Source organism: Hydractinia symbiolongicarpus, chromosome 3 (genome assembly GCF_029227915.1).
Source record: "Hydractinia symbiolongicarpus strain clone_291-10 chromosome 3, HSymV2.1, whole genome shotgun sequence".
NCBI classification, from domain to species: Eukaryota; Metazoa; Cnidaria; class Hydrozoa; order Anthoathecata; family Hydractiniidae; genus Hydractinia; species Hydractinia symbiolongicarpus.
The window spans coordinates 26,782,477-26,925,089 of NC_079877.1; the positions used below are offsets into that span (position 1 = coordinate 26,782,477).

General features: G+C 33.2%; 14 protein-coding genes, 1 long non-coding RNA gene and 2 other non-coding genes across 21 annotated transcripts in view; 11 read left to right on the forward strand and 6 right to left on the reverse strand.

Moving 5' to 3' along the window:
- Positions 1-12,765: 12,765 nt before the first annotated feature.
- LOC130636540 (uncharacterized) lies at positions 12,766-22,096 on the reverse strand. The gene is made up of 8 exons (XM_057446289.1): positions 21,823-22,096; positions 16,297-16,931; positions 16,075-16,174; positions 15,727-15,947; positions 15,399-15,612; positions 15,001-15,135; positions 14,805-14,913; positions 12,766-14,157 (listed from the first exon to the last, which is right to left on the reverse strand). Exons 1-8 carry the CDS (start codon positions 21,896-21,898, stop codon positions 12,918-12,920), a joined length of 2,730 nt encoding a protein of 909 aa, XP_057302272.1. The 5' UTR covers positions 21,899-22,096; the 3' UTR covers positions 12,766-12,917.
- Positions 22,097-23,721: 1,625 nt separating this feature from the next.
- Positions 23,722-26,298, forward strand: LOC130636541 (uncharacterized). Its single transcript, XM_057446290.1, has 2 exons — positions 23,722-24,479; positions 24,726-26,298. The coding sequence occupies exons 1-2, from the start codon at positions 24,471-24,473 to the stop codon at positions 26,214-26,216; spliced, it is 1,500 nt and encodes a 499-aa protein (XP_057302273.1). The 5' UTR covers positions 23,722-24,470; the 3' UTR covers positions 26,217-26,298.
- Positions 26,299-27,482: 1,184 nt separating this feature from the next.
- LOC130636543 (uncharacterized) lies at positions 27,483-28,855 on the forward strand. Its single transcript, XM_057446291.1, has 3 exons — positions 27,483-27,649; positions 28,278-28,385; positions 28,604-28,855. Exons 1-3 carry the CDS (start codon positions 27,493-27,495, stop codon positions 28,741-28,743), a joined length of 405 nt encoding a protein of 134 aa, XP_057302274.1. The 5' UTR covers positions 27,483-27,492; the 3' UTR covers positions 28,744-28,855.
- Positions 28,856-29,270: 415 nt separating this feature from the next.
- LOC130637004 (olfactory receptor 141-like) lies at positions 29,271-30,260 on the reverse strand. Its single transcript, XM_057446859.1, has one exon. The coding sequence runs from the start codon at positions 30,258-30,260 to the stop codon at positions 29,271-29,273; it is 990 nt and encodes a 329-aa protein (XP_057302842.1).
- Positions 30,261-39,225: 8,965 nt separating this feature from the next.
- Positions 39,226-44,355, forward strand: LOC130636544 (uncharacterized). Of its 5 annotated transcripts, none has more exons than XM_057446294.1 (6): positions 39,226-39,291; positions 41,653-41,744; positions 42,162-42,437; positions 42,920-43,204; positions 43,639-43,758; positions 44,063-44,355. In XM_057446294.1, the coding sequence occupies exons 2-6, from the start codon at positions 41,684-41,686 to the stop codon at positions 44,164-44,166; spliced, it is 846 nt and encodes a 281-aa protein (XP_057302277.1). In that variant the 5' UTR covers positions 39,226-39,291; positions 41,653-41,683; the 3' UTR covers positions 44,167-44,355. The 5 variants fall into 5 exon arrangements, with proteins under 5 accessions (XP_057302277.1, XP_057302279.1, XP_057302276.1 ...); XM_057446296.1 differs by lacking the exon at positions 39,226-39,291 and adding an exon at positions 39,414-39,437; XM_057446293.1 differs by lacking the exon at positions 39,226-39,291 and adding an exon at positions 39,874-39,967.
- A 3,905-nt stretch (positions 44,356-48,260) lies between these two features.
- Positions 48,261-52,677, forward strand: LOC130636545 (uncharacterized). The gene is made up of 4 exons (XM_057446298.1): positions 48,261-48,478; positions 50,864-51,136; positions 51,823-51,936; positions 52,234-52,677. The coding sequence occupies exons 1-4, from the start codon at positions 48,442-48,444 to the stop codon at positions 52,377-52,379; spliced, it is 570 nt and encodes a 189-aa protein (XP_057302281.1). The 5' UTR covers positions 48,261-48,441; the 3' UTR covers positions 52,380-52,677.
- Positions 52,678-54,999: 2,322 nt separating this feature from the next.
- LOC130636546 (uncharacterized) lies at positions 55,000-59,218 on the forward strand. The gene is made up of 2 exons (XR_008982273.1): positions 55,000-57,718; positions 57,854-59,218. It is a non-coding gene; the product is annotated as an uncharacterized LOC130636546 (long non-coding RNA).
- A 1,835-nt stretch (positions 59,219-61,053) lies between these two features.
- Positions 61,054-61,164, forward strand: Trnal-caa (transfer RNA leucine (anticodon CAA)). Its single transcript has 2 exons — positions 61,054-61,091; positions 61,119-61,164. It is a non-coding gene; the product is annotated as a tRNA-Leu (tRNA).
- A 512-nt stretch (positions 61,165-61,676) lies between these two features.
- Trnad-guc (transfer RNA aspartic acid (anticodon GUC)) lies at positions 61,677-61,748 on the reverse strand. Its single transcript has one exon. It is a non-coding gene; the product is annotated as a tRNA-Asp (tRNA).
- A 600-nt stretch (positions 61,749-62,348) lies between these two features.
- Positions 62,349-64,511, reverse strand: LOC130636554 (uncharacterized). Its single transcript, XM_057446305.1, has 2 exons — positions 64,160-64,511; positions 62,349-63,567 (listed from the first exon to the last, which is right to left on the reverse strand). Exons 1-2 carry the CDS (start codon positions 64,359-64,361, stop codon positions 63,209-63,211), a joined length of 561 nt encoding a protein of 186 aa, XP_057302288.1. The 5' UTR covers positions 64,362-64,511; the 3' UTR covers positions 62,349-63,208.
- A 445-nt stretch (positions 64,512-64,956) lies between these two features.
- On the reverse strand, positions 64,957-89,519 carry LOC130636547 (WASH complex subunit 2A-like). The gene is made up of 27 exons (XM_057446299.1): positions 89,275-89,519; positions 86,079-86,171; positions 85,917-85,988; positions 85,780-85,839; positions 85,581-85,704; positions 83,255-83,319; positions 82,304-82,474; positions 81,919-82,134; positions 81,509-81,794; positions 81,049-81,182; positions 80,884-80,974; positions 80,219-80,296; positions 80,112-80,146; positions 79,533-79,680; positions 79,281-79,390; positions 79,014-79,067; positions 75,778-75,868; positions 75,168-75,327; positions 75,062-75,086; positions 74,634-74,954; positions 74,046-74,403; positions 73,794-73,912; positions 73,510-73,692; positions 73,305-73,430; positions 72,458-73,207; positions 71,738-71,954; positions 64,957-65,287 (listed from the first exon to the last, which is right to left on the reverse strand). Exons 1-27 carry the CDS (start codon positions 89,491-89,493, stop codon positions 65,154-65,156), a joined length of 4,440 nt encoding a protein of 1,479 aa, XP_057302282.1. The 5' UTR covers positions 89,494-89,519; the 3' UTR covers positions 64,957-65,153.
- A 990-nt stretch (positions 89,520-90,509) lies between these two features.
- On the reverse strand, positions 90,510-96,186 carry LOC130636549 (ubiquitin carboxyl-terminal hydrolase MINDY-2-like). Its single transcript, XM_057446301.1, has 5 exons — positions 95,251-96,186; positions 93,893-94,492; positions 93,233-93,370; positions 92,209-92,373; positions 90,510-91,494 (listed from the first exon to the last, which is right to left on the reverse strand). Exons 1-5 carry the CDS (start codon positions 95,342-95,344, stop codon positions 90,800-90,802), a joined length of 1,692 nt encoding a protein of 563 aa, XP_057302284.1. The 5' UTR covers positions 95,345-96,186; the 3' UTR covers positions 90,510-90,799.
- A 4,607-nt stretch (positions 96,187-100,793) lies between these two features.
- Positions 100,794-108,613, forward strand: LOC130636548 (TBC1 domain family member 23-like). Its single transcript, XM_057446300.1, has 18 exons — positions 100,794-100,839; positions 103,081-103,189; positions 103,277-103,382; positions 103,618-103,822; positions 103,936-104,059; positions 104,129-104,253; positions 104,487-104,533; positions 104,617-104,720; positions 105,016-105,129; positions 105,291-105,386; positions 105,481-105,651; positions 105,953-105,995; positions 106,190-106,296; positions 106,924-106,974; positions 107,306-107,409; positions 107,624-107,703; positions 107,788-107,911; positions 108,059-108,613. The coding sequence occupies exons 1-18, from the start codon at positions 100,811-100,813 to the stop codon at positions 108,327-108,329; spliced, it is 2,010 nt and encodes a 669-aa protein (XP_057302283.1). The 5' UTR covers positions 100,794-100,810; the 3' UTR covers positions 108,330-108,613.
- A 2,277-nt stretch (positions 108,614-110,890) lies between these two features.
- LOC130636550 (growth hormone-regulated TBC protein 1-A-like) lies at positions 110,891-119,477 on the forward strand. The gene is made up of 11 exons (XM_057446302.1): positions 110,891-111,011; positions 111,095-111,249; positions 112,457-112,503; positions 112,669-112,783; positions 113,351-113,472; positions 113,668-113,764; positions 114,223-114,286; positions 115,316-115,424; positions 115,753-115,890; positions 117,811-117,858; positions 117,936-119,477. The coding sequence occupies exons 1-11, from the start codon at positions 110,995-110,997 to the stop codon at positions 118,020-118,022; spliced, it is 999 nt and encodes a 332-aa protein (XP_057302285.1). The 5' UTR covers positions 110,891-110,994; the 3' UTR covers positions 118,023-119,477.
- LOC130636555 (soma ferritin-like) lies at positions 119,420-120,457 on the forward strand. Its single transcript, XM_057446307.1, has 3 exons — positions 119,420-119,556; positions 119,667-119,759; positions 120,046-120,457. The coding sequence occupies exons 1-3, from the start codon at positions 119,458-119,460 to the stop codon at positions 120,367-120,369; spliced, it is 516 nt and encodes a 171-aa protein (XP_057302290.1). The 5' UTR covers positions 119,420-119,457; the 3' UTR covers positions 120,370-120,457.
- Positions 120,458-129,004: 8,547 nt separating this feature from the next.
- LOC130636552 (uncharacterized) lies at positions 129,005-141,975 on the forward strand. The gene is made up of 8 exons (XM_057446303.1): positions 129,005-132,435; positions 137,868-137,899; positions 138,523-138,549; positions 138,643-138,750; positions 139,060-139,177; positions 139,701-139,804; positions 139,897-140,061; positions 140,900-141,975. Exons 1-8 carry the CDS (start codon positions 132,213-132,215, stop codon positions 140,936-140,938), a joined length of 816 nt encoding a protein of 271 aa, XP_057302286.1. The 5' UTR covers positions 129,005-132,212; the 3' UTR covers positions 140,939-141,975.
- A 144-nt stretch (positions 141,976-142,119) lies between these two features.
- The window catches only part of LOC130636553 (uncharacterized), a 4,087-nt gene continuing 3,593 nt past the window's right edge, over positions 142,120-142,613 (forward strand). The window contains exon 1 of the mRNA XM_057446304.1: positions 142,120-142,613. This exon is cut by the window's right edge and continues 471 nt beyond it. The gene's annotated coding sequence lies outside the window, so the exon portion shown is untranslated.

A 142,613-nucleotide genomic window follows, 5' to 3' on the forward strand; every position in this document is an offset into this window, starting at 1 on the left:
TCGATAAAACAATTAAATTTCTTCTCACTAGCCGTTTATTCCGATTTATTATTCATTTTTACAAGAATCTGTTTGCTGAATTTTAAATATCAGATCACAATAGCTTTAAAAATAGTGTCCGCAAATTCATCATAGTACATTGTTTATTCTTTACAATGCCTAGACTCTAATTCCCCAAGCCTTTGTAATTTATTCTTGAGACATTGAACTTCATTATTTACCTACCAGTCGTAGTAAGTTGTTGGCGCTGTCTGAATCAAACCTTTCCATGCTCGCGATTGTTCCACTTAGCACCAAACCTACCTCCATCTCGATAACAGATGTTCCCTAGAGTTTAGGTTTTGCGTTTCCTGAAACTAAATCCCACTAAATGTCTGATCCTATTAACATGTCAACCTCTCCAATATACCCCGAGTCAACCAACTTTAGTCTCTTTAAGCTAACATAATTTTCCGGCGCAAAATTCACAAAATTTTTCTTGATGGGTAAACATATATACGGCACAGAAAGACAATTTACAAAAATTTCCTTGCGTGAAGGAAAATTAATGAGATTTTTTGTCATAGCAGTGGTGTGGCCAAAGGTAGAAATATTTACATTACATTACATAAGACCTTTGACTTGGTGGTGAGGGCTACTTGGGTTTTTCTAGCAAACATCACCGGTTTGCAATAGAAACAGGTTTTTGTTTTAGACCATTCTCTAACCTTGCGATTATATTTCAAGCACAAAAAGCAAACATAGGCTTTCCTTAGTTGATCTCTGCTCATCAAACTGCAAAACAAAACTTTTATCACCTTTATATTGGTGTTTGCGGTTTTGAGTAACAGGATTGATCTGTATTTTTTTGAGCCCTAACTTCATCGCGAATTTAGTTAAGGAGCCTGGAGAAATCCCAAACCACTTCCTCTAAGTTCCTACTAACGTCTAATTTAAAGTCAATGGAAAGTCTTTCCGTAATAATCGGTGATAATAGTAAAACCATAACTTTTTCCATCGATACCCAAACTTTTCAAACTTTCAACGTGCGATTCCATGTCATCATATAGTTTGCGAATTTCTTAAACATTACAATCGTTGTAAATCTTCTTTGGTTTAAGCAGCTCCTTATGTGCGCGATTATAATCATCTGTATGTTTCCATCACATTCTTTAAGAAGCTTGATCGATAAATGGAGAAATAAAGTAAAGGGCATCCTTTTCGAGATGAGAAAGTAAATAATTAAAATTTTCCCTGTTACTAATTTGTGCAGATGACTGTACTGCTGCATAAAAGCCGTCCATAAAAGTTTGCCATTTGTTAAAATCTTCCGTGAAATTGACAATTTCGAGTTTTTGCAAACGTACATGGTTGATGTTGATATCAGTTACTTTAATGTTCTTTTTTTTGTTGTACTTTCGTTTGCGTTTTTGTTTAAAAAGCGTTAATTAAATCTTATTCATTTTCTTCAACGTTCTGTAACTTTTCTTTATTTCATAGGCACGATAGATTTTATACTGTTTAAGGTGATGGTATAATTTTTGAGCATGGTTTCTTAATCGCGATTTTTTCTGCGATAGTTAATCAAAGTTTATTTATTCATACATGACTAAAAAGCATTTTTAACCACCTACGAAATGGTATAAAAATAATTTGAAACTTCTTAACTCGTGAAAAGTACAGAGACATTTTTAAAACACACCCTACCTTCAAAAAGGAGACTTCATTTACAAACTACTTCGTTTCCAAATCTCATTCGATGTTCCATAGAATCGTGATAGATGTATGTACGGTAGCCCACAAATGGGAAGGCAAAAAAAATCATAAAAAGAAAAAGGCACGCCAAATGTTACGGTAAAAGCCACGGCAAAAGAATAAGTCACAGTAATGTCACGGCAAAAGAAAAAGACACGGCAAAAGAAAAAGTCAGTGTAAAACATTAATGTTCGCTGCTTTTATACACGTGTTTGACGAACATGACTGAAAACACAGATGACGATGACTTGTTTCATTTGGAGAAGCATTTTGATGAAGAGACGCTCATTAAATACTACTATAACAAAGGTTTTAGCTACGTTGAGTTACTGTGCTTTCTGAACTTTTTTTTACTTTTGCCGTGGCTTTTTCTTTTGCCGTGACATTTGCCGTAACATTTGCCGTGGCTTTTTCTTTTTATGTTGTTTTTTCTTTTGCCGTGGCGCATGTAGTAAAAACGATTTTTTAATTATTTTCCTCAAATTTCCCGTTTTTGATTTTTTTTTTTTTTTTTTTTGATTTGAAATGTAATAGATGGTATACAAAAAAAGCCATTTTTTAACTTAAGCTTTCGTCAATAGGATGTAATATCTAGAGAATCGTTGATTTTTTTTAAAATAAACACGTTGGCTACAGCACAGTAGCGTTCTCCCTTGTATATCTTCGTAGTTTCGTAAAAGAGATTTGAAATGTAATAGATGGTATACGAAAAAAACAGCACTACAAAAAAAAAGTGTTTTGAAGATTTTTTAAAATATCACACCTTTCAAGCATACTTATAAAGATGGTGATCCTTTCACACTTCCGAGGCGATGAATATTCAAAAGGTTGTCCTTTTAAATTTTATTATTCGCAAAGACGTGACTGAGAAGACCATAGAAATAGAACTTTCTAAGTCGTTTTAACATTTTAGTGACTTGCACAAACAGAACAGGATGGCATACATTTTTAGAAATAAAAGTATGTTCTTTTTCAGACGGTCATTTTTTTGGATAAAGTCAATATTCCCCTTCGAACAATAAATAAATAGTTTCACCATTGGCAAGATCGTCGTTTCGTTATTATAAATGGCGAATAAAAAAATCGATTTTTTGATACAATAAAGGTATACCGTCACCTTAACAAAACAATACGTTTCCTCGCTTACTTTTAACATCAACCATCGCGGCGGGGAAGTTCAGGACATTTCCATCACACTGGATCCAAATCATTGTGAATTTTTAATCCAGTGAAATGAGCAACATTTCACTGGATTAAAAATTCTCTACTTTTTCCTCGCTTAAACGGAAAGCCGATGTTGTTGTGCTTTGCGGATATGAAGTTATATAAAAATATAAAGTTAAGGAAAAAATCTTTATTTTTAGATGGAAAAAGTAGCTGTTATTGCTGTGCTATTTTTAGGTTAAAAAAGTATATTACAAAGAAATATTTTAACCAGACTTATTCTGGATGAAAACATGAGCAAGGCTGGAGAAGATAAAAATTCTAGATATATCTATATGTTTGAGTCTGTAAAGTACATACATGCCGGAAAAATAGCCATTTTTGTTCTTCGCCTCTCCAGCTCGATTTTCGTGCAAGTCACTAAAGTCGAAAACCAACAGCCGTAACCGAATAATGTTTTAACCACATAAAGTCAATTTTTTTAAAAAATTATCAGTTCATGTTTTGATTTGATTCTTTCACATGCATTGTCACTAAAGCACAACTCATATTCGGTTTTTCTTTCTGTATATTCTTTCGAAATATAATCTCACGCGCAAAGGATGACAGCTTGCATACAAAAGTATGTATGTTTGAAAACAAGTACCTGTCCTGAGTGATAACAATGGTTAAAAACATTTAAAGCACTTAGAAGTTTGACGACTTCAGAAACAGGGCTTTCTAAAAAATCTTATTCAGAATATATGCAGAGTTTGGTTTTATTCTTCACAAGTTTCCTTGCTCCTTTGACACATCATGTTTTAATTACTTTCATTGGTTTGATTAAAATTATTTAATTTTATTTATCCGCCCCTAATACAGAATTTACGTGCACATGCAATCGATGCAACTGGATACAGCTAATTATTTTTTCCATTGATATCCAGATCGGTATCCTAGCTTCACATTCTTCTATTCTTGACCGGAAAGTGTGATTTCAAACTGATCGCGGTTTCTTGTTTCTTTTGGAATAAATATCCACCTATCTGGCTCGGTGTGAACTACAAAGATCACTTACATTGCTAGAAAACTGTATTAGACTTGTCACAAAAATCAAATTATGCCGTACGAATCAGGTGACTCTTTAAGTCTGCGATAAAATATAAAATTCAGATCAGACCGTATTCTCTCTATTTGACGCCCTAAGCGTTTAATTAATTTTCGAGATTTTAGGACGGGCGTCAATTGGAGAGGAGCGTTAATTAGAGAGTGGGCGTTTATTAAAAGCAATTAAAACTTTCAAGTAATAATTTTCTTTTCTTAAGAAAGGAGTTACAAAGAACTGGTGGGGCATGTGCCGATTGAAATATCACGCCTGATTTTTCATTTCCTGAATAATAAACGCTTACACACTTCGTCCAAATATTTCCTTTATTTGATGTAAGTGTAAAATTGTAATAAACGCCCCCTTTACATAAAATATGGAATAGGCTTTAATTAGAGAGGGGCGTTAATTAGAATGGGGGCGTTTAATACGATTTTTGATGTTTTAGGTTGGGTGTTTATTGGAGAGGGGCGTTAAATAGAGAGTGGGCGTTAAATACAGAGAATACGGTATTCGAACTGTAAATAGTAATTTTATCTATATCTACTGGTCAATAACTTTGCCAAATTGCAAATGACGCTTCTTGGGGAAAACTATGAAACACGTAGGCACCAAATTGTACAATCTCTGACCCAATTCTTCCCCACCCTACAATGTACGCTCACATACGCATATATCTCTTTAATAATAGCCATCGTCTGTCTGTCTGTGTGTTCGCGAAAGCCGTGTCCCGTACCGGAAACACGAAATTTTTAAAATGCACATCAATACCAAATGCGATATATTTCTGCCCACTTTGTTGCAACGGGCTAATTTGAAGGACGGGCGATCCCGTGGATTTTTCCACGGGCTAACGACTAGTCTCTATAATAATAGCCGTATTCCGTCTGTCTGTCTCTGCGCAGACCCCCGCTGCGTTTACACAAAAAAACAGCGTTACTATTGAACGCCCTCTCGATAAAACTTGATAAAGAATCAGGTGTTACGAAAAACAACGTAGCTAATAGTCTCGCTAAATACAAAGAGGAAAAAAGTATCCTTTTTTGTTGTTTTCTTTATCACAACACATGCAATATAAGAAAAAAAGTATATATATAACACCTTCAAAATGAAAGTCGCGCACGAAAATTCTTAAGCATTAAATTGTTACCAGAGAGAAAAATATAACATTTTAAATTTTTCTTGGATCAGTTTGAGCAGAAGGTGAGATATAGCTACAAGTGAAAATGTATTGTAACACGACGCTCAATAATTTGCCAACGACAGAATGGAAATATGGATTTGGCGCGATATTTATTTGCATTTCAATCATAGGAACATTAGAAAATATTTTTCTGTTAGTAACAATCTACAAGGAGAAACTTTATCATGAAACATCCAACATTTTCCTACTGTCTTTGTCATTTTCTGATTTTCTAGCATGCTTCATATTATCACCGATTTTCGCGCTTCAATTGTTTCATCAGAAATTGATTACCAATTGTCAGGTTGATGCAGTTCGTCGATTTCTTTCGGCCGTTCTCATCGGGGCTTCTGCATTCACGCTTGGTATGATCAGCTATGATCGATATCTTCATTTAACAAAATTACAACATTACAATCTAACAATACAAAAAGCGTGCGTTCTATTGGTTTGCTGCTGGTTTGCTGCAGTCTCCATCCCGTGTTTAAGATTATTAGACCAATCAGAAATTATGTATTCCGTGAGTGTGGTACTTTCAGCTTTAGTTATGTTCCTGGTAGTCATATTCTGTTATGTTATGATTCTTGTAGGTCTATATAAACGAAAATGTGATCTTAAAAATTCTAAAGAACTTGCCAAAAACGCCAGTCAAGCAAGTATACGAGCTGGCAGAACAGTGATAATTTTATTAGTTTGCACTGCACTTATGGTATTTCCCATAATGATACCATTTGTGGTTACGCTTGTTGGAAAATTAACATCAGATAGTGCCTACACCACCAGTTACATTATTATAATGGCTCTCTGCCTGATGAACAGTAATGTGAATCCGATTGTATATTTCTTGAGAACACCGAAATTAAAGAATTCGTTAAAAGCATTTTTAAGGCGACATTGTCATAAGATTGATCCAGTCGTTAAGTACTAGTCTGTTGTATCAGGAGACAAAAACGTGACGATGATTGGTTACAAAAACATGTCGTTTCACAATTAAATACTTAGCCAATACCTGTAAATTTTGTTAACCGATAATCACTTTGATTTTAAACTGTTACAGTAAATCACATTGAGAAATAAAATTAAATAAAAAATTTGTGTGATATTTTTTTATTAATGTTTATGCCCCAAAAGACTATCCCAGAGAGTCGTTGTTTAAAAATAATCCCAATCTCAAATCGTAGAATTCTTAGAGTTCTTTGACCTTAGATTTATTACCGTCTGATGTCGTTTCTTAACATGTGATCCACTACTTTTGATCTCCTCACAATTTGACTCCCTTTTTATAGCAGATTCTGAAAATTCCCATGATGTAAAGAATACTAGGTTATAGCTTGGAATAAACTATACTTGAACGTAGATTAATTTTAGGCACTTGTACCAAAACTGAATAAAAACCTTAACAGAATAAATAAGGGTAGCTAGCTACCTGGCTGGATATAGGATGCTCTGTCGAAATCTTTGTTTATAGCCAAAATCCTAAAATAGGTTTGTTTGAGAATTATACATAGAGAACGTGACAATATATTTATCTTAAAATACAAAACCAAATAAAAACACAAATACAAAGCTTTTAGAAAAAAGGGGCAAAAAATGACTTAAAAACAACGTTTGAAATGATCGCGGCTACATTAGATCGCCCATTGGGCATGGTGCCTTCCCTAGAACTTCAGGGTGAATCAAAGAAACGGATCACAAAGCATACGGGATTCATATTGCTAATTTGCGTGGATTGGCAGAGAGAAGAAAAGAGACGTGCTTGCTTAACATAACGTAAATCTTAACTAAATATAATATGTCAGAGTCAAGACAATAAAGTTCTTGGTGTATTATGCCGAATAGAGCATATGCGACATAACACATATTTAAAATGGCGTGATAGAATTTTGCGGCTTTTAATTTTTGTGTTTTTTTATTTTAATACCTATGGTTAATAGGTATTAAAATAAAAAAACATTTGTATGGGGGAGAACAAAAAGTACCTGCGGCACTTTATGTTTCCCACCAGTTATTTTTATCTCTGGAGAATATAGTAGCTACGACCTTTCGTTTGCGAATTAATTAATTTGAATGAGAAAGAAACTCAGGACCTATCCACTAAAACTTGTTATGTGGCAAATTTAGGCGGGTGTTCCCATTCTGTTAGTTAAATCAGCTGGATTTGGACCACCGATTTAAATGCGCATTTTTTTCTAATCTCTCTCACACGGTTTTCGATAAAACAATTAAATTTCTTCTCACTAGCCGTTTATTCCGATTTATCATTCATTTTTACAAGAAGCTGTTTGCTGAATTTTAAATATCAGATCACAATAGCTTTAAAAATAGTGTCCGCAAATTCATCATAGTACATTGTTTATTCTTTACAATGCCTAGACTCTAATTCCCCAAGCCTTTGTAATATAATCTTGAGACATTGAACTTCATTGTTTACCTACCAGTCGTAGTAAGTTGTTGGCGCTGTCTGAATCAAACCTTTCCATGCTCGCGATTGGTCCACTTAGCACCAAACCTACCTCCATCTCGATAACAGATGTTCCCTAGAGTTTAGGTTTTGCGTTTCCTGAAACTAAATCCCACTAAATGTCTGATCCTATTAACATGTCAACCTCTCCAATATACCCCGAGTCAACCAACTTTAGTCCCTTTAAGCTAACATAATTTTCCGGCGCAAAATTCGCAAAATTTTTCTTGATGGGTAAACATATATACGGCACAGAAAGACAATTTACAACAATTTCCTTGCGGGAAGGAAAATTAATGAGATTTTTTGTCATAGCAGTGGTGTGGCCAAAGGTAGAAATATTTACATTACATTACATAAGACCTTTGACTTGGTGGTGAGGGCTACTTGGGTTTTTCTAGCAAACGTCACCGGTTTGCAATAGAAACAGGTTTTTGTTTTAGACCACTCTCTAACCTTGCGATTATATTTCAAGCACAAAAAGCAAACGTACGCTTTCCTTAGTTGATCTCTGCTCATCAAACTGCAAAACAAAACTTTTATCACCTTTATATTGGTGTTTGCGGTTTTGAGTAACAGGATTGATCTGTATTTTTTTTAACCCTAATTTCATCTCGAATTTAGTTAAGGAGCCTGGAGAAATCCCAAACCACTTCCTCTAAGTTCCTACTAACGTCTAATTTAAAGTTAATGGAAAGTCTTTCCGTAATAATCGGTGATAATAGTAAAACCATAACTTTTTCCATCGATACCCAAACTTTTCAAACTTTCAACGTGCGATTCCATGTCATCATATAGTTTGCGAATTTCTTAAACATTACAATCGTTGTAAATCTTCTTTGGTTTAAGCAGCTCCTTATGTGCGCGATTATAATCATCTGTATGTTTCCATCACATTCTTTAAGAAGCTTGATCGATAAATGGAGAAATAAAGTAAAGGTCATCCTTTTCGAGATGAGAAAGTAAATAATTAAAATTTTCCCTGTTACTAATTTGTGCAGATGACTGTACTGCTGCATAAAAGCCGTCCATAAAAGTTTGCCATTTGTTAAAATCTTCCGTGAAATTGACAATTTCGAGTTTTTGCAAACGTACATGGTTGATGTTGATATCAGTTACTTTAATGTTCTTTTTTTTGTTGTACCTTCGTTTGCGTTTTTGTTTAAAAAGCGTTAATTAAATCTTATTCATTTTCTTCAATGTTCTGTAACTTTTCTTTATTTCATAGGCACGATAGATTTTATACTGTTTAAGGTGATGGTATACCTTTTCATGGTTTTCTAAATCGCGATTTTTTCTGGATAGTTAATCAAAGTTTATTTATTCATACATGACTAAAAAGCATTTTTAACCACCTACGAAATGGTATAAAAATAATTTGAAACTTCTTAACTCGTGAAAAGTACAGAGACATTTTTAAAACACACCCTACCTTCAAAAAGGAGACTTCATTTACAAACTACTTCGTTTCCAAATCTCATTCGATGTTCTATAGAATCGTGATAGATGTATGTACGGTAGCCCACAACTGGCAAGGCAAAAAGAAAAAACAACATAAAAAGAAAAAGCCACGGCAAATGTTACGGTAATTACCACGGTAAAAGAAAAAGCGACAACAAAAAGAAAAAGCCAGGGTAAAACATTAATGTTCGCTGCTTTTATACACGTGTTTGACGAACATGACTGAAAACTCAGATGACGATGACTTGTTTCATTTGGAGAAGCATACTGATAAAGAGACGCTCATTAAATACTACTATAACAAAGGTTTTAGCTACGTTGAGTTACTGTGCTTTCTGAACTTTTTTTTACTTTTGCCGTGGCTTTTTCTTTTGCCGTGACATTTACCGTAACATTTGCCGTGGCTTTTTCTTTTTATGTTGTTTTTTCTTTTGCCGTGGCGCATGTAGTAAAAACGATTTTTTAATTATTTTCCTCAAATTTCCCGTTTTTGATTTTTTTTTTTTTTTTTGATTTGAAATGTAATAGATGGTATACAAAAAAAGCCATTTTTTAACTTAAGCTTTCGTCAATAGGATGTAATATCTAGAGAATCGTTGATTTTTTTTAAAAATAAACACGTTGGCTACAGCACAGTAGCATTCTCCCTTGTAGATCTTCGTAGTTTGGTAAAAGAGATTTGAAATGTAATAGATGGTATACGAAAAAAACAATACTACAAAAAAAAAGTGTTTTGAAGATTTTTTAAAATATCACACCTTTCAAGCATACTCATAATGATGGTGATACTTTCACACTTCTGGGGCGATCATTGTTCAAAAGGTTGTCCTTTTAAATTTTATTATTCGCAAAGACGTGACTGAGAAGACCATAGAAATAGAACTTTCTAAGTCGTTTTAACATTTTAGTGACTTGCACAAACAGAACAGGATGGCATACATTTTTAGAAATAAAAGTGTGTTCTTTTTCAGACGGTCATTTATTTGGATATTCCCCTTCGAAAAATAAATAAATAGTTTCACCATTGGGAAGATCGTCGTTTCTTTAGTATAAATGGCGAATAAAAAAATCGATTTTTTGATACAATAAAGGTATACCGTCACCTTAACAAAACAATACGTTTCCTCGCTAGCTTTTAACATCAACCATCGCGGCGGCGAAGTTCAGGACATTTCCATCACACTGGATCCAAATCATTGTTATTGCTCATTTCACTGGATTAAAAATTCTCTACTATTTCCTCGCTTAAACGGAAAGCCGATGTTGTTGTGCTTTGCGGATATGAAGTTATATAAAAATATAAAGTTAAGGAAAAAATCTTTATTTTTAGGTGGAAAAAGTAGCTGTTATTGCTGTGCTATTTTTAAGTTTAAAAAAGTATATTACAAAGAAATATTTTAACCAGACTCATTCTGGATGAAAACATGAGCAAGGCTGGAGAAGATAAAAATTCTAGATATATCTATATGTTTGAGTCTCTAAAGTACATACATGCCGGAAAAATAGCCATTTTTGTTCTTCGCCCCTCCAGCTCGATTTTCGTGCAAGTCACTAAAGTCGAAAAACCAATAGCCGTAACCGAATAATGTTTTAACCACATAAAGTCAATTTTTTTAAAAAATTATCAGTTCATGTTTTGATTTGATTCTTTCACATTCATTGTCACAAAAGCACAACTCATATTCGGTTTTTCTTTCTGTATATTCTTTCGAAATATAATCTCACGCGCAAAGGATGACAGCTTGCATACAAAAGTATGTATGTTTGAAAACAAGTACCTGTCCGGAGTGATAACAATGGTTAAAAACATTTAAAGCACTTAGAAAGTTTGACGACTTCAGAAACAGGGCTTTCTAAAAAATCTTATTCAGAATATATGCAGAGTTTGGCTTTATTCTTCACAAGTTTCCTTGCTCCTTTGACACATCATGTTTTAATTACTTTCATTGGTTTGATTTAAATTATTTAATTTTATTTATCCGCCCCTAATACAGAATTTACTGCACATGCAATCGATGCAACTGGATACAGCTAATTATTTTTTCCATTGATATCCAGATCGGTATCCTAGCTTCACATTCTTCTATTCTTGACCGGAAAGTGTGATTTCAAACTGATCGCGGTTTCTTGTTTCTTTTAGAATAAATACTGTAGAATTTCCACCTATCTGGCTCGGTGTGAACTACAAAGATCACTTACATTGCTAGAAAACTGTATTAGACTGGTCACAAAAATCAAATTACGCCGTACGAATCAGGTGACTCTATAAGTCTGCGATAAAATATAAAATTCAGATCAGACCGTATTCTCTCTATTTGACGCCCTAAGCGTTTAATTAATTTTCGAGATTTTAGGACGGGCGTCAATTGGAGAGGAGCGTTAATTAGAGAGTGGGCGTTTATTAAAAGCAATTAAAACTTTCAAGTAATAGATTTTCTTTTCTTAAGAAAGGAGTTACAAAGAATTGGTGGGGCATGTGCCGATTGTAATATCACGCCTGATTTTTCATTTCCTGAATAATAAACGCTTACACACTTCGTCCAAATATTTCCTTTATTTGATGTAAGTGTAAAATTGTAATAAACGCCCCCTTTACATAAAATATGGAATAGGCTTTAATTAGAGAGAGGCGTTAATTAGAATGGGGGCGTTTAATACGATTTTTGATGTTTTAGGGTGGGTGTTTATTGGAGAGGGGCGTTAAATAGAGAGTGGGCGTTAAATACAGAGAATACTGTATTCGAACTGTAAATAGTAATTTTATCTATATCTACTGGTCAATAGCTTTGCCAAATTCCAATAGACGCTTTTTAGGGGAAAACTATGAAACACATAGACACCAAATTGTACAATCTCTGACCCAATTCTTCCCCACCCTACAATGCACGCTCACATACGCATATATCTCTTTAATAATAGCCGTCGTCTGTCTGTCTGTGTGTTCGCGAAAGCCGTGTCCCGTAACGGAAACACGAAATTTTTAAAATTCACATCAATACCAAATGCGATATATTTCTGCCCACTTTGTTGCAACGGGCTAATTTGAAGGACGGCGATCCCGTGGATTTTTCCACGGGCTAACGACTAGTCTCTATAATAATAGCCGTATTCCGTCTGTCTGTCTCTGCGCAGACCCCCGCTGAGTTAGAAAATGATGTTACGGATACAATTTTATCCACTTTGTTGCGACGGGTAAATATAAAGGACGGGCGAACCCGTGGATTTTTCCACGGGCAACGACTACTTAATTATAATGCCCGTATACGTCTGCCTGTCTGTCACGCAAAATGGTAGCTTAGCTGCGCAATAGCGAGAACCACGCATCGTTCACAAAATTCTCACAGGAAGTTAAAAAATCAATTTTTGTTCAAGACTTGTTTTAACAGAATTAATGAAACTTTAAAACATCAAAATGTAAAAAATGGAATTATAGATAGTCAAAGTGCGTTCGTAGACACTTGTTAAACCCCCTCCCTTTTTGATTTTAAATTATACAATCCCTGTTATATATGTCGGCTCGGTATATGTTTACTGATTACTTCGGGGTTTTTTTTAATTTTGCTTTTATAAAAAGGCGTCTGAGCTACAGTCATGATAAAAAAGCGCGTAGCTACCTTTCTGGCAAACCCATATCCGCGAAATTACTTTGAAAAGCATGAACACAGAGAATACAGCATCTTCTAACACCATATGGATTATTCACATATAATCATTCGTAAATTACTCATTACAAATTTTCCTGGGAACAATCAAGGTTATTATACATAAGCGGGAAGCAGATTAATTTTATCTTTAATTAGTACATATTAAATAACAATCCTATTACCAATTTATACCGAATTTAATACTGAAGCGTTCTCCTCCAATATACCAGGAGTTAACACGTTCGGCTGCTCCTCCTCGGGTGATAAATCATGTGCAGCAGCTTGTTCAGCTTTCACGTGATCCGCTAAGTCTTCGTGTTTAACGAATTGTTGCGCATCATCTTCTTGTTTAAACACCATGGATGAACCGAGTGTTGAAGCATACTCATCATTAGACGTGGAATTATATATCGTACTCTCATTGTTTTCATTCGTATAGTCAACATTTATATCACCGGTCGGGTCTATAGTATCGGAGTCAACGGACACAGGATTCATGTTTAGTGACTCTGTGGAGGGGATGTATTGCTCTGTGTTTGTGCTTGCACTCTCACTCGATATTATATTATCGTCATGAATAATATTTTGCTCCATATCCATGGATACTTCACTTGTTTCCAGGTTTCCGGGTTGCGTGATGGCTATCATAGTGGAATTACCATCCGAATCCAACACCGTGGCATGAGCTCCGGAATTTATACCCAAAGCTTCAGCAACTTCTGGAAAATTTAAGATTTCAGTGGCGCTAATCGCTTGTCCATTAGCTGCAAGTACTTGTCCATCACTTGAGGTAATGATACCAGCTTGTGCTAGAGCTTGAGCAGTAACAGATGAAGAAGATGATCGTGTGTTGCTAATTGACAAAGTCATCAGTCCAGAACGCCTGTCATGTTCCTCCCCGGACAGCTCATCTTCGTCATCATCGTCGCCAGCTATTATACCGTCGTCGTCAATAGGAATAGTTCCGTCACCTTCGCTACAGTGCATTCTTTTGACGTGTTTGTTTAAGGAAGATCGTTCCTTGAAAGTCTTCCCGCACTGCGGGCATCCATACGGCTTCTCGTCGGAATGTGACAACTGATGTCGTTTAAAATCATAAACACGTGGAAACTCTTTACCACACGTCTCACAAACGTAGTTAGTTGGAGACATCAGCTCTTTTTCCATTCTATCCGGTTTCTTTTCACAGACGGAAAAATGAAGTTTTAACTCTGATTTCTTGGGGAAAGATAACTCGCAGTACTTGCACTGCACCACTGAACCACGCAAGCTGCTACGACCGCATACATTTCGTTGATGTTTCCGTAAATGTGACATACGACCAAACTTTTTCGCACAGCCGTCACAGGTAAATGGTTTCAGATGATCGTGACGTGTTCGAATATGCATTGTCAATGTAGAGTCGTGACGAAACTGAGCGCTACATCTAAAGTAAGCAAAATAAAGTGCGTAACACCTTATTGACCTATTTTATAACCACTTTACCAGAACAAACAAAATACTTCGGGAAGACATTTTGGCGTAAATTCTTTTCGCGGGATGAGTGGTCTCAAAGTGCTTCATTTTGTGGAATATATTTTTGCAGAAATTACATTTTCCTGAAATTTGCGGAATTAAGTTTTTGAGATGTTCAAGATTCAGTAATTTCAGAAAAAGCATAATTTGCCTAACATAACATCAGAAATAAAGGTATTTTAAAATACACTACAAAGAAATAGTTTACCAGAATCAAAGTACCAAGAATTAAAAATAGAAATTGTTGCAGATACAAGAATTAAAAACTTTAAGAAAACGCGGATGGTCGATTTTGAAAATCTTTGCGCAATTTATTCTCGCGACCTTACATAAGCTCCGCAGAAATTTTTGCATTAAATTGTGAGATAATAGCTGTATACGTTTGTCCTGCAAAATGGTACCACAAGGAGCACAACGGACTCAATGTGGCATAAAAAAAGGACGGGTGAACCCGTAAATTTTTGCACGGGCTAGCGACTTGTATGCTATATGTATAATCAATCTGAGATTTTCAGTCTTAATAAACCATAACAAAATTTTAAAGAATAAAAATTTTACCGGTTGCACACATACGGCTTTTCCCCTGTGTGTATCCTTCGATGAACATTCAACTGGTGCAAACGACGGAACATGCGCGGACACTCATCACATGCGAATTTCTTTATATCTAAACATAAACAATCGAGACGAGTATAAAAAACAAGACATAATGGAAAATAGACCAAGTCGCCTTAACGCATCGAGTAACACAAACCTGTATGTATTTGTAAATGCTTCTTTAAATCAGAGGGGTATTTGAAACATCGTCCACATTGATCACAACTGCGGGGATCTGTACTAAGTCGCCGTCGAGGTGTCGTCAAACCAACATTACGATTAGAAGGAACCACTGAAAAAAAGATATGTTAATGCTAAGTGCCACATAAGGGTGGTAGTGAAATTCTAAAGAGATTGTTTGTTCTTGGATGAGAAGCCCTAACAAATTTGTCAAATTTGGCATTGCAAATGTTAACTACAAACATCCAAAAATTTTAAAGAACTATATTTCCTAGTCTGGATTTATTTCTGATTTTGCAAACTGCCAAATGATTCAAGACAGTTAACTCAACACTAACATAACAAAGTACGTTTGAATATATAGCAAATCATTACCACTTCTTTTAGTGGTTCCTGACAAACCAGGAACATTATGCAGCGTAAGATTGCCCTGAAGGTCACTAGACGCCATGATGACTTGCCCTTGTTCCATATTTGATACAGGTACACCAATTCCACCCAGAGGTTGTAGGTAGGTGACCATGTTTTGTTGTCCATTGTTAGACGAGGAAGGGATGAGACCTTGTTGTCCTGGTAAGCTTAAAACTACCTAAAACATGCACGAGGCAAGTTATATGGTTAAAAAGTGCTGAAGTAGGCAATTTACCTTTAAAAACAAATGAGTAACAAATATGCCACAAACACAATCAACAACTGTACGAACCTGCTGTCCACTTTCAGTTGATATTTGCTTGCCATCAGAATTGATTTCACTGTTTCCCATAACTGCTTGTTGAAGATTTACACCATCCTGTACCAACGTATTATTGCTTAACTCTGATCCATCCACATTAACTGGTTGCAATGTAATGTAAGGTTGTTGTTGTGGGTCTTGTCCTGTCATACCTGGTGTCTGCATTGCGAGAAACACTTGTGGCTGTGTGCCTAGTAAAATAATTAATGCACTGTAAGATATTGTGGAATTTTTTGGCGAAATCTGTACCACGTTATAGTACAATATTTAAGCGTCTGTTCATAGATTAACTCTAACTCTGTGGTGAATTAAACTTACCAGATTCCCCATCATTGGGAGCTTGTAACAATACATAAGTTGGCTGCTGGCCATTTGATGATTGTTGTCCATCCAACTGGACAAGATTGCCACTTGAATTCTAAAAACCAAAAAATACAGGAGTAATTACATTTAGACAAAATATTAGTAGTCGAGTAAGCGAAAAACCAACTTGTAGTAAGCACTGGTCCTTGTTGCTACAACAAATAAATTAACACTCACTTGATAACTGTTACTTTGCGAGTATGAGCTTTGAGAATATTGGGTGTGACTGTGGATGCCAGAACTTGGCTGAGAATACGGCATACCAACACTGGACTGACTATACTGTTGAGTACTTGAACTAGTCTGACTGTTTTGACTGCCAGAAGAACTTGTTGGCATGTCCACCGGAACAGAACTTCCCATTCCTATACCAGTGTTATACCCTGGGTTGGCTTGGTTTGACAATGCTGCACTTTTTTCATTATGGTGAGAACTGCCAACCATGTTATGATCGCTTGCAGTGGTCATTAGATTAGCACTGTTTAAAGATGCATTAAATATCTGCGGAGGAGGGGCATGTACTGTTGTGTTGGATCTAAAAGCTCCAGATACATTTGAGTTGTCATGATTAGAATTGAAGTTAAGAGAAGTATTACTTTGTGCACTTTCGTCAATGCGTAACCCACTAGAGGATAGACTTTCAGTAGGCTGTCTTATTGTATTGGAAAATAATGAAGGTGGATGAAATGTTTGTTGTTGTTGTTGTTGTTGGGACTGTCGTTGATTTTGGCCAGATAACACATTATACACTCCAGAACTGTGATGACTTTTGTTGGATAGCAAATGGATGTTAGGCTTGAAATGTACATGATCTAAAAATAAATAAGCTGTGCAAATAAAACAAGCTTGATTGTACAAAATTAACTTTATATTATCAACTATATTTTAGCTAAAACTTTTGCTATAACATTTATTGGTAGCAGAAACCATTATAGCTGCAAAACAAGAGGAAAGTGTGGAAAATGATTTGTGTCAACCCCATATACAGGGACCTGTGGAGCAAAAATCTTAAGAATAATATCCAAAAAAAAAGAATGAACATATTGATTTGCAACCCTCTATAGGGAAAAAGCCATGTTAAACAAGTGATGATGTAGTATAGCAAGTAATATATATAGCTAACCATTTTTTAAATTTAACGAAAATAAATTTTAAGCTGTTTACTTTTTAATGTTTGCAGCTTTTACAATTTCAATCATTACAGGGGCGGATACACGAATTTAAACAAGTTAGTCCATTTTTTACACAGTCACTAAGAAATGGGTGTTAAGAGAACACAAGGCGTTTAAGGGCGTGTTTTACTTAGCGCATAACATCCCAGTTTAAAAATACATTAAAGCCAATATGAGGAAAACCATCTATAGCCAGTTTTATACTGAGATTTGAGCCAATTTTTATAAAGTGACCGGTTTGCATTTTGAAAAAAATCTTGAGTATTTTAACTCTCTATCCAGGAGGCTTTTTTAAAGAACTACAAATTTTTGTATACCGCATGGCTTAATAGATTTTTGGTGACCAGCCAAATAAGAGTTGTATGAGAAAAAAAAGCAGAATAAAATTTTTAAAAGACAACATAAAATTATTTTTATAAAATATAAATTACATTTTCCGTTTTTATATAATTAACAAAAATTTTATAGCTTAGTGATTTTTTATCTTACTATAGTTCAAAATTAGTACGAAGGTTTTTCTGCACAATTTATCTGCATTCTAACTAGCTAAAAACACATTAGACACATTACAAAATCTACTTCTACTGAAACACCATCCATCGATAAACAAAGTTCACCAGTAAGTAGTATTTTTCGAGGTCTTGTAAAGTATAACCATTCTTTTAAGCTGAAATCGTCGATTTACAAAGAGCAGCTTATTCCACTTCACATCTGCTTTAAATTCGAAAATTTGTAGTGCCAGGCACAACAACTTTCTTTATCCAACTTAACTAAGAGCAAAACTTTAATAAAAAAACATCATGTGTTTTCTTTCTTCAGCTGACAAAAAAAACTTTTTACGAACACCACACATGCTAGCTACAGCTTCAAAGTTTCATATTCAATTTGGCATGGAAATCTCTTCACAAGTTAGTCGCAATAAATTTATCAGGGGGTAGTTGTACAATTTTTGTCAAGTTCTTCTTACTTTGCTGTTTTATGAGCTTGATAAAAAATCTTCAAAAGTAAATATGTTGTTTATTATTTTATTTTCGTTGCAAAAAACTATTGTGCGACGAAGTAAAGCATCATTTGTTTTTGTTTTTAATTGTTTTTAACGGTATTTCACAAGCCACTACCCCTTAATGAATATTCTTGCCTTATTTGACTTACTTATGTTAAAATCACGGGGGTTAGTTAATGCTTTTCAGGCCTTGCCATGAGTCGCAAGTAACTGCTCGCGCCTGCATAAATGCTCGTTACCTGAGCATTTTAATGCTCGCGAATTGATTGGTCTTTTAAGTGAAACTGAAAAGATATTTGATGTGATTATTTTTTACCCATCGTGCAACAGTTCATTCGCCATTTTATAAAACGTGTGCGATACGGCATTAAGGTTAATCTTTGTTGCGCATACATTTTGCAGTAGAAAAGTGGGGAACGTTTTTAATCGTGAACCCCAAACACAACGATTGAGCGTGTACTGGTATAGCGACTCTCTCAATCTTAACTTTCTTTTTTACATGTCCGAAATAGTATGCATGACTATACTGTCATTTTCATAAATTTAATGTTTATTTTTCAGGTCATCACAAACAAATAGGAAAAAATATGCTTCGTTTTTAAAATAAAAAAATCTTTATCAGCGTGGTTTAAATAAAACTAACAAATAAAATCTTTTTTTAAAAGGTACATGTCAGGTACATAAATTTTATACAAAAAAAAAATATACCGCATGTAGGCTTCGTTTTTAAAATTGAATAACAGTTGCGGTATAAAGGAAATAATCCATCAAATTTGGACCTGCTATGGTTTCCAATTGTTTCGTCAAATGAAGAAATTATCTACAATTAAATCCATGATAAATTGTCGGTTCCACCTTTAAGTGCATTTTTGGAGACTTGCGTCATTCGTGCTCCATCAGCATTCACCTCTGCATTAGTTAAGAACCACATGACTGGATTTCTTGTGTAAGAGCTGGTTACCAACAACGCAGGGGCCGGGCAAAAGAGATTTATGTCTACGTAGCTTCTTAACAAGTCGGGAGTTGGAGAATTAGCTAGGATAGTCAGGTTGGCTATGAATAGGCTTGCTCGTGGATTTAAAGGACCAAGACTATTCAATAATTCTGAGATCTAAAAGACAAAAATCTATCAGACGTTTTAACCACACGCCTAAAACGATTTAGGTCTGTGTCAAGTCGCACGCCTCTGCTGAAAAAGATGCCCTTGGATACTAAATGTAAAGTTTTTTTAGTGAAAAATATGGCGAGCAAAATTGCTTGCGAGGACACTCTGACGCGAGCGATTAATTGCTCTGGAGGTTGGCATGGTAAGGCCTGCTTTTTACGGTTACATGTTACCAATATTTATATTTTTCACCCCCTAATACAACAAGTAAGTCGAAGTACGGCAACATTAAAATAGGGGGTATACGCTACAATTTTTACAGTGAATTAAAGCAAATAACTGAATTTTGTGCCCCCTAATAAAACAACATGCGAAGTAAGTCGCAGGTTAATTACGCAGTTTCTTACATATTACACCATATTATTGATGAATATGTGCTCAACTATATAATATATGCATGTGTGTGTATTATGTGTAGAAATTCTATAGAAATTCAACCCAGAGCATATTATGAAAGCTGCCCTGGAAGATTTTTGTGCTTCAGCGAAATACTTTTTTGAAATTGCAACAAGGCTTTTGACGAAAATTAAGTACGTCCACCGACTAGCTTGACATACCCTAAATCCACCACTGCATTAATTATTCCCAAGTTGCATATCTTATTCATTTCTTTTGAATGACACTCCTTCATCTTTTTTGTATAAATAACTCATAAAAGACAAATAAAACCTCAGTTAGAAAGTGGTTATCTTTACTTGATAAACATTTCAACACAATTCTTTATTTGAGAATTATAATAATAATAATAAAACGTCAGTGTGTATGTGAGGGGAAAGTGTGCATTTTCCTTTGATGTCAGCAACGTTATGACACAAGGTTAATAACAATGTAATGTCAATATCTTAATTTAAGTTAATGAAGCTATTACAATGCATATAAAACTTTGAGGCCAAATAACTTGGAAACAGGGTGATGACGTCAATCATTTTTACAACGCATGGGTAACTAGGAGCAACCTGGGTCCAAATCTGGGCTTCAAATCCATTTTGGAATGAATCCGTTGAAGACGTTATCAAAAAATCTTTAAACCATTAATATCCCTGCAATCATTTGTCAAAATTACATGTCTACCAAAATCTTATGAAATGGCCTGGACTTGCCAGCCGTTGTATCTTACATAGGTTTATGCTTGTAAATAAAGATAATTTATAAAGTTGGAACACTGTAACATTGGTAATTATGTCAAATGATTATTTTTTTTAAAAGAAAAGAATTTAAATTTTGACAAAAATTTGATCTTAGTTTCTGAATAATTTTTGCGAAATTGACAAAAACTCACAAAATTCATGAAAATTAATTTCCAAGAAAATTACATTTCACAATTGATTTTTGTGAATAATGAGTTTCTGAATATTTTTTGGAACACTAATTTTCGCGTAATTGACAAAAGCTCACAAAATTCAAGAAAATTAATTCTAACGAAAATTAAATCCCTAAAGGTTGATCCATGTACTATTGTCAGAACTTGCAGCTACAGATGCTCTCCAAATTAATTACATGGCCATAGCTAATAATGTTGGTTTTCTTACGTGATATATATATTATTTATTTCATGTCTACACTATGTAGGATTATTGTAGAATAAATATATACCTTATCTTTTTTATCTTTACAATTTTACAAAAAATTAAGGAACTCAAAAAATATGCGCCTTTATATGACTATGACAAGTCTTGGATACAACTCACGTACCTGGGCACTGCCACTATAAATATACATCATTATTATTATTACTAGTGATAGTAATCGCTGTTGCAGTTTAAAGTTGTTTTAGCAAAAATGTGCCGCAATATACATCCAATCCCTCAACCAGCCCTGACAGTGTACAATTAGCCTACAGAGAAGCGGTTTTATTTTAATAACTTGATGACAGTTTATCAAAATTTGATACAAATTTTTCTGACCGTACGCAACTGTTTTCATGAACTAACAGAAAAAAAAATTACTCCCTTCCCTTGCTATTATCCAGACTGTCATAATAATATAAGGTGAAAATTATCAGTATATCTTTAGCTATAGTTAGCTAGCTATCCACACACATTTTTAGGGAAAATTACCAATTTTTCTCAATTTATTCTAGGTTTTTTTAAGCTATAAAAAACTTAAACCAGTTTGCAATGATAACTTATTTCTTTTAATATCAAGGACAAATCAGTATTAGCTAACTTTGATGAAAATTGGGGGTTAATGAAAAGACACTGGGGCTGGGTAGACTGGAACAGAGAATTTAGTTTGGGAACCTGGACACTGGAACACAAACTCTTCCCTCACTCCCACTCTTCCATACAAGCAATCAGCATATTAAAACAGCTACAGCAAACTGATCTAAGATGAGTAATAAAGGGAAAATAATATCTGCATACCGTCCATTTTTACTGATATGTTGTTTGTCATATTTTCTTGGTGGAGCTTCTGGTTTTGGTTTGGCACAGCGGCCATTACTGATAAAATTTATTATGTTGCCTAAAATCGACTTTTAAAACTTTTTTTAAACAAATTCCCTTGCAAAAGTTGTTTATTTGCGTTATAGTACGACGTTTTAACCACTCCTAAAAGCTGTCTTTGACCATTTTTTTTAAATGAAACTTTTGAACGATCCCGTTGAAAGTGTTCAGCGAAGGCGAAACAAAGACATGTTTTTTTGATCACGTGATGGCGGCATAAGGATTCTTTTGTGAAATAAATCAATAAAATACATGATCAATTCGAGTTATAATCGTGAGTAGTTTAACTCGCTAGGCCTCGGTACACATCGCCCGATGAGGTTGGAGTGTGTTAAGACTGTCTTCTTTAAATCTATCTGATTTAACTTTTAAAGTATGATAAAAGGTATATATATCCGGGTAAAAAGGTCGCAGCTGTAGCTAAAAAATGACGGATTTAACATTCTCGTCCCCCAGGCAACCACGTTCCCCAGAGGGGCTTTTTGTATCAACAACAGGTCCTGGGATCAAGGTTTGTCCCAAGGGTTTGTTGCCTGATGTCAAAGCCGCTAGCGCTTAAAAAGGTAAGAACTCCTGGGGACAAGGTTGCGAATTCAACACGCATGTATGCACATGGGCTAAAACGATTCGGGTGTGGAGTAAATTCAACCTCGTCCCCAGGACTATTTGCTTCTCAACGGCGCTGCGCTTTCTGATAGTTCTAGCTTTTCGACGCCACGGTAAAAGGTGCTGGGGTCGAGCTTGGAGTAAATTATTAACGCTACTCTAGCTTATCATCTTTGCTAGCTTTAAAGCAAAATAATTTGGAGCTCTGATTGATAAAATAATATAGCCACACAAATTCCATTTTTGTTCAAATGTTGCACAACATTTATCGAAATTGAAAGCATCATATAGTCACCCAGATATAAATATATATCAATCTAAAGTCCTATCATAAAAAAGCTAGCTGTAGCGTCTTTAAAATTAAGTTAAAAAATAGATATAACAAAGCTAAACGCCTCTCTACAAAGAATCAGGACGAAATGTTTTTCTTATCAACAATTAATTATTATGTTGTTCCCTTTTGTTCTGACACGACTTAGTCAGCCTAGTTTTTGTTATGCAGAAAGAAAATAATGAAAAGGCCTTATTTCATTTTAATTTTTTTCTTCCGCAGGGAGCTAATTTTTCTATTTCGTGTTTACAAATAATATGAGCATGCAGGTTGGCACGGTCGATCCCTCGAAATAAGTGAGACTAAACCACATAAAATATAAATCAATAGCATTGTGGTTACATTTAACATTTAAACTGATACTCCTGATATACCTCGTTCGTAGGGTATTTTGCCTTTTTAATGTATTTCATCCACTCCGTAATAACGTCTTTTGATCACCAGATCCTGGGGACAAGGTTGAAAAGAGGCGTAAATTCTTAGAGCCAAACACGAAGCCAGTCTGATGATGATAACCCAACTCAAACTGATTATAGTCCAACCTCGTTCCCAGGGCTCTTTTTTAGTGAAAAAGAGCCCTTCTAGTCTACAAACGATGGTTATTTAGATCGGAGGGTCAGATGAAGATGTCGCTACTACTTCAGAAGTCCATATCTTCTCACAAATTTCTTAAATTATTATTCGAGATGAGCAAAAAACGATAGCGAGACAATGAGAAAGACCCTAGAATGAGGAAGATGCAAGAACAATCTTGAAATTTAGGGAATGGAAGTACCTAAAACTCTAGAAGTTTTTCAGTTGTGTAGTTTATGCTAAAATAATGGAGAGATGCAAAAGAGTTGCAGAGTAGATAAGCTCCACCTCAAACAACGACTGAATTTTTTAAAACTGTAACAATATTTAGAAACTAGTCGGTGGCACGTGGAAAATCCACGGGTTCGCTTGTTCTTTTTATACCACATTACGTGCGTCTCGCTACTTTCGGTACCATTTTGCGTGGCAGGCGGACAGGCGTATACAGGTATTATAATAAAAATTAATTTATTCAAACTTTTATTTTTCCTACCTCCCAGTAAGGCTAATTTTAAAGCACCCCAAAAAGGGTTACTTACAAATTATTTTAATATTTCCGCAAAAATTCTATTTGTTGTTTTCGATTTTCAGTATAATCAACTTTTTTTTATTTCCCTATCGAAAACACAGTTGCATTTTTTACGCTCCATACACGATTGAAAAAACTATTTCTGTTTTATCATGCTGCGAATACACAACAGTTGATCCATGTAAGAGATTAATCAACAAAAATGGCGCACATACAGTACATGTTTTAAACGCTGATAATTCAACAACTTTTATTTTTAAATTCTTAAACCGAAATAAAAATTTAAATTGAATTAAAAATTGAAATAACAAACCAAAAAGATTAATTGTTAAAACCACACCCGGCAAAAATAAAACACAAGTGCAAAAATAAGTGTGGAAAATAAATATATCTAAAGAATCCAGAAAATAATTCTCAATTGATTTTTTAGCAAGTTGATCGCAAATGTGTAAATACTCTTCTCGTCTGATTGGTGTGTATTTTATATACTGTGAGAAACAAAAGAAATTGAGCCGGTAGACACACTACATGAATATGGTAAAATTTTGTTGTCTATTTCAATGAAGCACCGTTGGGTTTCCTGCTTGGATGTTAATTTCTTTCTTTACTTCCCCGATTTTATATATATATATATATATATATATATATATATATATATATATATATATATATATATATATATATATATATATATATATATATATATATATATATATATATATATATATATATATATATATATATATATATATATATATATATATATATATATATATTTTTTAGATGGAAGACATTGTTTTGCTTCACATTTTTTTACTATTTATATTAATGAATGCAACTGACGCAGATATATTTCAAGATTTTGCTCAATCGTTAACTGATAGCAAGCCAAAAGTCGATCAAGGCTCAATAGACGAGGATATCAATGGAGCAGGTATATGTGGACTCATGGCCGGCTGCAAAATTTTAGGAGGCAAGACTGCATGTTACGGTCCAAGTGGCACAAATGTGTGCGCAAAATGTCAACAAATCGCTCCTGTCTCAAAACGAAATATAATGAGAGCTGATTTCTACAATTTCGATCTTGACGGACTCAAAAACTGTGGCAAAGAATGTCCGGACATTTTATTTCTGGATGAAATGGTCAAGTATATGTATTTAACAGGAGAGGCTGTGGCGAGGTTGCCACAAGGTGCGGTATATCAATCACAGTACAATAAATCATACGAAGTTCCCGACATGCTTTATCGCGAATACTATGTATGCCAGTTCTGCGATGAAAAGTGTTACATGCTACTACGAACAGCGTGTCTGCGCGTGACCCTGTTACCACACGTGCGTCAATGGTGTCTTCTTTCGCTTGGGTGGATAAAAGACGACATCAAAAATTTGAAAGGGCCGGCGTCGTACATTTTGTTCCTTGCAGCTAAAGTTAACGATTACGAAGGCCATTTGAAGCCAGTAGATAAAAGAATACAATGCGTGAAAAGAGACGCTGATGATAGAAATAACTATGTTCATGTGGACTGTCAGTGGCCTGAATATAATTCTTTGGCTGAGAATGAAGAACGAGCGAGTCTTGTCGCTGCAGCAGCTTCTTCTGTTCTTCTGGCAGGAAACTGGTTCAATCATGGTGGTTGGCGGATTGCAGAGCCTTTTGAAGAGTTTGGGTTTGCCATACAGCATTCCCTTTGGCTAGCCATTTTCGCCGGTAGGTTACGTATCACTTTAAACCCGTTAAGAAGAGAATTTCAAGAAGGCAAATACGTAATTGCAGGCACTCAGACGCTGTGTAGTGAAAAAGATGTAAAAATAGCTGATAACTACGAAGGGTCAACTGGGACTGTGTATGCGACCCTATGCACGTTATTTAAACAAAAGAATATCAACAAGAACTATCGTTTCCATCACCCAAAGATGCGATACCGGCCTGAAATACATGCTCCACATGCACTAGGGTGTGTTGAGAGAACAGCCGGTATGATTTTTATCCGACCTGGAGATTGGATTGCTTCCGATTACCAGCAGTCAATTTTAGGAACGTCAACTTTTCCTCTTGGTGCTCTATTCTACGATAAAAAGAATTTGACAACAATTGAGTTGGGTAGGTCTCGAACCGTGTTGTACCCACCCTCCATAGCCGTGAGCCTCAAGAATCAGGATACAACCATGTGCGAAAAAGCCGAAGGTAATGGACCAAATTTGAATGGAAAGTTTGCTGATGCTGGCTTGGCTAGCATTGGTGGGATATGTAACTGGGTTCCTGTTTGGTAAAGCCAAATATTTTAACGTAATGTTTTTATTTTGCATATGATGTAAAATACGTTTTAAAAGCACGATGAAATAATTATATACATATTTTTTTATTGCATGCATTCACGGTGGGCCTGATATGAAGGGATTTTACTAAAGTACTTTATATTCAAATAAATAAGGTGTTTGCAGAGCTGGTGGATTAATTTCTATAATGTTAGAGGATAATTTTGCAAATGAGATCGTCGATTATCTTTGTTCTTGTCGATCAAAAGTTTGCTTATAACAAAAGAAAAATGGGAGACATAGCCCCCTTGACCCCTCCTTTCGCCAGCCCTGTGTCGAAGATATTGTTTGATTAGAAAAAGTTCTTGCATAATTTTGAAGCATTGTTAACGAAGAAGTTAAATTTAAAAAAAAAAAACATCTCGAATAAAATGCTGATAACTGTTCATAAAAAAAATATTGGGCACTTGTTTGTACATTATTAATTTCGTAATAGGTGTTTATAGGCAGAAAACATCTGTAAAACATTGTTTTAAATTCGTAGATTTACTTTGGAAGGGATTTTTCTTTAGTGCAAAAGATGGTCATGTATTCAGGTTAAATGAAAGTCTACAACATCTGCCGTCCCGGGCTCAGAAAAGATACAAGATGCCCTGGGGACGAGGTTGTACAACTTCTGCTAAAAGATTTTGTGAGCATAGAGTTGTTTCTTATTTCCCACCTTTAAAAAGATCTAAATCAAATAACAGGTGGAAAAACAGTTCCGTTAAATTGGAAACCTCGTAGAGAGACACTAGTTTGTGTGAAGAGTCTACCTATCTTGCGTGCTTGACGTCACAGAGGGACGGAGGGTGAAACAGCGGGAAAATTAAGAATGTAGAAGGCAGACTCAGTTTTCAATAGAATGTGCGATTTGTTTCATTCGTATTGTGTTATGCATCGATGTCTCTTTATTTTCTCGATCAAAAAAGTACGCAAAATACATGAGTTGAAATCTCTGTTGTTTTTTCTTTGTAATAAATAAATGATATTACACATTGGGCGATTCTCGGCGTGGTCAAAACAGCTGAGCACATCGTGTACAATATTCACACTTGGTTTCTCAATACAAATGGAATTATGGGTCAATATTGTATTTGCAAGAGATGTATTGGAGTAAGGCTGTGTACATAAAAAACACAAGAAATAACTACCAATTAAACGCAACCACTCATTGAAATGAAATTTACCTCCGGCGAAAACAGCTAAACAAATGCAAATTCACATTGATTAAAGCAAATTAACGGGGGATATGAACAATGTACTTTCACGAGGAGTGGAAGGGCATAAATATTTAGTGTCGATTAAAAAAGTTAAATTAAATAATTTTTTTTACAAAGAAGTCAACAAGATGAAATCTGGTATCGCTTTTCTGTTACTTTTAGTGGCAGGATGTTTAACAGAAGAAGGTGTGAAGAGTTTTGTATCTTTTACAATACAGATAAATTTATTAGGGTACAATTTAATTACTGGGCGGAACATCAAGCTATCCATAATGGCGACCAATCATTTAACAAAGTTCAGGTGTTCAGCTTAAACACACTCGCATTAAGTCAGGGTCGCATAAAAACCTTATAAGGTATTTCCCTAAATGGTACAGTAATTATTTGAAATAGTTGACATTTTTTAAAGGCGACACTACTGTTTTTAGACTTTGCTAAGACAAAAAAGACGTTTGCGCAGATCGCTGAGATTCGCATAGAGTGTGGTTACGCGACGTTGAATTTTGATTCCATGTGAATTTCAGGATGTGTTAAACTGGTAGCTATCAAGCAAAATAAAATATGCAAGTCATTTTTTATTGTGTAAAAATAAGTTTTATTTCGCTTTGATACTTTAAACTCCATACGCACGAAACTAAGTATGGTTTTCTTTGCAATCAGGATTTCATGTGTTAAGACTTTATTAATAGCGAGTTTCTTTGGAAAAGGTTTTAAAATTAATGGTCAAAATTAATGGTCAAAAAAGGGTATGCTTTATAGACAAGGATATCCCATCGTTTGTTTTGTTCTAATGCTATCCATATTTGTTTTATAGAGTCAACTTGTCGAGATAGCGTATCGTTCTGTTCTCACATGAAACTGACTTGCAAATATTTCAGCAAAACAAAAGAATTATGTCAACGAACTTGTGGAACTTGTTCAGGTAGTGAAGTATAACACAAAACAAGATTTTGTGAAACGATTGCTGCTGCTAAATCTTATTAGGTGTAGTATCATATTTGTAGCATCAAAAAGTGGTCAAATTTCATGGGTATACTGTTACTCTTCGAGTATACCAAAAAATTCAAAAAGCTCGTTAATCAAGCCTGCGTAAATAAAGAAAAAAAAATCAAATCGTTTAACAAAACTTATTTTTTTTAGTTGACTGCTCAAGAACAGAGTCGAACACGCGTCAACAGTGTGGTACCTCAGCCACTACGAAGGATCAATGCCTTAACTTAGGTTGTTGTTGGAAACCTCTTGATGATAATACAAATACGCCATGGTGTTTTAAAGCATGAAACATTATTGTAAACATTTCCTCTTGTTTTTTCTTAATATTAAACTTGCCAGCCTTAATTTCAGAACTAAATAAACTATTTTTAAACATTGAAATACACAACATAAGAAATATATTTTGTCGTTTCTCATTTATTTTCGTGAAGACCAGGTTTCGCTTGTATCAGGTGGATTTTAAGATGAATTTTCGCGAATAGTAAAAAACAATGTGCTTGAGAATTCAGAAATCAACAAATAGTTGCGTATATAGTGTACGACCTAGTGGAAATATACAGATCAAATAAAATAATTATTTTCGCGAATTTTACAGTATTCGCTAATAATAGTGTAAATTTTTGCATCAAAATGGTCCATATTGTGATTTGCCGTAAAATTGGCGAAAAATACCCTCGTTAATGTGTTCAGAATACGTAAGAAACGTGTGCCTCCACTGATGGACTATCTCCACGATTTTTAACGTTTTTAACCGTTTATTGTTAATACAATTTATAATATTCCCTGCGCAACAAAATCTTTTCAACTTTCTCAATCAAACAGTAGTCTCAACGTCACTCTTAGGTTTTACGGCACCACGTTGCATTTTTTCATTTCCAGTAACAGATGGCTCGTTGGAGTCAGAGGTCTCCTCCGTGTATGATGACCAAAACTTTAGCTTCTTAACTTTATGGTTCAGCTTTTTATTACCGTTGATAAATATAAACGCGTTGATGAAGGAGTTCAACATAATTAAAATGTAGGAAAATATCAAGGCAAAATCCACCCACTGTTGTGAGGAATGGTTACTACTCTGGTAAATAGAACGTACGATGGAGATAATAAAATACGGGATATATGTAATAGCGATGGAGAGCATAATTCGGGATCCTACTATAATAATCCGTCTATTAACGCTTCTCATGAGATATCTAAAAGTTGAAGCCTGCCGATATTCACGAATTACTTTTATACTCCGTAAGTAAAATCCAAATGTCACAACTACCACGCAGGAATCAATTACCACGCCTAATCTGCTTGCTGTTGAGAAGAAATTAAGCAAGGTACCACATAGATATATAACGCCCTGGATCAATGACGTCATACAAATAACCATCACTAGAATATAGAACTTCTTTGTTGTCATGACAGCAGAGTAGTTGTTCAAATAGCGTGTTCGAACGTAGCGATCGAAACCAATCGTAGCGATTGTATAGCCCGAGGCGTGAGTGAAGAAGACGGCTAAAAATTGTACCGATATTTCAACACTACATTGACTTAACGTAGATTTGTAAACTAACATCACGGAAAATATCGGCTGTGCAAAAACCGCCAAACAAAGGTCAAAAATACTCAAGCACAAAATAAGCTTCAGTGACGGATTAAAAAATTGCGAAGTGGAAACCAGGCCGTATATAATTCCGACGTTGCTGATTATATTTGCTACCATGACAACTAAATTTAACACTAACAACGAAACAGCTTGATACTCTCCTAAGTTATAAACCGCTGAGTAGGCAGTAATACACGTTTCATTTCGTCGCATGCTCCCTTCGAATCTTCTTTGAAGATAGAGTATCTCGTATCTACTTATACCGTGATGAAAACATTTCTTACATGGGCGTGGCTTGTACATGTCAATTGTCAATTAATCATCTTATTAATTATATATTCTCACACAGGGAATTAGTAATACATGCTTTTTTATGTAAGAATATCAAAATATTAACCAGGCTAGTCATTATTTTTTTTCTCTATTTCTCTGAACAGTTGACCTACATTTATATATATATAAATAATTTTATTTTGAAAAATAGGCTTCGTGAGATTTAAAAAATTAATTTTTAAGTTAAATAAAATCACATCCCTAAGCCTGCCTTTACAAAGATAATTGTGAGTAAAAAGTAAACCTTAAGTATATCAAGGGATAATCGAGACTGTTGTCTCGTTGAATCAATAAAATTTAGACTTTCACTAAAAGTATATATATTACAATAAAAGATTTAGCTGCACTTAATACAAGATAGATTTTTTGAAAATTTTGTTATAACCAACTGTATTTGGCTTTTATTTTACTTTAAGTCCGAGGTGGCTAACAACTAGACAGTCACATCCCCAGTGGTAGCTAAACAAAAAGCAGGTTGGTGAAGTTCACACAAAATAAATAATATTGGCTAGAATAAAAAGTTCTTATATAAATAATGATATACTAAACTGAATACAACTGAAAAAGTGAATAAAAACCTAGTTAGCTATCTAGCTAGTTTAAGCAGGATGCTGCCTCGAAATCTACGACTGGTAGCCTTGTGGTAGAGCGTTTGCTTTCAGTGCGGCAGGTGTTGGGTTCAAACCTCGGCTAAGTCATGCCAGAGACTATAAAAGTGACAATCTCTTTTTTCTGCTTAGCGCTCAGCATGAAAATAGGATTGATATCTTAGGCGGTTGTCTATTATTATAGGGACCAGTTGTGAGCCTGTCATATTGCTATTGTGGACAAAAATATTGAATGCCTACTTACCACGAAATCGGCTCGTGTTACAGACAGCCGACGGGCATATAGAGTAATATAGTGACCTCCTCCACCTATGTTGCCGCGGAATAATTTGTTAGCAAATTAATTGCTTCGAATTAATATCATATGCGTAGAAGAGCCCTTGTTCAATACATGAGTGCAAGCAAGAAGCAAAAATGTTCCATCAACATTCTCTGCAATCCTTAGAATAGATCTTTAATCAACCTCGTTCCCAGGGCATTTTTCTTTGTTGATGAATATGATGAGGACGAGGTTGATCTTTAGTCTCAATATTATGTATAGACTAATGTTTAAATTATTTACCACCTCATACTGAGACGATAACTTGGAAATAATCTCGGTAAACAATAAAAATATTTTTTTTTAACTCGCATCGCATTTGATTTCCCACTTCATTTATCTTCACAATTCATTCTTGGATAGAAAATGTCATTAAATTGTGTATTGATCAGTGTTTGTTTTAGCAAGAGGTTTTTTCAAGTCTAGAGCCATATAATAGTTGCGAAAACCAATGCATAATATCCTGTGGATTTTTCCCCTGGTGAACTCCTGTGAATTTTTCCCCTGGTAAATTCCCGTGGATTTTTATCAGGCTAGCGACTAGCTTTATTATTATTTCGGATATTCGGATATTCACACACAGTCAACCCGATTTCTCGGGTTGGCTGTTACAATACCAACAAAAGAACTGTTAAATCTATATCTTAATTGAATGTCTTGTTTGTAATATATATGTCAGAAACGGTACTACTGCTTAAAAAAAAACTTCCCTCACATGACATGGACTCACCCGTAGCTGTGGTAAAGGCACTTGTTAAAACTGCCCCTCTGTACCACTAGGCCACGCAAGAAATATATTTTCGCATAATTACAAAGTCCTACAGTTTCGTGAACATCTACCATTAAATCGTAGATTTACTAGTAGCTAGCTACCAAAATATAAAAAAGGCTATGTTGCTGTGCTTATAACGGACTGTAATTTTCATCGTGCTCTTTGCCGACAGTGGTCACATCGATTTTTAGTCAAATCATGAGCCGATGAGTAAACACATCCTTTCTACTCGAACTTATCACATTCTTCGACACACTTGCTACGTTACAGAAAAAAATGTTTGCAATTTTAAAATTAGCTAGCTAGCCAGCTTGGCTGTTGAATTGTTTTAAATATACATAGTTATTATAAAGGGCCTACAAAACGATTTTAAAAGCTCAATCCTTGCACATTCCGAAGAATGGCATGTAATAAAAGAACCCCTCAAAAGATGAAGGTGCAAGAAATTATACACACTTTAGGACCATATAGACGTCTAGACAACCTATTTATAAATAATTACTTTTTTATGATGAATTCGCTACTTCTTTATATATAATTTTCCTTCAGTATTCTTTTGGGGGATAAAATAATCTACAGTCTGTAAAAATATTAAATATTAGTAAATCGAAAGTTTGTTTTGAAAAGGGAACAGAGACAACATGAGAAGCTGTATTTGTTAAAAATGCTATGTTACTAGCTTTAAGAAGGTAACTAATACTTTGTAATTGTTGTTGCTTCAACTGGCTTTATGTGCAATAAACTTATGTTTCTGCATAAAAATTTGAACAATATAGCTAGCTACCTAGTTTAAAAATATTGAAGTTTATTTTGTTAGGAAACTTGAGTTTAAAGCAATTATGGATATCTAATATAAATAGACCAAAATGATATCTATATAAGTTGATTCAAGATGTTTTTTTGTCCTCATTAAGCATAAACTTTCTCACCACCTTTAGCTCGACTTTCGTGTAAGTCAAAAAAGTTGGAAAGCAACAACCGTTTTGTAGCCCCTTCAAAGTCTTTTTCTGCATCGAAATATTGTAACACAGTAAGTTGCTTGCATTTTTTATTACACAATGTAAACTCGTATGGGATATTTTTTTTCCTATATATTACTTTCGTCATTTACTTTCGTAAGTTGTAAAACAAAAGTACGACAAATGATGCCACTTTTTGTAGTTCAACACAACCATCAATCGCAAAAATTATCATTTGTAACAGTTACTTCTCACGAAATCATTCAAAGGTGTCATTTGCAAATGTTATTTCCCTTATAAAACATGTGATGATATTCTAAAGTTACTCCGTGTAATGATTAACAAATCTCTTGCTGTATCTTTCATGTGAAATCCGGCTATATTTCTTTGTTTTCGTTTCAGGACAACTTAAAATTTAAGAATTCTCCAGATAATTTGAAACTTTGGCTTACCCACGTATATTGCAGTCAAAATCTTAAAGGCTCCGGGACTCTTTATTAAAATTAAACTTCAGCTAAGTTTCTTTTCCAAAATTTATTTAAAATACAAGGAAATTTTTACAAAGCATTTACTTTTAAAACACTGTGCTTTGTTACCTCTTTATAGTGTCACTGAATGAGTTGTTAAGTAGTGCTAAATGTTACGTAATGTACAGCATATTAGTGTATTAGTGTTGCAGTATTCTTTTCAGTCTCGTTAGCTCATGCCTTACCACAGGAATTCCATAATCCTCTTCCAAGGAAAGTAACAAATCATCTTTCACTAATTCTTTAAAAAGTTTACCATCAACTTCATGTTTTAGAAGAAACGATGCAAGCTTTTCTTGAAGGCAGCTTTTTATAAAGTCATTTAATTCTTTAAAAGACATGGATGTAACCAAGTCTGTCTTATCAATTACGTGATTTTCACCAGTGAACTTAACCCCGCCGTCAAAGAGAAGTCCCTGCATGTAGTGGTGAAACTTTCGCGCTTCAAATTTTGAGAAAGCCATATCAACAAAGTCCTGTTCTGTATATTGCACCAATAGGCTGCCATCTATTTCATTTTTTTTAAAAATATCAACATGATGGCCTAGATGAGTCTCTTTTAGAAGGTTCAAAACTTCTTTTACTGTATATTCTTTTATATCTTTACTTATATCTTTCGTTGGACTTAATTTTACCGGTACTTTTTGCTTTTTATCCTTTCGAGGTGCAACTGGAGGAGGAGGCTTACTCCTTGAAATCGTTTCATTGTGTAAAACTAATCTGGGTTTGTTTTCGTAAATCATTTGTGGATCATCGTCATCTTTCTTGGTGACAAGTTCGTGTTTTTCCTTCTCATGTCGTATTTCACTGAACCTTCTGTTACACTCCTCGTCTGTATCGTAGTCAGAAGCATACTCGCTGTTATCTTCCTCTTCAACAGCGGGAGGAAATAGATCATGTGGTATTGGACTCTTTTTATTTGGGTCTGGAAGTGCTGGTAAAGGCTTTCTACTGAGTTTAGGTTTAACTTTGCTTATATCAAGGTCCTTGTCAGGATCTTCATAGTCGTCAGCATCACCAACTGCATCGCTGCTTTCGTCAACTTCGTCATCTGGTAACAAATTGATTCCTTCGTAACCACCACTTTCCTCCGCATCTGGAACAGTATAACCATGCCCATCTAATTTGATACTTTGCCGTTGCTTTATCCCTAGTTTCTCGAAACTGTATTTACAGAGAAAGGGTTCTCCAAAACATACATAGTTAAATACGCACCTCTTCTGTATACTTTCGATGTCAGCTTGGCTTACCTTCTTCAACTCAACGTTTTTAATTATGTCCAGACTCATGGCTAGCGTTGAAGGAAAAATTAAAAGTTCGTTATTCTTTTTTGTATGGCTTGCAATTACCGTGTCCAAATAGGTTAAGTTTCTTGCGAGGAGGAAAACCTCTGTTCCCTGATGGGGTAATTTTATTAAAAATGGTAATGTTGAATTACCCAATATTTCTGAAATGTTTCTCTGAATGCAGTCAAATGGTGAACCACAGCGCTTAAATTCACCCACAATATCAAGCGGAAGGTTACACAGCCTCATTGAAGGGTAGATGGAAAAACACATTTTATTTAAATTTAAGCGCGATAAAATATTTCTCTTAATCTCTAACACTTGACCAACATTGAACACAGTTTCCCTGTACGTAAAACTTTTCGTTGTAACTACCCATGTAATTGCGGCAGACGTCTTTCTTTCTGTCTCTAAATCTAACACGCGATGGAAAACCTGCTCGTTAAACACTGGTATATAACTTATTGGATATGGGTAACTTACAGGGATATAAACATACTTTTGCTGGTTGGTGTCAAGACATCGTAACTGTTCGTTTTTTATGCACGTGTGAATAATCAGCTCGTGATCTTTATAAGATGAATAGTCTTTACCTGTGGGTAGTTTAGTTTTCACAGCTATTGGAAAAGCAAATATATTCTCGAGTGGATTTAATTCACTGTACTCTGCCATATCTTTTAAAATTTTAAGCTTGACAGAACTTTAAAACTTTGGACGTTCATAGATTATCTTTACAATTTTATTGCTACCACAATACATTGTTTATTAAATCCTTTACTCGTAATTGGTTTAATGACTTTTTCATAAAGCAAAAAGGGAAACGAAAGCGATTGACTTTACCTTAGGCTTTGTATACACTGGTCACAAAAAAAGTTATTCAATGTTTTTCGGAAGACAAATGAAAAAGATAGATGCCGTGCTGTGCGTGTATGTAAGGTTACTATTAACAACAAATTTATTCCACAACACTTTATTTAAATTTTTACGCAATAGTCACTATGTGAATGTAATGCAAAGTATATGTTTAGTGTAAACCCAGACAAAAGTTTTAAGATTAAAAGATATGACGTCGCTAGCAAGTGGGTTCAGGTTACGACCTTTTTGTTGACGTTAGTATCGTAAACATGTACTTTATTTTTTATTGAGACAACTGAATCGAACCATATATGGTAAGTGAAAAGGATATTGCCAAATCCCAGCAGTCGTGTAAATAAAACCAAATAGTTTAGGAAAGTCCATCTATGGACTCGAAACTCCTGAACAGTATAATATGTCCCTGTTTTTTTTGTATTTCGGTCAACCCAAATTCAAATGATATCGTTTATTTCTGCACATTCTCTATAATGGTGAGAATTTATTTTATACCTTAAAGGCATACATTATTAGGAACAAAAATGATTGCGAGACAAATTCAAAATATAGGTAGCGTCTGATAACCAACACCAAGTTCTTCAAAAACGAAGCAAAATAGAGATTATAAAACATGTAGTTTTTCCCAGACTTCTCTTAAAAGTCATGTAAGTTTGACGAAAAACGTCTTTAAAACAGAAGTTTAATTTCGAATGGTACACCAGCTGAGCATGCAAACACGTGAATTTGAGCTTTCTTGTATTTCAGAATCTTTAAAAACAAGCTCTTCAGATTCCACTAAGAAAATGTAAAGAGAACTTAATAAAATGAGACAAAAAAAAGGTTGAAAGTATTTCGCGGGTTGCAGGCCAAAAAAATTATTACAAAAAGGGCGGTATTCAAAAGTTCATAACCATAAGAAATTGACGAAGCTGTTTCTCTGTAAATAACACGTGCTCCAACCTTCTCAAGGTTCCCTTCTCAACACTTACTGCTTAGACGGTAACAATTTTTGCTGACGTCAACATATCCTAATTCTACGATTTTTCGGACCCTTCTGACATTGTAGAAAGTTAATTTAGTACATTTCCAACATTGCTACTGAGCTACACCAATGCAATGCAAAAGTGCAAAAAATGTTATGTTTAGAATTATAGCTTCAGAATCAGGTGACGCGGGAAAACATTCTAACTGAACCTAGTTTCTGACGATCGCAGAACGGGAGTTTCCTTTTAGTTCTTGCTATAAATTGTTGGTCGAATGTGGTGTCTGCGCATGCGCGGGCACCGGCGTCAATTTTTATCGTCTTTTTAATTTGATTACATTATCTTTGATAAAGCATTAAGATTATAGAATAATGATCGTTCTGACATCATTAAGCAAGCAGCGGAATGAAAGCTTTATTGTTTTATCTTAATATTTCTTCCTTTTTTATTTTACCAGCTGCAATTGTCAATGAGCAAAACAAATCCGACGATATCACCACCAAAGGAATATAGCCATCAAGGCCGATCATGCAAAAATGGTTCAAATCAAAAATCACCATAGCCATGCGCCATCCGCTTTGTGTATGTGAAAAGAAAATATATTACAAAAATATGTAAAATAATATAACGCAGCTGGTAGTCTTCTGTCGCATCTGCACCTGCCATCTGTTACGCTTGCATCTACACCGAATATATTGCATCTACACAGAATACATTGCATCTACACAGAATACATTGCATCTACACCGAATGCATTCATCTGCACCAAATAATATTATTATTATTATTATTTAAAAATGTTTATACAGGATAAAAACTTCAGTTGTAAAAACTGCTATAAATGTTTGTCCTGCGTCAACGTGTATGTGCATATGTGTCAAAATTAGTAAATACATTCATCTGCACCCAATACATTTATCTGCACCAAATACATTGCATATCCTCCGTTTTTATGTGTTTTCAGTGTGTATTCCCAATTGTACGGAAAAAGTTAATGGAAGATAATAAGAAAAATGAGATAATGTAATCATATTTTGTAAATAAGACTTTCGCGTTACTGAGCTTGGAGTCAAATGCGTGGCATTTAGTCCAACGAAATAAAAGTACAAAACTATAACAAAACAGCATGTTGTCTGTACTTCTATTATCACAGTGCCCTTTGAGGTTTCAATCTCTTCTTTTTTTATATCACATGTATTACAATTTCTTATCTCATTGTACGTAAAGCTTGGTTTCCAATAAAATCCGTAATTGTTGTCCAACTGTTGTAGAGATGGAAGATCTGCGCAATATTTTGTAACATCTCTTGTTCCGCTTTGTGGTACAACATGTGTTTCCCAAAATGTTGTATTTCATTATTATGCAATCAGAAGAAACCTGAAATGTTTCAGTAATAAATTAATTAGACAACAGAAACTAATCAAAAGTCACGTGTTATACTAATTAAGCATATATAGTTTATTAAAAGGCACAAACGAACTTTTCAATGTTTTCTAAGAAATCAACACCTGATTATTCTTTTTCGTTTGTAAATGTGATCACACAGCTTTTTTTAGTTTTTAGTTCTTTAAGTATGTAAACTCATTCATTTCAATCGGTATTATTGTTAAAAACCGTACAGGATAATTGTTTAATTAAGTGTTTGTACATTTTACGACCTTGTTAGTAGTCTGTATCGTCTGTGATACAAAGGTCATCCTTCGTTTACAAGTAAGAAGATGAAGCTTGTCTACTGTACTTTTTTGGCAACTGAATTAAACATTGCGAATAGCTAATACGAATAGTAAATCCCTAAATAATAGCAAAGCAATAAGGAAGCTATCTAGATCATGCGTTGTTGTTTTTAATTCAAGTTTCTGTAAATATTGCAGGTTGTTTGGGAAAAATAAAAAGTAACCGGCACAGGCTCTTGAAATGATAAGCCATGAAAGTAATGTTTAACATAGCTTCTGTTAAGTTTTATCCAGATTTTTCATAAAAAACAAGGAAAGTTAGACACACAAAGTGATCAGGATAGAGGATCTAACAAAGCAAAATACCTCTACGATCCAATTCAAATGCAGATACAATTTTAAATAAATATATAAACATAATTACAAAAATCAATAGGATATACATATTTTTATTTGTTAAAATATATCTTAATACGGCATAATTTAGGTCTGTAAAATACGTGTCTTATATGCCGACTACCGTTTTATGTTTACAGCATCTTCTCTCTACGCGTTGAAGAACATGACTGATATTTTTGTATCAAAAGCGAGGACACTTTTTTGTCTAGTAGAACAAATAACTTAGGCCAGTATCTAAGGTAGAAGTGTAGTAAAAAATCAACAAGTACGTCTCATGCCCGGGATTTTGTCTCTCTTTATTTTGAAACAGATTTTGCGTCCGCCGATCTTCAACGCGTAGAGAAGAAGATGCTGTTTACAGCAAAAATATAATAAAAAATATAACATTTTTTTCAGTATTGTTTTTGGCGGTAAAATAAGCTACGGTCTGTAAAATATATTAAATATCAGTAAATCGAAAGTTTGTTTTGACGAGAGAACAGAAACAACACGAGGAGATGTATTTGTTAAAAATTGCTATTAGCTTAAAAAAGGTAATTAATACTTCTGAAAAGATTTTAAAGTCATTGTTTTTGCTTAGACTGGCTTTATGTACAATAAACGCAAATTTCGAAGGATATAGCTAGCTAGTTCAAAAAGTTTAAAGATTATTTTCTTAGAAAGTTGAGTTAAAAGCACGGTAAGTACTCATATCGAATAAATTATAGATATCCAAGTATGTGGGGAACTTTTCTGTCATTTTTAGTTATATTTAGATGTCCAACATGATATTTAAGATGATTTAAGTTGCTGTTTTTGTCATCAGTGACCATTAACCCCAACCGCCATTTGCTCTAAGTCACTAAAGTGGAAAACCAACAGCCGTTTCGTATCCCTTTTAAAGAAAGGTGTAAAAGAAAGGACAGTATAGCCCACAGACATTATTATAAAATTTAATGTGCTTGATGAGCCTTGGGTTGCATAACGCTATCAGTACATAGCTAGTATAAACTTATAGTTAGCTTAAATAATGAATTATGTGTTAGGTAAAAAAAGATGAAGATAAATAATATATTATATCTTTATTTTTGTTCATAATTAATGATGTTTAAAAATGTTCTGTCAATAGTGAAAAACTGAGGGTTTTTTGGTAAGTTACTACGTTTAAAATTTCATCGAATATGAAAAATATTACGACTGATGGCTCATATCAAGTAAAATGAACATAGGGTAAGGCTACACCGCATTTGTGTGTTAGGTATAGCTTTTTCTCCTTTTTGAGAAAAGGAAGTTTGTTTTTCTGTTCTATTCTGTCATATTCTTGTTGTAAGGATTTACTTTCCAATCACAATCTTGACACTGGCTTTTAAAATGTTTAGATTTGTATTTTCGCATTAGGTGAATTTACACATCTTCTTCGAATAAGTTGAATTTAGGTTCTACTGAAACTAGGTAGTTTGCGAGACAAGAACTGGCGCTATCATTGTTAATAACTTTTTATGCCCGTCAAGTGATTAACGCACCAAAAATGGATCACGAAAAACCAAACGAAAGTGACGTAAAATAAAATCAAAACAAATATTCCAAAATTGCAAAAATGCGAAACTGGTGAAAGTGGCAAAATTGGCGAAAGAAATCGAACAAAAAGCTGTTAAATACTAAGATTTGACGTTCTACCCGCAAAAGCTCTTTACAAGTCAAAGGAAGAAAAAAAGAATTTTTGTTTTGGGGTTTACCCTGACCCACAAATGCGTTTTGAAGAAGTAATAATAATTTCTCCGGCGTAGATAACCCCGTTCTTTTTCTTATAGGTTTTTACCACAGATAGATTGTAAAAAAAGCTTTTGGTTTTGAACTTGAGCTATTTTTGCCATTCCCTTTTGAGATGCAGCTATTCACAGTTGGAAAATTTTCTACGTTCTAAAACAATAACACAATCTGTTAAACTGAATTTTTTACGTTGTCAATCAAAAAGTAAACAAAGTTCCAATTCCCATGGACAAAAGGTAGCAAAAGCCACTACACTAATAATTCTTCAGTCGAAATAAGGTACAATTAAGCTGTAATGTAAATCTTCTTTTTCTTTTTTCCGAGTTCAAATTAAATTAAAGCTGACAGCACAGCAAATAGTTGATTATCGAAATGTGCAATTTTTAGCACTTTGAAATGTCATAAAACCTGAATGATGCTACGTCTTTAAATTTTGTTAATTAAGTCATAAATCATTGTGTATGGACAAGTGTAAAATTTAACCGGACTATTTAAACTGGGGAAACCTTGGATAGCGTCCCATAAAATGAATTGTCGACAAAAACGCCTTTAAAAGTATTTTTTTTTATTTTATTTTATTTTTATTTATTTTTTTGTGAAGCGACCGGAAGCTGGTGCTGTGCTATCAATTTGACTTAACCAGTACCTCATCTCCCAGGTTCGTAAGTTTCTCGCTTTAAGTCTAGAAACTAATGAGTTAAATTTCCAGGCTATCCCTTACTGAGTTACTCTTTAACAGGTACCGTAAAAACATTATTTTGTACCAGGTGATATCCTATAACACGGATATAACCCAACCTCCTTCCCAGGAGTCTTTCTATTTTTCTGAAAATCTCGGACGGCAAGACAGATAAACAATCCTTACTGTCGTCATGATCCGCAAGTTCTATGGTTTCAAAGTTAATGGAAATATATAAATATTTCAAATACGATAGAAATGCTGAATACCAATTAAATTTTAAAAGTTTTGTATCTATAACTATTTTATTCTCAAACATTTAAAGTGTTATGTCCTTGGCACCATAACCACTTATTGTAAATAACTGAAAACAGAATCATTTTTTAAATTTTCTATGCTATTGATAACTTATGTTATTTCGCCAAGCATTGTTTAATTTTATATTCAAACAAAATTATTTTTACAGGATTGCTTGTGACTATGCGTTGAAGCTAAAGATGCATGGCGTGTTAACTATCTGTCTATTCTCCACAGCACTCCCTGTTGCTGCAATATTTGGTAGGTTAGTAATGTTCTTATGTTGTCAGACGTGTAACAATCACAGAAAAGAAGTAAACGCCCATCCCAACCGCTCTATTAATTTTTAATTACAAACAGGAAAATTTTATAATACTGAAGTTTGTTTAGAGGATTTAAATAGTCCATTTTGCAGAATTTACCCTAACAATGAACCCTTCCCCACCTCTCTGTCAAAGAAAACAATACCATGGTGTGTCTACCATAAAGCAACAATTATTGATAAGTTTTTGAGGTTTATTATCTGAAAATTTAATTGTCTATAAAGTTAAGCGAACTTTTGACGACAAAATTTTCTGAGTTTATTATAATATTGAACATGTTAGAACTTCTAGTAAAAAACGCTTCAATGGACACTGGATTTAAATATTTGCATTAAGTTTATGTAAACCATTTTAGAAAAGCCGTATCGATGTGGACACAGGACGCTACAACAAATTTCTTCATCATTGTTTCAAGTTAAAGAAACGATTTGTGGTCAACGCATACCTTCTTTAGTTTGGTATTTGGATGGCAAATTGATAGGTAATGGTACAGCAAGGGAAATAGAAAAGCATAAATATGTGTTTACAAAGACGTTTAAAGATATGACTGCGTGTGGTAGAAACCTCAGTTATGTTATCACAAGTTTTGATGGCTACACCGCCACGTATTATGCAACACTCTCATTCAACTGTAAGTTAGTTTATGATACACACGATTTTTTATCGAATTCTCATTATTGTGATGCAACTTTTTGCCAATTTTACCACACCTTTATATATTTCAGCTATTATAAAGTCAAATTAAAAGGGAAAGGCATACAACTGGTTTGCCATATTGATTCCCCTAAGCGCCTAAATTACACGTCATTAAAGTGCTTAATATTGCACAATATTTAGGAGCACTTTTGCATGCGCTGATTGCTTTGAAAGTTGAAATCATTTTGACTTTTTTTACTGCAGTTTCTGTTTCCAGTGGACATTGCGCTTGGACGCACGACCGCGCAGCCTAAGTACGTTGCGCTTGACGATCGAACTGGACTTTCGCCTTTAACCTGCAATAAACTGGCGTCTAGTTAAAGAATAAAACGCAGGGGAAGAGGTGCTGATATTTGAATAAACAGGAATGGTGTATTTCTCTAAATTATGATACGTTACAAATGATTATACTTTTAGGGACACCACCTGTTGTGCGCTTCTCAGTGAATGTGAAAGAGAATTGTATTTTCTTGACATGGAAGGAACCACGAACAGGGCTATGTGCAGTATCCTACAGCGTCACCCTGTATGGGAAAAACGATGTTTTGGTTTATACACACTTTAATCTCAGTCAAGTGAAGGAAAGTTTCAAGTATTGCTCGCAGCTCCTTCGAACTATTAATGACATTAAAACAGTTGGCTTGCAGGCTGTTTACAAAGATAATTTTGGGAAAGTAAACCGACGCCATGTTCACTTTGAAGGTAAAGAAATGATTTTGCTTCAAATCTTCCAATAATCACCCTCCTTCTTCCTAAAGTACGAAGGATGTAACAACGTCGCATAAAATTAGCGTGTTTTTTTTTGTTTACATTAAGGTTAAAACTATTTCTTTTTATTATTTAAATACAATAAAAAAACAAGTTTTAAATAATTTCAGGACTCTTCCCTCTGTTAAGCGTTCCATCTTATAAGGACTTATATTCAAATCAAAAAAAAAATCATCAAAAAGGCTAAACACTTAACAGATGATTTACCTAAATCACTTCGACCCTGTTCCGTAATACCGCTTAATTGAATAAACTTTACACGCCAAGCTCTTTCCTAGGGCTCTAATGTCATAAAGGCGTAGGGCGTAAAATCCCTAGGGACGAGGTAGTACACACGGCTGTTTAATTTTTTTTATGTATTTTTATAGAAGAGCATGGCCATGTGCACTACGTCCCCCCAACTGATATTCTGGTGATTTGCATAATGGCGGTCTTAGCTGTGGTTGTGATTGCATACATTGCATCATATTATGTCCTAAAAAAGAGAAGTATGTCTTTTGAATATCATCGCATTAAAAAATAATCTTCATGCAAATTCGCGCGTTTAGAAAAGCATTGCCAGTTTAAGTATCGTGAAACTGCTATAATTAAAGAGCCGTTCCGTCCAAAATAACCTGGGAAGGAGACTGTCCCATACGGAGACTTAGTATTAAGCTGACAAACTTTCTTATCATTTCAAAAAAATTATTTTCCGTCAGAATATCATAGACATAGAAAAGCACTGGATACGAAGTTGTTGTAGAGGGTAAATATTATTTTAGACAAGTTATTATATACTCCATTTCTTTATAGATGCATATGTTAACCGCAATATCGCCTTAAAAAATATAAAAGAAGAGATACCGTTCATAGATGTTGAAGATACTGAGCAAACTAAAGAAGATGCCAGTATGTGATGAGCATGCTGTTGAACGTTACGTTGAATTGTAAACTTATGCGTCCATCAAACGAAATTAGAATTTTATTAAAACCATTTGCTCGCCTTGACCGAACAGCCTGTTGTTGGACAATCCGATGTCAAATGTCTAGTCTAAGAGTTGTACCATAAGAGCCATATTTGTTGTAAATACCGCCTGCTGACGTGTTGTTTGCAATATTTGTGTGTGAAGCGCTAGTTACTTGGACGGTTTAGTCCACCCTCACAGAGTCACAGGTCCGTAGCAACATTATTGGGGACAGAGGTGCCATTGCTACCTCCTCCCAATAATTTTGCTAATTTTTTCAAGTATCACAACTAACATTTCGATTTTATAATGCATGATTTGCATTGTTTTTACATCTTCTTAACTTTTAAATTTGCAAAATTTTTTAACCCTCAGGGCTAACCATCCTCGAGGGAAGACACTGAGACTTACTTCTTCGAAACAATTTTGCTTTCTACAAGTTATGTGTGGTATACATGTTAAAATGTGGAGAATATGATAAGCTACCATGAGGATTGATTACCTAAGAAAAAAACTGCTGCGACACAACGTTTAAGGACAGGCGCACAGCCGCGCATACAGTTTAAGGACGGGCGAACAGCCGCGCATACAGTTTAAGGATGGGCGCATAGTCGCGGACACAACGTTCAAGGACGGGCGATGATCTAGATAAGAGATAACTAATGTCTGTTTTTACAAATTTTAAAGTAACTCTTATGCAGCAACTCTGTAGAACGGCAGCACATTATATCCAAAACATTGATCTGTCTGTGCCATCGTCTGGATGGAGTCGTGCATTGCTATAAGTTGTAACAATATGAAAAGAAAATGTATGTAAATCCAAATTTCTTCACTGACTGAGTAAAATATCATTTTTTAAGGATTTTTTGAAGAGTATATGAAATCGTGTTCTATCAGCAGATTTGATCCTAGTATTTATGACTAATTTCATTCCGTCAGAAATACAAGACACAAACTTAAACTATGTTGAAATAAAAACTTTTAATTATTTTTTCTGTTTATTCATTTATTGTGAAATTAACACCTCTCGTGCAAACGCATATTCGTTTCTATTTGACTGTATTTTCCGCTTTTGCGGTAAAAGCTCACGAACATTTTTGTTAGCGCATGCGCACTTAAAAGATCTAATTCTTTCATAGTTATTTTTTTTCCCGCGCATAAAATTTATACTTCAGTCAACAGACTGATTATTACATGATCCAAAACACGGCAACAATAAAACAAGCAAGGAGTTCCGACTTATTCTCAGATCGAGGACCTATTTAGAATTATCTCTATTGTGCTATGAAATATAGAAAAGAAGCGCCTTTTTTAATTTTTCAGCTGGTAAAAATTTCTTATTGCTAAACATTTTAAATGATAAAAAAAATACAAAAGTTAACGATTAAAACAAATTGCATACTTTTTATATCTGAATTTGTTAATCATTAAAAAGAACTGTTCTAAAAAACTGAAAGCTTAACGAAACAAAATTAGGATTTAAGAGTGTGAAATACATAAAAAAAAACAAGTTTGAACTTTTTAGACGAAATTAAAGATAGGAAAAAAGATTTCGTTTGAGTAGTGGTGATCGATGCTGTAATGTTAAAAGTTGGTAACTCAGGATTATATGTGCGTTATACGTGGTTTGTTTTTGTTGATCATATGAAAGCTGTAATAATATTCTAAAATTTTGTTTGCTCTTTTTTTCTTGTTGGTTTATCTAAAAGTTTAGAAAAATATGGTTATATTCGGGTCATGTTTTGTTTGTAAATTTATTATAACATTTCTTGAAAAGGTTAAAGATTTCAGTAAAATTAATTAAACACTAATTAATTAATTTATAAATCAGTATAAAAAATTCTAGAAAAGGACAGTGAAAATATGACGTCTAAAAAGAGGTTCGACAGTTCGTAAAATCAAAAGAATTTGTTAAAGTGAACGATCTAATATGGGAAAGCATTTTCGCGTCAATCGAAAAACTTGGTCACCATAAGGAAGCCTCAAGGATATAACAACATAACCATACGGTTTAATTTATAGTCTAGCTAGCCTGTTAGCTTTATGTTAGCAAAGCACAGAATTAGACAAGACTACATATCAAATCCGTAATAAATATTGAATGAACAATACACCCTTTTTTTATAAAAATATCAAAATTCTAACCATTTATATTCATTTCTCTATTGTTCTAAACAATAAATAAATAATTGTTTCTGACCTTAAATGTCAGCGTGATATCTTTATAAAGCATATTATATAAAATAAAAAGCGTGTACAAGGTTTGTTGAAAAAAGAAACAGCTTTTTTCAACATTTTAATTCTCATCTTCGATTATGTTCTTCTATAAGGTGGTAACAAAATTGCGTAATTCCTGATTGTTAAAAGCGCGCGTTTTTTAACATTATTGACGGCTATATAGTAACATCTCGCTGAAAGTGTCGAATCGGCAGCAATATCTACAGAGAGTTTTGATAACAATATGTCACGTATAGAATTTAGTGACGAAACAAACTTGATTAACGCTGAAGCTAACGCCTAGAAATCTAAATAGTTGAGAATAGTTGAATCTATAGGCTTGGGATTCTTAAGTATTAACCCGGTCATTGTCGTTTCGGTCTTGAAGAAGCTTTGTGGAATGGTCGAAAAGAATATCATTATTTTGTCTTAATGAACTTTTGATTTACGATACCCTCTTTAATTAAACAGACTGGAAATCTACACACTCTTTCGACTACATGGTATGTTTCGATATTTATAGTTCAAACTTTCCTAAAAATTAACTCTTGTGAAAAAAAAACCAAGTTGGCTTCATATGTAAGAGCTTAAAAGGTTGTCTATAAATCTTTTTATCATTTTGAAAAATCTCGATTGGTTCTCAAGATTATTTGGCTTAGCTGTTTTCATAATTATGCTAATTAATGCATGACATCGTGAATTAGAAAGAATGAGGTTCTATTTTAGAAGTTTATCAAGGTATGTGGTGATGTAAATATGTTTTTACCTATTCAATTTGATATTTTTTGACGTATTCACATAAATATTAATATTTAGTCATCCTGATTATTATTCATACCAGCAATAGTTTCTCAGCATTTAATTCATGATGTCACAATTCTGTATAATTAGCTAAACTTTCAAGGCTTATATCTCCCAAACCAAGAAAGACTTTTTAAAAAAATAAAAAAGGTTTATAGACAACTTTTCAAACTCGTTTTAAATGAAATTAACTCATTATTTCGCGGGAGGTAAGCTTTAAATTTTTAAAGCGTATACAAGCTTTTTTTAAAAATCACTGGATTCTCTTTTGGGCCTTTTTACATTTCAAAATTTTCTCTGCTTCTTCGAACTCTTTAAGAATCATCCTTGTGGACTAAGTTACCATTTCTGACAAACAGCTTTTGGCAACCCAATGATTTACAAAATTTTTTTGCTCTCAAGATTATAAAGTTTTACAATCTCTTCTCATGTTTTATGTTCGCCCCATGACGTCAACTGGAGATACGATCTAAGATATAAAAAAGTGTTAATTTCCAGATGGCTGCGCATAATATTTTTTTTCTTCGATAAAAAAGAATTTCTTCTCCTTTTTTATATACGTAGCGAATTTGATGTAAATAATTTGAACGCTGTGTAACGTGTTCATTTTCACTGCATTTTCCGCTATAGCGCAAAAAGTTGTTAAACTTTTTGTTCACACATGCGCACTTAAAAAAAATAATCTCTAATTTTTTGCGCTATAGCGGAAAATGTTGTAAAATAAAAATGAGTCTTAATACGCTTTTACGAACCTAATATTTTTGTTGCAAAAGGTTTGTTAGAAACAATTTTAAATTAAAGAATTAGAACTTTTACACGATTCTCAATTTGAGGATATTAAAGTCCGACCAACAGACGATGAAATGTCTATATCCAATTTAGAGAACAAAGAGGAAGAATATAGAAAACAACATTCGCTTGGGTTGGTAAGGAAAAAAAAGGTCCACTTGAACCTCTCACTTATGTATGTACTTAAAGCTCTGCTACAGTTTGTGGTTGATCAGCTCAGGTTAATCAGTTTATTGAGATAAATCCTGGAATAACATTTATAAGAATAAATAGACTAAACCACAAATCCGCTGTCAAAGTTTTTCAAACAACAACACTGTATAAGCTGAGACAGATGTTTTTAACTGACTTTGTTTACAATTAGATATAAATAAGTTGTGAAACGTGAAGTAACAAGTATATTATATAAAAGAAGTCAAAATGCTGATGTGGTTGTTCTTCATGTTACTCAGCCAAGGTAAATAAACTTTATTTTTTGGTTGGAGTTTTTTTTCGACATGTAAAACACAGCTATTCATCAATTATGTATGATCGTGAACGATTGCGGCCTCTGAATTGTGAAGAAATAAGTATATTTGCGCGATATTTTAGTTTGATAAGACCGTCCTTGAAGTAACTATTTTCGGACACTGTCCTTTTGCACTTAAATGATTGCATTTCAGCTTGTGTATCGCGATGAAATATCCAGTTAGCTAAATTTTTTGCTGACTACAAAAAATTGGCTTGTCTGACCATTGATTAATGCAGAATTTCAACTCACATATTTTTTTCCCTCGAAACGGATCTGGTTTGAACGAAAATCAAATTTTCAACGAACTTGATTGGTATTTTTTTCAGATTCTGTGTTTTCTTTGGAGAGTATAGGAAATAGTTAAAGTCATTGTAACTTTTACTCGGAATGGAACGACAAGGAACGAAATTGAATGAAAAAGATAAAAAATTCCCAAGTCACGTGTTTAGAAAATAACTTCTTGCATGCTCAGAAAAATGTCCGATTCAATCCGATTTGTTCAAAGGTAAAAGACATTTCAGTGAAAATTTGTCTCAAGCAACAAAACATTTTAATACTTGTGAAATGTCAACATCGACACCTGGCTTCTATTTTCCTTTTTTTCAAACTGGAGCACAAAGACGGTTTTTGATAGGCCGGTAAAATTTTAAAAACCAAGTAAGACAAACTAGAGAAAGTTCGTCCACTATTTTCTCTGGTACAAAATAGGCAGCTTTGCTTAATATCCATTGGATGAAGAAGACAAATATAGTTAGCTATTATTGTTGATACACTTGATTCTTTAATCAAGGATCAAGTCATTGACAAAGTTTGTTTTTGAATGCAATCAAATTTGACACTGTCCATCGGTGATGTATCGAGTTTAGAAAATGTTTAGTTAATATATTAGTCCCTACAGTTAACTCCCGGTAACCCAAACCTCTAAAGACCAGAGAAAACAGTTTGACTTAGCGAATGTTCGACTTAAGCGAAACTCCCGGTAATTTTCTTTAGACTCTATAAAATTTACAAATGTTACAATCTAGTAAGTTTTCACTGAAAAAAGTTTCGTATGTCAGTTTGACTTAACCTTGTGCTTCCTCAACAACTTATTAGGTTGATGTGAAGACATTCTCTGTTTCCACTAAATAACATATACTCCCGGAGCTTTATGCACATCATTAGATTGCGGGCGAATTAGCTCATTTGAAGCACCATCATCTGTGTCTTTATCTGCAGGATGTTCGGAGTTCGAGTTAACGAGTAGTTTTTATAAGGAAGCATTAAGACATTTCCAAGGTACCGTTGAAAACAGTTTGAGATAATAAAAGTTTAACCCTATTCGGTCCGGGGTTTTTCGAACATACTATGACCGGGGGGGGGGCGGAATCCGCCCCCCCTCAATAACTTTTCATAGGGTTGTTCAAATTGAATCAAACTTGGCACACTTATAGTACGTCATAAAAGGAACAAAATGGCGCCAAAAAAAATTTGCTTGCGTCAGCACATTTTCTGTGACGTCATCAAAAGCTTGAAAATTGTTAAAAATGCCACTATCTGCTTAAAATATAATTACTTTTGTTCTAGAGCGAATTTTTACATTCTGTTTGAAGTTTCGGAAAGCTAAATAAAAGTTATTTAACATATCTTCCGGTTTTTACATGGATCGGATGAAAAATTGCCAAAAATTGCCCGAAAATCCGTTTTTTTCCGATTTTCGGGTAAAATCCGACAAAATCGGGAAATCGGATTAGTCACGTGTTCAAATTATTCCAAATGATTCTTCTTGATGAAACAAAGTTGTGTTGCAAGTTTCAAGTTCTAAGGATAATCCTAACAGGAGTTATTATATTTTCCCCATTATAAGGATTTCATAGAGATTTTTAGGGGTAGTTTCGAGTAATGGCCAATATCAAAGCCTCTGAAAGGTATGGGACCTAAAAAATTAGCATGCAGGTGTCTAATAGATAAATGTTGAAACTCAGTAAGTATCATAGCCATATAACAAAGCAATCAGGAGTTATTAAAAAAAAACCGTCAGGGGGGGCGGAATCCGCCCCCCCCGGACCGAATAGGGTTAAATTGGCCCGTGTTCGAGTAACCGGGAGTCTACTGTAGTCGTTACCATGCAGAAAATCAAATTTTTTTCGCCCATCCTTTATTTTGCGGTCCTCAGATTATCACCTGTCATGCTTATTTCAGACAACGCTATTTTGTGACCGTTAACATAAAGTAGCGATTTAGCGATCATTTTTAATAACATACGGTTGTTACAATAGAGAAATGCAATTTTAAATTGATTTATAGATTGTATACTTTGCATCCCATTATTTTGAATTCTTGCATTCTTAGGTACATCAAGTTTAATTCAACACGGAAAAATAATATTGTTATTTGATCATTACTTCCGAGCTGAAGTGGTCATCAATGCAACATCAAAGCCTGTTCTCGAATGGTATTTGGATGATGAATATCTAGGCTACGGGTATTCTAGAAATATATCAACTAAAAGCTACGTGTTTGCTACTGACTTGCATGAAGAAACCTCGTGTGGAAAAACGTTACGTTACAAAGCTGTAACAAAAAGAGATGTACTGTTAAATGAAACCTATCTGGATTTTGAATGTAAGGAATAATTTCTTGAGCCTGTCGATGTTAATCATGCAGAATGATGAACTCGCAGCAGTCTGGTTGTTGTTAGTCTTGTTAGTAGTAACTGCCACTCCCTCCGAGTGAAAACGAAATCAATTTTTAAAGCCAAATTTTTTTTTTAGATCAATAAAGAGTTGTGCATACCATAATTTTTTGCTAATCCACTTTTTGTTTCACAAATCAGCATATTTTTACACAATTTTGCGAACGGTATTTTTACAAAATACCATTCGCAAAAATAATATCCGTTAAATATAATTTTTTGGGCTCGCGAAAATTCGTAAATTTTAGGTAGTTAAAAAGCTGTCTGATTGATTGACCTTTTCAGTCAAGATTAAATCCTAGACCTTCTTAGATCTATATCGTTGTTTTTTTTATTGCTTTTGTTGTTTCAGTGTATCGAACATTTTAAAATTTGTTTATAAGCAAAAATTTAAGGGAAAAAGGAAAATTTCCAGTTGTGCTGTTACTATTATATGAAAATTTCTAACATAATATCAATAGTTTTATAAAAAAAGATAAAAAGCTTTGCAACGTCAGGAAAATAAATAAACAAAATTTGTTTCTCTAGGATATACACGCCCATAACATACCGCATTCATTTATTAAAACTAATCAAATACTAGTACTAATAAAAGCCATATTTTTTTCATGAACAGGTCATGGTCACATTCACTATCTTAACATACCAGTTTTTGTTGGATCGACTTCATCAGTAGTCATTGCGTTTATCGGACTTTTTGTACTGGCTTATTTTGTACTCAAGAAAAAAGGTAAGAAAATAAAAATAGCTTTTTTAAAACTGAATTGGTTTTCCTGGGCAGTATTGACGGCGTTGAACTTTACACCACATGCAAAAAGATTTGTAGCTACGATTCGGCATTTGTCGTAGTTGTTGTAGTTATAGACGTTCGTCGTTGCAAAAAGATTTGTAGTTACGATTCGGCATTTGTCGTAGTTGTTGTAGTTATGGACTTCGTCGTTGTCGTTTGTCGATGTCCTTTCCGTTTGTCGTTGTCGTTCGTCGTTGTCATCGATGCTTTTGTTGTTGTTTACTATTACTATTTTAGGCAAACAAGTGAAACAAAGCTTGGAAGAAAGAAAATCACAATGCAAGAAAACAAGGCAAAAACAGTGTGTGGATACTGAACAATACCTTCTTTCAGTTCCATGTGGTGAAATTGAAAGGCTGTCTATAGTGATTGATGAAGCATAAATACAGGGAAATAGGTAATAGAGAACATACAGAAATGGAGATCCAAAATAAACATTTGCGAGATGATTAAACCTGATCATCGCACGTGACAGACATTGCTCGCAAACACTTGTTAAGTGGTCACATGACTCAACCAGATGATAACATAATGTCACGTGATCAAAGAGTAGTTTAAAAGAAAAGTGCACTTAAACCACGTTTACTCCACGATAAAATTGTTCCAACATATTGTATTTTTAAAAAATTTGGTTGGGAAAAATTTTTCTTATAAAATAAAGATATTCGAAGGGCGAGTAAATCTTATTTTTATAGATATTAACTGCCTGCAATTAAAACCCTCCTTGGACATAAATGCAATAGTAATAATGTTTGTTTTTTGCATATACGTTGTGCCGATAAGCGCCCTTCTGTTCTCGAGGAAAGAGGGGCGGGGGGCTATTGTCGCCAGGACATACACAATCTCGTTCTTAAGGCTTTTTGTCTCTTACGGGCTTTGTTCTTAACTCCCCGTCAGATGTGCTAGATCCTGGATTGAGGTTGACATCTAAACTTGTGTAATGCACGTTAGCCTGTGGCTGCGAGTCAAGTTGAAATGGAAACACCTTTTTAAGTTACTAAGGTTCCCCTGATTTCACGTATTTCGTTATAAAATCAATCATATTTTATTATTCATTTATTAAGGTTTGGTAAAATTCTTGGTAAATCATTTTGATGAGAAAAAGATAAATTAATGAGGACCTTGTTCTTGCAGTTATGAAGGCCTCTTCTTTTGAGGGTAAAAACAGTGAGCATCTCGATGTACAGGTCAATCCAATTTCTAGAATCTTGGACAAGATTGGTTTGTTGAGATTACGACGGGATCAAGAGTCCGATGAAGGAAATCATTCAAAAACACTATATTTTGAAAGGGTCAGAATAAAAGTTATTATTGGGAGAAAAGATTGTCTTTGGAGATAGAAAAGAAAAAAGATCAAGATAAGATTTACAAAGAAGCACTGCAACTTTCAGTTACTGTCCAGGAATAGGAAGACAACATTAGATGATAAGAAGTTGCCAATAACACCATGATACTAGAACATCAAAGAAAGATAGCCAGCTCTATCGATTTTTTAGGTGTGAGTACGTCACAGAAAAAAAAGCCTCGAGGCAGTTGCTTCTGGAAGAATGCGATGCTTTATTAGCCAACGATGATGATGTTGGTAACGCACTTGACCTGAAGATAAAAATCACAAAATCGATTTTTAAATTTCAGTATTATTGTCGCGTCACAGTTTCAAATCCTTAGGGGTAAGCCGAATAAAATGTCTTGTTTCACCTCTATCGAAGGGACTACGGAGCATAAGGAAGCCTTAACGTCATAATTAAATTTTCCTTTTTTAGCCTGCTTCGCACATTCATTTGATTGTCTGCATAACAATTCATGTTTGTTGATAGTCAAACACTTGAACTCTCTCAATAACGTCTTTTGACTGCTTACCTCTCTGCTCTTTCTGTACAGTGTCTCTTTTTTTGACTAAGTTGGCTACTCTGGCTATGGTTTGAACTTTAATTTAGGCAACCAATACATCTTTTGTAGTGATTGTGTAGTTCCCAGTTGTTGTTTGGTACCGCATTTAATTCGCGGTTTCCTTAAAATTAGTATTCACGGTATTCACCATAGCCACCCATGTCTCCTCACTATGTTCTTGGTTAACAGAATCATCCAGATTGCTCCTACTTCTTCAACAAAATAAATGGAAGTTTGATGTGCTGTCAAAGTCGTTTCAACAAAAACTTTTTAAAAAGCTGCATATGGAGATGCGTCATTTGGGTTAAACAAGGCTAAATGGAAATATAACCTAAACAAGTTGATTTTTGCCTACAACTGCACCAACAACTCAACAACAGGGGTTTCTCCTTATTTTTTTATTAAAAATCCAAGCTGCCAATTGACCTAATATTAACCACAGAACAAGCAGAGACAGAAAATTATCCTGCATACATCAAAAAATGGAAGATCGAAATAAAACTATCATATGGGATTGCTTCCAAAAACTCGAAGAAACACAATTTAAATAGGCCTTTGCTATTAACACTGCAGTCTTGTGATAATGCACTGACGCAAAATTGTCGCCATTCCTACTGGAAAGACGAAATTACTGTCGTAGTTGAAAAGATTGGTGATGATGGTGTTGTATACAAAGGTCGTTCTGACGGACAACAATGGTAAAACAAGAACAGTACATGGTAACCTACTGCTGCCCTGTGATGATCTGCTTGAAAATTTCAAATGGTGCTGGCTATTACACCTGCGGAAAGGTTTGATAAAAGGACACAGATAAGTTGCAAAGAAACACCAACAGTCAGACATTGAGATCCAGTAAAAGGTCTCAGTAAAAGGTCTCTGTAACAGGTCAAATCACTGTGTGAAGTAGATGTAACGGATGATGTTGATAACAGTTATGAATGATGATGGGAGAAGGATCTCCCGAAACGTCGCCTACTAAACTATCATGTTCAAGAATTGATAAACTTTCCACAGTAATATGAATACTGAACAGAGAAACCGAAATAATATCTTCAATAACAGAAGAAGTTGTTGTAGAAGAAAGAAATGGATCTATAAAGTTGCTTTTCAACACAAACACAAACACAGCATACATCCACAAAAACTGCTATTGGTTTATTCATTCCAGCACATCATACAGGCTGTAAATTTCAGGAATGTACCTTAGTTATTAGGGTGTACTGCATCCACTATACTGTGTTGTGTTGTGTTGATGTATAAATATGTGCAATCATCGCCACTATTCTGAAATATGTTACGACGTCACTGGAAAATGCAACCACGACAACGAGGTTATGCAATATGACGTACGACAAATATTTTCAGTCGAGATGAGTGTCGGGCTGTATCTATATATTAATACGCCTTGTGTGTGTGTGCGCACGGTGAGGCCACGTCACACAAATCACAGGTCACTTTCTTACGACGTGGCGTTACGCTAAAATTTACCAAGTTAAAGAAAACGCAAATCAGGGGGTTACTATATAAATATTTAATTCTCTTTTCTTATTTTTTTTTTAAAATAAAACTCTTTTTCCTTACTCATTAAAATTAATTTTTATTTTAATTTCAAATGGTTTTATTTGTTTTTTTGTTGTAAAAGCCCGCTGGTCGTTTAAGATAGAATAATTAAATTTTACCCCCGGTTTACCATGTGCGCGCCGTATCTCACGGAAACAAAGTTTATTAACTGAAAAATGAAAACCGAAGCGAAGAAAGTTGTCTCTTTTTCAAAGTAATCCTGAAAAAAGTTATTTCAAACAAGGTTTACTCATCACGAGGTTAGATTAAAGCTTATTTGTTTCTTCTATCTTTTTTGTGTTCTGGGACCGAAGTTGCTTTCTTTTAAAAAAACTATCAAATTCGAATGATAATTCGAATCTAAGAAGTAAACAAAACAGAAGTAAACAAAACTGTTGTCATTGTAGAGCGACTGTTGATGTCGAGCGAGAATAAAAAAAGTTTATGTTGTTGCCAGAAATATTTGTTATAAAGAAGAAAGACGTACGATAATATAACGTCAAAAAGAGAACTGATTGGAAATGTATCAGACAATTGTAGCTAGCTATACATTTTCAATTTGTTTTCTTTGGGATGAAGCGAAGTTTAATAATCGAAGTAAAAAACTGATTGGTCTTTTATCCAGAGACGCTAGCTAACTGAGAAAGCCAAAGAAAGGCAGGTGTGTTGTTTAGTTTATCTGGTAAAGAGATAAGTTTAGGTGTGTAACGTTTTTTTTTAACCGTTTTGACTTTCAGAGCTCAGCTTTTCCTTTAAATTTTTAGTTCCTTGTTGAGTCTTGAGCGTAAATGCGTTTTCTTTTGACACAATTTTTATAAGAATCTATAATGTAAAGCGACGTTTTTAAGTCGTTTACACGCTTCCAGCTAAACTTTCCCTTTAATATGAAGTTAAATATGTTTTGTCTTTAGCCTGAACATATTTAACATTTTTTGTAAGAATATACTCTAAACAATGGGTCAGAATATCCTAAGAATATGTCTAAGCTTGGTTGTTTCTTTTAATATAAAAATTTGTATGACTGAACCTTTTTCTCTCCAAAACAATGGGCAAGTACACCAGGGAAAGCTAAGAACATGAAGGCCGAAACGGGGAAAAAAAAACGCTATTCTTATAAAATACAGCGTGTATATAATAGAGAAGAGTTTATATAAAATGTAGAAAGTATTTTTTCGTTGTTACTGTTTTTAACGCTGCGAAGTGGTTGATGTCGTTATAATAAACCTTAATGTAAACAAAGTTAAATCAATGTTTACATTTGTTACGTTACCGTGTAAAATAATATTCGATTCTTCAATTCGAAAACACTGCATTGTTATCATGCACTGCACGTTTGCGCATTGGGAAGGTTGCTATATGCAATAGACTAAATAGCTAATTTGGTATGATGCATTAGAATCTGTACGTTGTGGAAACTTTGCAATAACCTTATTTGTGTGACTTATCGATTTTTTCTAATGTCTGGTATACCATTTTCCCTTTTATGTTTCGGGTATGGCAAAGCAAGTATATAGTTTTAACAGATTTGTTAGCCACCTTCGATTTTGTTAAACTTTTTGCATTTTTATTTGTTGCTGGACATTGTTCTGTTTCAGCGGGTACAAATATAATGCAGATTGTGAGCAACTTCAATCCCAGGGTTTTTTTCTCTTTTATTTTTTTTTTTTATTGCTGCACATATTTATTTTTTTGGACGTTTTGTTCTAGTGGTTATAAACTAGAATAATACAAATTGTGACTTTTAAAAATTCATATTACTGTGTTGTATGTTTTCGTTTGGTATCCCTTACATCGGTTTAATGAGAGATTCAGTGGATTCCCCCACGGGTATTCAGCTAGTCTCTATATTAATACGCCTTGTGTGTGTGTGCGCACGGTGAGGCCACGTCACACAAATCACAGGTCATTTTCTTACGACGTGGCGTTACGCTAAAATTTACCAAGTTAAAGAAAACGCAAATCAGGGGGTTACTATATAAATATTTAATTCTCTTTTCTTATTTTTTTTTTTAAATAAAACTCTTTTTCCTTACTCATTAAAACTAATTTTTATTTTAATTTCAAATGGTTTATTTGTTATTTTGTTGTAAAAGCCCCGCTGGTCGTTTAAGATAGAATAATTAAATTTTACCCCCGGTTTACCATGTGCGCGCCGTATCTCACGGAAACAAAGTTTATTAACTGAAAAATGAAAACCGAAGCGAAGAAAGTTGTCTCTTTTTCAAAGTAATCCTGAAAAAAGTTATTTCAAACAAGGTTTACTCATCACGAGGTTAGATTAAAGCTTATTTGTTTCTTCTATCTTTTTTGTGTTCTGGGACCGAAGTTGCTTTCTTTTAAAAAAACTATCGAATTCGAATGATAATTCGAATCTAAGAAGTAAATAACAAAACTGTTGTCATTGTAGAGCGACTGTTGATGTCGAGCGAGAATAAAAAAGTTTATGTTGTTGCCAGAAATATTTGTTATAAAGAAGAAAAACGTACGATAATATAACGTCGAAAAGAGAACTGATTAGAAATGTATCAGACAATTGTAGCTAGCTATACATTTTAATTTGTTTTCTTTGGGATGAAGCGAAGTTTAATAATTGAAGTAAAAAACTGATTGGTCTTTTATCCAGAGACGCTAGCTAACTGAGAAAGCCAAAAAAAGGCAGGTGTGTTGTTTAGTTTATCTGGTAAAGAGATAAGTTTAGGTGTGTAACGTTTTTTTTTAACCGTTTTAACTTTCAGAGCTCAGCTTTTCCTTTAAATTTTTAGTTCCTTGTTGAGTCTTAAATGCGTTTTCTTTTGACACAATTTTTATAAGAATCTAAAATGTAAAGCGACGTTTTTAAGCCGTTTACACGCTTCCAGCTAAACTTTCCCTTTAATATAAAGTTAAATATGTTTTGTCTTTAGCCTGAACATATTTAACATTTTTTGTAAGAATATACTCTAAACAATGGGTCAGAATATCCTAAGAATGTCTAAGCTTGGTTGTTTCTTTTGATATAAAAATTTGTATGACTGAACTTTTTTCTCTCCAAAACAATGGGCAAGTACACCAGGGAAAGCTGAGAACATGAAGGCCGAAACGAAAAAAACAAACACTATTCTTATAAAATACAGCGTGTATATAATAGAGAAGAGTTTATATAAAATGTAGAAAGTATTTTTTCGTTGTTACTGTTTTTAACGCTACGAAGTGGTTGATGTCGTTATAATAAACCTTAATGTAAACAAAGTTAAATCAATGTTTACATTTGTTACGTTACCGTTTAAAATAATATTCGATTCTTCAATTCGAAAACACTGCATTGTTATCATGCACTGCACGTTTGCGCATTGGGAAGGTTGCTATATGCAATAGACTAAATAGCTAATTTGGTATGATGCATTAGAATCTGTACGTTGTGGAAACTTTGCAATAACCTTATTTGTGTGACTTATCGATTTTTTCTAATGTCTGGTATACCATTTTCCCTTTTATATTTCGGGTATGACAAAGCAAGTATATAGTTTTAACAGATTTGTTAGCCACCTTCGATTTTGTTAAACTTTTTGCATTTTTATTTGTTGCTGGACATGCTTATATTTTTAAGCGTTCTGCTTCAGCGGGTACAAATATAACGCAGATTGTGAGCAACTTCAATCCCAGGGTTTTTTTCTCTTTTATTGTTATTTTTTTATTGCTGCACATATTTATATTTTTGGACGTTTTGTTCTAGTGGTTATAAACTAGAATAATACAAATTGTGACTTTTAAAGATTCATATTACTGTGTTGTATGTTTTTGTTTGGTATCCCTTACATCGGTTTAATGAGAGATTCAGTGGATTCCCCCACGGGTATTCAGCTAGTTAATAATTATTTACACTATTATTAAAGCTATTTACACAGTATCTTATTGCAATATTTGTGTTGTAATTCATGTAATAAAAAATGCTAAGTGATAGTTTTTGTTATGACGGTGTAACGACAGATTGTAGCCTGTTTTTTATCTAAACCAAAATGATGTTACTGATTGTTTGGGAAAAACATTTCTAAACGGCAGCATGATCTTTTAGGAATAATGTCCTTTGATAGCGCTTCACCCAGATTCATTTACAAAAACTTATTCCGTTAAATGAAAAATGTTGTCGCTGCCAAGCACACATATGTATCGCATTTCCTGTTTCCGCAAAACGACTTTCTTTGTTGCGGACAAACAAACAAAATAGAGAATCACGCATTCAAGCGGAAATATCTTTATTTTACTTCTATCTCAAAATTACCATCGTTGTGTAACTGATATTGCGCGCTCTTTTTATTTCAGTCACGTGACAATTTGTTCTGTAAATTCTCAAAGCGCGAAACTTTATATACCAATTCTCCTATCTATTCTTCAACAAGTGTTATTCACTTTGGGTGAAGTAATGATTTGGCAATGATAAATAATCCTATTTTTTCAAGTTAACAATCAGTTGAGCAGGAGTGGTACTATGTCTTTGCCATACAGTTTAACGTACATATGGAACAACTGCCTAACTGTGCATGAAAAGGCTCGCAGGCTGTCGTCATTTAAGTGATGACCATCAATTTTAATGATACGTTTTAAGATGAATCTTAATACATATGTCGTTTGTATACATTTCCATACATAAATCTCATTTAATCAAATCAGTCTGTTTATCTGGTTAACAACACTTGGTTTGTTGGTATTTTTATACTTAACCTTAACCGTGACGAAACCGGGTAGAAGTTTAGACATTTCTCTTCAAAGTCTTCATACACACATATATTTTGAATTTCATTCTTAATATAATACTTTGACATATAACTCTTGTATTTTCTAGCATTTTGGGCTACGCCGTCGACACGAGGGAGAGGACAGGATCATGGTTCACCCCACATTTTGACCGTTTTTTAGGAAATCAAGTAATATAATAATTTTGCATTTCGCAAATGTGTCATCTGATCATTAATTTCATCTTTATGCTTGGAGAGCATGAAAGAGCGCCTGTCTAAACCAGCTTCATCTTTCAAATTTCAGTAGTACACTTTCTTGTAAACTGGGTGCTTGAGAAGTGAAACGTTTTCTGGACGTACGCGGGGTAGAGATAACGTGACCTCTCTGCTAGATATGTAACTTATCAGTCAAATAAGGAGATCAATTTCCTTCTAATCCGAATGCATGAAACAAAAAACAAGCGCGCTGAGCATCACATCATGTTAGAAAGTTCTGCGTAAAACAAATATCTATTTTCAAACATTCAATTATGTGATCATGGATCCCAAAAATAAATTTCCAAGACTTACAGACTCATCCGTGTGACACATCACACTTGTAAAACCTAGGTAAAGCCTTGTTCAGACATTTTCGTCACAAGAGCTCATTGAGATCAGGTTCGTCCCCAGGGTTTGTTGCTTATCTCAAAGCCAGTAGCGCTTACTTAATTGACGGATAAAAAGCGAAAGCCCCTGGGGACGAGGTTGCCTCGGGAGTTATGGAGCGGTTCGACTAATGGAGAGTTTGGAAATTTTGCCATGTTTATTTTGTGCTAAGTTTATTTAGCAAATTTGACTGTTGTAAAATCGAAAAGATTATACAGTATAAATACATATAAAGCTAGTTAAATCGCATGTCAGGATGGCCGAGCGGTCTAAGGCGCCAGACTCAAGATTTGAAATCTTTCCTGTGAAGGAGAATTCTGGTCCACGAATGTGGGCGTGGGTTCGAATCCCACTTCTGACAAACCCTTTTTAGATTTTTTTTGCACTTTTTCGCCAGTAAATAGCTGTTAAATATTATTTTCAAACCTAAAAAAGATACAAAAATTTTATACAAAAATTAAGAAAAATATTACTTCAAGTTAAAATATAACATAATTTACGCCATTTCGCTTTCAGCAGAGTGGCGCAGAGGAAGCGTGCTGGGCCCATAACCCAGAGGTCGGTAGATCGAAACTACCCTCTGCTACGTACAACTTTTTATTTTTTAAATATAATTTATATTAATATATTTTAAATAAAAAATGCAATGAGAATTTTTTATCATTTTATATTTTTTTATTATTATTATTTTATTATGGCGAATTTGGTACGGGTGGCGGTAAAAATACCGAGGAAACATGAAATCAAGATAATATTTTGCGCAGAAAATAAAGAGATTGATGTAATACTTACCAGCTTTTTGACTAAAAATTTATTTAAAAACCGGTTTTATACCTTGTTTTTTAAAAATAATGTTTTAATGCAATAAAAGTCCTCCCCGGCGGGGAATCGAACCCCGGTCTCCCGCGTGACAGGCGGGGATACTTACCACTATACTACCGAGGACAACAAAGGTGATAATAATAATCTAATATATACGGAAATACGATTAGAACTAAAAAGTCTAAAGCATAAATGTAAGAGGTAAAATAAATTAATTTTGTAGACACGTTTTAAAGCAGTAGTTCTCCGACATAACTTTTAGACAATAAAAACCACGTTTGTTATTTAATAGTAACTTTACAATTTTCCTGTTTTGTGTCATGTGCTTGTTATCGCATTGGAAAATAAAAGAACAGGTTTCTGATTTCTACTTTTTTGTTTAATCGCAAGCAATCACTTTTATTATAACAGCCAGGTGTTTTTTAATTCTCGCACGCATTATTTTCAAATAAGTTTTACTACTAAACTACGTAGCTAGACGACAAGCTTTTATTAACAAAATAATTAAGACAAGGGAATTAAAGATAAAATTTTCTTATATACTTGTTTATTTTAAAAGCCAGATTGTTCTTAGAATGTCTCGAAGTTGTTCGAACCTTTTGAGGCTTATAACAGCGTGTATTAATATCGCACAAGCATTGCTCATTCTGAACACTCCACATTGCATATCTTCATTTAACACTCTGTGTGTTAAAGAGCCATAGAAGTAAGGGGGACAGGTGATTCAAATTTCACACTACCGTTTTTATTTTTTATTCAACCTTAATACAGTTAAAAACAAGTTGAGTCATTCCTAAAAAAAGTTTTTTTTTATCTTCCTAATTTTTAGCCGTGGCAAGTAAAAAATTTACAAGTCCTATAAACATATACACAAAAAATAAGTGACTTTTAAAGCTCAGAACTTGATGTAAAATTTACAATTTAAATTTCAGTTTCAACATTAACTCAAAACAGTGTTATTGAAAATTATAATCAAAAAATATTTTTCTTTCTTCGCTTTTGTTTTTAGCAAAAAAAAAAAAAGAACGCAAGTATATCGAAGGCTAAAGTCGAAGGAAGTAAATATATACAATATTATCATCCCTTCGTTAATTATAAAAATTTGATACCTATTTACAAATATATATCTATGTCTATTAACAAATGAACAGAAACAGGAAAATCAGGAGAATTTTCCTCTTGCAAATAACAGGCAGTAAGGGGGCTCCGCTTCGGTTTGATCGTTTTACAAAATTATGTCGAGATGAGTTAAAGCTGGCAAAAAAAAACGAGGCCGATAACAGGTGTAGCTAAACAACCAGCAAGAGATTTGCTGTAGTAAAAAAAAACTAGCGCACAAAGTTCCTGTATACAACAACGCAAAAAAAATTACAAAATATCTAGAAATGTTAAACGCTACGAGAATTTGCTGAGTAAACTTTTAAACAATATAACACGTTTCTTGCTCTTTTCAAATTAAATTCGTCTTTTGTTGACATGCACCACGTTGGTCGATTAATTACAAATTTACTCAGCGGAATATTGTGATTAAAATTAAAAAAATGTCATTTTTTAAATAAACAATCTAAGCACTATTTTTTTTTTTACTCTGAAATAAGATTTAAGTTTGAACTACTTGTATTCGATGATGAAAAACTGCTAATATACGAGCTTTCTAAAACAACATCGTCCATTTTTCGCTTCCTTGAAGTTGTTGTGTTATCTAAATGAGATTTTTCAGTAAAGTTTTTTGCAGACGATTTCTCCGTCTTTTTCTTGTTATTATTACTAGACTGCGTCACGAGGAGTAATGATAATGATGGGTTAAACTTTACAGCTAAAATAATCGCAGCTTGAATTGACAAAACTCGCTGTTGTTTCTTCAATCCATCAAATAGGTCCCAATATACGCTATGTTCCCACAAATGCTTTTTAACACAAACTTTACTTTTGTAATTTTTACCTAAATAAAAAGTATTTGAAGAATAGTAAAAAAAAAAAAAAAAACATGCGGTGTTAAGAACATAATAGAGATAAACGGTTCAAGATAATGAACCAAGTTAAATAGGGGTTTTAAATAACTCTGCAATATAAATTGGTTTTTATTTTCAGTCCCAAGTGCATCAAACATTTCTTAGCATTGTAAAAAAGAAAAATAATCTCAAAATTGTTTAACGAGCTTCACTGTCTACACATTGTCATCCACAAGCTGTTTTTACTTGCTTTCGTTGCAATTTTTTGAACTAGACAATTAAATCAAATAAATTTAAATAGATAGTTATGCTGTCAGTATGCTGTAATTTCAGATTGCAAACGTTACAAAAAATTAAACCTAAATGATTTCAAATATTTTCATAACTGTGTAAATTTAGATGCCATCAAAATTTTAATAAAAACACGTCGTCTTTTGCTGCATATAGTTTTTTTAAGTTGTAAATTCAAGGATGCAAGAGTTTTTTTTCGAACATTTTAATTCCAACGAAATGGAAAATTTATTTTTCAAGTCGACGGCTATCTGCATAAAATTTAAAAATACACAAAGTTTAAAAACTCACCACAAACGACGCATGTAACAGCTTCAGCCGTTTCTGAGTCGTAACTTTCAAAGAGTTCCTTTACTCTTTCCAATTCTAAATTTTTAACCATCGTATCAGGTACATGCGAATCTGTGGACGATGTTGAATCTGAGCGAATCTTTTTACTTACAGGAGGCACAGGAAACATTTCTCCTTCAGATCTTGTCTCCGTCACAATCATGATTGCTATAGACTTCTAACTTGCTTTTAATAACTCAATTCAGCGAAGCTCGGGGAGGGTCTCTTGTTTATTCGTAACAGACTGAACTCAAAAAAAATTTTTTTTACTAGAGCACGAGGGAGAAATTTTTTTCTACGCGAACAAAAACAACAAAAGAATTCGACTTATCTAATTGGTTTACAACACAGCTGCCATTGAAAAAAGGCGTAATATTATTGGTCGAAAATACTACGACTTTTTGTGCTCAATGACAATTGAAAATGAATGAATTTTTTTTAGCCAATCAGAGGCAACAACGAATAATTTGGCGCGGAATCTTGCGATCGTGGCGAGAATGAAGTCTCGTTTTACGAATGCGACCAACTTTGTTTGTTAACAAAAATATAACTTTTTGGGAGAAAAAAACAATGATTCAGAAGGAATAATTCATGACACGTAAATCTTTTGTTATTGCAGAGCTTAAGAACAAAAATAAATGAATTCTATAATAAATTTATTTCAGTTCTTTTCGCATCCACTTTCAGTTCACTAGACTAATTTTACCGATGGAAGAAAATTTGTTGAGTGGGTAAAAGCGGAGAAAAAAAAGAACTGATTTAATTTTAACTCTTATATTAAAATATATTCCAGAAAATTAAAAAAAATATTTGGTATCTACAAAAAAAAAAAAATAGAAAAACGATTAAAATGGTAGATATTTGAAAATAGGTTGAGGCATTAGTTTTTAACATATTTTGATATCTTTCAAAGATTTACTAATTTAAAATTATCCCAAATTCCAACTTAAAATGATCAATTTCCACCCAACGCATTCAGCGGATCATCGAATATGTTCGGCTTATCGTCGCTAACATTACTTGTTTTCGTTTTCGTTTCGCTTTTTTCGGCTTTCTTCTTGGTTTTCGTTTTCTTTGAGGCGAATATATCTGACAAAAGAAGTGAACAATTCTAAGAATTTGATAATTTCAATTTATAGATTGACAGTTTTTAATTTAAATTTCCTTTACATGGCGACAAGGACAATCATAATTAATCGTTCCCGTACAAAGGTCAACTTTCAGCGTAGTAGTTAGGCTTCCAACAGATGTGATTAATTTAATGTTTACAACAAAGCTTTGATAGTTTAAATTCACAACTCCTGGTATTTTTTCCATAGTAAAACAAAACAATAAAAGGGCTGTGAAAGTAAAAAAATGGAAAATCAAAACAATCCCTGTGAACAGAACGGATAAACACCTCGGATTAAAAACAAATAATGAACTGGTAAAACAAATTGTCAGCTTTTCATAGGATTACTTCACGAAGGGACAGGATGTGAGTAAAAAAAACTCGTACAAAACGAACGCAGTGGACTTCTTGCTTCACTAATTTTCTTTCGTACTCGCTAACGACAAATGAAATAAAACACAAAAGCGTCATATTCCACGCATATTTTAGGGTTATCAAGCTCGCTTTCAAAAACAACATCAACAATAATCATGGCGGAACGTCGTTTGAAGGGAATAAATTGCTGAGAAGATTGTCAAAGTTATTTGATAAAATTTATCAATAAAAGCCTGTGTCTAAAGCGACAAAGTGCGAGGGGCACGATTCCATGTGAACAAAAGTGAGATAAGGTTGGCTATTTATACTACAATTATATTTTGACTCAAACATGCAACGAAATTATTTGTTGCACGACTAAACTTTCGTTTTTTTCTATATGAAACTGGTTTATAATCAGCTCAGTACTGGACCACACCAAATTATGAAACTTTTGGACCCAAAAAAGGCATAATTTTCAAATTTTTATTATTACATTTTACGCATATTTTTCGATTTTCCCACTGGGACAAATCTAAGGTGTTATTAATAGAAAATTTTTTTTCATGTTTCTTTATTATGACGGTGTCTATAAGAGGGATATTCAATCAAAAATATGATTTTGGCAAAAAAAAATTAAAAAAAATTCATCAACACAAAAAAAATGAAACCCTTTCTCGCATTTTATGCATTATCGAAAATTACGTCTGTTCCTAGAAACTGTACAAGTAATTGTTACTATGGTGATTGATGTAAGGAGACGACTAGTCAGTTCCTTTTAAAGTGGTTTCCTATATAACGTGTATACCACTTGTAATTTTTTTTGTATTAGAATAAGGTTATATTTCCTACTTTCTTTCTAACTACAAAGTTTTAATTAAAAATGCAGCTACAAAAAAATATCAAGTTTCAGATAATATCGTAAAGTTGAACTAAAGCCAGAAATGAAAGTTTTTTGTGCCGACATCCTGGGTTTCTTCAAGCATTCGTAAATCATATTTTAGTTTAAAGGGGTTTATTCAAAAGGGGTTTAAGGATTCTTTCCTTTCTGCGTCTTATTTCTTATTATGTTGCTACACAAGTGATCTATACAAGCAACTATTTTGTTGACTCGCCTACTTAAAAACTTTGTTTTTGTCAGTTTGTTTACGAACATTATAACAATCTAGTCGAGGTTTCGTTTGTTCTGAACTTAAACATACGTCAGTAAGATTATTTATATTTTACTGTGTGTTTTGAACTTGATAAGTAAGTATGCGAAGGCAGTACCTGTTTTTATGTTTGTTGTGACATATTTAAAATAGAAGGTCGATGCAGCAAGCTGTTGAAACAATGTTTGCAAATATCACCAGGGTTGCTAATTTAAGACTTACGTAAACAAACAAGAAAAAAGGGCGGAAAAGATGGCGGGTGAGCCACGAAAGGCTAACACAAGTTGGCAACCACAATAATTTGCCACAACTTAGGGTAAAGACAACAAACTTGTTTTTGCCACATGTCAAAACTGTCCATCACTGGCCAAGTCATGTCAAGTGAAAAAAAGCAGCTGTCATTTTTTTTTAGGTCGCTTGTACATTTCGACAGTTTTTGCAGAATGTATAAAGTTCCCTGAGTAGGTTTTCATAAAACATTTTATTTTTTATTCTTATTTATCGATATTCTTAATTACAAAGCCATATAAAGTCCAAATGTTTTGAATTCTTGGCCAATTAATCTTTCTTGGCTGGTCCTTACAAAGAACGCACAAACCAAATTCACACTGCAGCATGAGCAAACAGAGACCCGTGTTCTTGCTAACTTATGTTTTACTTTAACAAAAGAGGTGATTTTTCATCTCGTTACAATGTCATGTGACAAAGCAAAAACGTGACATTAAAAGACGAGAATGTTACAGACGAAAGGTGAGCATAACTTGTCAACAAAATGTGCAAAGATCTGACAAGATTTCTCTCCTAATACTATGCGAAGCTCTCGCGCCTGTGGTTTTAAAGAGGTTGGCCTGGAGTTTCTATTACGAACAGCCCGTCATAAATCTCGGATTAAAAGAGCTTTATAATGTTAAGCCACATACTCAGCTATCCTTGACTCAGCAGTTAACACATGGAAAAATCCACGGCATTGCTTGTTGTCGCTCAAATGCCGTGCGTCGCTATTAGGTTCGTATTTCAGCACAAACAGACGAAATACAGGTATTTTATGGAAAAAATCCACGGGATCGATAGCCCGTCCATTAAATTCTACTGGGATATTCCCGTCTTAACAAAGTAGATAAAAATATATCCTACTTGCTATTTCGTGTTTCCGTAGCACGACTTTTTTTCTCGTGCACAGATTAAAAGTGTTAGACGGGAAGTTAGCATCGAGATTAACGTAACATCATCACTGATATTTCAACTTAAGAAAAAAAGAAAGAAAGAAAGTTTTTGGAATATTTTGCTTCGACGTTAACGATATCTCAAACAAAAAAACTTACGGCTATTAATGCAAAGATTAAACGTAGGTTAGCAAATAATCGTATTTTTTACACTCGATAGATGATAGAGAAAAGAGAAGGAGACAAAGTGATTACTAGAATATTTGAAACAATCAACAAACTATTGAATTGTCCAATTACTTCAGCGTTGACGTAAACGACATTCTCGTGATTAGGAACCACTTGTCATTAGAGACATTCAAATCGCATTTCATGATTAGAAAATATCTATTTTTGTTCTTTCAGCAGAGACTTCAAAAATACAGCCTCTGTTTTTTTGATGAGACATGGAAAACTTCAATATTGATGACGAGAAAAAAAAAAATAGATTTCCTTCGTTTTTTTATTTCAAGCAACTCGTGTCAGATTTTAATCTAATAATAAAAAACCACGATTTTTTTCTTCAGAGGTAAATTAAAAAACTTTTAATGAACAAAACCAAAATACTATAAATAATAATTTTGAATGAACATAAGAACTATATTACTAAAAGTTATGGATTATTAGAAAAAAATGTTTTAAACTAATTACCAATAGAATACACTGTTGTTAGACAACGATAAGTCAAACAAAATTCCTGAGCAAATCAAACCAATATTGGATTTTTACGAGAGTTTAAAAAATGTAATACGCAACCAAACTGGCCACAGTGCATTAAAATATTTTCTAAGGAAACTCATGATACACTGTGAAATGCATACACATTGTAAAACGACACCTTAAAAAAAAAACGCAACAGGATCAAATAATTTTCTGTCGAACAACAAAATATGACACCACGTTTGAAGCACTGCATACAAAAACACTGCAGCATGTGGTCAAGCATCACATAATATTGATTGTTACAAGCGCCGTCTCTGTGATAGCTTTGTTTATTTTGGAGGCTTTTCCAAAAACTGGAAGATCAACATAGCGATACAAGAGATGTTTGTTTCACAATCATACAGATTTTTTAAGTTTATGAAAAAAAAAAAAAAAGAATACGAAAGTCATAAGATATGACAGTATAACATAAAAAAAAACAAAATAAATCTCGTTAAGAAAGCCATTAAAAACACAACAAAAGTTTTTTTTTCTTATAAAATTATTTACACCATAGCATTGAAAATTTCTCGTTATCAACAAGTCTCAATTACGTCTTGAAAACCACAAAATAAAAGTAGACGAAAAATCATTATACATAATCCTCCTTTAAATTTACTCGATGGATCCTTAACAGCCTCATGACATCTTACAGAGGCTTAATAACACACTAATGACAAAATATAAAGTCTAAATTAACTCATACGAGACAGTAATTGAATTGAACACGTATGAAATGTTTGAAAAGTTAATATAGCAATAAAACTGAAAAACAATGTTGTTTGAAATAAAAAGGAAAAAATTAAGGCAGCATTCAGTATTTTCTATTCACATTGTGTTATGCTTCTCCCACCAAAACAAACACACAATAAGAAACAACAACAACAAAAACAAAAAAATCATAAAACAGTAGATGCATTTCTGCTGACCACAGGTTTGTCACAAATAATTCCACAACAGCTAGTCGGTTACAGAAAAAAACAAAAGTAATTGACTTTGCTAAACAAAGAACATTCTTCCAATGCAAGAAAAGCAGCTGAATTGGCAACTGTCAGGAAAGGACATTCCTCAGGACGAAACAACATTAGTTACATTGGCAAATATTGGGACATAAGTTATTTTAAAAATATATATAACATTTCCCGGAGTAAATTCTAAGCTTCATTGATGTTTTAAAGAGAATATAAACAAAAAATAACTTGACGTCACTCAGCAAACTAAAAGAATTTCTTTGTTTACATACATTTTTAAAAAAAATATTGATAGAGAAAATAAAATATTTGCTATGTAAACACAATAATAGTTTCCAAGAATTGGTCAAAATAATAAACCAGGATCAATGGCCATACTGAAAAAAAAACTAAATCTTTTACAATACGTCCATTCTTTTAAGAACTAGGAAATTTGTGTCTAGCCTGAGGTTTTTCATGTTCATCAAAAAATTGTTATTTTTGTTTTTATATTCCGAATTTTAACTCTTGAAAGATACTTCATATATGGGTATTGTTGTTGTTGTTTTAGAAAAAAATCTAAAATTTCAATCTTATTCCAAACCCATTGAAATTCTTTAACATATATATTATATAGTACAAAAATAATAGATTTCTATTAAAACCACATTTTAAGTTTTTTGGTTAAAACAAATAAATAGGGCAAAAATAAGCAATACAGTGTAATCTGTTTCTTGAATAGAAAGGTATTATATAGTATAGTATAGTAGCCACATTGTTCTGATAACATTGTTGTTTAAAAAGACAATGTAGAGTACATGATTTTTTAAAACGAACAGTGGAGAAGATCACATAAGAAGGAGAGTGGAGAGACTCATCAATCAATAATGGTCATGTATGCTATAAATAAAAGTGTCGTTATATTTAATCAGTGGTGGATAACAATTTAATACTTGACCGAGGCTAACAAGAGTCACATCCTGTTGCCATGACAACCAATCAACTTGCAATCAAACAATCATACAATTAATTAATATATCAGATAGATAACTTTAAAACTTACTTATTTTTTCAAAAAACATCTTTCTTAAGCACGCAGTCAATATTGAAAAACTTATATGTACCACTCTTGGACATAGGAATATTTAACCCTTTTTAGGTTGGGGTCAAAATAACTAAAGGTTAAGGGGTCTCCCAATTACATTTTAAACTACTGTTTAATCTCTACATGGCAGATATGAACTTCATCACTGCTAACAAATATGTTAGCTTTATTTTTAAGCTTGGCAAGGTGGTTAATTGTTTATCCCAGCAAAAATTAAAAAAATTGTTATGTATTGATTGTTGCAATGAGAATTCTTTAAAAAAAGCTTTTCTTGTGGGGCGCTAAGGGAAACACAATTTCTTTTTAAAGTTGTTTAACATCAAAATAGGAATAAAAATAATAACTAATCCCATAATAACCATACCTACACGCATTCAACAATAACAAAAATGCAAAAACTGAAACTGTACTATGCATTTTTTATACTCTTTGTCATAATATCAGAGGTAGCATGATCAGAATTGTACCATTGTAGCTCACAAAGAGATAAATATTGATTTCTTGCTCCAGCCATTATTTTTTATTATTAATTTTATTATTAAAAAATGAATTAGGAATAGTAAAAAAGTATAGGTTTTTACTTTCATAGTATAAAAAGGTTCGGAATAAAATAAACTTTTTAATTCAATTGCACCGAAGTTTATCTCCCGCAAAAAAAAAAAACAAAAAAAAAAACAAGTTGCCTTATATAAAAGAGCTTGTAAAGTTGTCTACAAAATTTTTAACTAAAAAGTTTCATTCGTATCAGCAATTTTTTTCTGAGCATCTAAATATCATAACTCTGCATAATTTGCTAAACTTTCAAGATTTATTTTAGGAAACAAAGCTTTTTAAAAAAAATAAAAATATTAATAGACAATTTTTCAAGCACAAACGCACAAGGTAAGTTTTAAAATTTAAAATCGATTAAGGTTATAATAACCTTAGTCGATGGGCCAAATAAAAAAAACAAAACTTCACATACCATCTGTTGATGAGGTTGTTGAAAAGATATCATCTACTACTTCACTTTTCTTCTTCTTTTTTTTCTTATCTTTTGATGCGACTGGCATGTCATCAAAAATGGAACCGCTGTTGCCAAATAAGTCATCGTCTGTTTTCTTTTTCACTACTTTCGCTTTCGATTTTGATGCTTCTTTCTTTCTTGGTTTGGTAGCAAATAAATCATCTTCATCATCAACCTAAGCGATAAGAGAAAATTAAGAAGCCAATTTAACAAAGAACTACTAAAGAGTAGCTAGACGAGAACATTTTAACAATACAGAATGGTGTCCAAAACTAAATCTAAGCTACCTTGGCTTCATTTGCTTTTTAGGAAGTTATGAAGGAATATAAAACGATTGCAGGTATCATACTGTGGTGGTTAAAAAATCATATAGAAGGTTTTAGTCCAGGTGATGTGAAAGAGGCAGGTTAATCCTTTAAAGTGTTTAACAATATCAAAAGAAAAATTTCATGTGTTGTTGCATGTTTAATAAAGTCAATGCATTGTCTTTCCACACACGCCATGCTAACAATTGTAAACAAAATATTATATTATATACACAAAAAACTGAAAATACTGATAAAATAATTTTTTGAGGAAACCTTTTGTTAATGTGATTAATTAAAATTCAAAAAAATTTGCTTGTGATTAAGTTAACTAATAATAATTAATTTAACCATAAAATAAATAGTCACTTACCAATTCTTTTGATTTTTGTTTCTTAGAATTTGAAACATTAAATAATTCATCATTGTTATCAAATATATTATCCTGTAATTTAGGAGGAAACAAATTGTCCTCAGTTTCGGTTTTGTCAACTTTTGTTGAAAAGACATCATCATGTGATTCAGGAGGAGTCTCTTTGCTTTTTAGAGACGAGCTATTAATGGCAGCAGAAAACAAATTGTCCTCTGTCTTTTTCTTGTCAACTTTTGTTGAAAAAATATCATTAGAATCAGTATTACTGTCAGATTTCTTTGTTGTTGAAGTAACAGTTTTGTTGTGCTCTGTTGGAGTGCCAAACAAATCATCTGATATATCAGTTTTCTTATTTATTTGGTCTTTTAAATCACTTTGAGCATGAGAATTATTATCATATTTTTCATTGCTACTGGGTATTGGATTTTTTTTTGACAATGCATCATCATCTGAAATTTTTGTTTGTTTAGTTTTAACGGTGATTGGTTTTGTCGGTGTTGAAAATAAATCATCCTCATCGTCATTAAATATATCAGTAACAGCTATTTTTTTACTCTCTAACGTCTTGTGTGGTAAATGAGATGAAAGGTCAGGTAATGTTGTGGATACTTCGGCTGCAGTAACCTGAGAGACGCATGCTTCTTTATTTCCATCTATTGAATTTGAGAATGTATCTTCATCCTTAGCATCTGTTACGTTTCTAGCCCTTCGGGTTGGAGGCCTACGCTTAGCTTGTCCTCGAGCACGAGTCTAAAAAAGCAGTGTTTGTTACTTATAAATCATAGGGTTTTAATAGTAAAGACAGCTTGAGACAATGTTTAATCAAAACTAGTGTGTGTTTTCTTACCTTGGAAACATTTTCAAGTATTTTAAGATCAGGAGGCTGATCAAATGACGCTACAGTTATTGGCTCTGCTTTTTTGGGTGGTGCTGCTCCAGGAAGAAGTGCAGAAGGATTGAAATTTAATGAAGCCTTAAAGAGATATTCTCAACATATATTAAAAAAATATGAAATGGTTAATACAAGCCAGAGAAGTATACACAACCATTACCTGCAACTTGCCAACGTTTGAAGACGCTTTTTTAGGACTGGTTTCAGTGCTATTTTTTTTAGTTGAAGTATCTGCATGCAATGATGGAGAATCTGACTTTTTTGGAATGTTTACTGGTTTAGTCACTACTGGTTTTGTGCTCCCAGACAACACAGACAAAGGATCGTTTTCTACTTTAATTTTCTAAAAGACACAAAAAATATTACATGTTTAAATAAGATGAGTTAGTTATGTCAAAAAATATGTATTTTACAATGGTTAAAAATGGTGACGGACAGCACTACCTCTGCACTTTTAGGAGTGGGTTTTGGATTTACATTGGAAGGTGGTAGTGGCTTTTTCTTTGCTGAAAATAAGCCACCATCATCATCCTCATCATCTGATGCCAAAATGTGTGATTTTTCTAAACAAATTTAAAAAAAAATTTTTTGAGGAAAAAAAGATAATTTCTTGAGGAAAAAAAGATAATTTTTTGAGGAAATAACGAATAATTTATTGAGAAAAAAAAAAGAAATGAAAAAAACGTAACGTAATACCTGTTTTCTTTAAATTACTTTTAGCAGCAAACGGATCGATGCCACCAAAAAGCGAAACAGCTCCTGCAAGTTTTTTAGGCTTTGTATCAACTTCATCTTCAACAGTTAATGGTTTCGAAGATTCTGCTGGATCTGCACTTTTGGGTTCGCTTTTCAGCGAAGACTTTGAGCCAGAGAATAAATCATCTTGATTGTCATCAAAAATTCCATCACTGGATTTTACAGGAGGTTTTTCTGAAGGTTTAGCTGCTGTTTGCTTTGATGCCACTGGCTTAGAAGTAGCAAACAAGTCATCGTCACTGTCATCACCAAAAGGGTCTAACGGTGCTTTGGCCAGTTTTGTTGATTGTGTTGGTTCCTATAATCATGTAGAAATAATAACAGGAATAAACCACGAGCTATGACGAGGTGCTGAGCAAAACTATATAGCTTTTACTTGGAAGGTTTTAATCTAGAAGTTGTCATTTTACACACTTAAAATATATGCAACAGTGAGGATCAAGAAGACCATTCCGTAGCAGAGGAGAAATAATGCTGAATTCATTTATTACAAAATGTTTTCTTAAAAAAAATCATCAAGATACTGACTTCTTTTTTAATTGGTTCCTCTTTCTTATGCGCTTTTACTTTTTCTACAGGTTTTGTCACAAACAAATCATCTTCCTCGCCAAATAACCCATCTCCAGAGAACAACGATGCAGGTTTAGTTGTAGTGACTGAGCTCGGTGTTGGTTCTTTTTTTGTAGCAACCTTTTTTGGTGCAACAGGGCTAGCTGAATCTACTGCAGGCGCTGATTTATTTTCTTTTGGTGCAGCAAAAGGTGCGTCTGATTTTGACGTGGGAACAGCAAACAAATCATCATCCTCTTCATCAAATAAGCTAGATGGTTTGCTGGACGATTTTGGTATCTGTTATAATGAGCTTACATCGCTTTATCAGTTTATAAACAAAATTTACTATATTCTTCTGTACAGTTTGTTAACAGATTCAAGAAAAACTTAACAATAATTCTTACCTTTGCATCTTTTGTTGGTGGTAAACTAAGACAAAATGTAAACAGCGTAATATTTAGTCTCAGACCTCGGCAGAATTTATTGAATATTCAACTTATTCAAACACACCTTTCTGACTTTACTTTTGACAATCCTGAAAAGATATCATCACCATTATCATCTTCATCTTCATCATCATCAAACAAACTAATCACGTTAGTTTTCTTTACTTCTTTTTTCTTTGCTTCAGATTTGTTATCGTCAGACTTCTTGCTCGTTTCAGATTTATCTAAGAATACAACACACGTTGGAGAACACATAACACTGGTACAAATTTACACACCTAAAATTTGGCTGAATGTTGCAGACAGAAAGAAGAACCCTTTTTCTTATATATTGAAGCTGTGTGTATGAAGCAAAAATATAAAATTGGAATTTCTTGATCTTAACAATTTAGAAGTACACGAATTAAACTGTACTAACCCTAAAATTTAACAAGTGAATGAAGAGCTTAGCAAATCCAGCAAATGCAGTAGGTCATAAATTATTAAGAGCTATTTGTTGTTTGCACATTAACATAATATAAACAAGTATCTAATTTTAGATACCCTGCATTACTGGTAGCTCGGTTTACGTTGTTTACTTTTGAAGGTCACTGGTGTTTACATAAGCAAATATGTACAATGTTGTACAATGTTGCATAAGGCAGTGCAATGTTGCATGTAAGAAATTTACTAACTGAACAAATTATCTTCGTCATTATCACCATCAAATATTTTTTCACCACTGCCTTTTTTCTCAGATATGGATGCAACATCGCTTTTTCCTTTCTGAAATAAACAATAAATTAATTTACCTCCCTAGAAGGGAGGTTACAGATTTTTTTGTAATCCCAGTACATAAACACATTTTAGAAGCTTGTGAAACAACTCGATTCTCGTGCAGAAAACTGGCATTTATAGAAATTCCTGTGCTAATGCTATCTTAAGAGAACAACTTGGCTAATTATAGTATAACAACCAACTTGTGCTAGAAAATAAAATTTCATGCTTAAGTGAGTTAGACAGCCTACCTGATTTGTTGACATGTTTATAGAAAAAAAAGCTTGTACTTAGTCATCCTCAAAGTGAGTACACAGTTAGGCACAATTGTGAAAAGCAAACAACTGCAGAGATTTGGGTTAAACCAAAAACAAATCACTGGGACAACTGGGGTGAGCAATATTAGTAGTCTAGACTGTATAATTGTATTTCTGTGATAGTAACAAGGATTTGTCATTTATTTTCGTGGTCATTGATATTGTTAATTAAAACAGCAACAAAGCAAACAACTCCTTTCTGCATAAGCATAGAATATTATAAAGGTTTTCAGCATTGTAAACATCTTCAAGTAACAGCCAAAAACAAGTGACATACAAAAACGGGGATAGGCACTTAAAAACGCCCTAAAGTTACCGCTTTCATATCAATTAACTATTTTTTTTAGAATATCTACCATGTTGTATATAAATACTTTCTTGTCATTGTTGGTGTTCCTACACACACACAAAGCATACACACATAAACGTCATTATGTCAACGAAGACAGGGACATAATGAAATCATCATATGTCAACGAGGTAGAGGATGATGATCATAAACAGTCCTCAAGCAGTAACATGCTAAATAAAAGAACAAGTTCATACCAGTTCAAGCCAATGCCTCATCTATATTTTGCAGCACCAAAAGCGTTGCAAGGGAAAAAAAGTGAAACAATAAATACATATGTGCAGGAGGACAATGATCTAAAAAATGCAAAAAGTGTCATCAAACATAGCAATGAAGAAAATCACAGAACAGATGAACTAAAGCAAGACAAAACATCAACGAAGAATTACTTCTCAGAACAGGAGTGGCCACAAGTTGAAAGCGAGGTTTTGATTGACATAATAGGCAAGACCTCCAAAAAAGATGAGCAACCAAAACAAACCGCAAAAGAAGAAGATGAAGAAGCACAAGAGATTGAAAGATTAGCTGAACTCAGCAACACAATGTCATCCACTAAACCAACTCTATTGAATGGCCATAATAAATTCAAAGTTAATAAACCATCAACTGAAGTTGGCTCAACAAAATCTGATTCCAATAGAAACGAAACTGTTAATGAAGATATAAATATGGATGAAGTAGCTGATTTAAATGAAGAAGCTGAGACAAATGGTGATTACACAAACATTAAACAAGAAAGCACGCTTGAAGAAAAATCACCAACAGATTTAGAACAACAAGAAGCGTTGACAGCTGACAACAATAGTGAAGATGAGGATAAAATTTCAAACAGCGAGCAAAAAATAAATGAAGGAGTCTACATCAAAAATACTGCAGGAAACCACACTGCAGCTGAACGAAAGCAATTGATAAAAAACGTGAGTAATGTGAATTTAGGGAGGAACCAAGTTCAACAAAACGCAGAATATTACGACGATGAACTAATTCTACAAAATAATAAAAATAACTTAAACAATAAGGAATCAACAAAAGAAAATTACACAATGTTTAAAATTTCCCATAAAAAGAATGCGACTCTTCAAAGTGGCTTAAATTATAGCAAGGAGAAAAATAATAACCCAACAATCAACAATCTTCCAATAAATATCACCACATCCACAGACAAAACAGAAAATCAAACAGCAGAGAAGGAAGGAACGGATGGAAAGGATGGCGTGGGAAGCACCTCCAGTAAATTACAAAACACAAACAATGAGGAGAACGGCAAAGAGTTTGAAGAAAAACAACAGGTAATTGCACATGAGATTTTAGATAAAGCGAGAGAAAGAGAAGAAGAACTCAAGGAGAGTGAACAAATTGAGAAAGAAGCACAGCTGACACAAATGATGAAGCTCTACACTAATACAACAGAGAATACCATGGCAAATGAATTGGATGACGAGGATAGAAAGGAAGAGGAACTAAGTGCAACAGAATCGAAGCAAGACAACGAAATAAATTTCTTAAATCCGGCACATGTTCGTGAAACCGTATCTAAATTGAAAAAATTCAAAGACAACGCCATCAACAAGAAACAAATTTATCAAAAGTTGGTAAAACGTCTTTTAAACAGAAAAAGGAAGATTAGAATGAACAAATGGAAAAAATATTTCATATAAAGAAAGGTAGTGTTAATCGTTTGCAAAAAAAAAAAAAATAAAAAAAAATGCACATGTAAATAATTTGTCATCAGAAAGACATATTTCCATTACTTCTTTTGTATAAAAAAATCCATGCTACGATTTTTGATACTCATTAATTACTTTACTTGATGTAATTACGGTGTATTCTTTACAATATTTCTTTTAGCATTTTTGTTAAAATAATTAACCAGAAGTGTACCTAAACCCATATATCGTGACATACTACTATTCATTTAAAGTCTAATTTACACCATATTTCTTTAAAGCATGTATATTTTTAAGACTGATTTTAGAATATTGCATGGCCACAGAAATTTGTTCATGAAAAAGAACAAGGGTCATGTTTATAGGTACAGAGAACATTGAAAAGGGCCTAAACGTATAAGTAAGCATTCAAAAGAGATTGCTGCAAAGTTAAGTAAAGTTCTAGAAATGTGTTTTCTTATAAAATACCCTGGATTAATGGAATGATGAATTAATAGATGGTGTTGGATCACTAAATGAAAATATGCAATAAACATTTTATTTCAGGAACTGTTAATTAACACCTCCTGCTAACTCCTCCAAAAAATTAACTCAAAACATTTCAATGAAAAATCACTTTGCTAGTTCTTTGTCATTCAATCAACCCTGATTCCTTTCTGCATCCAGGTTAAGAAAAACAAATTATTAAAGGAGGACCTGTTGAAAATTATTTCTGTACTTCCCTTTTATTGCTTTAATTAGAAGGATAAGCATTTGAAAAAACAAATATATTTATAAGCTAATATGCTTTCACATGCTTGATATTGTGACCTTATATTTACCTTTGTTAGTTGTGGTGGCATTCCACCAAACATTGACACTCCACCTACTGGGACCTAAAAATAAAAAAGTAAAAAATAATAATTATGACATGCTTCAACATTTACAAAGCTTGTTATGATATCAGTACAAAAAACAACATTATGAAACTATAATTTTTGAGGATTTGACTAACAGGAGATGATTTTACCATATAAAATAAAACCAAACAAATACTAAAACAAATACTTTTGCAGAAACAAAAAACAATCATCAGAATTACACAAAACCTTTTTCTTTATTTCCTCCTTTTTCGGTTCCACCTTGCTAGTTTTATCACCAAATAAATCATCATCTTCGTCTTCAAGCTCCAGTGTTTTTTTCCTTGGACTTGTACTGGCTGCAAATGAATTAAATAACTAAATCTTTTATTTGCATATAATTTAGCCACGAAATCCTTTTAAAATTATGACAATACAAAAGAAGAAAAGAAGGCCTTTTATCAATGGACTATTAATCCACGGAATTGACAATATACATACGCTTCACATCCAGGTTGTTGCTGTTTTTCACAGAATTGAACATGTCTTCGTCATCATCTTCATCAAATAAACCTTTGACGACAGGAGGAGGTTTTTTTGGTGGTGATTCTGCAACAACTGAACTTGTTTTTGAAGATGACCTACTCAGCTGTAGAGTAAAGAGAAAAGAAGACAACAATAAAACAATGTTCAGTTGCTATTTTATTAAGGATTCATAATCATGTCATTATATTCCGAAGTTTTTGGGTAAAAAATCAGATTTATTTCCACACAAGAAAGAAAACCATTATAACAATTTTTTTAAGGTTTTTTAAGGTCACCTAGTGTCTGATTAGATTATTCTACTAAAAGACTGACTGTTTAGACTTCAAACCATGCTAGCCATAAACAATTGTTAAACTACTGTAGAAGACTACTTTAGAAATAAATAAAAATATAAATTGAGTCCAAACATTTTACAAATTATTGATTTCAAAAAGGGAATATTTTAAAAAAGACATCAAAAGGCAAAAAAAGGTCTGAATTAAGAAAACCATTTTATGCAAACATGATTATATAAAACATTATGCGAATATTTACTTTTTCTGGAGATCCAAACAAACCACCACTTGCATCTAAAGAAAACAAGAGACAACAGTTACTATCATAAATTTTATTGTTCTTTTTGACAAAAATAAATTATTTACCACCAAATATCGAAACAGCTCCAGCAGGGATTCGTTTGCCACTACTTGTAGTTCTCTGCATGGATCCTGTTCTACTGACTAAACAAGATAAAAAATACAGGTTTGTAAATGTTTAAGCTTTTGAAAGGGGGCAATAATTTTGAATTTTAGTTCCAACCAAAAACTACAGCTACTGACAGGTAAAAAAAATTAAAAGCTTTTACAACAAAACATTAATTCTAAATAAATGTAAACATTACAGCAAGCAGCCAAAAATAACTGATAATTTTCTTTGTTCACAATGACGTTGTTTCATCAAAACAAAATGCTACTGAAACATGTATTTTCGTGACCATACAACTTTTCTCATTCAATTTTTGTGACATCATCAACTAATTGCAAGTCTAAACCTTTATGAAACTAAGTTGAAGTTGCATCGTGTGGGACTGTTGATGCAAATTCAAAGTACAGAAGCTTATGCAGTAAAAAAGCTGTTTAAAGCAGTATTAGTTTAATTTCTCTAGAATTTTTAAGTGACCTGACATACTGAAAAAGGAGAAATTAATTAAGCATTTTGTGGCCCACTTAAGTGGGTTATAGGGAATAGGAGGAACTATTTTTGGGTAAAACACAAAAGTAAGGATAATAAAGACAGATTGATGTTTTAGTAAGACAAAAAGACTTACCTTTGTCTTCTTCTTCTTCTTCCTTGTCCTCTTTTTCTTGTTTTTCTTCTTTCTTCTTTGCTTTTTCCGTAGAATCTGAAAACAATCCATCCTGAAACACACATTTTTGTATTTGTACAACATACACATATTTAATACTTTACGATTATAAATATGAAACTTTACATCATCTTCAGGTTCATCGAAAAGACTATTTCCACCACCACTAAATAAGCCACTCTTTTTTGCGAAAGGTCCATTATCATTGTTTTCATCAAAAAATTCATCCTTTTGGGGAGGTGCAAACAAATCTTCATCATCTAAAAAAACAAATCTATTACAGTAAAACGCATTTTCATAATAACGACAACAAAAATAATTATTTGTTACATGCATAATAAATCAAAGTTCTCATAAATGGTAACAGCATCAATGCAATGACAAAAGTTAACATGAAATGCTAACTAATTTAGTGTGACAAAACTACACTAAACTAACGCTATGTTTAAAATGATTGATTGATTTGGATAAATGTGAAAGACTGACAAATTTAAAATATATTGAATATAAATAAAAAGTATCAATTAGTTATTTTAAAAATATACAAATTAGGAATTGTTTGACAAACTAGGACTTTACCACCCACCTTGATTTGTTTTCGGCTTTTGAATAACTTTAGATCCACTTTTCTTTTGGCTGTTTCTACTCTCGATACTTTTAGTCCGTTTCTGTTTTTCCTTATGACTTTTCTTAGAGTTAATACTTTGAGTTTCTGCTGACATGGAGCCACCACGTTTCGACTTACTTTTAGTCCTAGTGGCTTTCTTTTCCTGTATCGATTCTACATCATTTGAGATATTATCGTCACTGTTGTCCGCAACAGTTGGTTTACTCAAACCTAGTTTTGAAGCTAATTCTGCTTGGAAATTGTTCTAAAAATCAAGAAGCAATGTTTCTGCACACACACACAAATGATATAAAAGTTAAACTACTTAAAGTGACCAATTAACTGACTGAATGACTGAACCATGCAGTTAATTATAGAGATTTAAGTACCTTAGGCTCCTCTTCTTCACTCTCCATCTCTTCATCTTCATCATCTTCATCATCACCATCCTCACTTTCATCACTTTCCACATGTTTCTTTATACTTTTTGGTTCACCAAACAGATCGTTTTCAGAATCATCAGATTCCTCAATGAAGGACTTTTTGGTTGCTTTCTTTTGAGGACGCACATCTTCACTTTCTTCTTCTGAAATATCTTCAGAAGACTAAGAAGAATCATAATATCTTACAACCTCTCTTTTACTAGTGGTACTAAATTTATTATGTTTTCTATTAAAGCGACAGAACTGTAACTTTACACTAAGCTAGTTGGATAAAACTATATTTGTTATTTCGAGTGAAAAAATGTCTTAAAAATATATCAAACTTGTTTACAGATGTTTCCTCTTCATCATCCTCCTCCTCTTCTTCGTCGGATTCCTCATTTTCCACTTTTACATTTTCATCTTCGTCTTCACTTTGCACTTCAACTAATCCTATTGTTTCATCATGAATAAATTCTGCAGTACCGATTAAATACGGCAAAGGACGGCTTGAATACACATCCTGAAATGTAGTTATTTGACAATAAGAATTTGGATTGGAAAAAAATAAAAACCCTCTAGGTAAAATACCTGATATTTCATACTTATTTAGTTGATTAGGAATAAGCTTTTAAGGGGGTTCTCATCTACAGATCAGGTTACTGTGATGGCCATTTTTTGAAAATTAAAAAAGAAAAAAAAGAAAGAAAAAGAAATAATTATTTTAATTAAGAAGTTGTCTAAAAAGCCTTGATATTACTTTGTACAAAAAAATCCTAAAAACTAATTTGGTTTATTATTCTGGCTTTACAGAATAGTACCCAAAAATAAAGTTGCTCATCACACATATTTTCTTTTCTAACAAAAGATGGCACTCATTCAAAGGGGCCCTATAAAGTTGAAACAATCAATTTAGTATGTGCAGTTATTTATATAGTTTTATACAACGAATACTTTTTATTTGTAGCAAGTAACACTTTCTATTTTGATCAATTTACAAAGGAAACTTCATGTCTGATACTTTACGTACTTGGGCTTGATCAGTACAACACTTCATAGTTTGCTGATCATAGGCATAAAAGAAAGTACTGATAGCTCAAGAAAAAAAAGGGTAAAATTGAGTTACAGATGTTGCATTATGTCTGAGAAAATATGGATAAACCAGTTAAGTGAGTCATAAATCACATATTTTGTATTTCCATGTTTGTAGGAATGTGTTTGGGTATGTGTACATTATAGTCTCTGTTTTTGGCACAGACTCGTGTGTTTCACAATTGCTCTATGGGATAAGTTCTAAACTTACTTTTGGTTCAATTATAGGATCAGCTACAGCAGCAGAGATTGATCCAACTTCTTCATCATCTGAATCTGAAATAAATTTTAAACACAGAAATTTATTGAAGCGCTTGTTTTAGGCAATCTTTGTTTTTGATCAAGCGCGTGATGTTTGAAACCTTGCAGCCATTCATGTATTAATGGATACTGTTAGTTCTTTTTTCAGCAAAAATTTTGAAAAAAGTTTTTTATTATATTCTTACAAACAAACTTTAAAGCTTTTTAATTTTATAACAAAATCTGTAAAATTCCTACAAATGCGTTAAAGAGGAGAAAAAATATTTTTCTCTGAACAAACCCACTACGTGATTGTGCAATCAGCATATCATTGTTTAAAGAAAAATCCAAAGTATTTGAGTATTTCAATAGGACAGACTTGTTGAAATGCTTTTTTTCTCTGACTAGATTTTACAAAGGGTGATGGATATATCATGTGTTTGACAAAATTAATAAAGCTGTAAGGAAGAGAATTACAGCATTGTGTTTTTGACACCTGGGGCTATAATATGCTGTCACATTTTTTTAATTATTTGTTTATTCCAAAGTTATAACCATGGAACTTAAAATGAATACATTAAGAAGAAAAAGAGAATTTCTGATATAAAAACCCAACAACGTTGAAAATGAACAATGTGATAACATATTTTAGGCAAGACTGTGCTGAACAATAGGATATAAATTTGATTACTCAGTTACCAGTACTTTTTCAGTTTTATTGTTACTGTCTTTTATTGTTTTTTCTTATTGTGTTAAAACTAAAATAATCACAAAATTTATTTTATATATAACAAACTACGTTTATTTTACTTCTAAATAGTGCTTTTTAACTTTCATAAAAATAAAGATATAACAATCACACCCAAAGCTCTTACAGTATTGTAAAATTATAAAATTAAAATGAAATTTTGAAACTGTGAATTATATTGAGTAGTTTTTTTCTGCCCTAGTAAATGTATACTAAAACGACATGTTTAAAATGCATATGCGTATTTTATTAAATTAAAATGAAATACCTGATGATTTAAGTATACTTACGAAAATCTTCGTTTTAACTTAATAAAATACACATACATATTTTAAATATGTCGTTTTAATACAGGGTTCGAATTAGAAAAGTAAAGTCAGTTCGCAAAAATTTCGGCACTCTGTGGCCTGGTAACACCGTAGACCAATTACCATTGGCTTGTTCATTAGTAGCCACTTGTTTTTTGAAAAAAATCTGACCTGCGAGCTTTACTTTTTCTTGCGTTATTATTTTTTTGTTGGGGAAAAGTGTGGGACGTTTCAACTTGTGAATCCTAAACACGTTTGAACTAGTTACTTTCTCAGTTTTAACTTTCTTGTCTCTGATAGCCGAAATAATGTTGCAAAAACGAAATAAGTATAATTTTATAGCATGCTGTAAGAAAATATTGAAAATGTAATTATTGTTTCAGAGACTGTTAACCAGTTTTTGTGAACATTACAACGAAGTTAAATACAAAAAATATGTTTGTTTCAAGCATGAGTCTTTTAGTAAAATGCTGTACTGTCCAGATGTAAACTTGCAAAAATAATAGCTTTCATTCAAAAAACACATTAGGATAGCGAGTTCCTTTCAAATCATGCGAAAATAATTGCTTTTAGTTAAATTTTTAAACCACGATCTAAAAAAGCATTTCTATCGCTGATTTTCATTCTTAAACTTTTAAAATACGATCTAATGAAGCTTTTCTATCGCCGTTCTTTGTTCCTAATTTTTTAGAAAAGCGATCTAAAAAAGCATTTTTATCACCGCCTTTTGTTCTTAAACTTTTAAAATGCGATCTAAAAAAGCTTTTCTATTGCCGTTTATCGTCCTTAAATTTTTTAAATGCGATCTAACAAAGCTTTTCTAATCGCCGTTCTTCGTTCTTAAACTTTTAAAATGCGATTTAAAAAAGCATTTCTATTGCCGCTTAAAAATATTTGATTCGCAATTTTATCATTTTCTTCGCAAAGTGATTCGCAAAAATAGCATTTCGATTCGCAAATTGCGAATTGCGTACCGCTAATTCGAACCCTGTAATATACATGTGATGTATATTATGTATATTATTATGTACATTAAATGTATCTTTTTTGAAAATATTTTCACCTAGCTAATAGGAGAAATTATTTAAATTAATTGCCTCAAACAAAACACCAATAATAAAATAAAAGAGATAAAATAAAAAGATGTAACTTCTGGATTTATTTTTACTCATTTTTTCTAGGATACAAAAAGGCCCTTTTAGGCTCAAGGTTTCCAAGACTGAAACTAATATGCTACTTACCATCATCAACTGTAGGTTTTATTTCCACGGTTATAAATGCATCTTCCAACACATTAAAGCCAAAGTGAACAGCATTTGTATATCGAGGAAGAATTTCTGATTCTAATTGTTCTCTAGTTTTTTCCTGCAAAAAATATTATAGCACTTTTACAAATGCATTAATATGTTGTCGAAACATGAACAATGGTATTTGTTATACTTGTTTTTCTGTGTTTTCTTTATCAGTTTTTTCTTCAGTTATCTCATCTTCGTAAACGCGCTGAATATGAAATAGGAATTAATACCCAAAAATTAAATCTAATTTCAATGAAACCACCAGCAGTATACAAAACTTACGTTTTCAATAAACTGGTTGCTTGATAACATCAAAAAGTCATTAAACGTATTGTGAACTTTTGCATTAGAACCCTGGAAATAAAAACATTTTTAAAAAAGAGGGTCAATTGTACTGCTCTCATCTTTCAGAAATACCATAAAAACAATAGTTTTTTCACAAACCTTTGTAGAATTTCCTAAACTTTCAACCAGTTTGTCAATTTCAGATGTTCTTGAGATTATTCTTTGAGAGAAGTCGTTCAGGTAAAGGAGTAACTAAACAACATTAACATGAAATAAACTATAGAATAAATTAAAAGTAAACAGAAAAGTGACGAAGAAGAAATTCTTAAGATAAATCTTCTAGAATTTAAATTTGAATTATTAGTATGTAGTATATTTGTAGTATGCTCAGGATCAGTAACGTTTAATTGTTGAATGGAGTCAAAAATCTTATATAATAATACAAATTGTATGTAACGGTCATAGTGGATGTGTTCATTTTCTTTTAAAGCCGCCAAAATTTTTTTTTGAAATTGCCGAAAAAAGTATGTCTCAAATGTTAAATTTTATGACGTTACGGCGCAACGTCAATAACACTACTTTAACGTCAATATCATATAATTAATAAATCCATCACAGTGCACTTAAAACTTTGAGGCCAAATAACTTGGAAACGAGGTGGTTACTTCAGTGATTTTTTACCGCGTGGCTAACTAAGGACCACCTAGGACCAATTTGGGTAATTTTCTTAAACCTGGATGCCTGAATCCGTTTCGGAATGGACGAGTTAATGACGTCATCAAAAAACCTTTAAACCCTATCTGCAACCGTTTATTAAAAGTGCATGATCCTATACATTTTCTTGGGGCAACAGGCATACAAATTTCTAAAAAAAAAATTTTGGGTTATGACGGGTCATTGCTGACGTCAGCAAAATTATTAATCCCTGATATCTCCTTAGGCGATCATTGAGAACACATGATCCTGTACGTTATTTTGATCAGCGTTTCAACTTCTACACATTACAAACAAAGAATAAACCAATTTCACGAATTTTTTATATCTGCACTTCACTGCTGACGTCAGCAAAACATCCAAAACAACCTTTTTTATTTTTCTTCTGCCTAAGTGGATTTCTGCACGGGCCTTATTGACTAGTTAACTCCTAATTCGTGACATTTTTAGTGTAATCAACTTTTTCTTGCATACAAGAACCATGATTGTGGCTGACACACAAAAATCCTACCACGGTTAAACTGAATAAATTCTGCATCTAGTAATAACTTTTTTTTATGCGGCTGACGTAGTCAAGAGATATCACTGGTTAAACAGTGTTTCAAAATGTGGGCGGCAAAGCCATGTAGCTACACACTTTCCTATTTAAAACTGTTCAACACAATACCAAGCAGTAAAAAAGTTGATTTTTTCTATCAGGAATACAGACAGAGATGAGTAATTAATAGTATGATGGCAAAACTTGTGGCTATGTTATTTAGATCCAAAAAGTGGCTTGCAAAAAACTATTGTATAAAGTTTAATTTAGTGCTTTCAGGTTATCTTCTGTAACACTCTTTGCAAAATTCATAACAGACATTTTGTAGTGGGCACCATTTTGTGGCTGACGTTCGGCTTTTAAGTACTGCTGGGTGCTACCTGTCATTGTTATGGAATAGCAATATGATTCGTTTTTTGAACGAGTGAATATTGTTATTAAGGAATGTTGTTACAACTATTGAAATTCTTACAAATAACGTGGCTGACAATGTTTTGGCAGTCAAAGAAGCAAAAGAGTTATTATCAAACTTTATCTAATATTAAATTGACAATTTTACTGGTGAATTTAGCTTAAAAATAGGAGAGAAAATATTTCCGCACTGTGTAAGCCACATTTTGTGTTTTACATTAAATCTTGTTAGATTTGAGGGAGATGTTATTTCTAGTCTATATATTGTTTCAAATCAAATGTTGTGGTTTACAGGACATAAGAGACATCCTTACTCACAAAAATGTAACAAAAATATCAGCCACTTATTAGGACTCATAATCAAATTTTTCTGAAGCATTAACACTTTTTGCAAAGTTTGACCCCTCAGCCAGAAGATAGCAGTTCTAAAATGCATTTTAGTTCATATTAAACTGATTTGGCTGACAGTGTTAGAATGTATCTGATATGCTTCTGTAAGCCATATTACAAAAAAACTTACTGAGATTGTTTATGCTATTGATTCCAATTAATTTCGAGAATTTTGAAATGTAAGCCAGAAAATTGGAGATTTTAAAGCAAAAGTTCAATTTTTGCTTTTTTTGTGAATTTTAAAAATGTCACACAATTTTTTCCTGCATTCTGTTGAATATGATTCTCCTGGTACATGTAACAGAAAACTTTGTGATGATGTCATCATTTCACATAATTAATGAACGTCCAAAATTTAGAGATTTTTCAAAAAACTTAAAAGACTTCTAGACAAATTTCCAAGCTCTTTTATATGAAATAACTTGTTTTCAAGTAAGAGGTAAACTTTGAGGGTAAAAATGTTGCAGGAATTTAAGCAAACCGTAAAAATAAAAGATAATTTGAGAGAAGAAATTATTCGCAACTTTAGAAAAAAACTCCTGTATTCTGAAACTATATGGTGCAACAAAGAAAACAAAACTTACAGTTGATGGCAATAAGCTACACAGAATCATAATGGTATCAAGCCAAGATGAATCAACAGATAGGGGACATAATAAAAAAGTGTGCCACATGTGCTGAAGTGCTGAATACACAGTACCAAAGGGAAACAAGGCGTTACTAACAGAGAAAATTGTGATTTTGAACTCCCTTGCAACCCGAAATTACTTAACTCAAAAAACGAATTTATCAGTAAATGTCGTCATGACAACAAATACTTGTTAAAGAACGTTAAGAGAATCGGTGTGTGTTAAATATAAGAGTTCAAGATTTTAAGATATGTTTATGATTTTGTATTAATGCTTGTTTTGTTTTATCTTATAGCTTTAACAAAATATTTGGTAACTTGTACCTGATGATTGTTTAACATGAAACTTAAAGTCGTACAAAAGTACCGTGCATTTTATTGAATCTGACACACATAATATATATATATATATATATATTTTTTTTTTTCTGCAAATGGTTGTCATACTATCTGTCCTATCTAGTATATAGCTTAGGTTGTTTATATAATCCTCTAAAATTTTAAATCAGATGGTGGAACAGAAAAAAAAGGCTAAAATATGGGTTAAATTGACATAGTGCTAGGGAGCTTAATCAAATGATTTTGTGATACATGTCATAGCTAGTTTTATTTATATTCAAGAAAAATAGTTTAGTTAAAGTAGTTCAACTTATTAATCCAGGTGCAAATCTTACCCCAGAATCACCTGCCAAGGACCATTTTTTGCTGTATTCCCTCAACTGATTAGGATGCAATGCTGATTCCCCAGGTCTGGCATCAGGTGTATTAGCTTGTACCGGTTCTGTCGCTACAGATTGAACTTTAGGTATGGGCTGATGGGAGAAATCATTTTCATTTTGAACAAGCGGTGGTGGTGGTGGTGGCGGCGGTGGGGGTGCAGGGACGGCAGCCATCTTCAATTCCAATGATGTTATCACGTGATATTGTTTTTCTTCGAACTACATTATTTTAAAGCAAGAAAGACACATTATTTTATTACTCGGCTTACTTAATTTCTGCGAAAAATGGAAGGAGGACACTCGACACAACGACACGCGATCAATATTTCTTACCCTATTGGTTCAAGGCGGATTCGAGGCTATAGGGTTCTAGCATGGCACTCGAAAACATATATAACAAATCACACGAACGTTCATCTCGGTGTCCTAAAAATAAAAAGACAACAGGCACTGGGAACAAAGTTGCCCGTTAGGTTTTCTGTGTTTTTTAGAGAACATTTCTTATTGCAACCTTTTACAGGAGTTATAAACTCGGTTCACCGAAACTATAGAATGTTTCGCCAAAAATCCCTGAAATTATGAATCGAAATAGGGACAGCCGGCCCACAAAAAATAAATACCATAGGTGCCTTGTGCATCTTCTATTTATGCTGTTTTTTTAGGGGGGAGGGTGGCTTGGATTTTCTCCGTCTTCGCCCCTGATTTAAAAAAGACTTAATTAATATGAAATGTTTTTAATTCTAGTTCCAACATACAGTTACCTCCAAGTAACTCGAACACGGGATAACTTGAACTTTCAATATCTCACCTTTTTTGTCACCCTGAGTAAGACTTCTTCGAATAACTCAAACTTTTCACTCAAGAAAAGAAATTCAAAGACCAGATAAATGGAAGAATTAATTTTTTTACTGTTTTAGTTTTCATTAACTCCTGATGTAGTGGTATAGATAGATAATGTTTTCGTCAAGGAGAATTCAACTTTACAGGGGACTTTTCATGCCTTTTTACATCGCCAAGATTGCACCTTTTTGCCGCAGGGACGCATTTCTCGCCTCTACTACTTCAACCAAGAAACCCCGATGTTGTCTACACAAGGCGAGTTAATTTGTCGTCTTCACGATACATAATGTTGTCATAAAATTTTTACAGGAGGTTACAAACAAACTGGGGATTTTTACAACAAAATAAAGTTTTTGCGTTGAAAAATCACTTTCATACATAAATATATCCTCTTATAATACCATATTTCATTTATATACGTCAATTTTTATTCAAACTATAATTCACTACCTACGAAAATACTGAGATTGAGATACTTCTAAACGAATCTTAAATACGCATTACCATTTTTAAAATACAATGTCTCCGTCAGAAAATGTTTATTTACATCCAGCATGTGAATTTCATTTATCACAAAGTGAACGGAAGATTTCAGACATAACAACATTTTCGCCATTTTTTGTAATTTGTATGTGCGGTTTTACATAATCGAACATTTCTTTTCGCTACCTTGCGTTTCTTGTTGCTGCGAATTTCGTGTTTCCGCGGCGGTATTATGAGATCTTTGTTGTCGTTGTTGCTGAGGCTGTAGCTGTTGTTGTTGATTTGGTGATGGTTGTCTCGCTGGTGCCTCCATCCTGTCCTCTTGTTCCTGTAATTTCATCGCTAAGGCATGATCAGAATCAATCGTGTGTACTGGTGGTTCTTTAATAGCCGCCGGTTCGTCGTCCTGTTGAAGCGACAACGCTATTAAATAGTCCCGATCCTCTTGAGACATGTTATTTTGGTCTATAGCTGGTGTATTAACGGGGTGGTTTGGTAATAAAGTTGGCGGTTGCGTTGACGATGTCTCCTTTGCTTGCGATGGGTAATGGTCATTTTGCAATGTTATTGATTTAAAGTCCGTATTTACAAATTGTCCATCGCCTTCTATGTTTATAAGAGTCTCCCAAGCCACAGCAGGCTCTGTTAAAAATCCCTGATCGGTGACGAGTAAAAAAAGTTCTCCCTTGTGTTTATATAAAGTTGAAAAGTGATTGTTTCGAAAAAACACGCAAAGCTCCTCGTCTTGTATAGTGGAATTAAGTTCACAAAGTCCGTGATAAGTCAACTGGCTGGCTGTTCGATTCAAAAACTCTTCTATTACCAAACCATTGACAACAACCTCTCCTTCACCTGAAATGTAAATAATTTTTTGAGGAAACTAATAAATTCACTGCTAACTTTCATATTAAAAACCTAAAAGAGGCACTAAATTTTTGCCCCTATAAACATCAGAACAAAATTTGGCTGCATGGCCGAAGCAAGTTTGTAAAAGCATCGATGATATATCATACACGCTCAGAAACTTGAAAAAATTGGAACAACAAGCTGTTTAGAATTCTTGTACATTACACAATTTGCTGTTTGTCTAAAAATGATAGCATATGAAATTTTTGCCTTTAAAAATAATGCCACTTATCTGTTAAGTCATTGTCATTAAATAACTACATATTATCATGATCAAGCGAGTTAATTATAGGTTACGTTTTGACAGCTATAGTTTTGACCCTTTTAGTTTTTCGCTTTTGAAGCTCATTCTCTAAAAGATGTGAATATCTTTTATTTTCTGTTGTGAAAATATATATATTATAGGTATCCTCTTATAGGTAATTGCCAAAGAGACAAAGTGTATAAAATTTAATAAACGCCCCTTTTTTAAACGCCCTTCTCCCCCTCGAATAGACGCCCCCAAAAATGTCAAAAAATTTAATAAACGCCCCGGTCGTTTATTCGAAGCATTACGGTATAAAAAAACTAAAGTCACTTGTTTAACTCCCTAAACACACAAAGGTTATTTAATTACTTAAATCTTATCCTATCAACCAAAGAATAACAAAAAACACACACCATCTTTACTTATCAGCATTTTTTCAACTAGTTGGTTATAACTCAGGTTATGCACAACTTTCCATGTTGCTCCATCTTGAGGATCCACTAACCAACCGTGGTACAAAATAATCTTTAACAAGTCGAACACAATGCACTCTGGTGTGAATTCGAAGTCTGTTACCCCTAGAAGAAAAAGATTGGGTAAAGCAATTTATTTCTCCAATACCCGAGCCAGAATCTTCGATTTTTTTACTTGGTGTGCATTCACAACTAATTAATCTGGGTATTTTGAAGGCATTACAAAGTTACAATTAAGCGGGCGATACACGATACTCAACTTTTCATAAATGTCTAAAAAACGCTGTCTTGTGTATTTGTCCAAAGAAAAACACACTGTTTTTAAACTTTTATATTGTAACCAATCTAACTCTAATCAAGTAAAATTCGAAATTGACAAGTTGGATCAAAAAAAGGTGATATACGATTAAATTTATCATGTATCTCCTCATTACTTTTAAACACAAAGTTTGAATTCAACAAAATAGTTTAAGTATCGCCTGCTTTAGGTAGCATTAACAAATCAATACAGAGCATGGGACAATAAAACGAAAACATGCAGTTCATACAGGTTACACTCTCGCATTTGTGTCTATTTGACATCAAATTAAAGCTTAAATTAAACATAGAAAAAAACGTTGTCCCCATCAAAACGATTTACACTGCAACAGTTACGTAAATCTCAATGTTCAATTGCCAATGTTTACAAGGTCATATTGAAAATCTTTAATTTTTAATGGTGCCAGCATGAACAATTTTTAAGGTCATCATGAGCTTCACCAAGGCATGGATTATTTTTTAATGCTAGTGTGAGAAGGTACATCAGACAGATTCAAACGCTTTGTACCTTCTGCCATACGTTTACAAAAGTAGCATTTAGCAAAATTCGAGTTGTAGCGTATTGTCCATTTGATGCTTTCAGTCACAGTTATAAAACAGTCTAAATAGTTATTACAAGGAATATAAAGTCCTGCCAATAACCAACCTGAAAATTTAACATTTACATCAATGCCAGTTTGCAGTTTGTGCATGATATCAATTGCATCTTGCATATTTTGTTGATAGTTCAGTATCATCTCTTCATTGCCTTCATGCTTTGGAGCTTCTGTTAGTATGCAATCACCTGTATGATACAAGATGTAATGATTCTTAATAAATGATTCATCACAAAACACAAACCACCACCACCACAACAACAACAACAACAGAATAAAAAAATATATTTCATATTCAACGCTCCCGAAAAAAACCTACTGCACGTTAAGGCATTAAGCTTTTAATGGAAGCTTGGCAAATAGAAAAACTACTTTCCTTAGCAGAATAAGGTAACTGATTTTCTGTTTTCTATGCTTCCACAAAAGTAAATACCATAGTGCTGTTTTTGACATGTGCTTTTTAGACATTATTTGTAGTATACAAATATCAGCATTCAATGATACAAGAAATGGTATTAAATTCTTCTCTACTTAAAATATTTTATAATAGTCACATATAGATAAACTAGTGCTTTTATTGTTTACTTTTATGCTGAAATTATTTTATCTTGTGCAGTAAAAACTTAACATATGGATTCTAAAATAATCAATTTAGTTGTGTATATATCTAATGCCTATATGTCACTGTATAAAATAAAACAGCAAATTACCGATATATTCCATTAGTTGGTTTCCACTTATTAGCTGTTGCATTTTCGGTAAAACAATTTTTCGACTTAAAATTAAAACATTTGCGATTGCTAAAAGGGGACATGGCCCATTCTCATTTTGTGTCACAATAGGTGTCTGCTCTCCTTTCCACTCCATCCATTTTAAATGATACATAGATGATTCTTGGATTTGTTTATCTTTTTCGTTTTTTTTCATTTCTGTAGATATGTCCTGCATTTGCTGGAGTTCTTTTTCGCAAACCTCAAGGGATTTTATACGCTCTTTTTCAGTTAGTTCTTCTTTCCTTTGATTTGTTTCACTGGCCTCATTAATCTCAGCAGTCTTATGGCTCTCACCAGAAGTCACATCTTCTGGAAGAGAAGTCATACTTTCATCTGAATTATTTTGAGACATACTTTCATCTCGATTCTCCTTATTTTGTCCTTGGGTTACTTTTGATTCTGCATCACCACACTGTTTAGTGTCAATATTTTCATTACTGTTACGAGAACCAATAACTTCATTTGCTGACGTGATACCCTCTTCTTTGCAAGTTGGCTTAGGTGACATGGGAGGATCTTCTGTGATATTCATATGTTCTAAAATTTAAAGTTTAATAATTTAGTGACAAAAAGTTATTTATTAAGATTTATCCAGTACATGGATTTTTTTATAAAGTGTTAATTTATTTCTTTTCAGTGCAAAAAGTTATAAATCAAAAAGGAGGCACAGGCTCAGAAACACCCCCCCCCCCAAAAAAAAAAAACAAAAAAAAAACAAACAAACAAACAACAACAACAACAAACAAACATTTATTTATTTTTAAAATTAGAGGGGGTTAAAAATTTATAAGTAAAAAGGGTGGAGTTGAACAAATAGGGAGGGGAGGGGGTGTTGTGAAAAGTGTGGGTTGCTCTATATTCTGGAGTAAATTATTGCTTCTTAGATTATCTACTTCAATTGCTCATTTTTTATAACTATTTAACATCTATTTTTTGTAGGTTACATAAATTTTTTTAACAACAAGAACAAAAAATGCTTTCTGATGTCTTTGAAAATATGAGTTCAAATTAATATGGTGTTTGCGTTAAAGGGTTACTCCCAAATAAGAAAGGTTCCCAATAAAAGGGTGGTTGTTTAAAAATAGGGGAGTTCTGACCCCTCTGCAAACCATGAGACATTATTATTAAATTGAGAGGGTAAAGGGAAATGGAAGGTTGCTGCTAGTAGGGAGGAAACCTTTTAATCCATGACATCTTGTGCTTGTATAGATAATGGCAAATATAGGTTCATTATTTTTGGTTGTCTTTTAATAACTAAATTTTAATCCTCTGATAACAAGGTGTACTTATATTACCTGGGCTGTTTTGAGACAGGCTGTCATTTTGATTCTCCTTATTCTGTTCTTGGTTTACTTTTGATTCAGTATCACTATGTAGTTTAGTGTCCATATTTTCATCACTATTGGAATCCAAAAATTCTGACGTTCAATGGTTTTCTCTATAAGCGGGCTTTGGTAACTTCGGTGGATTCTCTGTGATTGTATATTTTCTAAATCCAAAAGTTCATTAATTAATAGCGGCAACATTTTCTAAGCATTTTCCATGAATTTTGACTAAAACTGATGATAAAGTTGTTGCTGTCGGGTACTACATAAAATATAACAAAACAAGATATTTTTACAACAAATCCATATTAAATTTTGACAAGCTTTTGGTAGTATAATAATCAACTATGATCGTTTTATATAGCAAATTTTTTATAAAATACAAATAAAAATACATTCATAATGCTAAAACAATCCAAAAGGCATAAACTCAACAGTTTTATTAAGTAGAGGTTTGTCACGGCTAATTAACAAGCTGTTTTAAGGTGAGTCTAAAAGCATTAGAGTTAAAACATCGAAATCTACAAAGGAAGGTAGATAGCCGAAAAACAGCATATGTTCAAGAATCACTTTGGAATGTCCAGCCTGCAAAGTTTTTCTCCTTCCAGTTAAGGGAGACCCAAATGTCCAAAATAATGAACTTTAAAATGCTGTTGAGTTTTGCCATAATAAGTAGCATTGCAGCTACTACACATAAACGATAAACTAATCCGGATTGGAAAAGTTTAGCCACTCTGTCCTTAAACTAAAATAAAGAACACTAGCCTTAAAAGTGATATGAAAATTGCAATAAGGAAATTTACTACCCAAAATATTTAGTAACTACTGAGTCATAATACCTAAAAAGATGGTACCCAAAAAACTGCAAAGAATGTTGATTTTTAGGTATGGTACAAACTTCAAACGTAGGCCTATGTAATTTAGACAAAAAAAGCTCTAATACAGAAATTAACTACATCACGAGGATATAATCATTCCTCTCAAATATATCCTTAAGGATAACAATTTCATTTTGGATATTTTGCATTTTAAGGATAACAATTTGATTTTGAAATATCAAAATCTGAACAAATAAAAAAACAACAGAATAGTCCGTATTTGTAAGTTGTTGATATGAAGCTACTAAAATTAGTAAAAACACCACTATATGTTGGTTTACGATAAAGACTAGTTTCAAGTCTACCTGATTTTTAGACACAAAAACATCTAAAAAGGAGCCATTGTTCTCTTTGATTTTAGTGAAATTAATGTTATTGTGTCTATAATTGAACTAAGAAAGCACACAAAATTTACCAAGTTTTATGTCTTCTTGACAATTCTCAAACTGCAAATGACTGCAAATTTCCAAAATAAAATTATTCTACAACTCATAATTCCCTTAAGGGAATTTATTCTAATTGTAAAACAAAATTACTAATTACTTCACATTATTGATGACATTAACTGATCAGTTCGTTCCTTTTGTTCAATAATTCCTTTGGGTTAGAGTGTAGGATGCAAACCTTTTTCAGATATACACAGGTCAAGCTTTTGCAAGGTTTCGAGCATGAAATGTACAACCTTATCCGCAACATCATTTTTTGGAGAAGCACAAACGTCAAAGAAAATAAATGCTGAAATGTTATCAAAACAAACATCAAGCAATGGAGAAACTCCCAATCTGTAATCAAAAGGTTCAGTCGCATCAAGAACAAGCATAGTGCAAAGTTCATTAAGTTTGATATTGCCGAATTCTACCCTTCTATCTACAAACGCCTTCTGAAAACAGCTATAGCATATGCAAGAACCATAACCACATTACCTGAAAAAATGGCAGACACCTTCATGCTAGTAAGGAAGTCTCTATTGTTCAATAATAATAACAAAGTATGGAAAAAGAAGGGCGAAAACCCATTATTTGATGTCACAATGGGATCATATGACGGTGCTGAGGTATGCGAACTGGTTGGTTTATACCTATTGAACAAACTGTCATCTATTGTTGATAAGAACAAAGATGGCTTGTATTGTGACAACGGGTTATGTGTTGTGCAGGAAGCCAATGGACCCATGGTGGATCGCCTACGTAAAGATATAACCAAAATGTTTAAGAACGAAAGACTCAAGGTCACAATCGAAACCAACCTAAGAGTCACAGTGTTTTTGAATGTCACGTTGGATCTAGAAAGTGGAAGATATTTCCCTTACAGAAAACCAAATGCTACAACCAAGCATATAAACTCTAAATCAAACCACCCTTGTAGTATCATCGCCATACTTCCGAAAATGGTTAACAGAAGAAATACTGACTTATCGTGCAATGAGGAAGAATTCAACAAGGCGAAAAGTCATTACTAAAAGTCTTTGTTAGAAAGTGGTTTCACCTGTATCTGCTTGAATATAACAAAGAAACTGACATCCAACGCGTTAAAAACAGATCCCGAAAAATCATCTGGTTTAACCCGCAGTATAAAATTGCTGTCAAAACCAACATTGGAAGTATCTTCTTAAAATTAATCAAGAAGCATTTTCCCTGTAACAACCACTTCAGTGAAATTTTCAATCGAAACACACTAAAGATCAGCTATTCATGTATGCCGAACATGGCAAACCTGATAAAACAACAAAGCAACAAGATCTTGAGTAACCATCTGAAGGAAAAACAAAGGTCATGTAACTGTCGAACAAAAGCTCATTGCCTACTCCATGGAGATTGTCGGATTATGAACATTGTATATAAAGCAGAAGTTACCACTGATAAAAAGTTGTTTTGTTATTATGGCACATCGGAAGGTGAATTTAAGTTGCGTTACAATAACCATACAAGTGTTTTTGTCACCGGAAATATCAGAATGAAACCAAGCTTTCGAAATTTATATGGAATCTCAATGACGAAAACCATGAGTTTTCGATTAATTAGTCTGTTTCAATGTGTGCAAGTTAATACAAATCTGGAAATAAACGTTGTGACCTGTGTATATCTGAAAAAGTTTGCATCCTACACTCTGACCCAAAGAAATTATTGAACAAAAGGAATGAACTAATTAGTTAATGTCGGCACAGGAATAAATTTGTCAACAATAATGTGAAGTAATTATAGTAATTTGGTTTTACAAGAATAATTTTCCTTAAGGGAACTATTACTTGTAGCATAATTTTATTTTGAAAATTTGCAGTCATTTGCAGTTTGACATTTGTCAAGAAGACATGAAACTTTTAGTTACTGGTAAATTTTGTGTGCTTTCTTAGTCTTATCCAATAATTTATTCGCTCTGGAAACATTAAGCATTCTTTTTGTGGTAAAGTCACACATCATTCTTTGATTGTAAAAAAAATATATATATAAAAAGAAAAAAATATGCAGTCATTTTAAATGTTTTTTTGGTTATATAATATTTGTACATTAGTCCTCTCCTCTATTCACATTTTGTGGCAGTCAAATTATAGTGATATCACAACAATGTTTCTGGTTAATTACTTGTTTACATATTAGAAAAAGAGAAGAGTGTCTCTTGTTTTGAATGAAGTAACATTATATGTTGTTAATTGTTTAAGCAAACATTCTAACTCTCCGATTCTAATTAGGAGTCTCACAATACAAACATCCCTATTTCACAAAAATTATGCAGATATTGACATATCTTATTGACTAACATACTGAAGTTTGTTTCTGCAGAGGTTCTAGCTGTTTAACAAAGCAAAAAATTGACCCCCAGGGCTTCTTCTCCCTCCACATTAGATGGCACCAAAGGAGTCATTAAACTAAGCAGACCTCTTTAATATTAGAAGGGACAAGGTTGGGATATCTGTTGAAAAATACTGCACATCACTCAGCTTATTTATTGTGTGGAGATGGTGTAGTGGTAGCGCATTCGACTTGTAATCATAAGGTTTCAGGTTCGAGTCACGACTCCGGCGCACTTTAAATGCAGTGTTGTCAGCCCATTTTGTGCCATCTACTGACCGCTAAGCAGCTTGGGTGGAAGACAAGCAAGTTAGAGCAATGCTATACATATATAACATAGTTACAGTCGGAGGGGAGGAAGAGCCAACCGTTAGGTTGGAATCCCCAATATCATTTATCTGATAAATGTCATTTATCTTGAATTATGAGGGCTCTTTAAGTAGGCTTCAGTGTCTTAAAAAAAAGGAATCCATGAAGAAACAAAGTTTTTCTTACAAATTGCACACAATTGTTGTTGTTGAAGGAATCAAATTCAACCAAATGTCCCTGTTGTTTTAGTGGTATTCCAAGTAAATGTACTTTGTCCACTTATTTCTGTTCCTGGAAGACAGATTTCTGAGACATACATTTTAAGATCATTTGCTTAACAAAAGAGTCACCAAATGCATCACCTCACTAAGAGGCATAGGCAAGTTGCAAAAGGAGTTTTTTACACACATATATCAAAAACCATAGGAATGATGATGCTTAAGCAACACTTTCCTTATAAATAAATGGACAAATAAGGCAAAACAGAAGGTGGGGAAAAATACTTTCTTTCTTTTACAATTTTGTCCAGTTTGAATTCAATTAAATTTATTTGCCATAGAAAAAGTTGGTATATACAATATAATTACAGCTATAATTCGATGTGGCAAGCAGAGTTTCCACATTGTAGTTATAGCTGTTTTTTATATATATACACATAAGCATGTTTAAACAACCCTGAAAAGTTGTGTAGCTTTTTAACTTTTATCGAGACCAACTAACAAAGAAACTTATTTTAAGATCATGGAAAAGGACACAGACCAAAGATATATCTGGAAACAACCTTATCCTATGTAAATAGTGGGCTTTAGCTACAGCAAAAAGATAGGCCTTTTCGCGTTACATATTTGGAGACAATTGTTAAATTCTAGACCCCCCAAACATTGTATCATGATATACTTCAGGAATTTCTAACCACTTTGGGATTTGATATATTTTAAAACTTCATATAATTTTCCATATACATAAGAATACGATGAAAAATCCCAAGGTAAACTCTAAATCTCTAAAAAGAGCCTTGTCTTTTTGCAATTATCGCATGCTTCACTACTGAGAACAGAGGGTGTCCATCAACTTCCCACCGCCCGTGGAAAAATTAAATATGGCTGCCTAATTTTGAAAGACGTATTAAATTCAGTCTACCAATCCAACTTTACTATGTTCACTCATTTTCCGTTATTTAAAAGCCATCAAGATGTTAAATTTAACAGGGGAAATTCTAACTTTGTTGACTCTTCAGCTACTAACTAAGGAAGGGAATAAACCCTTTATTTTTTTACTAAATAATAAGATACTAGCTTTGTGGATCAATGCAACGACTTTACTGTGTTTACTCATTTTTCGTTCTTTGAAAAAAAGCATTACATTGCCGTAAAGACACAAAGCCATCGAGATGTTAAAAAGTAATTTAACAGGGAAAATTCTAAAGTTACTGATCCCTGTAAAAGGTACAAAACAAAAAGTACGCACACCTCCTAACAGCATTTTAAATTCGGTACTGATACATGAATATATAAATGTAAACTTTGAACCAGTCCTCTTTATTTGAAATTTGGCAAGATGGCGGATGGCATGGAAGACCTGGCCTGGTGAGCAAATATTTTTATTATGAGCAAATCACTGCTACTGCAGGTGCTTTGTTTGATTTTGCAGATCCAAAATTTCGCGTAATTGCCTTATTAAAATACTATGGAAATGCAATTAAATAATACATTGTATTTAGCTAGAATTGCACTTGCAGGTTTTCTACCACCACCCAAAAATCGAAATAAAAATTGCTTCCTGTCTTGTTTTAGCTAGCAGTTATTGTTGCATAGAACATATTGTAATTTTGCAGAACATATTGTAATATTTTTCTTATTTTTAAATGCCACAAACAAATTTTGGAAATTGATTTGTAAGATTCTCCTGGCCGGAATGTGGTATAATTTCATTTCAGTTAAGGGAAAACACAGACATTTCACTGTCAAACTTTAACAGAAGAACCTTTAATTAAACAAGAATTACAAGTATCTAAATTAAATTAAAGCTAAATTGGCAAAAACTCTAGCAATAAACTACACAATATGACAGGTTCGTAGTTAGAAAAAGAAAGATTCTACAAAACAATTTAACCCATATTTATGGAAAGGTGATTTCATTTAGCTAAACGTGTCTCACACGGCTGTTTCGTAGCGGACAAAAATGCTACGAAAAAATAATTCGATTTACCCTCTCGGTTAAAACAGGATATCTCAAGAACAAAATAAGATTTTTATATTCTGTAAATAAAATAATAATCTCAGATAAATTGTCCATATTATTAAAAGAAAAAAATTTTTTGGACGCCTGTCCGAAATTGGTAAATTTAGGCCACAATGTCTAAAAATGACTTAAAAATTATCATTTAGATGAATGTCTTCCACAATATCTCTGGAATAAAGTTCAGAAAACATGTTTTTTATGGTCCACAGGTTAAGTTAAATATCTGGAATGAAAATTACCTAATTTTATTAGTGTCCAAAATTGTCCAAAGGGTTATTTTTGGGCCAAACGTGAGGACTATGTGAAAAACGGCCTTAAGAACCTTAATGTATGCTTAAAGTTCGTATTGTGAGTGTATTGTTAAAAATTAATTTTTATGGTACTGGGAGTTTTTTTGAAGAGAAGAGAAAACAAGAAACGTTTGAGGAAATTGACTGGCATTGAATTTATCAGCAAATATATTAAGATATAACACCATGCAATTATTAGAACAGGATTTATTGTATTTCATACCATAAATTTTCAACTGCAGTGAAATTTTTTTGCTTCATTTCACTGCATGATTTAGTCTTAAATTCTGTGTTTATTTCAATGGTTTCTAAAGCAAATCAAGTAAAGTAAAACGTAAATTTATGAAAATAAAAACAACAAGATTCATCGTCACATTTTTTATTCTTTATTCAAAGTTTTCGGTATTTATGAGTTGTCTTACTATATACTGTTTTCTATTGCTGAGAAAGTAGCATTAGGAAAACTTGATAAAGCAAATTAGTAAGGAGGAAAGAAGATCTGTTGACAAGGCCATGTGACAAAATTTTTCTCTTAAAAATATTATTTCTCATTTTCTCGTTAGCAATATCTAGTTTAATTTTCTTTTGAAATGTTATATTTTGTACTTTAAGTACCCCTCCCTAATTTTAGAGTGTTTTTAAAATTTGTTTGATAAATATGAACTTGTTTCAGGGATCTGTAATAAAAAAAGAAACATTACTTTACAAAAAATATTTTTTCAGAAAAGAAGAAGAAATGTTTAATTCAACCATTGGCAAGAAAGTGGCATATTAATTAAATAAAAAAATGCCAGTTTTTTTTTTCACATTTTAATTTACCGACAAGTGATTTAAATGATCGGGTTGAAGCTCGATGTAAATATTGATTGTTTATACGCTCATAGTTGTAGTGGATATGCACCTTATGCTTTGTCGTATATAGCTACGTTGGTGATAGACAATGTGTTATTTTTGTTGAGTAAATTTTGTTGCGTCTTTTTACCTGTGGACAACAGGATCAGTTGCTGGCCAATTTGAGTGTTCGTTTTTGTATCTTGTTGCACTAATGTCAAATTTTGACGATCATTGACCGTTGACTGGTGTTATTTTCTGTGCTGCGGAGTATAGGGTAGGGCAATAATCAAAAAAAGGGGGGGGGTAAATTTTAAGAAGCATATATTGAATTTTCTTTACTTATGTTTTTATGTTTTAATTTTCAAGTAGAGATCTTTTGTAGCTTCGGAAGTGTTTATTTAATAACCTGTTATTGTAAACGATCTTACAAATATCATAGTTTCCTCAAAAAATTATTTTTAGGAAAACAGATTTAACACTCTGCTTGTCAAAGCAACCAGACTTGGTACGACTAAGAGAGTTATGTAGAGGAAAAAAAATACCAAGTGATTGTAGGCCAGAGCTTTGGAAGGTAATTTCCCAAATCAACTAAGTCTTAAATTACCAATGCAGTAGTTTTCATATTGTATTTGTTAAAGCTTGTTAGTCATTATCATAGATCACCCTGAATGTTGTTGGAAAGCCAGATGCTTTAGCTATATGGGATGGATTATTAGACATGAACGAACAGGAGGTATTAAAAGAAGATTGTACGCTTCAATCAGGTATGTTTATTTTATGTTAATTCTTTTATAGACTACAGTTTCCTACTGTACCTACCTTTTTTTAATAGTGTGTCTCAAAAAGTGTTTAAGTGTTTGGTAACTGACACATCATTTGTGTAGTTCAGGTGTAGTGTAAACGGCCAGACAGCAAGTTGTGTTATTTTATAGCCAGGGCTGTGTTATTATTTTCATTTATATGATTTTATATTTTCTACATTTTAATTGATCTTTACAGCCAAACTGAGGTTAACGGAAGATGATGAAGAAGAGGTAGCACGCGACATGGAAGGGCTGATAACTTTTTATTGTAAATCACGCAGTGAGAAGTATAGATCAACAAGTGGATTGGTCGAACTTCTCTCGCCATTCATCACATTGAATCTTCCATTAAGTGAGGTGTATAACTGCTTTTATGCAATGCAGTCAAGATTTATTCCAAGGTAAGCACAAAACTAGCTAGGTAAAGTAGCCATTAAAAATGTTGAGAACCTGTTAAGACAATATGGAATGTTTCTTTTTATGTTATTTGTAACATCTTATGTCTTTTTTGTAGAGAGTGTTACAGAGATGGAAAACCGTTTCATCTATTTCGACAACTGCTTCAATATCATGATCCTCAGTTGTGTTCGTTTTTGGACTCCCGGAAAATCCCTCCAGATTTATATGCTCAACGATGGGTAAATTTAAACATATTTTACTTGTTGCTTATTTAAATGTTTATTTTTATAATATGTATTTTTTTATAGCTTCGGAGTTTATTTGTGTCTGTGTGTGATTCAGATGTCACTCATGCCATGTGGGATATCTACTTCCTGGAATCTGATCCCTACTTTGCCTTCTTTCTTATGCTGGTTATGGTTTTAAATGCGAAGTAAGTACCAAGGCAGTCAGTGTACTTGAAAAATCCTTTTTTATTGTATAACAGCTTAAAAATTTTGTTTAGTGTAGCTTTTGTAGAAAAACAGTTTTTTGTATTAACTTTTCCCGTTATTTTATTTTAAAAGTATCTGGAACAGTGATAATGGATTCTGGTCTATCTTTTACATTATATTGTAAGTGATTATTGCAAGTGCACTAATCATGTGGATATTTTTTTTCTTCTAGAGATCAAATACTGGAAATGGCTACAAGAAACAAATCAGCCATAATTGGTGGGAAATTTGATTTTTTCTGAAGTCTTATCTAGGCCTTGCTCTTCAGTCCTATTTCAAAAATTAGACTTTGTATACTTTAGAAATGATTACAAACTTTCCTTCTCAACTTGGTGTTGATGACATTGAAGATTTCTGCACATTGGCACAGTACTATGCAACACGAACTCCACAGTCATATAGAAAGGTGATAGAGAGATGTTTTTGTAACGTTAACGCTACAATGTGGACATAATTACGAGACAAATCAAACATTCCCATAAAGTTAAAGTTTGTCACTTCTTCAACTCAATGTTGTGAAATTGAAACATCTGCTAAATGCAAGTCTAGGCAATCCACAACATTGGAGACAAGGGTTTTTTTTTGAACAAATTCTCATCAAAAAATATTTAGATATACTATGTCCATCACTTTCACATTGTACTGCCCTCCCTGTCTATTAAAAGCCATAATTTGTATAATTTTTCTTTATTTTTTATTAGGAATTCCAACCGTTTTTGTTTGGTTCAAAGATAACTACCAGCGATTTTATATCAAACTCACTTTGTTTACAAGTATCAATACCTGAGCTTCTGGAATCGGTTGATGTCAGATGTGTAAGTAAGAATACATTAATGGAGGCTTAATTTAAAAGAAGATGAAGAATTTTTATTCTTAATGCACTCTTCTGGCAATTAACGTTTAATAGTTTTTTGTTATATAGAACAGCCACTGTGATGTATTTGTGACATTTTTGTTTATTTTAATTTAACAACAGAAAGAAGATGTCCGATTCTTCTTGGTTGATTGTCGACCTGCGGGTCAATACAATAATGGACATCTACCTACAGCATTTCACTTAGATGCTAATTTGGTGAGTGACATTGCTCTTATTTCATTACCAGTCACAACCAATATCGTCAATTTATATGACTTCACCTCAAAAGTGTATCTCTTCTCTCGTGTAGATGCTGCAGGCGCCTTCAGAATTTCAAACTGCTGTATCAGCCCTTTTTGCAACGCAACAACAAGCAATAGAGGCTGGTTCAAATGCTGGTGGAGAACACTTGTGTTTTATGGGGTCTGGTAGAGAATCTGAGGATCAATACGTAAACATGGTGGTGGCAAACTTTCTTCAGGTATCTACTGCTCTTCTTTTGATGTATGTGATTTCATATCTTGTATTTGTTACAATGTTTTTATGCATTTTTTAACATATTTTTGTAAGACCTAAATGAGATAATGCTACTAAAAAGTGAACAGAAAAGGAAATGCCAGAATTTCGCGTATCTTTTAAAAAATGTTTTGAATTTTACTTAAATAACCTTTCCTATTTGGAACATTTTAAGCAGAATTGTCAGAATAAATAGCTTGTCAAGGCTGGACCAGAAATGTTGTGAAAGTTAATTTCTTAAAAAGTATGACATAATTTTTATTTAGCGAGGGACGCATTTTGTAAGTGTTGCTAAAGGTGGATATACTGGTAAGTGTTACAACATTTCCTTACAAAACGGAAAATTATTAAATAATAAACAGCTAACACTGAAACGAAACGAGATTATCTTGAAATTTGTGGGAAAACTCTGTGGCGATTTATAAAAAGTAATTTCAGTGACTTGTAGCAACTTATAATTTGCAACTGTTGTAGATAATGTCTCAACGATCATTTGTTTCTAGCTGTGCATGAATTACTTGTTGCCGATTTGGCGGGAAATCTTGTCGATCATTCTGTTAAGTTGTGCATTGTGTGCTCGCCAGAAGCATCCATGAGTTCGGAGGATGAGGTTTGATTTTATGTTGATATAACTAAAAAAAAATGTGTTGCAAGCCTTGATATATTATTATCTCTAAATGCGCGAAAATTGTTGTGTATATTCACGAAATGATCTACTTTTGCAGGTTTTTACCCATGCGAAGTTTTTCGCTTCCAAAGTGTATAAAACTATAAGCGATATACGTGCTTCATAAAAGAATTTGTCTTCACCTAGAATTCCTTGAATAAACTTTGAAATCGTAAGGACTTCGACTATCTGGATCACAAGTTTTCCTTAAAAAAGCTGGGCAAAATCTCTCCCTATTTAATAATACCCGTAGTGTGTTGCGCTTAGTTTTATTTTGAAATTGCCGCAAAGTAGATCATTTGCTGACAGGCAACCCCGTGGGATCCACGGGTTAACGACCAGTTACACCACGGCAACATGAACATCACCCTACAGTAGTTTAATTACTTCGTGTTAATAGGTGGAAAAAATACACGAAATACAGATACAGGAAATATGTGCGTAGTGAAAATCTGAGGACCGACGAACCCGTGGATTTTTTCACGGGTTAATGACTAATTTTATGTATACTACCTAACGTTAAATAACTTCAGGCAGCGTTTTTTGTACTCGAGGTTGTTTTTTTTTTAGAGTCACGAACTTTCGAAGGGTGATTTGTCGCCAACACCTGCTTCACCTAAGGTATACTAGATATAATTTTTCTGTAGGGGATTGCGTTCAGATTTTCTTGAGTTAGCTATTTTCTTATTAGCTCAAACATGGGGCTTTAATAGCATGCAAATTTAAAACAATTCGAAAACAGTGTCCATAACTTTGGTGTTAATGTTTTAGAAGACACAGATTAACATAAAATTTGTTAAAGAAACATTTCTTTGTTGTCAACGGTACAAAAATCAGGAAATTATCGCCTCGCGAAATTACTTATACTTTAAGCGTTTTTCCAAACAAAACAATTCTTGTAGTTCTTCGTTTGTTCAAGTTCGTTTGTTAAACATTTTTTTTAACGTTATAGGCTGGTATAGTAGACAAGTTATCATCTAGCATACGAAATCGAGGGGCTGACGTGAAAGAGAGGTTAGGAAGGTTGATCACAGACTCGAAGCAACCTCAGGAAAGGTAAACAAAATTAATCTGGTCGTTATTATTGAGTAACGGGTTGCAACTGTGTGTGTTCTATCGGAATGTCCGGTTAACCAAAGTACTCGTTACGAATCATTGTTAAAGCTTTACGTACGTATTTTTATAACAACAAAATAAGTCTTTAACCTGTTGGTAATGAGTTAAACATACTGAGTATTTATAACTGTGTGTATAAAAACCTTGTGTTTAGACATGTGAGTGAAAAAGACAAGACAGGAAAACGTTACCGCGGAGTGAATTTAGATATATTTAGCATAGAAGATCCAGATGGTAAGTGTACTTCTGTTGTTGTGGTTAACTAAATATGTTATTTAGTTTCACTAAAGCAATAATTACTTTTATTATTATTTTCAGACACTGTATCATCTAGTGGTGATGAGCACGAAACAGTGAATATCGACACGTGGATAAAACGCTCCGATGTCGTACGTCATTTTCCATGTAGTGAAATTACATCATCTGGTCAAATGTTCTCGAGGTAAATTTTACTACCCACTTCTCACATGTTTACGTCACATTTTCTCGTGACATCAGTGAATCACGTGTGTAATCACACAGTTTACATACGTGGGGATCGTATTTGTGTTATCACAGTAGCACATTAGATTACCGTTTCTATATTTAGCTACATCTTACTGACATCGTCACATTTGTTTATTTTGCGCGAAATTGTCGACAAAGATCGCCCTGGGTGGGCGCATATTCAATCTCGACCCCATTTGTCATCTATCGTCAAAATCACGTCCAAACGCAAGCACCCTGATTTAATAACGTTTAAGTACGGCACAAGTGATGGAGAAGATTTCACCATTACGGGTGCGCAACGATTTTTAATACCGAACTCAAAGCAAGCGATGAAGAAAATTAAAGAGAGAATTCTAAAGGTCATTAATTAAAAACCACTCGATGTCTGTTTTGCGACAGACGTGAATCTGTACGCGGTGTTTGAGTTCAGGTTAAGGTGGTTATAACCTTTCCACTTCACAAGCAGAGTGTTAGCCATGCAGTCATGTCTCGATGATTCAAAATCATTCCGTGCAATTTTTGTGATGGCCATATAATTTAATGACAAGATGAGAATGTCTTATATAATGCGCTGCTGGACAAAGGCAATAAACAAAGATTTTTATAAATTGAATTTAAATTATTCGAATTATGTAAAGAGAACTTGTATATATGATATTTTGTTTTGTTAAATTTACCATTTGCGGTGCTATTCGTGTTTGCGGGGTTGCGTAAAAAGGATTTTTTTTGTCTCGATTATTTTAATTCTTGTTTTGACGGGTTCAGACAGCTTTTTTTCACCAATTTTAGCTGGACTCTTCTCTTCAACTTTGCATTTGTGTTGCAGTTTTTCCAACCTTGATCCCAGGGCTCTGTGACTTTTGTTACACTGGCGCACCTTCGCTATAACAAAAAGATAAAAAAAACGGGGTGTTGGAGGCACTCTTTTAAAACGAAATATTATTTTCTTAATTGAGTTTTTTTTCAAACTTGTCTTAATATGGGGATTGTGTCTTCTTCCGATTGAGTTGTACGCAACTCGTAGTTTAAATCCTAAAGAAATATATGTACAATGTAAATTTTTGTAAGAAAAAAAAACAGCGTATAAAATCTAGAAAATAAATTTGACCTACCTACCTACCTACCCATCACCTAATAATACTGTAATTCTTAACCATTTTCCGAGCAAAATTCTCTTTAAGGTTACGCATTATAGCGCTACCAGGGACTTTTGAAGGGCTTTTCGTTCGTTCACCTTTGAGAAGTTGACCAATCCCCATCAACTGCCCTTTCTCTGAAAACACTTTCAACCATGGAGGAAGGCAGGTTAGAGAAGAAAATGGGTACTACTCAAAATATCTGTTATAAAAAATATTCCTATTCCTTATGCTTCGCTTTACGAAAATTATTTTTGTGGATGCTAAAAATTCAGAAATTTCACTAAAAGCGAAATCAGATTTCTCCTAACAGCTTTGGAAAATACAGGTTTTTTTAACTGAACATTTAAGAGCTCAAAATCGGATTACTAAGACATTAAAAATTTGTGGTAGAAATTGTTGTGGATGTAGGAAAGAAATGGGAAAAGAAAATTTTGTATTGAACAATTTTTAACTTTTTTGCGAACTTGCGCTGAATCCGCAAAAAGAAGTTTCGTAACAACCTTTAACATCGTGTGAACAAGGCGTTAAAAACTTTTTGTTTATTTCTCCATCTGGGATGAGATTTGTTATTGTATTTCAAGATGGTATAAATGGTGTGCTGATAAGTTTTTTGTCTGTTTTGATCTTAAATGTCACAAAAATTAATTTGATAGGTTTAGTAGCTGTAGCAGCTACCTGAGAAGCAAGCAGTGAACAAACCTCAACCAACGAAGTTCTTTTAGTTTAACATATGTAACAACTTATAGTTGACTTATAAGAGGGAACAAAATTGGAACACTTCAGATAGTTTTGTATGTGATATATTGAAAACATTGCTCCTTTGCCCTTTGTAATTCCTGTAACTATAAACCTAATATGATAATACAAAGACTGTCCGTTTTGTAACACACAATTCAGGCATGCATTTTTTTATCTAAAGAAGAAGTTTTAAATTATATTTGCAAAACATCAAATTAGCTAGCTAGTTATTTTGAAGTTGCATCACATCGTCAAACTAGATTCATGTCAATGTTTTTAGATGATTTAGTAAAGCCATTAAATTGCACTTTTAACTGGTGGAACTAACTTATGCTGTTATCTTCTGCGTGAGTTAGCTAACTAGAACCACTTCGACCACAATGTGATCAATTTTCTAAAACCGGGTCAAGTCACCTGTTTCAGAACAGACAGGTGGATGATGTCATCAAGAAACCTTCAAAACCAATATCTCTTTAACCGTTCCATTGTTGTTTGCCAAAGCACACGATTTTATACATTATTTTGATCATCACAGCTGGGCACCTTTCTTCACGATAAGGCCAACGGCTTAGCAAATGTCTAAAGTATTTTTTGTATCTAATTTTGAATTGTCCTTCTATGTAAGTGGATTTTTCAATGGGCTTGTCTACTAGTAATTTGAAGTATATAGAAATATCGTAACACTGACAAATGCTGACATAAAACAAACAGTCTGCATAACAAAACCAAGTGGTGGGACTTTTTTTAAGATACAGTTACCTTTGCTACTAAATACTTTTAGCTATTTTTCATGCAGCAGCGGTCATATCTATTTTCTAATGTTTGTATTCTAATGCTATTTAAGATAATATGTTTGCTTTCTACTAATTTATACACTGTAAAAAGTTCATCTTCTATATTACACCTATAAGTGATCAGTATTAGCTAGTTGTTGACCCATAGTAAAATCCGGACGTTTGCCTGTCCTACATATTCTTGTTGGTGGATTTCATCCATCATCAGTGGAATCTCTATTTTATGTATCCTTAGCATGTGATTTGGCTGCCATTTTGAGCAGGGTACAACTAGCGTCGTAGAGACGATGTAATATATGCTTTAAGTTTAGTGTTTTAAAAAAGTGCTATCCAGAGTCAGTAGGAAAAAAATCATTCAAGAGATAATGGCATCTATAAATGGGTGAGGGATTTAATTTTTACTAATATATACCAATTTTGTTGTTATTTTTAATTAGAGCATGCAGTCAACCATTTTAATTTTAGAGAAGTAGATCAGTATGGCTTTGAAAGAGATGAAGATTTTAATTACGATTCATATGCAACGTTTATGTCAGAATACCTTAGTGTTCTGGCACGAAGGATGGCCAAGTGGAATAAATTGATGCAGGATTCATCAGCTATTGAAAAAAGTAATAAAGGTAAAGAGTATGAAAATATTATAGGAGTATATAAATTGATTAACATAAAATATTATGCCATGAGGGCACTCATTATCTTCTCCCAAACCTTTAAAGTTTTGCTGACAACTCCATAATCTATGACCTATACATGTCGCTTTGATATAAAGCTTTTCACGGGTAAGCTTTGTACGCTCTGTTTATTTACTCATAAACTTTTATTGCAACAAATTATAGGTTTGTCAACAAAAGTTAAGAGGTCTAGGATAAGCATGAAACAAGTGCAACTTAGCATAATTTTTTATGTTGATTTTGCTAGGTAAATATGAGACTATAATTTACAGTATTCCAGGAAATTAAAGAGGCACAAAAATTTTTTTTAAAAAAAATTGCGTTAATTAAATGCCCCTATAAAAGTGTTACTTAAATATCCAGGGCATCATTAAAAAAGTTACTATAGAGTTAATTTAAAACCTGTAATTAATTTTGAGAAAGATATTTTTCTAGCAAATGCAACACAATGATCACACTACACACATACTTGAGCTCTTTGTTTGACCAAAATGTGACTAAGGCAGACTGATATTGTAAACTATTTAAAAAAAACAGGAGTGGTTTCATGGTTCACCTAATCGTAATGTTTTGTGTTTTTTCAAGCTAAATCATGTTAAGCTAAATCACGTTAGTTATCTTCTTTTTTATAAGTTGGTATAGGCAGACCAATAGCAAGAGTCTCTTCCCATGATAATAGGATGCATTAAAGGATGTTTTCTACAATTAGACATGGGCAGAAAAGTTTAATTTATTATAAGGGACAAGTGAAAAACACCCATCCACATTGACCAAACTCAAGTCTTTTTTCTTGTTTTAGTGATTTTTAATATTAAAAATCTTTAGATGCAAATATCTTAAGAATGAGTTATCTACCAGTTCAATATCACTATGGTAGAACTATGGTACAAATACTCTGCATGCTAATAAAATATTTTGTTAACTAAAAGCACACGATTGACATTGTATTTATATTTTACACACTCTGATCTCCACTCTGATTTGTTTCTGTATATATTAGTTTTAAAGTAATTAATTTTTTTAAATTTCTTTAACTTGGTGAAATTAAAACTTTAATATGAAAATTAATTTATACATATGAAGCCAAAACTTTTGCAGCTTACAAGAATTACTCCTAAGTAGTATAGAGTAATGCTAAATATATTTATTCTTTTAGTTAAAAGATATATAAGGAAAGGCATCCCTTCTGAACTTCGACCAGAGGTTTGATTTTATTTTACAGTGTGTTATAACTGATCAGACCTAGCCATCTGATAAATTTGTAAAGAGAAAACCCATTATAAGGTCCCACTATAATGCGCATGTTTTTGTGACCTCTACAATAGGGGCGTAGATGTAGTTTTTTTTCTAAAAAAATATTTTTTTAAGGTTTGGTTGAATGTTTCTTCAGCTCAACAATTAAAAAAAGAAAATCCTCAAAAATATGAACAATATATGGCTGGACCAAATTTAGAGAAGAAAGTAAAAGACTCTATACAGATTGGTGGGTGGTGTTCTTCTGTTGAAGTTACTACAAGACTCATTTTACCTTTAAATTTTTTAAAGCTTAACCTGAATTTGAAATGAAATTTTATCATCATCATTAGTAGCAGTGGTAATTTCAGCTTAATGTCCATTTTTCATGCTAACTCGGGTTTGGGCATGGTATATTAATGACTTCCAATTTGATCTAGACTTTAATAGTTCTAAACTCAAATTCCCCTACATCAAGTATATCTTTATTACCTCCCGACAAGTCTTTTTTTGTGTACCTGTACCTTTCCAATTTCCTCTTATAAAATTTAGCATTTTGCATCTGCTATCAATAGCTATCAATAGCATGCCTAAATCAATTTGCATCTGTTTACAAAGGAAAGCCCTTCGTAGGTGTCCACAAAGTTTCAGACAACTTCTAACAACTTTAATTTGTACCCTTGGCGCACATCCTCTCTATCAGGAATGTCAGAAAAATCAAGATTAGTTTTTTATTAAGTAGCCACCCTGATCAAGGTAGATGCTTATTCTTTTCTTACACAAACTCCAATTTATTGACTTATGTACATTTTTTCAGATATTAAAAGAACATTTCCAGAGAATATATATTTTAAAGATATGGATGAGAGCTTATTAGCACCTTTAGCTAATGTTCTCACAGCATATGCTAGTTATAATTCAAACATTGGTTACTGCCAGGTGAGCTTTTGTTTACAATAAACTTTTCTATTTTTGAGGTAACAGCTAAGTGTCGAATATTTTAGGTTCTCTTAACAAGTCTAAAAATGTTTCTATCATTTTCATGTTTTGTTGATTTTTCTGAAAATGAAGTTAAGTTCGCGGAATTCCACAATAACACTTGTTGTCTTACTCTCAACTTTTTGACCATTGTAGGGATTGAATTATATTGCTGGTATGCTGTTGCTTGTAACGAAAAACGAAAAGGACACATTTTGGTTGCTAGTGCAAATGTTAGATAAACTAGTGCCAGGTACGTCTTGGTAAAATCAATGTCAACTGTTTATTGACTCTGATCTGCTTTTCCCTCTCTGTATGGAGAAGTTTATGTTACGTCATGTTCTGGTCTTTGGGCGAGATTCTTTAAAATGTATATTAAAGGGAAAGAACAGGACTTTTTCTTATAGCACAAGATGGCCTAAAATTTTGACTTTTTTCTTGGACTTCTATTAGGACTTATATAAATTGTCAGGCTATATTTTGATAAAATTTATAAATTTTCCAATTTTAAACTGTGATTGTATCTTTTTAAACGATTCTCTTTTTTTAATATTTATTTGATTTTCGAAAATTATGTAGGTGACATACTTAGGTTGATGATTGGGTGGGTAAGCCCAGCCAAATGTTGGTTTAAGTCTGGAGGGAGGGTGTGGTAACTCAGAAGTTGCTGTAAAAATAATCGAGTATAAGAGATTTTTTATAATACTTTAGATTTTTATTCATCCAAAATGCTTGGTTTGCGAATTGAATGTAATGTTCTGGATGAGTTGATACGGTAAATATTTTTTCCATCTGTGCTTGTGCCACACGAACGGAAACTTGATATGCGAAAAACACATTATCCTATTGAATCAAAAAATAACTATGCATTTGAGTTGTACTCATTGATAACCACTAACTGGCTTTGTCTAGCCTGAGCAATTCTCACTCATTCACATGCGGTCTAAATTTCCATACTAACGCACTATAAATTATCACGTGTTTGCTTAAAAGCGAAAAAAGATTGTTTTATGTGACGAGCAAAGTATATGTTAACAAATTCTCACCGAAAGATAACTTTTTAATTTATAGAATTAATATAGAAGATAAATGAATGCGTGTTTACATTTTCTAAAAGAATACTAAAAACATTTTTTAAACTGTTTCTTCGTATGTCATTGCAATCCATTTTAGTCTCGTACATCCTTACAACCGTTTGTTCGTACTCATTTTTCCATGAATTAATTTTCGCGCAGCAAACGATGAGTGCTTTTTTACCACATAATAATTCGCGCCTGTCCGATTTTATGTGTTTTATTCCAAACAAATAAAAATAAAGAATTATCTTTTTGTGATCTTTTTATAGAGTTAATTTATGCTTCACACGAAAGTAACAACACCAGTTTCTATTTCCTTTTTGCACGCAATAACTGTACTACGTTTTGTAAAATAATGCACAAAGAAGCCGTTCACATAAAGTTTCGGGTGACGGCGAAATGAAATCTTTTCTTTCAGTCGCTTGTTGGACCTTCGAATTTGTATTTTATGTTTTCGGGCAAAAATGACTAAAATCATATTTTATGTCGCCCCGAATTTATGCATCAGCTATTTCGCATATGTCAAATCATAGTGCATATGAATTTCCTTTAACCCCGATATACAAAACTCCACTTTAACTGGCCAAAATTTCCTTATAAAACTAATTTTGGGTGTCATGTGATCACAGTACCCCAGGAGCTGGACTATAATTTAAAAGACTCTCAATGAAGAACTTATGCATAGTTTCGATCTGTATAATATCCAGTAATCTTTTTTTTCTATATAGTTTAGGACACCCTGATTTGCATGCTCATTTTCGAAGTCATAACATTGACATGGAACTGTTTGCTTCGAAATGGTTTGTGTGTCTCTACATGGACGTGTTGCCGGTGGAGGTATGATGTACTCATAAATGAAGTCTCTATGGTAACTTTGCGTGTCGCCACACTTTGAAAAAAAACAGAACATTTAGACTTAAAAATGCTAACGCACTCCTTCGACAGGAGCAGATTTCTATTTGAAAGTTAATAACGAGAAATTATTTCTAGTACTAAGTGTGTTGGCTCTGTGGCGTTGTTTTCTTGTTAACAAACATTTTCTTAGTTAAAACTATTGGTTTTTCTCTGGTGAAAGTTCTCTTTTTAGCGCAACCTTACAGTTGTTGTATGATTGTCATCCGCAGGTTTGATATCGCATCGTATATAAATATCCGTATGTTTCTAGACTGTTCTGCGTGTGTGGGACTGTTTATTCTACGAAGGGTCCAAAGTTCTTTTGAGAGCTGCCTATACCCTGATCGTTATGAATAAAGATAAATTTCTACAGAAGACGGATTTTACAGAGCTATGCAATCTGTTTAAGGTTTGTCGCTTATGTTTTATGTTCAGAAAAAAGCACTTAGAGTTGTGTTATTTGCATTCGAATTGAATTATGCCAACAAGTTGGCATAATTCATGGATTCTAAGCATAAGAACTCACGACTTTCACGGTTTCCATCTAGATCGCAAAAGAATTTTTGGAAATTAAGCAACCGCGAAAATTTATTCCAGCGAAAATTAGTTTAATTAATTAGTTAAAAAAATTCTATCTGGGAAATGTAACAGTTATTAATTTTATCGGTGAAAATTTTCATCACCTAGCAAAAAATTTGTCAGTTTTAACCAACAGATTTTTCACTGATAAGGTACTATGTATTTTTGGTAACGTACGTTTTCACGTAAACAACTGCCTGTGTCTGTCTGCTTCGAAAGCTCTCATCTGACTGCATTTTTTCTGTCAACAACCGTTTAATTAAACAAATTAATGGTTGTCCTATGGGTGGCCCTATATCTGTTGTATTTTCCAATATATACATGAATAAGATGGAAAAGGATGTTGTTGATCTTGTAAAACCAGCTCTCTACAAACGCTATGTAGACGACACTTATGCGAAACGTAAAAAAGATGTACCCGATACTCTCTTTGAGTCTCTTAATAATTATCACCCAGACATAAAGCTGTCAATGGAGATAGACCCCCCTCGTTTCTTGGACACTGAAATTATTCACTTTGGCAACGGTTTCAAAACGAAAGTTCATAGAAAAGAAAAACTACCTATTATTATTATTATTATTATTATTATTATTATTATTATTATTATTATTATTATTATTATTATTATTATTATTATTATTAACATTTATTTGGGTTCAATTTTGTACAAAATTGTTCTTCTCCCTAAAATGAAATATAAAAATGAAAAAAATTATAGATTAAGAATAAATAAGTGTTCAAAAAATAAATTTTTTTATATACATTAAATAAAAAAGAAAACCGCGATGAGAAAAACTGAAAAGGCTTGAAAGAAATATATACACTGGAAATCAGCTGTACCGAAACGCTACAAACGTAATTCGATTCTAGGTGACTTATACAGAGCCTATAAAATTTCTGATTATTTTCAAGAAGAAATTGAACACATTAAATTTAAGTATAAGAAAGCTGGGTATCCTCATGGTTTTGTCTATAGTGTGATAAGAGATTTCAACAAAGATAAGGAAGAGTTTTTAATCCCGAATTGGTTATTTGAAGAAAGAAAAAAGATTTATTTCACCTTACCTTACTGCCAACGAAATGAAGAAGACGTAAAAAGTTTTATTAATAACTTAAATCGTTGGACAAATGAGAATTTCATTTTAATTGTGCTCTGGAGCACTAAGAAAATCCAGTCTCTCTTTCCGTTCAAAGACAAAATAAAGCACTTAGCATGCGTTATCTACGAAGGTACTTGTTCATGCGGTGTGAACTACATCGGTGAAACAGTACGAAATGCGCAAACACGATGGTCTGAACATAACAAAATGTCTTCAAAGTCCGAACCAGCTAATCATGTTGTCGCGAATGATGGACACTCTTTTAAGGAAAGAGAAAAATTTTAAGTTGTGCTCCAAAAAACTGTTTAAAGAGGAAAATTTTGGAGGCATTCTATATAAAGTCGTTTAGGGCTGTTCTTAACGAACAAGTTGAATCTAAAAGATTATTAATTTTTCATAACGGCGTGACGTAAAAATATCATTTCTTATTGCGACGTTAATGTATTTTATTTTCTATTCTACTCATCTCATTATTCACAGTCCTTTGAGAGTTTCAGCAAAAAATTATTATATACATAGTGGCTTTATATTAGCAGTATTACTTATCTGAAGATGTAAAGTTTTATTTACGAAAAGCTTCGTATATTTTATTGTATATGTTCTTTTTTATATAATAACTGCCTGTGTATTTAACGTTATCTCATTTTAGCAAATAACTCGTGACACGGAGACATTAGATTGTCACTCATTTCTAGAGGTATGTTGCCTGATGTGTCTAGCAAATATGTTGTACATAAAAAAGCGTTCACTTTATTGTTGCTGACTTTTATTTAGCAATGCTTCAAAGTTCCGAAATCATTCTCACTTTCCAAGATACGAAAATTACGAAAGCAAGCCGAAGAAAAGATCACTCAGAAATGAGACTAAGAATCTCACAGTTTGACAGATAACCGGGTTAATAAAAAGCATTATTCTAAATATTAAATACGAGATTTTTAAAAACATTTATTTTATATAATATATTTTTATTTCTTTTAGTTTTTTTAATCGCTCTTGAAGATTTTAAGACGCCCACTCTTGTTTTTATCTACTTTACAATGCGAGGTTTTACGATGAGACATAATGCTGACCTAGCTAGAAAGATATCAAATCGAAACTGCTAGATAAATAATATCTCCTTCACTGGTGTTTAACGTACGCGATGTTATTTTTTGTGCTGGTTTTATCAACTTTTGTCAAAACATTTTGTTTTTGTTAGTAACATATTTGAATTTAAAAAGAATACACTGAATTACATATTTTTTATAAAAAAGTTTTTTTTAAATTATTATTTTAGAATTATTGGTCCACTAGGACTGGAATAGCAGGAGATTTTAATGTTATTTAACACCCTTGATTCCAGGGTCTATTTAACTCTTAAACAGACAGAGTGTGAAAGCAAGGTTGGTTATCTAAGAAAACTTAATGTATCAAACATGCGTTATCGATCTAGACTTTTTCAGCCAATATTTTCGTCACTTTTAACTTTTTATTGGCCCTAAATTTCGTCACCTAAGAAATTTTTACTTAGTGTCAACAAATAAGTTTGATCTAACGAATAAATAGGAAAATTTTCGAATTTCGTTATTTTTCGTTATTTTGGGACCCCCCCCCCCCTCCAAAAAAAAACTATATAGTCAAGTGTGTTTTAATAACACTAAAAATGGAAAAGTCCTACAAAGTGTTCGCGGATATTTCAGGATTACTTGGAGTAGTGAGGGCTAATGAAGATGTCCAAAAACTTTGTAATAAATGCGCGATAGAAATTTTTTAAAATACTTATAAGCCCAAATAATTTTTTCGCCCGGCCTTTTCATTTCAAAATTTTATATAGCGGACAAACCCAATGTATCCTCAAGCGCAAATAAGAAAACTACAATAATTTCATGGACGACTGTTATTTTCAATCAAAGCCCTGTTTTGAACCTTGAAATACTACGATTATTTTTCGTAGTAGTGAGTTAAAAAAATCCTTTTCGACTCGACCTAAAAAAGTTTAACCGGGGACGAGGTTGTTTTTGATTTGTCATGTGACAGAAAAAGGCCCCGCGGCAGAGGGTTTCTTTATTTACTTCTTTAACTGAGCACGTGACTCATAATAAACGAATCAAATCTCCAGAAGTTTCGCCGTATCCAATAGAAATCAAAAGTTTAAACGCTATAAATCCTCCAAGCTAAAGTGTTGATTAATCATTCGGGAGAAATTTTCTGTGGTGCTTCTACAGTGATAGAACATACAGTGTTTCTTTCTTGAACTTTTTCAATTTACTTTATATTTCAAATCGGACAACGTACCTACTCACAATTACCTCTCAATATGTCTGCAATTCGCCAAAACTACCACGAAGATTGTGAAGCTGCTATCAACAAGCAAATCAACATGGAACTTTACGCAAGCTACGTCTATCAACAAATGGTTAGTTTCTTTCCTGTTTGATTAGTTGCAGGGGAATAGTATTTACTGTACTCACAGCTCTTGTGTTATATATAATATATATATGGGTGATATATTTTATCTTTTAACAGGCTTATCATTTTGACCGGGATGATGTTGCATTGGAAGGATGTCATAAGTTTTTCAAGCATCAATCAGACGAGGAAAGAGAACATGCAGAAAAGGTATTTGTATTTTTTTTTTAATATTTTTTCAGCAGTTAGCTAGCTAATCAAATTTACCAACGATTCAGCATAGCCAACAATGTAAAATAACCAATCATGCAACCTGATTGTGCAGTTGTGGGATAACTTCCACATAAATGAAAGAAAAACATAGAGTACATTGAGTAGTTAGCTAGCTAGCCTTAAAGTTAATTTTCTGTTACATAAGTAAAACTAAAAAATATTTTTGTGTTGGTATTTTAAAGTCCATCCAAACGATGTAAATTTGCACACATTTCTATTGTAGTTGATGAAGTATCAAAACTCACGAGGTGGGCGCATTGTGCTTCATGATATCAAGGCCCCCGCAGCCAATGACTGGGCGAATCACATTGCTGCATTGGAAGCTGCTTTGATACTTGAAAGAAAGGTGAATGATTCCTTGATTGCAATCCACAAAACTAGTGATGAAAAGAATGACTACCATCTAAGTGATTTCTTGGAATCAGAATTTTTGGATGAACAAGTACAGTCAATCAACGAGATCAGTAAACTGATCACCAAGGCTAAGCTTTGTGGCACTGGACTTGGTACCTTCCAATTTGATAAATTGGAGATTGGCAGCGACTGATTTCTGATTTTTGTAACAATGATTCGAGGACTAAAAATCATTATGTACACCACTGTTTGTATAAGAATATAAAATGTATATGCTGTTTTATGTGACAAATTTCTCTCATTTAGCCTTTGCTATATATATATATATATATATATCCAGGTGATTATTTGCTGCCAGTGTGATATGATATAGTATATTTACAAAATTAAGAAGGCATGTGCTATATAAAATACAGAGTAGCCACACCTAAATCTTTTAAATAACATAAAATTTTGTAATTATTTTAATTACTCCAATTTAAAATGAAAGCTTCTCTAATATTGAAATAAGGAGAATTTAGCTTTTAGGTCAAATTTGAGAACTCGGAATAAGCATGTGCCAATGTTCTACCAAAAGTTTGCCAGTTTTATTACTCTAATTCAAAATAAAGCTCAAAGATTTAAGTAGAATTTAGGTCTTTGGGTCAAATTTTAGGATATAAGAAAACGTTTAATTCTGTGACAACTCTGAAATACCGTTTGCCAGAACACTTCTTGTTGATCTACATTCACAAAAAACAACAACATTACTCAATTCCGAAAGTAAGTGTCCGAAATTTTTCGAAAACTTTGCTAAAAAAAATCTTTGAAAAGTTATGTATCTGAGCATGCGTAGTTTTTTTTTTACTTTTCTGTACGGACCGTGTAAAGCTGAAGCAGTTTCAACTTTTTTTGGCGGCGACATACTTCGCTGTAAATGTTCTGCCCGATAATGAACATTGGCCTGATTAAGTACGGCAGCTTGCCCCAGTTAGGAACAGGGCAGACAATACATAATCAGGGCAACATAATCAGGACAGGCCGGCTTATTACTCAAAAAAATATTATTTGGAACTTATAGAATGAACATAATCAGGGCAGGCAGGCTTATGTATGACAGTCAAGTATTATTCGAGACTTATAGAACAAGTATAATTGGGGCCACCGCTTTTATATCATTTGTCATCACTTCTGACAAGCAAATAGCCATGGTAGCAAAGTTGTTGTTGTTCTTAAATAAAGCGAAATTTCGTGGCAAATACTAAATTTTGGGATTCGCAAGTTTAATAACTTTTCACCAAATTTAATTTCCGCAAAAAGAATAATTTAGGTTCCGTGAAATTTAGTTACTTCAAAGTAAATTATGTTGAATGTATTTACTACAAGAGTAGGTTATACTAAGAATTACATCGATACTTTTTTTTTTCGCCATGTCTAGTTTTTAGGGGTGTTCTATTTTCCAAAGAATGTTTAATTCACAAAAGTTGGAAGAAAATGCCAATCACAGCTGCCTGGCCAGCCATTATATCAGCGTTCATAATCCGGTCACCACGACATATCAGTGAAAAAAAAAACATAATCGGACCATGCGTACGTAATCCGGCTGCCCCGGTTGCAAACAGGCCGTTTTCGCAATCTGGGCAGAACATAAACTTTTACCAATCAGAATGCAATATTAAGTGTTTATTCTTAGAAAAACACCTTACTGAAAAGAATTCAAAATGACTGTCTGGTTTTTAATGCTGAAAACAGTGCTTACATTCAATGTTTTAAATTCGCCACATGTTTTTTGTTTCGCGTGGAAATCAAAAAAATATTTAACAGTTTGCCACCTAAAAACCCCACCTATTGCAAACATTTTTGCCACGCAGATTCATTATTTCTTTGTTGGGTTCTCGGAAGGTGCGGATCGTAAATTTCACCACCCCTGTTGGATTCCAGGAAGGAGAAAACGTTGTGACTAAAACTCTTGGCACTATGACTGCTGATCAAAATAGATTCGTCATTATTTTTTCTAACGTCCTTTACTTTTTTTAAAAAAACCCGATTCTTTCGATGGTAAAATTCCCTTCTCCCCGGTTTCAATCCTTTATTTTTAATTTTTAATACACTCTCCCCTGACCCTGTCCCCCCGTTTATTCTGTAACCTGGGTAGAGCAAGGATACGGCATAAAGAAATTGAAAGTGGCTGATCATAGACCTATTAGAAAAGAAAGCAATGTTTGCGTTTTTATAAATTGAAAGTGCTTTTTTGTCTTTAAAATATGCTTACGTATTCAGTTTACTTCTTTGCTTGTGTCAGACTTTTTAATGGCCTGATATGTAGAATAAGAGTTATATTACTAGATTTTGCTAGCTAGCCATTAGCAAAGCGTTATTGGTTTATTAGTCACTGCACACACAAAAACACAAAGTGCGACGAGAAAAGGTAGATAGAATAAAGAAAACTTTTCATTTTCCCTTATTAGGGTAGGTATATACTTTCAATATAACGCAATTTCAATATGATTCCTAAAAATGTATAAAAAATGTTTTTCTTATAGCGTTGTGTTGATATTGACCCCAATTCCTTTCATGCTGTTTAATTTTAACGTAAAAAAGATTGGTGCTTTTCTGCCCGGATTATGAACGCTGCCCAGATTTTAATAAAAAGGGCAGAAAATACATAATTGGGGAAACATAATCAGCTGGCTTATGTACAACACAGTTAAAAAATATTATTTGGCACTTACCAAAACGAACTAATTCGGGGCAGGGCAGCTTATTTACAACATCATCATCATCATTCTCAGCTTAAGGTCCGTTTTCCATGCTAGCATGGGTTGGATGGGGTATATTAATGACCCTCTTCCAATTTGATCTAGACTGTGTTAGATCGAAACTCAACTTCCTCTGTATCAAGTCTGTCCTTATAACCTCCTGCCAAGTCTTTCTCGGTCTGCCTCTGGGCTTTGCCCCAGAAACTATCAAGTCTCTACACTTTCTTACCCAATTATCCCCCTCCATTCTTTCCAAGTGCCCCAGCCAGTTCAATCTTCTTATCTGGATAACATCTTTAATTCTACGGATACTTAGCCTGCTTCTTAGCTCATCTGAACTCTTTCTGTCTCTCAGACTGACGATACACATCCACCTAATCATTCTCATATCATTCCTTTCTAAACGGTCAAGATCTTCCTGCTTCACTGCCCATGTCTCACTACCATACAACAACACTTCTTACACAGGCCTCATACAACCTGCCTCATACAACCTACTTTTTAACTCAATTGACAAGACTCTGCTAGTCAACAAAGGAAGTAACTCTCTGGACATTTTCCAAGCAGAACATATCCTGAAGTAACATTCTTCCAACACCTTTGCAACGCTTGCATTAAACTGGATGTCAGCTTTTAACCTTCCACCTGTAAGTCTGACAAAAAAATGAGTTACTACCAACCCCTTTCCTGCAAACTCCACAAGGCCACTTTCCAACTACAAGGTCACACTTGGCTGCAATGCTACTAATCATGACTTTAGACTTTGCTGTGTTTACCCTTAGCCCACCAAATAACTTTACGTAGCACTCTATCAAAAGCTTTCTCTAAATCTACAAAGGCAAAATAGAGATTCTTTTTCTTTCCTAAATACTTTTCCTGAAGCTGTCTGAGTAAAAATATTGCATCTGTAGTGCCACGCCCTGGAACAAAACCAAATTGCATCTTACCTATATCAATTCTTTCTCTAAGTAACTTATCAATCACTCGTTCAATAACTTTCATTACTTGATCAACCAACTTCAAACCTCTATAGTAACCTCTTTCTAATGCATCACCCTTGCCCTTGAAACAATTCACTATTACACTTGACTGCCACTCACTCGGAATAGCACCATTCTTTATAATCTGATTAGCAAGACGTGTAATAAGCTCAACTCCAATTTATCCAGATGCTTTTACCATCTCTGCAACAATACCTGGTACTCCTGCAGCCTTGCCAATCTTCAATTTCCTAATAGCCTCCACTACCCATTCTGTCTTGATCTGCATAGCTGGCCCTTCTACAACATCATCATCAGACAAATTATCCTCGTCCCAATCAAACTCAGTGTTGAGCAACCTCTGATAATAAGGAAAATTCAAAACAAATTTGAAATCACTATAATTTACTATTTGAACTACTGATCAGTTGTGATCCAATGTATTAGAGGTTTAAACATTTTGTAATATACGAATGATCATATTCAACATCGATAAATGGAAGAAAAAAACAATTCGGATTCGAGCTTTAAAGTCACTTTTTCTAACAAAATTTACAGCTTTAAAATTAGTTATTCAGTATAAAATGTGTTTAAAAACATAAAATAAACTTCCACAGGTACATAAAGCACGAAATCCGTCATTCTGCGACAATAATTTGTGAATTTTTTATTCGCACAAAAATTTAAAAAAATACCAATCACAGCCTGCCGGGCCAGCCATTATCTCAGCATTCATAATCCGGTCACCATGACATATTCAGGGAAAAAAACATAATCTGGCTGTCCTGTTTATAAGCAGGTCGTTTTCTCAATATGGACAGAACAGTGCTGCAGCACCTCTAATTTTGAACAGTTTTGTGGTGCCGAAGTGGTTATAACTCTTGCACTCTATGCAGTAGACCAGGGTTCGATTTCCCTTAGCGGCGATTCAACATGGGCGAGTGAATGTGACATAGCCCTGAGGTTAACCCCAGCCATGTGAGGGAAATTGGGGAGATGGCACACTGTGTGGGGCGTTGGACGTTGCTAGGAGTTATCTAGTAGAGTGCGGACCCTAATTGGGTCTGCATAGTCTTGTAAAATATACACATCCATCTATCTGCAGTCCTTTGAAAACATGAATCGTCAGCTAGACAAGGTCATATTTTAGAATGCTGTTGCAAAAATTTAATCCTACCATTTCCAACGGTATATAGTTTATACCCTTGGGTTTGCGTTATATGTTTTGTTAAGTATTGTTTTATACGCCCTCTGCTGTAGTTGTTGAAAATTATATTAAAAAAATTGTGAGATAATTGTAATAATTTACGTTGATAATATCTTGTAGTAACAAGACGAAATATCCATTAAAATAAAATAAAAAATGTCATCATCAATCAAACTTCTTGTATTTATTTTTATTGTAAAGTTATATGCTTGAATTATAATATACTAGTCGATAAAGCCAGTGGAAAAACCCACTGAAGCAGGATAAAATTGAAAAATAAGCGTCATATGAATTTTGATGACGTCAGCAACCCATCTGCAAAAAGAATTAGAACCTTGTTTTTACGTTGCCTTTATTGTGTAGACCTCAAAGTGCTGATCAAGAAAATGTATGTAATCACGTGCTTTTGATGAATGGTTAGTGAGGTTTACGGGTTTAAAAATTTTATACCTGTTGCCTTCATGTTATAGCTCTTGAAATGCTGATCAAGAAAATGTATAGGATTATGTATTTTTGACCAACGGTTAAGGAAATATTGAGGCTTAAAGGTTTTTTGATGACGTCATAAACCCGTTCATTCCGAAACGGATTCGGGACCCAGGTTTGGAAAATTACCCAAATTGGTCCCAAATGGTCCCTAGTTACACACGCGGTGAAAAAACATTGACGCCACCAACTCAGAGAATAAATTACTAGTGCCATTTTGGTAAATTTGTAATTCAACCAAAAAGATGGTTTTATGAATTAACAAATCAGAAATTTATTTGTGGCTCAGGGATTTTCTTTACTCTTATTGAGGATATAAAACTGGTGCAACCTGACCATAAGGTTTTGAACAAAGTGAAGAAGCAAGGAAAAGATTCAAGATTTTTTTCTGGTTATTCAAATAATTCCATGCAAAAAAGAGTAGGAGTTGAATAACTCTTGACAAAAGACTGGTAAGAGGACAGGCGGATTTTGTTTATGGTCCCTTGAGTGTACTTCTCTATAATAATAGCCGTCGTCTGTCTGTTCGTGCGTCTGTTTGTCTTTTTGTTACGGAAACACGAAATGCGATATATAAAGGACGAGCAACCCCATGGATTTTTCCATGGGGTTATGTCTAGTTATTGTATATTTCTTAAAGTAAGTACCAATTGATTGCCATTAACTACAAAATTTAACTTTGTGGTGCATGGCCTAGTGGTTATGGAGTTTGCTTCTCAATCACAGAGTCTGTGGTTCGGTTCACATTGTGGGCATGTTTAACAAGTGCCTTTACCACAGCTGCAGGCCAACCCATAATGTGTGAATGAAATTAGGTAGGCAATGTTGATGTGTACCTAATGTATACATTCAGAACACAGGACCATTAATAACAGTGTTTCCAATGTTGAAGTGTGTATATCCTGTATAACTATAGTACGGCTTGAATGTAACTTCACATGTATGCAAGTTTTACAATCTCATGTAACGATCTCATGTCTACATAAAGAACGTTCACATATCTTTTGTTTATAAATGAACTTAATAATTGCTTTTTATTGTTATCGTCATGTGCGAGTCAAAGCAGTAAGATTTGATGAATCCTTCTATTGTAACATATAACATGCATGTTATTGCTTAAAAGTGTTAAAGATCAAAAAGGCTATTGAAGTATTATTTTAGAAAAATGAACGAACATAACACGTTAAAAGCATTTCTATCACTGCTTGTCGTTCTTACATTTTTAAAACACGATCTAACGAAGCATTTTTATGGCTGTTTTTCATTCTTAAACTTTTAAAACACGATCTAACAAAGCTTTTCTATCACCCTTTTTCGTTCTTAAATTTTTAAAACACAATCTAACTAAGCTTTTCTATAGCTGTTTTATGTTCTTAAACTTGTAAAATGCAATCCAAACTGCATTTTTATCGCTGTTTTTTGTTCTTAAATTTTTAAAATGCAATCTAAAAAGCATTTCTATCGCCATTTTTCGTTCTTAAACTTTTAAAATGCGATCTAACGAAGCTTTTCCATCGCCGTTTTTCGTTCTTAAATATTTAAAACACGATCTAACGATGCTTTTCTATCGCCGTTTTTCGTTCTTAAACTTTTAAAATACGATCTAACAATACTTAAATGTTTGTTAAGTTTTATTTTCTTTTGTTGATCTCTTGACGACTATAGCAATTAAATACAACAATGGGATACATGGAGTTCACATGAGCTAATTAAATCTCGCAAACAAGACATAAACTCTATTGTTTTCAACATGCAAAAATAGCTCATGTATTTAACAATAAGTTAACAATAACAACAAAAGTTCTGACGCTACCGAAAGCTCATCCGAAGGTGATAACTAATCCGTACATGTAAAGTTACATTTAAGCGGTACTGTATATGTGGAATTATAAAATAGACTTCTTACATAAAATCCTCGAACAGTTTCAACCTTTACAGTCTGGTATCAACAAGCTCTCTTGATTTATAGTAGTTGAGCACAAACCTGAATTATAAGACTGTCTGTTAATTGATATTCAGTAATTATATTGTTAAGTTTATGCAGGATCACAAAATACCCTGATAGAATTGTTTGGAACTTGTTGTTAAACAAGGTTCAAACTATAATAAATACACAGAAAGTACGAAAATACAAAAAAAACACAACACTTAAATTTGAAATGAATAATAAATAAATAAATAACAAATGTTTACCAACTATTCTTAACAGGGCTTGAAAGGATTAAAAGAAAAAGATTGAACTTCTTTAACAGACGCAAATTTATTTGAAATTTGATTAAATAAAACTTTGTAACTTTTGTGTTTGAAATTTGATTTGAACTTGTTACTTTGTCTTTTTAAGCGGGAATGAAAAAAAAAGTGAAAAAAAACTACATATATAAATTCTATCAATAAAAATAGCACACTTGAGACACGAACATAAAACACAAGTTAATTACGCAATACACCATAAAAGAACAATAAAACATGCACGTAACACAAAACGAACGTATAGTATCATATAACATGAAATCAACACAAATCCAGTTTTATTTGCCCCCAGACAAATGAAAAATTTTGATTGATAATTGATATTGACAATCAATATTTTGAGATTTGTCTTATTTATTATAATTTAACATCGCTTTTGCTTTCAACGCAGCTTCATGTAATTCAGTTTGTATGTCCAATTCGTCAACGTGATGAATAACGATTAATTCTCTGACAGCTTGTCTTGTTACTCGATTAGTCGATTCGCTTGAGTTTCGATATCTAACAACAGCAGTTTTTATACAACCATCGTTTCCAAATTCAACAGCAACTACTAAACCATACATATATTGTCCTGACAAATTTTCGGCTTTTAGGAATAGGACAATGTCGCCAATTTTGATATTAAGATCATTTCGAAACCATTTTGGTTGTTTCATTAGTTTAGGTACATAGGTTATTAACCAACATTCGAACCATGCATTGAATATCCTACGGTTTTGATCAATAAATTTCCAAAGCTTATCAGTTGAGGGAATAGGACCAACTGGTGACCTGTCATTGTTGCGGCTGAGGCGTAATAATTAGATCAGCATTTTCACAATCAGCTGTGACATCTCCAATAGCTAATGGGAGATCATTAATACAATTGGCTATTTCTGTACCCAGAGTCCCCCACTGTATAGAAAATCTCTCATTTGAATTTGATTTTAATATAGATTCTTTAATTTCTTTAATTTTTCTTTCTACTTTACCATGCATAAATTGTCCCCCAACAGGGCATGTCTCGAATTTAATTTCCATTTCTTTGTGAAGTCTACCCTTTAAATCCATAAACGTGATTTTCAAGTTTTTGCATCCACTCACTGACATGGAAAACGAACCATCCTTAGGTAACAAGCATAAATAGCAGAACACGCAATTGACTGACTAGCATCTGCAGTATCGATTGTATTCACGTCTAAATTTACGGCATCAGATGGTACTATTGTTCTGTCGAACCAAATTGTATTTATTTATTTCATCATTCCGAAATGTGAAGTCCAGAGCGGTCTTAACTCATCAGGAATGGCGTCATCCCAATCCAGTTTTCGTTGTGATAATGTGTGCAGATTCAGTTTCAAGGAAGCAGTTAGTGGTGTCAATTTCCTGTTAAATCAAAGATTTCTGCCACTTAACCGACACAGATTCTCCACGTTAACTTTTCTGGAATGGCTGCCGCATATTCTGGTTTTCTTCCTTGAGATTTTTTGGTGAAATTGAGTTGTATATCCAACTTGATTTGATCATTTTCAGGGTACCACTTTATTCCTGCAACAGATATACTCTCTCCATCTTCGCTCAATTTATCTGCTGGTTTTTGGTTTGAGAACGTAAAACCTTTTAACATAAAACCTCCATGACTAAGTACTGTTGTTAATTCATCTGCTCTTTGATATGCTTGATTTTGTGTTTTTTCTCCAGAGAGACAATCGTCAACATAGAATTCGTTATGAATCATTTCACATATTTCAGGGTATTCAAATTCAGAGAGCTTGGCTGTATCTCTTAATCCCTTTTCCACTTGATTTCCGCTGGACTTGACACCATATGTAAGGGTTTTAATTACTTTTTCAACTGGTAGCTTCGTGATATCCAATTCAGATTGCCAAATGTAACGTTGCAGACACCACTCTTGCTCTATTAACTTGACAGTGTTGTATATTTTCTGTACATCTGTATGAAAAGCGATTGGATGACTAAACCAACAAATGACAATTTCCAGCAATTTATTCATGTAATTGGTACCTTTAGCAAGTATGTCATTTAAACTTGTTCCACTGTCAGTGGGTTGCGATGCGTCAAACACAAGTCGACATGGTGTTGTAAACAATTTTCCCCTTACAGCACGCCAGGGAATGAAGTTTTGGAGTTGGTGTTTTAATGACTGTTGTTGTGTCGGTGTAAGGTTGTGCACAAACTCCACAAATCCAAGTGATTGCATTTTTTTTTTCTGAATTGATCACATCTTCCTTATCTTTAACAGATTTGTTAAGTTTTCTGAGTTGACGGTAGTAAACTTTCAATGCTTTTTTCTTGTTTGGAGCAAGTTTCACTGCAGGGCTATGAATGAATGGTAGTCTGGCAATTGTGAGGTTACTTGATTCATCTACTGAAACCGATCAATCTATTAATTCTTGTCCCACTTCTTCCTTTAAGCTTAGAATTTCAATTTTCTCCCCATTTTTGCATTTCTGACATGATCTACAATCAACACATCTAATTTGATTTCTGAACCAACTTCTTCTACCTGATCGAATATTTTAACATGGTAAATCATATTCAAACCAAAATAAAGCCTATTTTGAATGTTATGAACTTTGGACAGAGAAATATCCTGGAGTAATGTAATAAGTTTTGATAACCCGTGTTGCAAAGTATCGGGACTTTTTATTTTCCACAGCAGACCAAATTTCTTAACATCTTCCGAGTTTCTTTTGAAGCATTGTTTTGGAATCACGTCAAGATGATTTTTTGTAAGTAAGTCTGGTAACAATTTTGAAGGTGTTGTTTTTGAATAAAGCTTCTCAAACATGGATTGTAATGAATAAATATTAAGCTTTGATTTATAATCTTTGAATTTCTCCAATTTTATATTAAGGTTTGATGAACTAAACAATTTCTCTTTGGATAACTCCCTGATTTGAATTTCAGTTTTAAGATTTTCGACATATTCCTTCTTTTGAAAATTTAATTTTTCATAAGCTTCTATTATCGTTTGCAAAATACTTTCCTTATCTGGATATTCAGGCGGGACAGTGTCCAACAAATACTGGATTTTCTTTGCTTGACAAAGTTTAAGTTGTAAATTTGATTCCTTTTTAACTATTTCATTGTTTAATGTGTCTTTGTTGACTTGAAAATCTTTTGAAAGTTCATTTATTATGCGAAAAATTTCATTGATGACAAAAGCAGTAGTTTAAATTTTTTGTTTCGTAATTTCAAAATGATGTTTTTCGTTTGAAATGTCTTTATTGGTACAATCCGCTTTCTCTTTTTCTCTAATTGATTTTCTCAGATCTTTGGCAGACTTGATATAAGTTTTGATGTTAGCAAAAGACATTTCAACGTTTTTGGCAAATTCTGTTTCGAATTTAGTTTCACCAATATTTAATTTGATTTGAATAGAAAGCGAACGCAAATTTGACCTTTTAATCTTGATTTTTTCAACACAAACATCAATATCTCAAATAACAGCGGCAAATGAGTCGATTTCATTCTCATCAACAAAATCGTTTATGTTGGCAAGTAAAGCATTGATTTCAACAATTTTATCATTTGCCATATCTAAATCATCAACACTGATGTTTTGGAGTAAATTTGAAAGTTCCTTTATTGATCTGTCACACCTTGATGCGATTTCCTTTTGGGTTTTTTTGCCCATATTGTGCAAAAGTTTATAATCAATTCTGGATTGGACTTCTTTTACTCATGAATTTTTAAAGTAAGGTTCGACGTTTTGTAGGTTTGGGTTAATAGTTGTTTGAATGTTAAGTTTTCGCGGGATCACAAAAAACCCTGATAGAATTGTTTGGAACTTTTGTTAAACAAGGTTCAAACTAGGAAAATACACAGAAAATATAAAAATACGAAAAAAACACAACACTTAAATTTGAAATGAATAATAAATAAATAAATAACAAATGTATACCAACTATTCTTAACAGGGCTTGGAAGGATGAACATTGTGAGTGTTTAACTTTCTTGAACTTCTTTAACAGACGCAAATTTATTTTAAATTTGATAAAATAAAACTTCGTAAATTTTGCGTTTGAAATTTGATTTGAACTTGTTACTTTGTCTTTTGAGCAGGAATGAAAAAAAAAACGTGAAAAAAAACTACATATAAATTCTATCAATAAAAATAGCAAACTTGAGACACAAATATAAAACACAAGTTAATTACGCAATACACCATAAAAGAACAATAAAACATGCACGTAACAAACATATTGAACACGAAACGAACGTATAGTATCATATAACACGAAATCAACACAAATCCAGTGTTAACTGTACATATATAGCCTTTTGTTTCAAGTAAATACTACATAAAACTAGAGTAAAACTTATATTTTTTTGTAGATATTTTGTAATAAATAATTTTAAAAATATCATGACTTATTATCAAGTTCCATCGTATGCACAAGGGTTTGTGCAAAGCACAGCATTATACCCAAGACCTGTTGTTTATCCTGCTGGTACTGTAATTGCTCCTCCTGCACCCACTGTTCTGGCAGCTGGTACTACGATCATCCCATCAGGAGGACGAATAATCACTCCTGCACCTGTTGTGCAGACTATTCAAACAGTTCCGGGAAATACAGTTTTTGTTCAAAGTAAGATTTTTTATTATTCACTTTATATTTGACAGTTTGTTTCTTGTTTATCATCCTGTTGCCCATTTTTTATACATTTTATTTTATATTTGTTAACATCAATATATTTACTGAGATAGGTAAAACCCCCAGTCATACAACACAATTATAAACTAATCTAAAATATAACAATAGTAAACATAGTAAACTTCTTAAACATTCTCCCCTATTTTAAGAGACATAGAATACTGCAATAACTGTCTTCTGAACAAAATAAAATGTTTAAAAATAAAAGAATGTAGTTTTGTTTTGTTTTCTTTTTTGATTCGTTCAACAACAAGAATTATTGTCCCTGTCATATCATCTCTCAAAGTGATACAACAACTTGCTCATAACGTAATCAATCAAACGTAATCTTCCCATTCGTTAAAATATTTATCAGTCGCTGCAAGGATGCTCCTTGCTTGGTCATTCCATCTGACAATTGTAATGATGCTGGTACCCACCAAACAGAAACTTTTCTTTCATAGACCATTTGTTGAATAGCTGCTATACCAATTCTAAGACGTTTTTCTGACACCAGAGTAGTAGCATAAATATTTTCATACAAAGATTTATTATCAATAGAAGCTGTTACAGGAATACAATTCTTATTTGTTCTCTGTGAAAACAAAATCTGTGACATTAAACAGCCTATGTAGTATGCATTATCAATACCATTAACTAAGGATAAGGCTTCAGCAGCAGTGGTACTCTTAACAACCCTCTTGATCTTCTTTGAACAGCAAGAAATTAGGAAACATTTCCCATCCTCTGGGAACAACAATCACTATACTACCACCAGCACTGGAGACGCCATCTGGTAAGTTTGCATATGACGCATCTGAAAAGACTACCACCTTCCACAATTAATACTTTGGCATAATTGGAAAGATTAAACACACATTGTTGGTGACTTTCACTTTCTAACCTTGTTAGCCACCAAAAGATGCTCTACTCTTGCGTTTTTAATGGAAACACTTAATTCCAGCACATCGGAAGCCAAATCTGGGTGAGTTTGAGTACCTATCCAGTTCAATTATCCTATTGCAGATCTATTTTCATGTAATTCGTCATCATTGAGTTCATCATGATTTCTAGTGGACCATTTGTTGGAAATCTGTATTTCCTGAATGCATTCAACATACTGCTTTTGATCCATAGTTTTATTTCCACCATCTTGAGAAATGTTTATCCCAATGTATTTAAAGTTGGTCTCTTCTATCTTACCAACCTTATAGGTTTTAATCAAATGTGACATAACAGATGCATTAAAAATTTTATTTCCTGCAAGTACAAAATAATCTACATGCATTATAAAGATGCCACAAAGATTGTTATCTGTATCTTTCCAGTAGAAAAGTGCTTTATCTACTTTGGACTGCTCTGCCTTCAGCTTTAATAAGGTCTGATGTACACTCAAATACCAATTTTTACCAATCGTTTAAGCCATAAACGACTTTAACAAGCTTCCATGTGAATCCATCTGGAACATTTGCTTCTTTGGGTGGTGTAACATAAACATCACGATCAATGGTGTAACCATGCAGAAATTCAGATTTTACATCTAATGCCATGCAATTCCAATTCTTGCAGGCTGTCATTCCAAAAAACATACGAAGAGTGTCTTTAGCTGCAGTTGGTGAGTTACGTTGCAGTTTGTGCTCTTTCTTAAATCCTCTTTCTCCTCAATTTGATCCAGGATTCTCTTACAGTCTTCATCATATACTAGTTTTGCATCAACCAACAAACTTGCTAACCGTTTTGCAATGGGATGTCCAAATTGCTTGTGCAATTTTACAACTCTCTTTTCTTTTTCTTTAAACAACTCATTTATCAATATTGAGTTGGAAACAGACTTCGTCCTCTTTCAAGAGTACGCAATAATAGCCTGATGTTGTACTCTGCAAATCAACTAATGTACCAAATATTTGAGCAGTGTCATTTACCAGATCTAATTTCATGTCCGCTTTCTCCATAGCGGTTTTAATAAGAAGAAGAGGTATATATCACATTCAACTCAATTTCACATTCCTTCCCAGCCGTATTACATGGTATTTTAACTTTGCCATTGGATTTTAATCTTACCCACAACCGAATGGAAAAACAGTGTCACTGGGAGATCGTTGTATTTTACACTTTTGTTCTGTTGTCAGTGAATCCAAATAACACTTAAGTCAATCTTCTTCGGTAACAGTAGCTGAGCAAACACTATCTAGTACAGTACAGTTAAGAGCTTCTGACAATAAAACACTTTTATCTTCAATCACTGCGCCCATAAAAAGAACTGCTTTTTCCAACATATCATTTTCATCACTTGTTTGGAACACTGGCTTGTCAAAGGTTTTATTCCCATGAGGACAAAACCCAGCAAAGTGGATAACTGACTGACAAATGTGACATCTAAGTGGTTCACGCTTTTTATCATTTCTTTTACGTAATGGTCGTTGATTGTTTCGTTCATAATTATTTCTGTTACCATATCTTAGACGTTCGTTTCGAGGTCTAACTGAATTTCCATGAGTTCCAGTAATAAATACAGGTTCAGCTTTAGTAATAGATGGTTCAACTGTTATGCTTTCATTGCTATTAGCGGGTACTGATTGTTCTCCAAAAAACTTTTTTAATGCACTTTTCATTTCAGGGTTCGAATTAGAAAAGTAAAGTTGGTTCGCAAAAATTTCGGCACTCTGTAACGAAGTAAACGACCATCTAGATGTGGCCTGGGAACACCTTAGATCAATTACCACTTTTCTATTGCCGCTTTTCGTTCTTAAACTTTTAAAATGCGATCTAAAAAAGCTTTTCTATCACCGTTTTTCGTTCTTAAGCTCTTAAAATGCGATTTGAAAAAGCTTTTCTATCACTGTTCTTCATTTTAAAGTTCCTAAAAATGCGATCTAAAACAGCATTTCTATCACTGCTTTTCATTCTTAGGTTTTTAAAATGGGATCTAAAAAACCTTTTCTATTGCCGCTTTTTGTTCTTAGGTTTTTAAAATGCAATCTAAAAAAGCATTTCTATCGCCACTTAAAAATATTCAATTCGCAATTTTATCATTTTCTTCATAAAGTGATTCGCAAAAATGGCATTTCGATTCACAAATTGCGAATTGCAAACTGCTAATTCGAACCCTGCCTTTGTTTAAACATAGTATTTACTTCTTCATAGTTTACACCAGTAAGTACAAGCTGTCTGTCCAAATGTTTTAAACAAGCTCCATCAAGTAATTAATGCTAAAACACTTTCTGGTAATGCTATATCAAATTTCTTTGTTTTATTGTACAACTTTTCAAACTCTATTATATGCGACTCCATAGTTTCATCAATTTTTCTTTTAAAACAATCAAAGTTTGTGTTCATATACATATCAGTTAATTTACTTTCTTAAACAAGTTGTCCATAAATGCTATCAAAGTGTCTATTCTATCTTCTTTATTCAAATCAGCAATACTAATCTCACTGAACACTTCATCTCATACTTGTGTTGAATCTTCTTCTGGTAAGGATAAGGCCACTGCGATGCCTTGCTTCTCCTTCTCTATATCTGTTAATAATGTCCATGCTTTCAATTCATCAACATAACGATTATATGGCTTCTTATCATTAAAGACTGGGGGTATCTTGTAATTGTGACTCACCCTCTGCTACCACTGTTAACATCAACATATTTACTGAGATAGATAAAACCCCCAGTCATACAACACAATTATAAACTAATCTAAAATATAACAATAGTAAACATAGTAAACGTCTTAAACATTCTCCCCTATTTTAAGAGACATAGAATACTGCAATAACTGTCTTCTGAACAAAATAAAATGTTTAAAAATAAAAGAATGTAGTTTTGTTTGTTTAAACAATATTGCCATGTTTACCTTGACAGTTATTTAATTATTGCAGTAGGATGATACATTTTCACAGAGATTTTATTATTTTTACAGGAATTTTATTTTCCTGGTAGGTAGTATTTTTGAATTTTGAGGGGATTGTAATTACCAGATTGCAATCATATATTCATGACTCGATCTTTCATAACCTTTAATATTTTCATCTTAACAACATCAGACTTTTCCTGGAGATGGCTGATATTGCAGTACTTAAATTTTGAAAAAGGGACAATTTTGTGTAAATTGAAAGCAATTTTGTTTGTTTTTAAAATTGCTTTAAGAATTTTTTTTCCAGAAAGTTTAAAAAATCTTAACATTTTACTGTGTCTTGGAAATTTTATGAAAATCCTTTTTTGCATAATATTTCTATTTTTAGACATTTTAAGTTCCAAATATGCAGATTTTTGTAAATCATATTTTTATTCTGGCAATGATGTCGCTAGGCCAAAATAAAAGGATTTGATGTTTTAGCTTACTAAATAGTTCATTAGTATTCTAACTTTAAGGTGTATATTATGGCTTTTCCAATCTGATCTAGACTAGTTAATTCACAACCCAAATTTTTCAGCAGCATGTCTGTTCTAACTAAGCCAATGTTCTTGTTAAACATCAAATATTGCACTTACGTTAATCGTTGATGATGACAGCTATACATTTGATTGCACCATAACAATTGTGGTTGGACTGGTACGCTTCTCAACACGACTTGAATATACGGTAAACACAATATGAAAGCACAGCGAACAATGTCATAGGGTAATGTCTATATTGTAGGCATGCAACACTAAACACCAAGATTAACACGACGCAGTATCCGGAACACAATATGTAACAGAACACGTTTTTTTGTAACTTTATAGCCAGAAGGGGAAACAAAATTTCTCTGGAATGCAACTGCAAAACTTTGACAATTTCTACTTATTGAATCACACACATTTCACATATCACAATAAACACCAACACCGAACGTCCACATTTTATTTTTCCTTCACAAAACATTTCTTATGTGGATAACACTTTTTTTTCTTGCTATGAATACCTAGCATGCTTCTCGGCTCATCTAAACTCTATCTCTCAAACTGGTGTTACACATCCATTTAACCATCCTTATATCATTCTTTCTAAAAAGTCAAGATCCTAGCCTATAAAATGTGGTATATGTCTGACAAAAAATCAATTCACAAGACTACAAGGCTACACTTGTCTTCAATGCTTAACCATTACTTAATTTTGCTGCATTCGTCCGCAACCCTTTCTCTTCTATTCCTATTTTAAGTAGAATTCCAGTAGAATAGAATTTTGCTCTCATTGTTGTGTACCTTCATTGTGAATGATCTTAATAACCAGAAACTTCAAAAACGTTGTTATTGTTGGCTTTCATATTTTACTTACATGCAAGTATTGAAAATGGATTATTTTTCTCCTAAAAAACTGGGTAAAACTGGGTGTTAGTAGTTGTGCCCATGTTAACGTAAATTTTGTCCTCTTGAAAGATGTACCAATTGTTGTTCTGTTTCATTTTAGATCCAGCACCAGCTGTTGTCGTGCATTACCAGGTAAATTCCTGTGGCATTAAAATAGTTATAAGTAGGAGAAGATTGACAAGTAAAATTAGCCCTGGCAATCCACAATCCCTATTGGAAGTTACATTGTCAATGCTTGTTAGTTAAGTTAAAATGTCATAAGTTTAAAATGAATGACAATTTTTTTTTCATGTGTTTTAAAAGGAGTGTGATGAATAGAGCAAAAAATAAATTATTTTGTTTGTACATCTAAATGAATATGAAATTGTCAGTGCAAAGACTCATTCATATTTAAAGTTCTAAAATATTTTGGCAATTGAACATACAAATAAGAAAATTAGTATCAACCAGTGTCTGCATTGCTACTCTGCTACTCTGTTTTTATACGCATGATTTTCGTTGAAAAATTTAAGCCTGATTTAGTCATGTAATAGATTTGCACATTTCTATTTGACAGTACATAAACAGTACATAGCTTGGCAATGGCAGACACGATTTTTTTTTTTTGGGGGGGGGGGGAAGGGTTAGGAGTGAAAAAGGGGTAAGGTGGGAGAAAGGGTTAAGGTGGGAGAGAGGGATTTTACAAGGGTTATTAGAAGCACGATGACATATTAGCCATACTGTCACATAATTTTTTTATAATTTTTTTGTTTTAGAATGGCTCTACAGCATCTAATTTAGCTGTAAGTCAAGTTGATTTTTATTTGTAGAAAATATTATTACTGCAGTGCTTTTCACCGAAAAATAAAATGTGATAACTGTCTTGTTAATTTTAGCGATCAGTTGGAGGAGCAGTTGCTTCTGCTATGCAAAGTGATGTTGTTCAAGAAGCTGCAAAAGGATTTGTTAATGAAATGGATAGACATGCTAAAAGCCCTTTACTTGTAAGTAGTGAAAGTAACCACTCTGTAATTGAAAATTCTAACAGGTTTCGTAAAAACGAATGGAAAATATGGAAGAAGAGTTCTTTTCTAGGAGTTATAATAAGAAAATACTACACAAACCCAGGGAAGCTGAGAGAGAAAAATATCATTTTATCACAAGTTTCTCCTTCATTTCAAGGTCTGTGTAGCATTTCATTGTGGACTGTGCTGTATTGCTTATGAAAAAAAAACAACCCGAAAACCCAGGGGAAAACGGTTTATATTGTTTGTCCGAAAACCCTGATTCAAATATAAAAGCTCCTATTATAGGATTGTTTTATGAGGGGAAGTGGCATACAGTTACGTTCTAAAGCTGGAGGGAAAATGCTGCGAGTTTTGGCAGATGGAAGTGTTGATTGTAAGGGTGACATTGGAAATGACTATAATGGTAATATTTTTCTTGTCAACTAAGTTTTGAAAATAAATATATATGATTTATTTTCAGTACATCTGAATTATTTTAATGCTTTTTAGCAGCAAAAATCATCTGTAAAACAGGTTAATAAATTGAGACCCTTATCTACCAAGTAACCTATTTGCACATTTATTGTATATTATTGTATATACTATTCTTTAAAAATTTCCCAAAATTGTTTATGGTGATTTTTTTTACCTATTTTTGTTATTATGTTTAACTACATTAGCAAAATTTCCCAAAATATGGAATAGTATATTTTTTTAGTGTTTTCTATAATTTGACCCAGAAACCTAAATTCTCTTAAAATCTCTAAAAATTACAGTGTTAAGTCTGGCTGCCCTGTAAAAATATAAGAAACATTCTTTGACCATTCCACAGCTATTTTTTGAATAATGTCACACTATCAAAAATAAACTTAATGTGGCAAGGTCTTTTAACGTTGAGTGCAGAGCTACTTTTAGGATTAACATATGATAATGTATAATACTTTTAGCACACTTTTTGGTACTTGAAAGGTATGAGAATAAAGTTGTTCTCCGTAATGGTGAAAATAATGCATATCATTTGAAAATAACAGATGGTCTACCTTCCACAAGTGTGAGTTATTTTGTTATTTTCTATCTATATTATCTATTATATACCAAAAGTTGTGTTAAAGAACCACAAGATGTCTCCATCTTTTTTTCTAGATGACACCAGCATATCTAGTGTTGCATGAGACTTTGGATCACTATGTGACGTTGAGGGATCAACTTTCAGGCCAGTGTTTTGGTGTTGATGCTAATAATAACATACTGCCATCACAATTTGTCAGTGCATTAGGTGATGAAGCGAAATTTGAAGTCAATCTTGCTGTAAGAATGTTAAAATTTATTTTTTTGTTATTCAGCAGCTTTCTTTGTTTACATTTTAAGCTATTGATTGAAGTATATTGACAAGTGACTGTATCTGTTGATTTTAGGTTACTGACATGTCAACATATTTTTTATAAGTAAAGTGTATTTTGAGCCCAACCTCAATCAGTTTTGTCATTGTAGTGTGTGCGATCACACTCGCAAGCCTCCACGCCTTTAACAGAATTGGGTGTTCTGTTTTTAAATAAAAATCTCACGGCTAGTCTTTTCTTTATTGGAAAGACTGCTCAATATGGTTTTTCATATTTAAACTCTATTTAGTATTTATAATATGCTTATCCCTGATTTCATTCCTATTCAATCATTTTACCTTTTTTATTTCTTTTCGCATATAATTTACATATTGAGTTTATATTTACATTTTTTGACATGCCAGATTCATTTTGTTTGAAAAAAATTTTTGTTATCTTTTTCATGCATGTTCTGTGCAAAGTTTTGCTTAAAAAATGTTTACGTTTTATGAACAAAATTCTGTTTTATGTACCCTCATAACATGCTATGTGTAAATTATTTAGGAACTCCCAACCCCTATATGGTTATAAAAAAGAGGTTTATTAAGTTAAGGATTGCATCCACAAATGTTTTGCTCTAGCCCTTCAACTAAGCAATCCACTATTGATGCCATTTGTTTGTAAAAAATCAAAAAAGGTACCATTAAATGGTACTATTTAATCAACCCAATCTTAAACTCAATTTTCTTTCAAAAAGTTCAAATTGAATTTAAATTATGATTGTAATCTTAAGTGGTATTGTAGTAACATTTTCTTTTTGTATTTAGTATAGTCCATATGGCCACACATACGAACCAAGACATTAGTTGGCGTACGAAAAAGAAAAGGCAAAAGGGAGTACTGAGAGAATGTTTCTTTTGAAATTATTATTACATGTTTAATGATCTTTGAGTCAACAATTCTTAGTTGTTATTGTACATAAATTTAAAAATTGCACTCATAGTTTTACGTGACATAAATCAGTAAGTTGGTTTGATAAGAATTGATATTGGAGCGTTAGGGTTGATATAGATTTTATTTTAAATGAGCACTGAAATGCTGTACAACAACAAAACTATATAACCGCCTCATAAATGGAATTTGTTGGTTGTTATTTTTTGTTATTTTTTTGTATTTCTTTACGTAATCATTTTTCTTTTTTTTTTTTTTTTTTTTTTTTACATTTTTACATCACACTTTCTTGTGTTGTACATTATTAATGTGTTATACACCTGTGATTAATGTTGTACGTTCCCTTTTAATATTATTTCTCTATTCCTGATGTCTTGTGCTATTTTTTTTTTTTTTTTACTCTCCATATATCTGTTTATGCTACGAAAGAAGTCACATTTTTCATATTGGTGAGCACATTTTTAGCACATCTTTCAAATTTATTTCAATAATTTAATATAATTAGTCTTCAAATAATTGTAATAATTAGTATATAATTGTAATTTTCTTTTTGTATATATTATTTTAGTTTTGCTATTTGTTTCATATAAATTTTGAAGAAGAAAGAAAGGGAGAAAAAATCAAATAGAAGAATGCACATTATTTTAACATGTTTATAGTTTTTCTTTTAATATTTTTATCTTATTGGCTGCTTGTGTGAAATCAAAACAATTTATCACGATATAACCAGAAATAGTGTTAACCTGGTTAATGGCAATTTCCTGCTTCTTTTTAGGGTAGGCGTTTATTGGGCATTTATTTAGGAAAACTAAAAATAGTTGTGTTAATATAAAAAGGGTGTAATTTCAATTTATTTTTTAGTTTTTTAGCATGGGTTCTATTTTTGGCAGTTAAAGCTGTGTTTTATTTTAAAAGCGTTATGTCTTAAAGAGGTGACGTCGACTATCTATATTGCAATGTCTGTTTTCTGTGTGCCAAAAATCGTCGCTGCGAGCAGTGGCAGACGATTTTACATAAATTTCTTCACGAATTAGTGAATAGAATGCATGTATTCAAAATTTGAAAAAATTATGATTTGCATGTCAGAAGGATTTAAACTGCTTTAAGACTGAAAAAAAAGTATGTTTGAGTATTTTGTACACAATGAGATTGAACTGTGATGGTGATTTACCGGTTAAATCAATTACTAAACATTCACTAAGACTCAATTGGTTATATGTTTTTTGTAAAATCCTTTTTTTTTTACCACCTTGCCTCACCAAGTGACTACAGACAAAATAAAATAAAAGTGGAAACATACATAACCTTGAAACAAAACTATCCATGTGATCACTTCAAGAAAGTTGTAAATCAACTTGGTTATTCAGCTTAAACGTGTTGTCTGTATTTTGTATTGATGATAATATCATCCTCAGATAGAAAGCACTTTATTCCTTCTTGCATTAATAGTGCTAGTATTTCCTATTTCTGGTTTAAGATTTCCGTTATAAATATTCTAACTACCTTTGTTGCTACAGTATATATTACTATTAATTACTGTATTTGGAAACCCGAACTTTTCAAAGAGAGAGACAGAAGCAAGGAGACTAA

Excerpts from the sequence above, each read along its gene's own strand:
- LOC130636540 (XM_057446289.1), bottom strand. The coding sequence starts at position 21,898 with ATGGCCGCTGTGCCAAACCAAAACCAGAAGCTCCACCAAGAAAATATG. Across the intron at positions 16,932-21,822 it reads CATATCAGTAAAAATGGACG|ATCATGTACATTTCAAGCCT; the intron begins GTATGCAGATAT and ends ATTTATTTTTAG. Across the intron at positions 15,948-16,074 it reads TCCCAATGATGGGGAATCTG|GCACACAGCCACAAGTGTTT; the intron begins GTAAGTTTAATT and ends TTATTTTACTAG.
- LOC130636543 (XM_057446291.1), top strand. The coding sequence starts at position 27,493 with ATGAACAATGTACTTTCACGAGGAGTGGAAGGGCATAAATATTTAGTG. Across the intron at positions 27,650-28,277 it reads AGGATGTTTAACAGAAGAAG|AGTCAACTTGTCGAGATAGC; the intron begins GTGTGAAGAGTT and ends TTTGTTTTATAG. Across the intron at positions 28,386-28,603 it reads AACTTGTGGAACTTGTTCAG|TTGACTGCTCAAGAACAGAG; the intron begins GTAGTGAAGTAT and ends TATTTTTTTTAG.
- LOC130637004 (XM_057446859.1), bottom strand. The coding sequence starts at position 30,260 with ATGCGACGAAATGAAACGTGTATTACTGCCTACTCAGCGGTTTATAAC.
- LOC130636544 (XM_057446292.1), top strand. The coding sequence starts at position 41,597 with ATGTTATTTCGCCAAGCATTGTTTAATTTTATATTCAAACAAAATTAT. Across the intron at positions 41,745-42,161 it reads CCCTGTTGCTGCAATATTTG|AAAAGCCGTATCGATGTGGA; the intron begins GTAGGTTAGTAA and ends AAACCATTTTAG. Across the intron at positions 42,438-42,919 it reads TGCAACACTCTCATTCAACT|GGACACCACCTGTTGTGCGC; the intron begins GTAAGTTAGTTT and ends TTATACTTTTAG.
- LOC130636545 (XM_057446298.1), top strand. The coding sequence starts at position 48,442 with ATGCTGATGTGGTTGTTCTTCATGTTACTCAGCCAAG. Across the intron at positions 51,137-51,822 it reads AACCTATCTGGATTTTGAAT|GTCATGGTCACATTCACTAT; the intron begins GTAAGGAATAAT and ends TTTCATGAACAG. Across the intron at positions 51,937-52,233 it reads TTTTGTACTCAAGAAAAAAG|GCAAACAAGTGAAACAAAGC; the intron begins GTAAGAAAATAA and ends TTACTATTTTAG.
- LOC130636554 (XM_057446305.1), bottom strand. The coding sequence starts at position 64,361 with ATGATTGTGACGGAGACAAGATCTGAAGGAGAAATGTTTCCTGTGCCT. Across the intron at positions 63,568-64,159 it reads TGTTACATGCGTCGTTTGTG|GTAAAAATTACAAAAGTAAA; the intron begins GTGAGTTTTTAA and ends CTTTTTATTTAG.
- LOC130636547 (XM_057446299.1), bottom strand. The coding sequence starts at position 89,493 with ATGGCTGCCGTCCCTGCACCCCCACCGCCGCCACCACCACCACCACCG. Across the intron at positions 73,913-74,045 it reads AAGTAATTTAAAGAAAACAG|AAAAATCACACATTTTGGCA; the intron begins GTATTACGTTAC and ends AAATTTGTTTAG. Across the intron at positions 65,288-71,737 it reads AACAACCTCATCAACAGATG|ATATATTCGCCTCAAAGAAA; the intron begins GTATGTGAAGTT and ends TTCTTTTGTCAG.
- LOC130636549 (XM_057446301.1), bottom strand. The coding sequence starts at position 95,344 with ATGGACACTAAACTACATAGTGATACTGAATCAAAAGTAAACCAAGAA. Across the intron at positions 94,493-95,250 it reads CCTGTCTCAAAACAGCCCAG|AACATATGAATATCACAGAA; the intron begins GTAATATAAGTA and ends TTTAAATTTTAG. Across the intron at positions 91,495-92,208 it reads AATGCTGATAAGTAAAGATG|GTGAAGGAGAGGTTGTTGTC; the intron begins GTGTGTGTTTTT and ends TTTACATTTCAG.
- LOC130636548 (XM_057446300.1), top strand. The coding sequence starts at position 100,811 with ATGGCGGATGGCATGGAAGACCTGGCCTG. Across the intron at positions 104,534-104,616 it reads AAACAAATCAGCCATAATTG|AAATGATTACAAACTTTCCT; the intron begins GTGGGAAATTTG and ends TGTATACTTTAG. Across the intron at positions 105,387-105,480 it reads TTCACTTAGATGCTAATTTG|ATGCTGCAGGCGCCTTCAGA; the intron begins GTGAGTGACATT and ends TCTCTCGTGTAG.
- LOC130636550 (XM_057446302.1), top strand. Across the intron at positions 112,504-112,668 it reads CTTCTGAACTTCGACCAGAG|GTTTGGTTGAATGTTTCTTC; the intron begins GTTTGATTTTAT and ends TATTTTTTTAAG. Across the intron at positions 115,425-115,752 it reads TGGACGTGTTGCCGGTGGAG|ACTGTTCTGCGTGTGTGGGA; the intron begins GTATGATGTACT and ends GTATGTTTCTAG.
- LOC130636555 (XM_057446307.1), top strand. The coding sequence starts at position 119,458 with ATGTCTGCAATTCGCCAAAACTACCACGAAGATTGTGAAGCTGCTATC. Across the intron at positions 119,557-119,666 it reads GCTACGTCTATCAACAAATG|GCTTATCATTTTGACCGGGA; the intron begins GTTAGTTTCTTT and ends ATCTTTTAACAG. Across the intron at positions 119,760-120,045 it reads AAAGAGAACATGCAGAAAAG|TTGATGAAGTATCAAAACTC; the intron begins GTATTTGTATTT and ends TTTCTATTGTAG.
- LOC130636552 (XM_057446303.1), top strand. The coding sequence starts at position 132,213 with ATGACTTATTATCAAGTTCCATCGTATGCACAAGGGTTTGTGCAAAGC. Across the intron at positions 132,436-137,867 it reads AAATACAGTTTTTGTTCAAA|ATCCAGCACCAGCTGTTGTC; the intron begins GTAAGATTTTTT and ends GTTTCATTTTAG. Across the intron at positions 139,178-139,700 it reads CATTGGAAATGACTATAATG|CACACTTTTTGGTACTTGAA; the intron begins GTAATATTTTTC and ends TAATACTTTTAG.